Source organism: Phocoena sinus, chromosome 11, assembly GCF_008692025.1.
Source record: "Phocoena sinus isolate mPhoSin1 chromosome 11, mPhoSin1.pri, whole genome shotgun sequence".
In the NCBI taxonomy this organism is placed as follows: Eukaryota; Metazoa; Chordata; class Mammalia; order Artiodactyla; family Phocoenidae; genus Phocoena; species Phocoena sinus.
This window is the reverse complement of record NC_045773.1, coordinates 17,739,505-17,852,837: the sequence shown is the minus strand read 5'-3', so window position 1 is coordinate 17,852,837 and position 113,333 is coordinate 17,739,505. Positions and strand designations below refer to the sequence as shown.

General features: G+C 42.3%; 1 protein-coding gene across 1 annotated transcript; it reads left to right on the top strand.

Annotated features, from left to right (window-relative positions):
• Nucleotides 1-18,541: 18,541 nt before the first annotated feature.
• Nucleotides 18,542-103,188, top strand: GXYLT2 (glucoside xylosyltransferase 2). Its single transcript, XM_032650301.1, has 7 exons — nucleotides 18,542-18,956; nucleotides 39,541-39,733; nucleotides 47,263-47,394; nucleotides 81,013-81,264; nucleotides 82,510-82,633; nucleotides 92,681-92,853; nucleotides 98,388-103,188. Exons 1-7 carry the CDS (start codon nucleotides 18,682-18,684, stop codon nucleotides 98,568-98,570), a joined length of 1,332 nt encoding a protein of 443 aa, XP_032506192.1. The 5' UTR covers nucleotides 18,542-18,681; the 3' UTR covers nucleotides 98,571-103,188.
• The last annotated feature ends 10,145 nt before the right edge of the window (nucleotides 103,189-113,333 follow it).

Below are 113,333 nucleotides of genomic sequence, written 5' to 3'. Positions count from 1 at the left end.
TAGTGTTGTGGTCAGAAAAGATGCTTGATATGATTTCAGTATTCTTAAATTTACTGAGGCTTGATTTGTGACCCAATATGTGATCTCTCCTGGAGAATGTTCTGTGCTCACTTGAGAAGAAAGTGTAATCTGCTGTTTTTGGATGGAATGTCCTATAAATGTCAATTAAATCTATCTGGTCTATTGTGTCATTTAAAGCTTCTGTTTCCTTATTAATTTTCTGTCTGGATGATCTGTCCATTGGTGTAAGTGAGGTGTTAAAGTCCCCCACTATTACTGTGTTACTGTCAATTTCCTCTTTTATCGCTCTTAGCGGTTGCCTTATGTATTGAGGTGCTCCTATGTTGGGGGCATATATATTTATAATTGTTTTATCTTCTTCTTGGATTGATCCCTTGATCATTATGTAGTGTCCTTCCTTGTCTCTTGTAACTTTCTTTATTTTAAAGTCTATTTTATCTGATATGAGTATAGCTACTCCAGCTTTCTTTTGATTACCATTTGCATGGAATATCTTTTTTCATCCCCTCACTCTCAGTCTGTCACTAGGTCTGAAGTGGGTCTCTTGTAGACAGCATATATATGGGTCTTGTTTTTGTATCCATTCAGCAAGCCTGTGTCTTTTGGTTGGAGCATTTCATCCATTCACGTTTAAGGTAGTTATCGATATGTATGTTCCTATGACCATTTTCTTAATTGTTTTGGGTTTGTTTCTGTAGCTCCTTTTCTTCTCTTGTGTTTCCCACTTAGAGAAGGTCCTTTAGCAGTTGTTGTAGAGCTGGTTTGGTGGTGCTGAATTCTCTTAGCTTTTGCTTGTCTGTAAAGCTTTTGATTTCTCCATTGGATCTCAGTGAGATCCTTGCTGTGTAGAGTAATCTTGGTTGTAGGTTCTTCCCTTTCATCACTTTAAATATGTCATGCCACTCCCTTCTGGCTTGTAGAGTTTCTGCTGAGAAATCAGCTGTTAACTTTATGGGAGTTCCCTTGTATGTTATTTGTTGTTTTTCCCTTGCTGCTTTCAATAATTTTTCTTTGTCTTTAATTTTTGCCAAGTTGATTACTATGTGTCTCGGCATGTTTCTCCTTGGGTTTATCCTGTATGGGACTCTCTGAGCTTCCTGGACTTGGGTGGCTCTTTCCTTTCCCATGTTAGGGAAGTTTTCAACTATAATCTCTTCAAATATTTTCTCTGGTCCTCTCTCTCTCTTCTCCTTCTGGGACCCCTATAATGCAGATGTTGTTGAGTTTAATGTTGTTCCAGAGGTCTTAGGCTGTCTTCATTTCTTTTTATTCTTTTTTCTTTATTCTGTTCCGCAGCAGTGAATTCCACCATTCTGACTTCCAGGTCACTTATCCGTTCTTCTGCCTCAGTTATTCTGTTATTGATTCCTTCTAGTGTAGTTTTCATTTCAGTTATTGTATTGCTCATCTCTGTTTGTTTGTTCTTTAATTCTTCTAGGTCTTTGTTAAACAGTTCTTGCATCTTCTTGATCTTCGCCTCCATTCTTTTTCCAAGGTCCTGGATCATCTTCACTATCACTATTCTGCAGTCTTTTTCTGGCAGGTTGGCTGTCTCCACTTCACTTAGTTGTTTTTCTGGGGTTTTATCGTGTTCCTTCATCTGGTACATAGCCCTCTGCCTTTTCACCTTGTCTATCTTCTGTGAATGTGGCTTTTGTTCCACAGGCTGCAGGATTGTAGTTCTTTTTGCTTCTGCTGTCTGCCCTCTGGTGGATGAGGCTATCTAAGAGGCTTGATGGGAGGGACTGGTGGTGGGTAGAGCTGACTGTTGCTCTGGTGGGCCGAGCTCAGTAAAACTTTAATCCACTTGACTGTTGATGGGTAGGGCTGGGTTCCCTCCCTGTTGGTTGTTTGGCCTGAGGCAACCCAACACTGGTGCCTACCTGGGCTCTTTGGTGGGGCTAATGACAGACTCTGGGAGGGCTTACACCAAGGAGTACTTCCCAGAACTTCTGCTGCCGGTGTCCTTTTCCCCACGGTGAAACACAGCCACCCCCCGCCTCTGCAGGAGACCCTCCAACACTAGCAGGTAGGTCTGGTTCAGTCTCCCCTGGGGTCACTGCTCCTTCCCCTGGGTCCCGATTCGCACGCTACTTTGTGTGTGCCCTCCAGGAGTGGAGTCTCTGTTTCCCCCAGTCCTGTCAATCAATTCCCACTAGGCTTCAAAGTCTGATTCTCTAGGAATTCCTCCTCCTGTTGCTGGACCCTCAGGTTGGGAAGCCTGACGTAGGGCTCAGAACCTTCATTCCAGTGGGTGGACTTCTGTGATATAAGTGTTCGCCAGTCTGTGAGTCACCCACTCACCAGTTATGGGATTTGATTTTACTGTGATTGCACCCCTCCTACCATCTCATTGTGGCTTCTCCTTTGTCTTTGGATGTGGGGTGTCCTTTTTGCTGAGTTCCAGTGTCTTCCTGTTGATGATTGTCCAGCAGCTTGTGATTCTGGTGTTCTCACAAGAGGGAGCGAGAGCACGTCCTTCTACTCCGCCATCTTGTTTTGCTCCTCCTGTTATTATTTTAGAATACATCTTTTCAGACTCAGTCTATTCATAAAATTCATAAAATGTATCTTCTATTCATAAAAAGTACAGAACAATTTTAAACAAAAATGGTCTCATACTCTTGTTTTCACTTTTTCCACCTAACTTAGCATTATAATATTTCAATTTGACTACTTTTTTGTCAAGAATATTATAGCATAATTATACCCTTCTTATTTATCAATGTTAATATTAATTCTTAAGAAGTTAACAAGGTGATGATTCATTTTGAGAGAGGAAAAAAATGAAACCAGTAGTAAAATCATAAGCATAGATCACAAAACTAGAATAAAAATACAAAAGTTGGAATACAAACTAGATAACACATTTTGAAGTTTGAAAAACAATTATCCTTTTATATACAATGGGACTAGATATCCTAAGTTTTGCAATTCTGAGTTACAAACTGATTCTAAGAGGGCTTGGATGAATTCATAGATAACTTACAGATAAATACTGGATTGTAAAAGAGGATTAAGGGATGGTCCCAACAGGATACAGACCATGAATCTAACACTGATGATGTCTCCAAAGTTTTTTAAACCCCTTTATAAGCACAACTATTTTTGATCCTTGCACCAATCCGTCAGCCCATTCAAATTACAGTTGTTAAAAGAGCACAGTGTTGGCAATAATATAGCACAGTCATGGGTATTTCTGGTAGGATTTAGCCTGATTCCAATTGTATACATACAAGCTCAGTAAAGTTCTGAAGAAAATCTAAAACAGTTACAGCTGATCCCAGGGTATTTTTGTTTTGTTTTGTTTTGGACATTTTTGTGCAGTGTGTAGCTAAGGGCTTAGCAACATATATTTCAAGATGCTAGTCCCATCTCATTAGATGAAATGCAGATCACAGGGGAATGCTAACCAAACTGCATTTTGAACTTCCTTCATTGTTTTTTTTTTTTTTTGGCTGCCCTGTGCAGCGTTGTGGGATTTTTCTTCTCCCACCAGTGATCGAACCCGCACCATCTGAAGTGGGAGCCTGGAGTCCCAAGCACTGGACCTCCCGGGAAGTCCCATGAACTTCCTTCATTGTTTAATGTTGTATATCTAAAAGACATCTACAGAAGGTACCATTTTGATGCCCTGCCCAGATGTTCTTTATGGAACTGGGAAGCCCATCTGTCACTAGCTGCAAACATTGGGGATGACCTCTTCTCCAAAGACTTTCTCTAGTCCAGCGTTTCTCCACCTCAGGTATCTGGAGCCAGATAATTCTTTGCTGTGGGGGGCCCACCTGTGCATTGTGAAATGTTCAGCAGCATCCCTGGCCTCTTACTTCTCAATGCCAATAGCAGCTCTGCTATGGTGAGAACCACAAATACCTCCAGACTTTGCCAAACGTCTCTTAGGAGGCAAAATTGTCCACAATTGAGAATGACTGCCCTAGATTGATGGAAGGCTCCCGGAAGTAATTACCACCACAACCGTGAGGACTGGTACAGGGTACAGAAGACTGCCTTAAAGGGCAGATGAGTCCGGTGTGGCTTACGCTCCAGAGTTCCTTACAGGATCGGGCCAAGAGTAGATTTTCCCTGCCCGTATCTTTGCTCAGCACTTCCCCTTTCCCTGTCCTTCACTTCCTCCCTTACGGGTTTCCCCTGGGTAACACCCCACAATAAATCCCATGCATCCGAATCTTTGTCTCAGGTTCTGCTTCTAGGAAATAGGTTGAAGGTACCTGACCTATGTGCACATCTTGAGGAACACCTTAACATTCCTTACAGTCCCTCAAAACTACTAGAGAAAAGTATCTACAATATCTATGGAGAATACATGACACAAATTTTTATGTTACTTTTTTAAAAGCTCTTATAATCCTGTTATCCTCAGCATAACTAATCTTTTCCTTAATTCATAGTGAACATGATTTTAGTCCATCACGCACAAATGATTTCTACCCAGCTCTTTTGGCATCAAAGATTGTGGTGGGGCCTTCCCTGGTGGCGCAGTGGTTGAGAGTCCGCCTGCCAATGCAGGGGACACGGGTTTGTGCCCCGGTCTGGGAAGATCCCACATGCCGCAGAGCGCCTGGGCCCGTGAGCCATGGCTGCTGAGCCTGCACGTCTGGAGCCTGTGCTCCGCAACGGGAGAGGCCACAACAGTGAGAGGCTTGTGTACCGCAAAAAAAAAAAAAAAAAAAAAAAAAAAAAAAGATTGTGGTGGGATTGTAAATCGGTACAACCACCTTAAAAAGTTATTTGCCAGTATCTACTAAAGCTAAACGTATGTATGCCTTAGCATCCTACAATTCCTCTTTGTGATACATAACAGAAATGAGTGGTAATCGTCCAGTAAGAGACATGTACAGGAATGCTCATAGATGCATTATTCATAACAGCCCAAACTGGATACAATTCAAATGCCCATCAAGAGTAGAATAGACAAATTGTGGTATATTCACTCAATATTGCTAAACGGAAGTAAGAAAGAATGGACTAAAGCTATATACAACATGCATGAATCACATAGGCAAGTTAAGTCAAAAAGACCAGATCCAAAAGACAATGTGGTATATATACAATGGAATATGACTCAGCCATAAAAAAGAATGAAATAATGCCATTTGCAGCAACATGAATGGACCTAGAGATTATCATACTAAGTGAAGCAAGTCAGACAAAGACACATACAAGACATCACTTATACATGGAATGTAAAAAACTGATACAAATGAACTTATTGACAAAACAGAAATAGACTCATATAGAAAACAAACTTAGGGTTACCAAAGAGGAAAGTGGCGGGGGGGGGGGGATAAATTAGGAGTTTGGAATTAACAGATACACACTATTATGTATAAAATAGATAAAAAACAAAGACCTACTGTATAGCACAGGGAACTATATTCAGTATCTTGCAATAACCTATAATAGAAAAGAATCTGAAAAAAGCATATATATATAAATATATCTATATGTTCAAATATATGTATATATTTGAATCACTTTGCTATACACCTGAAACTAACACAACATTGTAAATCAACAATACTTCAATTTTTTTAAAATAGTGAAAAAAAATTTTAAATCCAAAAAACAGATACCCTCTGCCTTTCTAAGTAATAAAATAACTCAGATAAGAGAGTTATTAAAGAACGTTTATATGTCAGGAAAAAAAAGACCAGATTCAAAAGAGTTCATACTAGACGTTTCCATTTACACGAAGTTCAGAAACAGGCAAAACAATCTATGGTTGTAGATGTGAGAATAATGATTACTTTTGTGGGGACGGTTATTGACCGGGAGAGGGCATGAGGAAGCCTGCTGGGTGCGAAATATTTACTCTATATCTTGGTTTGGGTGGGAATTTTGTGGATGTATGCTATGTAAAATTCATAGAGCCACACACATATTTAAGGTTGGACACCTTACTGTATGTAATTCATCAAATATATAATAAAAGAAATTCTGTGAATGACTACAAAACAATAAGAAGAGCTGACTCACCCCTGGATGCTGGGAATATAGGCTGCTGATGGCTCACAGCCGTGTCCCTCACAGGGCATTGCCCTTGACTGCAGAAAACTGCCTTGTCCTAAGTTACCCACCTCCAAAAGGCTAATGCAGGATTCAAAGGTCTGGCTCACTGCCAGAGACGGGACAACTCTGAAAGCCATCCCGGCTCCAAAGCTCCCTGCAGGATTGGCAGAGGCCTTGGTTGCAATGGCACTGTGGGCCTCTGTCCAGTGTCACTTTCTCTTTACAGGTATATCTCCCAAGGCATCCCTCCTAAAACCACCTTCACTCAATGGTCCTCCTCAGAGTCTGTTTCCAGGAGCTCCAATCTAAGATGCCGTCTGTGCTACAGGTCTACTCTTCCAAATAGAGTGGAATGCCCACCTTGCTTTCAATATCGAAATTCCTAAAATTAACAGCCTACTTCTTGGTCTTTCTGCAGTGTCATTTCCTGGCATTTCTTCAGCAAGGGGTCTTGAAGCCATGATTTTGCCTATATTTAAAAAAAACTGTTGCCAGGACTCTCTTTCTTCCTGAATGCCTTTTGATTATTGCAGCCACGCAGAAGAAAACCAGTATTTTGGAGAAAATACTAAGCAAAACTATGAGCTCTAAGGAGGAGAAAAATAGGTCCCCCTGCAATTTGAAACAATTTCTGTTGGTTATGTGTATTGTAAACTCACTGTAAGTACTTCTCTGTAAAAGTGAAACAGCGTAACTGGATGATTTTACGTTATTTTCCCAGAAGAGTTCACATTAGTCACTTTTTTCCTAAATAAGAATAAATCCTTTCAACTAGAGGCCATAGTATTTGAAATGCAGGTAGTAATTATGTCATTGTCAATAGTACGTAATGAAGACCTAGCCTTGAATCCTCTCCCAGTCTTCTCCCTTGGCTTTGCTCCATTCTGCACTCTGGTTTTTGCATAGTTTCTAAGTGTTCATTCATCCCTCAATTTATTTACACTTCTTCTCCTACCTTGACATTTTCTTCATTTCAAATCAATATTTTTTCCTTATGGGTTTTGTTTATTTACACTTGTTTTTCTTGGTCATTTCAGCATTTAACAATCTTTTTATTATGATTTTTTAGGTCATAATTTGTAGCCAATTAGATGTCTTCTTTCTTTATATGAGACATGAAGAAATAAGAAAATATAAACTTACGTCTTCACGGCATCAGACGTCTCCAGCCAATGGGACAGAGCCTGCTGCCTTCATTATCATAGTTTATGGAATTTTTTTTCACCCTGGAAAAAAATACTTGGGTTCTTTCCTTTTCCTCTGGGCAATACTGCCCCCAAGTTATCATAAATTTATGGTATAAATTTAATCAACAATAATAGCTGGTATTTATTGGTCACTTATTACATAGGAGCCATTTTTCCAAGTGATTTGCAAACAATGTCATTATTTCAGCTCTAGGAGGAAATAGCCACTATATCACCAGCACCCTCATTTTATAGATGAGGAAACTTGGATTTAACAAGGTTGAATGACTGCCCAGGTCTCATGGCTTATAAGTAGCACAGCCAGGATTGGGACCCCTGAGCTTATCCCACCTCTAGTCCACCATCTATAAAACTCATGTTTCTGTTCTTTATGATCTGGGAAGAGGAGAGAGAGGAGATAATACAAGATGAAAGAAATCATCGCTAACTTCAAATAATTTAGACTTTAGCTATGAAAATAAAACACAGAAGGATTAGCAGTTGTGGTAGCCAATTTCCAAAACTGTGTCTTCCCACAATGAGCCACTCCTCCCGGTAATCATACCCTTGTGTGGTCCCTTTGCACAGTGAATCTGTGGAGCCAACAGAATGCAGCAGAGGTGACACTGCATGACTTCTGAGAGCCAGGTCATAAAAAAACCTTGCCACTTCCAATTACACTATTGAAATGCATGCTCTGAAGGAAGCCAGCCACAGTGCAAGAAATCCAGCTACTCCTGAGACCACCAGGCTGTGGGGAAGCCCAAACTGCCACGTGGAGAGGTTGTGTGGCCGGCCCTAGCTGCCTCCGCCATTCCAGCCCAGGCACCATTCCCAAGAGTGAAGAAGTCACCTTGGCCATTCAAGCCTCAGCAGATGTCACATGAAGAAGAACAGAGGAATCTCACTGTCAGCCAGAAACACAGCTTTAGGCTTATGGCTCCATCCCACCCACCTCTAGGATCTGAGCCACTCCAGCTGAGGCCCCAGTTACATCAGAAGAGAGACAAGCCATCCCCGCTGTGCTTGCCCTACTTTCTAACTCGCAAAATTGTCAGCCTAAGAAAATGATTGTTGTTTCACATTGGTAGGTCTGGGGAAGGTTTGCAATGCAGCAATGGATACATGGAATAGCAATGAAAGACAATACAGTGTAGAAATTCAGTCAGAGAGATTCAGAGATAGAGAAATGCATGGGGGTTGGAACAATTAGAAAACTCTCATTTCTGATAAGTGTGGGGCCAGAGCAAAGGCTCCCGGGAGAAAAATCACAGATAAATGGGGTGGAACCAGGTCACCTTATCTGATGTGGAGGATACAAAAACTGAAGCAACAAGCATTAGGATTGTAAAAGAGGTTGGGGCAAATTGGTGAGGGTGGTGAACGCCAAGGAAGGTAAGTCTGTAGCTGAACAGGACTATGAAAACCATCTAGGGCTTCCCTGGTGCTGCAGTGGTTGAGAGTCCGCCTGCTGATGCAGGGGACACGGGTTCGTGCCCCAGTCCGGGAAGATCCCACATGCCGCGGAGCGGCTGGGCCCGTGAGCGATGGCCGCTGAGCCTGCGCGTCCGGAGCCTGTGCTCCACAACGGGAGAGGCCACGACACTGAGAGGCCCGTGTACCGGAAAAAAAAAACAAAAAACAAAAAACCCATCTAGTACAATCCACTTTTTTTTTTAAGATAAAGAAATTGAAACTCAGAGAAATGAAGTGATTGCGGGAAGGTCACATAGCAAGTTGGTAGCAAAAGTTAATACTCAAGGCTAAGACTTAGTTTCTTTTCTCCAGGACCCCACAGTTGGCTTAGGAAATAGAATCATAATTCTGTGCCTAATCTAGATAAGCTTTCTCTCCTGGCATCAAAAAATGCCACAGTGGATTTCCATGATGGCGCAGTGGTTAAGAATCCACCTGCCAGTGCAGGGGATATGGGTTCGAGCCCTGGTCTGGGAAGATCCCACATGCCGCGGAGCAACTAAGCCCGTGTGCCACAACTACTGAAGCCCACGCGCCTAGAGCCCGTGCACCACAACAAAGAGTAGCCCCCGCTCACCGTGACTAGAGAAAGCCCGCACACAGCAACTAAGACCCAACGCAGACATACATACATAAATAAATAAATAAATAAAAACACCATGGTATATCCATCCTAAATATCTGGTAAATATCTGGACAGATCCTGTAGTGTTTAATGCCAGATTCTTTCCTTTGTAGTTGTAAAGTCTCTAATCATTCTTTCCTCATCCTCTCTTTCCATGTTAAAACCAAACCAAACCAAAACCTCTAAACCTTTTAGGCTCTGAATTTTCACCAAATTCTCCATTAAGTTTTTAAAAAAACTTTATTGAGGCATAAATTACATTTCATAAAATTCACTCTCTTTTAAGTGTACTGGTCAGCGATTTTTTTCTACTGAGCTGTGCAATCATCACCTTAATCTAGTTCCAGAATATTCCCATTCCCCCCCAACAAAATCTCTCTGCATTTACAATTAATCTTTCTTCCTGCCTTGAGTTGCAGGTCACAAATAACTTACATTTTTTCTCTATAGATTTGCCTTTCTGGACATTTCAGGTAAATTGGACCATACAATAAGTGGTCCTTTGTGCCTGGCTTCCTTCCTATAGCATAATGTTTTTGAGGTTCATCCACGCTGTAACATGAATCAGTAGTTAATTCCCTTTTGCTGCTGAATAGTATTCCAGTGTATGGATATGCCGTATTTGTTTATCCATTAACCCGTTAGTGGACATTTGGCTTCCTCCACTTTTTGGCTATCATGAATAAAGCTGCTTCCACTAATTTTTAAAAGTAGTAAGGATTGCTTAGTATAGAGAAGTGTCACAGAAGTTTTGGGAGTTTTGTGGAGATTGTTTATTTAACTTAAAAAATACAGAAAAACATAAAGAAGAATACAAATTAACCATTCAGAGACAACCAGACAATGTTCTACACTTTTTTGCTAAATATATAGACTTTTCTTATAATAAGACTAAACTGTACTTACTTTTTTGATAGCTTATTTTTTTTAAGATTTTTTTTTGATGTGGACCATTTTTAAAGTCTTTTATTGAATTTGTTACAACATTGCTTTATGTTTTGGTTTTTTGGTCTCAAGGCATGTGGGATCTTAGCTCCCCAACCAGGGATCGAACCTGCATTAGAAGGTGAAGTCCTAACCACTGGACAGCCAGGGAAGTCCCTTGATAGCTTATTTTTAACTTAACGTTGTCATGAATAACCTTTCTATGTGAATTACATTGTATTGGATTGAGGTACCACAATTTATCTGATCTCAATGATTAGGTAATACAGTTACATCCAATTTGCTGGCCGTTATAAACAACAATGACTTTGGCTATGCTCACTAAAGCTGTCTCCAAACTAAATTCATAAAACTATTTACTTCTGTGTTCTTTCAGCTCTTTTATGGTTTATTGTTTATATTCAACTTTTTATTTCTTCCTGATGGTATTTTGGCATTTGTTTACCCCAAAGTCATCCTTCCACACTGACTTAAAAAGCATTCTTTAATGCACAGCACAGATGGATATTGTCCAGAATCATTTCTTAGGTTTCTACTCTATTTCATCAAGTGACTTAAGTGCCAATAACATCCTGCTGTAATCAGAGCTGACCAGAGCATGATAATACATAGGCGCATTAGTCTTCCTTCAATGTTATCTGGTTTCTTTCTGTGCAGTTCCCCAACAAAAAATCCTCAGAAGTCTAATTTTAGCTAATATGTGTATCCTGGAAATTTAGATAAAATCCACACATTTTAATAGCAAAATTGTTTTCTGAGTTCACCAAGAGAACTCCTGGTTGAAGAGACCTTGGGGTTACTTATTTGGAATCCATATATTAATAGTCCCCTCTTGTCCCTCTTTGTCTGTCGTCTTCTACTCCCCCACACGACCACCACGTCCTATTCAGAAGGGAGTTCTGCACTCCTTCTCCTGTCCCTGTGATGAGATGGCCACAAACTGTGAGTCAGGTTGTTCTCAAAAGTAGATGGATCTTAAAACCCTAGTGTACCTACATAGCACCAATACAATCCGTGTTAGGTGTGAACTTTCAACTCAGGTACCAAAAAATGTAACTTTGATTTTTCCATATCTGAATTTAATTTCTCTCTCCAGCAGCAGTTTGCCTGTCAATTTATGGTAAACTCAGTCACTTCAGAGCTTTTCTTTAATCTCTCGGAGGTAAACTCAAGGGGTTAAGTTTTTCTCTTCCTCCCTAATTCACCCCAAGGTGTCATTTTATGTCTAGGAAGTTTTCCAAAAATCATGGAACTGAGTAGAGTGGGGTGGGTCTGAGAGGGCATCTGATGCTTGGAGTCATTTCTGTTACACAGACACGTGCAGGAATGTCCAGTCCTGTGTGATCCTCAGTCATGGTCGTCTCTCCATACTACCATCTACGGAGACATCCGAAGTCCTACGTCATAGCTGTACAGTCCGTTCCATTTTCTGCTGAGAAATCGCCTCGTCCGCGCAAGGACCTTTATTGTCCTCAAACCACAGGTAGAGTGGCTCCTGCTGGGCCCCATGTTTTATTGACACCCACTCTGGCCCTTGTCAGGCAGTGCCCATCCAGAGCCCTGGACCCTCCTCCTTCTAGAACACACTCTGGATAGCCAAGACTCTGTGATTCCTTATCTAAATGCTCCTGAGCCCATCTCCAGGGTTGGTGCAGGCCTCTTTCCTGAGTGGTCCTTCTGACGGCAAACTGCCCCTAGTGTACACGCCCTTGGACCTGAGCGTGGCCAAAGGGCAGCTGTTTGCAGGGGCGTGGACAAAGCTTAGACATATGGACAGGGGTGCCCACGCATGGGCCAGGGTGGAGGGAGGAGAGGGGGAGCTCAATGCTGGGGCTGAGTACTTGCTCTCTATCACCCCCAGGCATACATGTAGAAATCAAAAAGTTCCTCCTGGACTTCAAGGCTGTTATCAAAACATATTTGCCATGCAGGAGCATAGAACATATGTCATTTGACAGTGGTTAGTTTGACTTATAACTTGTAAATAGTTAAGCATATGGTAGGTGGGTCTCCATTTTTTTTAATTTTTATTTTATCTTGGAGTATAGTCAATTAACAATGTTGTGTTAGCTTCAGCTTCAGGTGTACAGCAAAGTGATTCAGTTATACATATGCATGTATCTATTCTTTTTCAAATTCTTTTCCCATTTAGGTTATTACAGAATATTGCCCAGAGTTCTCTGTGCTATAATGGTGGGTCTCCATTTTTACTCTTGCCCCAGACCCTGAGAATTCTAGGGATGAGGCTGATAAGGTGCTATCACTCAGCTGAGTGATGCTTTATATAGTCTGTGACTGTTATAGTCAGAGTGCCACTCTTTGGGGGACCCAGTTTATTCAGGTGTTCCCCCTCCAACCTCATACCTTGCTTGGTTGGGCTCTAGGTTTTATTTCCTGTCCAAAGAAAAATTTGACTACAGGGCTGAATAATCTCTCAGGTTTCTTACTTTCTTGTGGTTTCTTGGCCTCAGAGATTTTCCTCACTTTCCCACCCACTCAGTTATGCTTCTCAAAAGTCTATGCATCCTTGAAGGATACCAAATAAGACGTGAACCAACAAGGGATGCTAAATCACTCTCGATTGGAAAAGCAAGATTGTGTAGATGTTAATTCGTTGTAAGTTAATTTAAAAATCTGTCTTAGTGCCAATAAAGTTGTTTTTTTAATTTTAGAATGAGACAAACCAGTTCTGAGTTCATATGGAAAAACAAATAAAAATAGCCTGGGAAGCTCTAAAACAATAGGACTCATCCTGATTGATATATAAGCATGTTTTAATGCTAAGTACGTAAAATTGCACCTCACACGGGAGACAGACAAGCAGAATGGAATAGAAAACCCTGAAATACCTCAAGATACACCTAGGACTGCAGCACATGACCAAGGCGACATCTCAAATTGATGGGGGAAAGAGGGACTGTGCAGTATTGGTGTTGAGAAAACCATCTGAAAAAAAAAAAAGGTGGGGCCCGTACTCACCCAGGATGAATGCCAAGTTAATCAAAGATTTACATCTAAAAATGAAACTATATTTATTGATAAGGGTTCTTTATGCAGATTCTGGAGAATCCTACAAATCAATCAAATGCAACTCAACAGAAAAATGAGCAAAAGACTGGAGCAGATATTTCATAAAAGACATAAAATAAGAGTCTAATTGGCCAATACATACATGAAAAGATGCTTAACTTCATTAGTCCTCAGGGAAATACAAATTAAAACCACAATACCACTACACACCCACCAGAGCGGCTAAAATGAAACAAACAAACAAACAAAATGTTGGCAGAGATGTTTAGCAACCATGACTCTCATGCGTTACTGGTAGGTGGGTAAGTTGATAAAATCACGTGGGAAAACTGTTGGGTAGCCTCCACTAAAGGTAAGCTTATGCTTACTTTGTAGCACAGCAATTTCCGTCCTAGTATATATCCAACACACATGCATTATACTCACCGAAAGACAAATACAAAAATGTTCACAGTAGGTATCCAGTGGAAACATTTCCTTCCACCCCTGTCCTCCATCTGTTCTGGATTTCTTACTATGTAAGATGAATATATCAAGTCCTTGCTACTTAAAATGTTGGATCACCACTAGCAGCAGGAGCAATGGTTTTGTTTGTATTTTTTTTTTTCCGGTACGCGGGCCTCTCACTGCTGTGGCCTCTCCCGTTGCGGAGCACAGGCTCCGGACGCGCAGGCTCAGCGGCCACGGCTCACGGGCCCAGCCGCTCGGCGGTATATGGGATCCTCCTGGGCCGGGGCACGAACCCGTGTCCCCTGCATCGGCACGCGGACTCTCAACCACTGCGCCACCAGGGAAGCCCCAGGGAGCAATGTTTAACAGCTTATTAGAAATGCAGACTCTCAGGCCATGGCTCAGATACGCTACCTTGATATCTACATTTTAATGAGGCCTCCAGATCATTTGTCCACCCATTAAAATTGGAAAAGCCATAGATTAAGCCACAGTTAGTCAGATATTCTCTTCCATTGCTTCTAACTGATGCAGACATAACCCCAAACCTCCTGTCCTGCCCACTGAGGTATTTATTGGCTACCATCTTGTAGAGGTCATTTCACAGCCTTCTCTTTGCTCAAGCAACATATATACATTGTACTCTGGGGGGCATGGTTAACAACACGGACAGTAGAGTCAGAGTACTTGAGTGAAAAATCCCATACCTGCTTTTTTAAAAGAATAGATTTTTCTTTAAGAGCAATTTTTTAGGTTCACTGCAAAATTGAAGGGAAACTACAGAGAATTCCAATACACATACTGTCTCCTCTTATACACAGCCTCCTCCACCATCAACACCTCAGCACCAGAGGGGTACATTCGTTCAACTGAGGAATATGCATTGACACACCATTATCACCCAAAGTCCACATCCAACTGTGTGGATGCACTACAGTTTATTGATTCATCACCTGCTGAGGGACACCTTGGTTGCCTCCAAGTTTTCACAATTACTATTAAAGCTGCTATTACGAATTACTAATAACTAATTAGTAATAACCTGCACTGAAGTGCCGGCTATTGTATAGATACAAGTTTTCAGCTACTTTGAATAAATACCAAGGAGTGTGACTGCTGGTTGTACGGTTAAGGGTGTGTTTCATTGTGTAAGAAACCACCAAACTGTCTGTACCATTTTGCATTCCCACCAGCAATGCACGAGAATCCCTGTTGGTCCCCATCCTCGTCAGCATTTGGTGGTATCAGGGTACCAGATTTTGGCCATTCTGATAGGTGTGTAGTGGTATCTCACTGTTTGTTTTTTGTTTTATTTTATATTTATTTATTTATTTGGCTGTGCCAGGTCTTAGTTGTGCCACATGGGATCTTCCCTGCGGCCTGCAGGGAAGATCCCATGTGGCATGCAAGATCTTTTTTTCGTTGCAGCATGCAAACTCTTAGTTGTGGGATGTGGGATCTAGTACCCTGACCAGGGATCGAACCCGGGGCCCCTGCATTGGGAGCGCAGAGCGTTAGCCACTGGACCACCCTGGTGACAGAACGTGGCGCATCTTTTCATTCACTTACTGGCCATCTGCATATCACCTGTGGTGAAGCATCTATTAAGGTCTTTGGCCCATTTTTAAATCAGGTTGTTTGTTTTCTTATTGTTAAGTTTTAAGATTTCTTTGCATGTTTTGCATAACAGTCTTTTGTCAGATGTGTCTTTTGCAAATATTTTCTTCCAGTCTGTAGCTTGTCTTCTGAATCTCTTGACTTTTGTCTTTCACAGAACAGAAGTTTTAAATTATAATAAAATCCAGCTTATCAATCATTTCTTTCATGGATTGTGCCTTGGGTATTAGATCTAAAAATCTGTTACCATCCCTGAAGAGTTGTAAGCAAAGGAGAAATAGTTTATGTTTTTAAAAGATTATTCTGGTTTAAGGATTGGAAGAAGCCATGGGAAAAAGCAAGGAGATCAATTAGAAAGTTTCTAGGCCATAGAAGAGCCACTTCATATAATTCAGAGTCGTGGGGGATGGAGTGGGAATAACTTATGTGAAATACTATGGGAACAAGGCCATTAGGAATTGGGCAAGGTTTGATCTTGTCGAGCAAACACTATTGACAATTCAGGAGAGAAGTGGAGAGATGCCGATTATGTCTTGGAGGCGGAGTCGACAGAACTTGCTGACTCTTTGGGTATGGGCGGTGAGGGAAGCAGCCTTCTAAAACAGCTCCCAGTAATCCTGGTGTTCAGGCCCTTGTGTAATCCTCTCCACCTGAGTGCAGAAGGAATTTAATGCCTTGCTTCCAACCAGGAGAAGATGGCATAGCGATGGGATGTCACTTCCAAAAATAGATAATAAAAAACTGTTACCTCTGTCTTGATGGCATTCTCTCTCTGGCTTTTCTGATGTACTTATTCTGATAGAGAGAGCCACCTGGCAAGGTACTGAGGGCAGCCTCTGACCAAGAGCCAGCAAGGACCAGAAACCCTCAGTCCAATGAACTGAAACCCTTCCGACGACCATGTGAGTGAGCTTGGGAGCAGATCCTTCTCCAGTTGAGCTTTCAGATGAGACCACCACCCCCAGGCCAACACTTTGATTACAGCCTTTTGAGAGCCTGTGAAGCAGAGGACCCAGCCAAACCGTGCTGGATTCTTGACCCACAGAAAGCATGAGGTGGTATGTGTATTATGTTAAGCCACCACACTTGGGGTAGTTTGTTAGGCAACAACAGATAACTAATACAGGAGGTGAGAGGAAACAGAGAAACCAAGGATGGCTCCCACCTAGTTTCTGGCTTGAGCAACTGAGTATCTAGACAAGGGGAGAAACAGATTTCTGGGGTAGGGGAACAAATACACAAGCATTTGGTATATTCGACATCCAAGTGACAAATGGGATGAGTCATAGATTTGGTATCTGGAATCTTTGTTCCATGATGTTAGATATCAGAATGGTAACCCAAACATGAATTTGGACGCAGGGGAAGGAGATAAATCAGGCCTTTCCTTTGTTTCAGCAAGGTAAAAGAAAACAGAGTCCTCTGTTTGGTCAAACCTAGTTGTTCCAAGTTCTACTTTGGTGTCTGAGGCCAAAACCTTAGCTATTAGCCAAGTGTTACTTTGCCTTATTTTATTCTTATTGCATGTGTCTCCTTGAGGAAGAGAGGAAGTGGCAAGACAGAGTTTGGGAATTCTTGCTTCACTGGGCCACATACTAACATAATAGTGGCCATTTCTAAACTTGGAAGGCCTGAACACCAGGCTTTAGCCTATCGCAGTGTTTCTCCACAGTGCCCCCGTGTTGGCAGTTGGCCCAGGACAATTCTTTGTGCTGCTGGAGTGTCCTGAGCATTGTGGGAGGTCCAGTATGTGCCAGTAGAACTTGCCAGTTATTGTGACGACCCAAAACATCCTTCCCCCCATCCCAAGTGCATCCTAGCGGGACGATACCCAACCCTCAGTGGAAATCGATGGATTTTTTTGTGCTCATTCACCTGCAACATCTGCTGTGCACACCTTGAGCCTGCATCCTGCCATCTCTTAGGTGCCTACTTGGCCAGAGGTTCCAGGTGTTTAAATATTCTCATTCCTAGAACTTTAAATACAATGGGATCTCAAAGAATTAAAATGTAATGCTAATATGAGAACCATTCGGAATATAACTGAATTTTAGACGATTTATAAGGCAACATGGAATCTTGTAGAATCTCAGAGACGTTGTCAGAACTGCTGTTCCTTGTCACGTGGCCAAGCAGAAAAGAGAGTTAATAGAACGCTGGCTGTCAGTTCATGGTGAATAATAAGAGGAGGTGTCCTCATGCTTCACATTGATGGTCGGGGATGCCCTGGAAGAAGAGCTGGGAAACTCTGGAAACTTCATCTGGTCATTGCGGCTGTTAAAGTCTCAGAAACATTCATTTCTACACTGGCTTGTGAATATTACTCTATATCAAATCTATGTCAGAAAGAAAAAATGTGCTTTTATGTATATATGACAAGCTCTGTTTTATTGTACTAATTATCACAGAGTTTTATTGGGCACCAATTGTGAGCCAGGCACTGTGCGAGTTTCTTCGGATGCTTTGTCTAATGTAATGTCCACACAATGGCTCTGCGGACAGCAGCAATACAATCCCAGTTTGCATGTAAGGAAATTAAGGCTCAAGAAAGTGTGCCACGTGCTCATGATCACCTAGCCTAGATCATGAGCGGCAGAGTCAGATTTCAAACCCAGACTCTAGAATTCACTCTGTAACTTGTTTAGACAACGTGGATCTGGAATGGTTATCCTACAGGTACCCACCGAGTGCCAGGCCCTGCATTGGGAAAACAGGACAGAGACGTCCCTGCCTGATTGGATGTATGGGTAGGTGCACGAGTGCGTGGATAGATGGGTAAAAATAAATGATGGGGCAAATGCATGGAATAAGAGAGAATCCGATGAAGAGAAGATGGAATGGGAGAGTAAGTGAATGAGTGACGGAACTGAGGAAGTGAACGAGGGAATGGAACGGAATGGGAGACAACGAATGAATGAACGAATGAATGAATGAGTGGATGAATGAGGAGGTGAGAGGTTTTTAGGCTGCCCTACCTGAAGACGGAGCGCCTGGCGTCTGGCGGGTGGGCGGACGAACGGGCGGCTACTCCACACAGTACGGTAGGCGCGGGCTGCCCCTCCTCGGGCCGGCTCACGCCTCCCCCTCCTTCCCCTCCTTCCTCCTCCGTCGCGCGTCCGCTCGCCCGTCGGCCGCGCGGACCCCAGTCCCCGGCTGGCGGGCTGAGGAGGCGGCCGTGGCGCGCCGCTGCCCTCGCCCCGCCGCCGCTACCGCCGCCGCCGCCGCCGCCCGGCGCACCGCGATGCGCAGAGGGGCCGCGCCGCCCAGGGGCCGCCGCCGCCGCCGCCGCCGCGCCGCACCATGAAGCTCCGCAACAAGGCGGCGGCGCTGCTCCTGCTCGCGCTGGCCGCGCTCCTGCTCGCGGGGCTGTCCCTGCGCGCCCGCCGCGCCGCGCCCCCCGCGCCGCTCGCTCGCCCCGCGTCCGCCACGCCGCGCCGCCCCGCGCCGGCCCCCGTGCGCCTCCCGGGCCCGGGTGCCCTCCCGGGGGCGGTCCAGAGCGCTCGCCGGCGCCGGCCTCCGCGTCCGCGCCCCCGAGCCAGCCGTCGGGGCGCCGAGAGCCTGAAGAAGTTGGTGAGGTGAGTCGTGGCAGCCCCAGAATCCCATCCGCGGACCCGTGTCTCCCTCCTTCCACCCGTGTCCGGTCCATGGGAGGCTGTGGGCTGGAGGGACAAACTCCAAGTTCACCCACGGGCTGCCCACTTTTCTTTCTTTCCCCGCTAGAAATGAAAAACCGTCTTCGTGGAGTCCTGTTAACAGCGCAGTGCTGGTCATCACGTACCTTTTGAAAAGAGAAGTGTCAGGGAAAGTGGTCTGCATGGTACATTTTTAACTGTCAGGGCAAAGGCTTTTTTTTTTTTTTTTGCGTTCTTGCAAACATGCGCCCTTTGTCGAATTTCTCAATAGCCATCACGATTTAAGAATGCTTTATCTAACTCTCATGTTTCACTGGAGAATATCTACCAAAAACTTAGATCTGATTGAGTTGGAAAAGTTAGATGTTTACTAAGTACTGGCTGCCTCTCATTGAACCGCGAATCTCCCCCTGTGCTTAGAACAGAAGAGGCTCTCGACCAGAGTGTACTAAGAAGTGTTCTCCTTGGAAGCGTGGGGCTTTCCCTGTTCCTCCTTCTTTTTCAGACTCATGTGTGGTCAGAGCCCTGCAAGGAAAACATCTTAGCCTTCGACATTCTGTTTGATATCCTCTTTATCTGCACAGAGCTTAACCCGCCACAGCTTTTCATCTTTGGCCTTAGGTTTGCTGGAACACCCGCAGGTTAGGGATTTGCGTTCATTTCCTTTGTTGTGGAGAGCTTTTTAAAAATCCCCTTGTCTTGTAGCCCTCTGTTTCCTCTACCATTCGGAGACTGTTGATGTTTCTAACTGCCAGTTGCAACGTCCACATTTGCTGGGCTCCTTAATTACTTGAAACGAGTGGAAGACTTCTTTTTCACCGTAATGACTAAATTTGGTTTGGCGTTTTTACTGTAAGTGAGAGAAAAGTCAGGAAACCTAGTAAGTAGCTGTGTCAGCTTTTGTTTCTCTTCTGCCTGGTAAGAAATGTACAGATGGGTATGGACAAGTTTTAGGGGAAAAACCCCCAGTGATGTATAGAATTGCTTTTAAGTCTATTTAGAACCATTTACAATCTCTTATGAATGTATTCACTCTTTAAAATAAGGATATTTCTGTTAGGAAGTTAATAGGGTTTTCCCTCTTATGTACTGAGGTTTCTTGTAATGGATTCTATTACGGTTTAGCTACAAAGTTGCTGTGATTTGTAAGTTGATGGGACAAGTTGGAAGATAATTAGAATGGACACCATTTATCACAGCTAACTTTTTACAAGGCATAGTGTTAACCACAGTACATTAAAATAGTCATCATTAACACTTAGGTTACGTTCATTAACTACGCCATCTGCACCATAACCCTAGATAGTGGTTCTTTTGGAGTTCTCTTTGAACCAGCAGCACCAGAGTTACCTGGGGCTTTGTTGGAAATGCTGAGTCTCACCGCTCCCCTCCTCCACCCAGGCTCACGAAATCAAAAATCAAGAGGTTGAGTTCACTAGTGTGTGTTTTAACAAGCCCTCCTCTTGTTTCTGATGCACACCAAACTTTGAGAGACTGCTCTGTGAAGTAAGCACTAATATTATCTCCATTTTACAGATGAGGAAAATATTACACAAGGTTTAGCAATTTGTCCAAGGTTCCACGATGAGGATACAGATCCCAGCAGTCTTGGTACAGGTTGAGCCCTTTCGTACTAATGCAGGTGTCATACAGTAGGCTTGCCTGCATTCATAATTTTCCTGAAATTTTTCTGAAGAAACATCATAGATTTTTGGAACTGTCTTCATCCTTCAAGGTGTTGGGAACATTGGGGCAGCATTTTCTTGTCTCTGTCTGAGCAAATTGGCTCTGACTCGGAAGAGATCATGAACAGAATCCAAATGGTTGTTTTCGGGAAGGACTATTTCCATGAGCAACAGTGTCTCCTGAAGCCATTTTTCTTCTAAACGTATCTCTTAGATCATCATGGAAATCATGGGCAACACCATAAGAATAAAGAACAAAATTTTCAAACTCAGGAAAGAGGAAAAAACAAAAAAAAGCCACAGGAAGTCTCAGGCTCGAATGCATAAACATGAAAGTCTAGCGTCCTCTGGCGATGTTGACATTTTCAGGGACTTATTAACGTTTCTTTTGCTACCTGGACAGAAACAGCGACAGAGCACTGAGGGAGCAGGAGGAAAGATCTCTGCATGGACGCCTTTGTTGCTTTCCTAATCCTGCCTGGGTTAAATTTTTGTGGTTTAGGAGGAATTTCATTTTAGGGAGGGAAAAGAAAGCCTCATGTTTTCAGAAAATGAGCGCTTTAATCTCTTTACATGGCTAGAATCCAGAAGAGACGAAGGCTACGGTGATCTTGTATCTCGAGCCTGGGGAGTAGTCGGCAGCAAGCGTGGAGCTGGGTGGGACCCAGTCCACCACCTGCTGACCATCCTCAGTCCAGGCTGCACTGCTCCCCCCGGGGTCCTGGTGTAAGTGAAGTCCTGCCACGTCAGCACAGCAAGCATGGCACTCTCCTTCCACATCTTGTTTTCATTTCGGAGAAGTTTCCAGGGACTTGCCTAGTTAGCAGGCAGACCCTACAATTTTATAACTAGTCATTTGTATGCAGTCTGTAGTGTGGTGGGCTCTCCTTTCTATAAATATAAAGCCGGGAGGTAATGTCTGCGTTTTAGGTCAAGGGTGGGATCTGAAAACGTACACCACACTATAAGTAGCCGTTCCAGTGCACAAGAGAAATGAAATCTTCCTTCTATTTTGTTTTTTTTTTTGGTGATTTAGACCTGGCTGACTTCCAAAACAAATTTGAGACGTCTAACAGTAACAGAGACATATACAATAAGGCCATTGAAATACTTATGAAACATGAAAAGTCATAAAGAGGAGTGGGAAAGAAGTACTTTGTGACAAAAACTAAGGCCACTGTTTTTGTTTTGAATTACTAATTTTTCCAAATCTGAATTCTATTTATTTTTAATTTTTGCTGCGTTGGGTCTTCGTTGCTGCATGCGGGCTTTCTCTGCTTGCGGTGAGCAGGGGCTGCTCTTTGTTGAAGTGTGCGAGCTTCTCATTGCGGTGGCTTCTCTAGTTGCGGAGCACAGGGTCTAGGCGCGCGGGCTTCAGTAGTTGTGGCTCGCGGGCTCTAGAGCGCAGACTCAGTAGTTGTGGCGCACGGGCTTAGTTGCTCCGGGGCATGTGGGACCTTCCCGGCCCAGGACTCGAACCCATGTCCCCTGCATTGGCAGGCATATTCTTAACCACTGAGGCCACTGTTGTTATGAGGATTAAGTGTTCAATTTAGCTATAACGGGGCTTCCCTGGTGGTGCAGTGGTTAAGAATCCGCCTGCCAATGCAGGGGACATGGGTTCGAGCCCTGGGCCGGGAAGGTCCCACATGCCCCGGAGCAACTAAGCCTGTGCGCCACAACTACTGAGTCTGCGCTCTAGAGCCCGCGAGCCACAACTACTGAAGCCCGCGCGCCTAGAGCCTGTGCTCTGCAACAGGAGAAGCCACCACAATGAGAAGCCTGCGCCCCGCAACAAAGAGTCGCCCCCGCTCACTGCAACTAGAGAAAGCCCACGTGCAGCAGCGAAGACCCAATGCAGCCAAAAATTAAATAAATAAATAAATTTATTAGAAAAAGAAAAATTTAGCTCTAACCTTCCTGGCAGCCGTGTCAAAAAGGGAACCATGATGGGCTGCCTTATTTTCTTTGAATGATAAGGGGAAAAGTTTATCAAGAGGGATTATTTATTCTTCATGGAACTGAATTCTAAAATGAGAATTTTATATTAGTATAGACTTCGGATTTCAGAAGACTGTCTCTCCAGCTTGTTCTGAAAACTCCTCTTTGAGCCTACATACGGAAGAGGAAGTTCAATATAACTGCCCATCTGTGTGATAGGAAAAAGAATTTGGCATCTGGAGTCCAGAGGATTGGGTTCTAGTCCTGAGCCATTTCACCCTAATTTGCTTATCTATAAACATGTGGGTCGATCTACAAGTTTTCTAAGATCTCTTCCAGCTCTGACATTTGATGGTCCTGTGATGAGATCAACAAGTTCAGCTGCAAAATCCCATCAATGACTGTTGCTTAGCCCTTTGTGCCATCTCTTGCAAAATCACTGTTTCTCATTTACTGGCTGTAGCCTAGAGCTCCAAGTGATTAGTCAGCCTCAACCCCCTCCTGAACTTTATTCTTTGTCTGTGTGTTAGCCTGGCTATTGCTGTTTTCTCTTAAAATATGACTTCTAAGGGAGACTTAGGCTGCCTCTGTCATTTTATTCCACAGTCATTCAGCAAATGTTTATTGCACATGTATCCTGGGGCAGGTACTCAGTGTGCGATGGTGAATGGAGTTGCTTCCCTCCCAGAATTTGGGGGAGGGGGGAGGGGAGACAATACAGAAACACATTACACACTTGGCAGCCTCTGGAGCTGCCCCGAGAGGAAGCGTGCGTATTTGCTCATCAAGAGACAGCTCTTCCTGCAGTTCTCTTTGGTCTCTGAGATAAGTCTTCTTAGAGGGTTCAAGCCTGAATAAATGTCTCACTAAAGAGGGATGATGTTATACAGCAGAATGCCAAGTCTGTGGCCATCCTATAATTAGCTGGTCGCCCCAGAACACATTACAGATCCCTAGATCTTGGGGACCATCTATGATATTTTGTCACTGTGAGTCCTGATTCTTGTCCAATTCATTTTTGTTGATTGGTCCGTGAGACCCCTCTTTCACGCTCTCTGTGTATTCAGTTAATAAGCCCTCTTGGTTTTATCCCCAAATATAACCCCAATCCCACTATATCTACCACTTCCATGCTACCACTGAGCTAAACACCATAGTTTGACACATGGACTACAGTAGCTTCTCTCAGGCTTGGGGTTTCCACTCTAGCGCCCTCTACAGTCCATTTTCCATACAGCTGCTGGAATAATCTTAAATATGTAACTGGGTCACTTTGCTGGTTCCAGTGCCTAATTTCCCATCATACAGAGTAAAATTCTATTTCTTAGTGTGGCCTTTGAACCCTTGTTTGATTTCAGCCCATTTAGCTCTCTGATCTCATGTCCTGCCCTTCCCCACTTCACTCACTCTGCTTCAGCCACACTGGCCTTCAAATGCACTCATTCCTACCCCAGCACTGTTTACTTTTTCCTGTGGTGGAATGTTCTTTGCTCACATCCTTGTGTGGCTAGCTCCCTCATTTCTTTCAGCTCTGCTTTCAGATTCTGTCCTCAGCGGGATCTTCCCAGCTGCCCTAGAAAAAAGGACCCTGCCCATCATCTTCGGCCTCCTTACTCTTATTTCGTATTTTTTTAAAATAGCACTCATCATTGTATGAAAATCCTACTTTGTTTGCTCCTCCCCTCTTCATGCACACTTCATGTCTTATTAACCAATGTACCACTGGCACCTAGAACAGAGATGATTTCACAGTAGGTACTCAATAAATATTTGTCAAGTGAGCTAATGAATGAGTAAATGCAGCAACCCCCCCTTGTGCCAGCACTGTATTGATACTAAGACTTTACTTATATTATTAAGTTACATGTTACCTAATAATATTCAAAACAATCTTACACCCTTTAGGAAAATAGTAAGTATCTCTAATAGTAACATCCTTCTAAGAGAGGGAATGTTTTTCTTTTTAAGAGGTTTTATTTTTTACAACAAATTTGTGGAAAAATTGGGGAGTATGTAGTACAGAGAGTTACCATATAGCCTGTATCCAATTTCCTCTCTGATTAAAATCTTACACTGGTACATTTGTTATCATTTATCAAGTGATAGTGATACATTATTACTAATGTTTAATGTATTTAGATTTCCTTAGTTTTTACTTAGTGCTCTTTTTCTGTTCCAGGATTCTATCCATGACACCACAGTACATTTAGTTGTCATGTCTCTTTAAGCTCCCCTTGGCTGTGACAGTTTCTCAGACTTCCCTTTTTTTTTTTTTTTTGCGGTATGCGGGCCTCTCACTGTTATGGCCTCTCCCATTGCAGAGCACAGGCTCCGGACGCGCAGGCTCAGTGGCCATGGCTCACGGGCCCAGCCGCTCCGCGGCATGTGGGATCTTCCCGGACCGGGGCACGAACCCGTGTCCCCTGCATCGGCAGGCGGACTCTCCACCACTGCGCCACCAGGGAAGTCTTCCTTGTTTTTGATGACCTTGCGAGTTTTGGAGAGCACTGGTCAGATATAAGATACTCCGCTGTTGGAATGTGTCTGGTGTTTTACTCATGGTGATAACTGGGGTTATGGGTTATCTGGAGGAAGACCGTAGAGGTAAAGTGCCGTTTTCATCACGTCCTATCAAGTGCGTATACTACCGACATGATTTAACGTTGACCTTGGCCACTGGCTGAGCTAGTGTTTGTCAGCTTTCTCCACTCTCGACTTACTCTTTCCCCCCTCACTATACTCTACTCTTTAGAAGGAAGTCACTGTGCACAACTCCCACCTAAGGAGTGCGGAGTTGTGTTCCCCCGCCTTGAGGGCGGAGTATCTCTATATAAACGATATGGAATTCTTTTGTGCGGGAGATGTTGTGTTTGTTCTCCCCCCTGTGTTATTCAGTCATAAATCAGGATGGACTGGTAGATATTGATTTTGTGCTTTGAGTTACAGTCCAGTATGACTTTATTTTGTGGCTGAAATTGTTTCCGTCTGGTGATTAGTAGCTCTTTCACTTGGCTGCTCTGCTCCTCTGGTAGACCCCCATCACTGTGTTTCGGCTTTCTGTTTTCAGTTTTGCCTTTCTGAGCACTTTCTTACTCTCGGGCGCTACAAGATGCTCCAGGCTCATCTTGCTTCTCTGGATGAGGGAGTGTTTTTATTTCCTAGGAGCACCAGCGAAAGTTTTCTCCCATCTCATTGGCTTTGGTTGGTTTAAATGCCTACAGTGTGGATGAGGAAATGGGAAGGAGTGGAGGGGTGGAATGGGATTAGCTAATTGAAGTAAACCAGGCAAGGGCCACCCGCTGAGTTAGGGATGAAGCCAAGACCACCTAAACCACTGGGGTGAGGGTGATGTAATAGACTTGTCTTTGGCTCCTGACCTCCATTCTCCCACCCCACCCCCAATTTGACAGTGAACTGTACCTCCAGGCAATGGTCTAAGCCTGCTATGACAGTCCCATCCCTGTTGTAGTGTAAACTTTATATATCCAGGGCTAAGACATAATTTCATTTCTCTGGCAATAGTTACTGGTGTACAGGTGTTACATGACCCAAGCTGGCCCAGTCAGCTCCTGCGTAAGAAGGGAACGGGGGCTTCCCTGGTGGCGCAGTGGTTGAGAGTCCGCCTGCCGATGCAGGGGACACGGGTTCGTGCCCCGGTCCGGGAAGATCCCACGTGCCGCGGAGCGGCTGGGCCCGTGAGCCATGGCCGCTGAGCCTGCGCGTCCGGAGCCTGAGCTGCGCAACGGGAGAGGCCACAACAGTGAGAGGCCCGCGTACCACCAAAAAAAAAAAAAAAAAGGGAAGAGAATAAGAAGAGAAGGACTTATTTTACATTATTGGACAAAAGACTTTATCTTCTAGATATGAACAAGGAAATAAATAGTCCCAGTTGTCACCACGATCCTTAGAAAACCAGCTTTGGCTGAAGTCATCACTCTGGGCAGTAGAGTAGAGAAAGAAGGAGACTATGGGTCCCTGAGGATAGTACTGAGCCCTGGAATCCACAGATCCAGAGGCCTGCCCGATCTAGGTCCCTTCTCTTCCACGCTGGAGTTGAGGTTTCTGTTATTTGCATCCAGAATCCTCTTAACAGAACCAGATGGTTCTTTGAATCAAAACCTCAGTGCTGTTGATGGAGAGAGAGGGGAATGGCTGTAGGGGGCACACAGGAAATGAAGGTCCGTCACACCCTGGAGCGGCCATTCTGTGCACCTGACCTTGTCCCAGGTGGCAGGTGATTCCGGGATAGGTTCCTAAGCCAAATTAGAGCCTCTTTTTTAGGGATTTAAAAAATTGGGGTCAGAGACAGCATAAGGGAAAACTGTTTCTAGTGGCTGCAGCTGTGTCTCTGCCAGGTGGAGAAAGCTGGTCTGCATGGAGAGTTCATGGACCCAAGATGACCTGGAGGGCTGAGAAGCAACATCCAGCAACCGGGGTGGGGGTGGGTTCTGACGTTGTTCCCAAGGGCAGCTTCTGCCCTTTGCCACTGTCCCGTCCCTGTCCTAGCTTCTATGAATTGAGTTTCTGTCACTCACCACCATAATGTCCTGACTGATGTGGATATGTAGCACCTGTTTTTAGCACCTTTGGAAAATTCCGTAAATGGTGGCCATATTGACACATCTCCCTAGAAACTCCATAGGTGAGAGTCATTGGAAGAAAATTTGAGAACAGATTTGTTTCCTTTGGAAGTACTTCTCTTCATGTTATAATTTACTGTAAGAAAACAAGAGGTAAAGTTTTATGTTATATCTATCTTGCCACCATTTAAAATATTTAAAAAAAAAAAAAGAAAAGAAGAGGCTTCAGTTGAAGACAGAATTCATTGTATGTTCCCCTCCAGATCTTCCCCAGAGCTTGATTTATCTCATACGACGAAATTTCGAAAACTGCCCCCTGGAAAGAGGAGTTTCTTGACTTCATGCCTTTATTGGGAGTCCGTGATTTTTTTGGCAGCCAAGAGCGACTGTGGTGTGTTTGAGGGTGATGTTTGGATGCCCCTCCCCCCGACCTCTTTTAGCAACACAGAAGACTGTCATCTTCTGGTAAAAATTCATCATGGTACAATTTAGAGTCCAAGCTTTCCATAAATAGGAGGCAATAGAGAACACATAATCTGAAGCGTGATTTCCTTTTATACAAGAGGAAACTGAGGTCCAAAGAGCTAAAATTGTAATAATGCACATAAAACACCAAGCACAGGGCCAGCTCATGGCAATCACTCAGCAAGTGACGTGCTGCTCTGAGTACCGTTAGTGTCCATGGTTGCTTTATTATTTAGAAACTGAATCCTAACTAGATCCAGCTGACTGGCTGTGTGGCTTTGAATGAGTCAGTGCTCCTCAGCCAATCTAGGCTTTCTTCTAAGTTCAACGAGGAAATGAAACGATGTGAGTCAAAGGCTGGCACGGTACCTGCAACACGAGAAGGTCTCAGCAAATGTTAGCCAGAGCTAAGGATTTAGGCAGGCTTTTCCCTGGGTTGTGTCTTGAGAAAATGAAGACAGCTTCCACATATAACGAATGCTACCCTAACCCCAGTGTCCTGGTCCTTAGTGAAAGCTCCGGGAATAGATGGGACAGGACCCTTTTCACTGCCTCTGGTTGGGTTGGGCGATTGTTCTGGAGACTTTGAGACCTGGAAGTCAGGCTGTCTGTAGCTTTGATTTCCACTCAAGGGCAGAGAACTATTGTTTCCGAGCTCAGAAAAGCAGAGGGTAAGTGAAGAGTTTTCAGGAATTAGGAGGTGTCCTCAGGCACCAAAACGCAGAATTTTGTTCACAGACAGTGCTCTTCAGGGGCCTGTGTCTCTGCTTGGGCTTGAACCCTTGCTCTGCTTTTTCCTCATCCCAGTTTTGTGGGAATTAAAAGGAGCCGGGTTGTCTGACCACTGGTTCCAAAGTAACAAGCCTTAGTGTTCAAGTATCAAATTTCATCCCTCAGGAGGAATGGGTTAATGGATGTCGGTGTTAATGTCTGAGAACTTTTAAAAATGCACAAACACTTCAAACCTCGTTTGTAGTAATTTAGGGTATTGACACTTAAAATAAATTTTTTGCTGCTCTGCCTCGCCCATTTTGGGCATGGACATAAAATATTTGGAGAAAAATGAAGGCTTCTGATGCATCTAAGTTAATATTTAATAATAATGATGATAACAAGTAATATTTAATGCTGACTTAAAACATGTCAGGTACCGTATGAAGCACTTCACCACGTTATTTCGTTTAATCTTCGTAGCAATCTAAGGGGTGGGTACTATTACGGGATAGGTCAAATTCTTTTCCATTTGGAGTGATGGAATCCCAGCTCATCAGCTCATATCACTTAATCATAAAAGGGGATTTACTAGCTCATAAAACTGTGATGTGCAAAGGAGATAAAGCTTCAGTCATGGGTGTGTCCAGGATGTGTGACCATCTTGCCTCCATCTTTTAACTTTGCTTCCTTCTGTGTGGCCAGATTTTTCCATGTGATAGTTCCAACGGGTCTGGCTTAAGTCCTCCTCCTTTAGTAACCTTGAAGGGAAAGACTTCATCCAGCAAGAGTCCCAGGGCTGCCTCTAACCGCCCTGGCTTGGATCACATGCACACCAACCCCTGATGTCTGCATCTGGGGGAGGATGCTTCAGTGCGTCCAAACCCCATGAACTGAGAACAGTGGTTTCCCCCGAAGAAAACTGAGGTGCTCTTACCAGAAACACCTGGAAATGGACGCTAGTAAGAAACACCAAAACCAAAAGCAAAGAGCCACTAGAATCAACAAGCCCTTTTTTTTTTACAGATGGGGAAACTGAGGGTGAGAAGTAGTTAAAGTGTGTGCCCAAGATGGGACAGCCAAGTGGCAGACCTAGAATTTGAAGCCAGCTCTGTGTGCATCTAGATCCATATTGCTTACAACCATACTGTACTTGGGAACAGATCTTGAAATGTGAAGTATTTGATGGCTTTCCAGAATCCCTTTGAAGAAGATCCCTTTGATAAAATCTCTTTTCTTTTTTTAAATTTGAAAATTGTTCGTATTTGTAAGGGAAAAAAACAGATTATAAAAATTATCCCATTCTTTAAAAGTTTTTACATATTTATATACACACACCTACATATAGTGGTTATAACTCTGGAAGATGGTATACCAAAACGTTAACAGAGGTTATGAAGTTGGTTTGGTTACCCCTCGCCTGCCTTCGCTTGTCTGTATTTTACACTTTTTTCTGTGATAAGTATATGCATTACTTATATATTTATGAAACAATTTAAAGTATATTAATTATCATAAAAATTTTAAATCCCTATTGGCCTGAGGCATAAGAGTATGGAAATTAGCTGGGGAGACCACTTTTCCTTTGCTTAAATTGGTAAGTCCCGGGGCTTCCCTGGTGGCGCAGTGGTTGAGAGTCCGCCTGCCGATGCAGGGGATGCGGGTTCGTGCCCCGGTCCGGGAGGATCCCACATGCCGCGGAGCGGCTGGGCCCGTGAGCCATGGCCGCTGAACCTGCGCGTCCGGAGCCTGTGCTCCGGCAATGGGAGAGGCCGCAACAGTGAGAGGCCCGCGTACCGAAAAAAAAAAAAAATTGGTAAGTCCCTTATGCTCTTTTTCAGGAAATGAGATAGAGATGCCCATTCTCAGAATATGTAATCCTCATGCTTCTCCCTCGTATGTCACCAGACATTTATTTCAAACCAGCGCTGCTGGTTCATATTTTTTAAATCTCAATAACATCTTAATTTGAAAAGAAGAGGGAGATGGAGAAATAGAATCCCCTGTGTGTCAGGAACAATCACGGGGGGAAGAATGAAATGAGAATCAGTCCAGGCAGCCTCCTAGAGTTTTGGAAGGAGAAGAATTATAAACCCAGTTGTGCTCTTAGACCTCAGCTAAGAGCGAGAGGATGGATTATGGAGGTAGAGATGGTGCAGGTGTGCCGTGCGAGTCACACCTGGCGGGGCTGTGGGTGAGGACTGAAATCCAGTCCACCTTCGGATCATTGAGTCAGGAGCTCTGAGTAGAGATAAAGGCTTCATCTGCCTGGAGGGGCTCCTTTTCTGACTCGCTTGTGTGTGACCCCAAATACAGCGTCATAAATAAAAGCAGGGCTTCTTAAGTCCAGCTGCCTGAGTTTGAATCCTTGCTCTGCTACTTCCTAATCATAAAGCATGTATATGTGTACAATGATGGCTAAAAGCAGACACACACGCCTAGAGACGCACAAAGTCACCAGCTTTGGACATTGAACACCTACTGTGCGTTAGACCTAGACTTTGTTTAGGAACACAGCCATGTTTCAAATATCATGATCCAGACTAAATACAAACTATTAGTAATTGGATGCCCTTATCGAATGATTTTATCAAGCCTCCCCCTCATGGCAGATATTTTGGGCACTGTGTCAACACTGTTCATGTAATGCTGGGACTTCAGGCTTTTCTGTCTGTCTTGGAAGATTAAAGATAGTTGATTTAACTCCAAACCATGGGTCGTTAAAAGTGATTTAACCGTTAGCACAGTCCTGAGCGTCACGTCTGGGTTGCTAAGTGAAGGCTCTACTTACAGCTTCGGTGCGGAAATTTTTTGTCAAGGGTCTCGTGTGTTCCCAGACCTGTGGTTTGTGAGGAGCTTCACTAGTGCCTCTGGCTGCCAGCACTTAAGGCAGATATAACCACCCATCACCAGACACTCCTACTAGGGGCTGAATCAAGGTATTTCCACGTCTTCAACTGCCACTCTGACCCCATTTGCAAACTTCTACATTCAGATAGCCGTGGCTTCGTCTTGTAAGAGATTCCACTAGGGGAGAGGGGAGTGGCATTCTGCTATTCAAGTCTTCCCCTAGGGTGAGCATATTCAACCTCTTAAAATGTGTCTGCTTCCTTCCCCACCCTCATGTTTCTGTGTTTCCTTCCCTGTTAAAACTAGTCACCAAATGTTTCAGGCTGTGTTTGAAAGAACTGTGATTTTTTTTCCGTCCAGCTCACACGGCCGGCCCGTATCATAGCATCAGCTTTACCTGAGTTAATTTAGCCTGTCAGTTAAGGAGAAGCCCTGGAAACAGAGGTAGCAGCAGATGGCAGAAAAGAGGGTCTGAGTAGAAGCAATTACTCGCTTTAATAATTCAGTGTGTTTTGCAGTAATAGGCTCCAACGTAAATAGCAGACACACAAATGCCGTATTTCATTATTTATACACTCCAGAAATTGAAGTTTAATTAAGTCACACGCTTGAGACTTTTTAAGCAATTAAGGAGACGCTTGGTCTTGGGCAGCGCGGAGGTGGTGAGGCTGCTTCTGCTCTGAGCCTTCTGTGTTATGAGCATCATTGCTCATTGGATCACAGGGCCGGCTTAAGCCAGGACAATGGGGGCGGCGTTTTACAAGCCTCAGTTGTTCCCACGTCAGTATCATGATTCTTTTAACATGACTACACTACCATATGCTAACTTTAAAAGGAAAAAGTTTAAATCTATCCCTGTTATAAATGTGTGCCTTTATGTATTTAATAAACAGCTTTATTGCAATATAATTCAAATACCCTTAAAAGGTGTACACTGTGGAGGTTTTTAGTTTACTCACAGACTTGTGCAGCCATCCCTGCTATCCAATTTCAGAACAGTTTCATCACCCAAAAAAGAAACCCTATACCCATAAAAGCAGTCACTCCCCATTTGCCCCTTCTGTGAGTCTCTGGTAACCACTAACCTGCCTTATGTCTCTATGGATTTTTCTATCCTGGACTTTTCATACATATGGAGTCATAAAACATGCGGTCTTTTATATTTTCACGAGGTCCACAGTTCACGGTTTTAAAGGTTCATACATGTTGTCACATGCATCAGTACTTCATTCCTTTTTATTGCCAAATAATATTCCATTGTATGGACATACCACATTTTGTTTATCTATTCATCAGTTGATGGACATTGGGGTTGGAATTTTTGGCTCTTGTGAGTAATGCTCCTATGAACATTTATAAATGTACACGTTTTTGTGAGGACATATGCTTTCATTTCTCTTGGGTAGATACCGAGAAATAGGATTGCTGGGTCATATGGTAGTTCTATATTTAAAATTTTGAGGAACTGTAGAACTGCTTTCTGAAGTGGCTGCACCATTTTGCAATCCCACCAGCAATGTTTGAGGGTGCTAATTTCTCCACGTTCTGAGTATATTTGTTTTTAAAGGAAATTTTATAACACCACCATGAATTGTCAGCAAAAACATAAACAGAAGGTAATTGTCAAATCAAACACTAAGAAAACCAAACAATGTTGTTCATTTCTAACTTGATTCTCCTGCTGAAGGTTCTGTATCTAAAGTCTGCTGTCTTTTCAGTTGAAAGGGAGGATTAGGCAACATTAGAAAGGTGTTCAGGGGACTTCCCTGGTGGTCCAGTGGTTAAGACTCTCTGCTCCCAATGCAGGGGGCCTGGGTTTGATCCCTGGTTGGGGAATTAGATACCACATGAATGCTGCAACTAGGAAGTCTGCATGCTACAACTAAGAAGTCCACATGCCACAGCTAAGAGTCTGCACACCACAACTAAAGATCCCACGTGCTGCAACTAAGAGCCAGCACAGCCCAAGATAAATAAATATTAAAAAAGAGAAAAAGAAAGGTGTTCAAGACATATTAGCACCAACTGAGACTTTCTTATTGCCATTGTTGAAAAAGAACTGAAAATGGAATAACTTCTCACTATGAGACTCAGTGTTATTTGATGCAGTGTCTAAATGATAACTGCAACCTAAGCATCACCGCTTCAGAACACAAGGAATTTGGAGGCACTGATGCCATACGCAAGTGTGTTTCATCTTGTTTCAGCAGTCAGCTACACGGTTACCTCATACAAGGAGTTCAGAGGTGGCTGGGCTAATGTGTATTACATTTTTTTTGTTTTTGCTTCTTACGGTCTGGTGTTTTCCAAGAACTCTTGAGTAAATTCGAGAAACTGTCAAAATTACTACATTCTTGCTAGGATAATAGCTATTAACCCAGTAAATCCATTCCAGGGAATGTAGTGAAAGGAAATAATGCAAAGAAAGAAAGAAATCTATTGGCCCACCCATGCTTAGTGCAAGATTTTTTAATATATATAACTGAGAACAGTTGGAAACAACAACACAAAGGAAATGATGATAAGCCATATGGTGTTTTAGCTGGATGGAATAAAATGATGGTCATGAAGACTTAAAAAGTAATAAGAAAAATAAAAGAAGCAGATGAAAAAAGTAGGATATAAAATTGTATGTACAGCATTACTGCAGCTGTAAAAATATGTATTCAATGGAGTAAAGACCAGAATGTAACATGCAAAAAAACCCATTTTTTATGGGGCAAGAAGTTTTTTCATGTACCAACTTTACTATTTCAACACGTTTTACATTTTTTTAATTGAAAATGTGCATTGTTTTATTCCAGTCTTTTTTCTAAAGATATTTTTAATTTATTGATACACTGTCTTATATTGACTGTAAATAATATTGTGTACTTGCTATGAATTACAATGAAAGAATATATAATCACCAGCTGAGGTTCATTTTTGGAATGAAATAAACAAAGACCATGATGGAAAATAAAAGGGACGGTGCTCCTTCAGTGAGGTGTCAGGGGAGGCCATTCTACTGTCCAAAAGAGAAGGAGGCAGCTTTGCAAAGAGCTAGGGAAGAACATTCCAGGTGGAACAGTTTGTGTGAAGGTCCAGGATATGAGCCCAGCACTAGGTGCTTCAGGTAGTAAGAAGGAAAAGGTGCAGGGTGTTCAGCTCACAAAACTGAAGGATCGGGAACCATCTTCCAAAGAGCAGATGAAGCCCCGAAGAATATTGAGGAACGGGGGTGAGGAGAAACACCCGCAAGAAGCTCAACTCAGTGAATGAAGCGGAATAAACCGGCAGCTGAGAGACGACGGCAGCACGGAAGGTGGAATAGCTGCATCCACGGACTTCGCCATGGAGACATGGTCCGCGTCTGGGCGCGGCTGTGGGAAGCGAGGAGAAAACCAGCCCCGCCTCCTGCCCTGAGGCCCCTAGGACAGGGCAGGAAGAACAGCTGCCACTCCAGGGGTCTGCTGGGGAGGTGGCGTCCTCACAAGGCAGCATGTTTTCATTAAGGCAAGAGGTGAAGAGGAGACCGTGAGAAAAGGCAGAGGATAGAACGGGCGTTCCTGAGGGCTCGGGGAAGAGTTCGGCAGACAGAGGAGAGGTGAGAGGTCAGCTCAGATGATGAGCTCCTGGCTGGAGATGAACTGCACATGGTTGTAGTTCAAGTGTGCTCATGTGTAAACTCTGGGGCCTCACCCCAGACCCCCGGAATCAGAATCTCTGTGAGATGGGGTTTCAGTACCAACAAACACCTCCCGTGATGATGATATGCAGCCGGGTCGGGAATCCGCTGTGCGACGTGGTATCTGGTGTCTCCTCCGCCTATGAAACTGGTGGAGTCATGGAGATTTGATCAAGGTCCTAGCAGTGAGCTACAGAGAGGGAATGGATTCATGGACCATTTCAAGGATGACTCCTAGTGAGAATATGAGAGAGGCGGAGTGAGTCCAAGGTGATTGGAAACCTATTTTTAAGACCTACGTTAAGACACCTTTTTTTTTTTTTTTTTTTTGCGCTACGCGGGCCTCCCACTGTTGTGGCCTCTCCCGTTGCGGAGCACAGGCTCCGGACGCGCAGGCTCAGCAGCCATGGCTCACGGGACCAGCCGCTCCGCGGCATGTGGGATCTTCCCGGACCGGGGCACGAACCCGTGTCCCCTGCATCGGCAGGCGGCCTCTCATCCACTGCGCCACCAGGGAAGCCCTTAAGACACTTTTGATTGCTAAGTTGTAAGTTTGTTTCAAACTGACTTAAGTAGAGGAGAGTTTATTGGCTTGATCAATGAACTTCCAGGGTTAGGGTCAGTGCACCTGGATTCAGGCGCTCAAGTAATGCCACCCGAGATCTGACCCACCATCTTGTAGCTCTGCTTTCTAGTCTGCTGACTGCCTTCCAGGCTCTACCAGTGTGGTGACCAAGGTGCCTGCCATCAGCTCCAGCCTCAGCAACAGGTCTTTAAAAATCCTGGACAGCAAATGTCCACTCCAGTCTTCTTTAATAAAGTGTAAATAAGAACATAGTTAACCACCAGTCAGAGCAGGGGAAGTACAGTTCCCCATCTCCCATTTGCCACCAACACCTGGTGACTCAAGGGGTTAAGAAGTCCTAGGTTCACAGACTGGACTTCCCTTGATCCTTGCAGAGCCTTCAGGTGACATTTGAGAGGGGCTGAGTGTGCTGTTGGTAAGATCTCGTGAAAGGCACACCATTTCAGCACCCTTAAACTTGATTATTCCGTGTGACCACACAGCACAGACGCTTATTACCTGAAGCCTAGGATTTTTAATGTAACGTGAGAGGTAACACAGTAGGGGCAGCAAAGGTCTCGTTAAACCCCAGCCGCTGATACTTGAACTGCCACCAGGAGAGGCTTTTATTTGTCTTTTTTAGTACCTGTCACCAGACACCAAAAAAGATTGCAGGCCCCAGCCCCTGCTCTGTGTACCGTGCAGTCCCATATCACTGAAGCCTGCAAAGCAAAGAAGTGGCCTGCTGTGCTGCAGGGAGGTGCAAGCTTTTTTAATCAAAAAGAAAAACAAAGTATATGTCAAATAGTTCGGGCGTACGAATAAAACAGACAATTACATCATGAATTTCTGTGAACCCTGCACTCATCTTAAGAAGTAAAAACTTAAGTCCCTGCAAATAACCACTGCCTTGCCTTTGATGTCTCTCATCCTCATGCATGATGACTTTTGCTCCATATGTCTGTGAAGAGCACACAGTGCTGTTTTGCTGGTTTTCAAGCTTCATCCAAATGGTCTCACGCTATCACTATCCTGCTACAAATTGCTCTTTCTCCTCTTGATCCTTACGTTGACACGTGACCTTCTGAGTTGTTCATTTTCTCTGCTGTGTAGTATTCCACTTAAACTTGTCAAATAATTCATGATTCTCCTGTGCGTAGACACAAGAGTTTTTTCCAACTTTTCACTATTATACACAGGGCTGCTGTGAGCATTCTTGTGTGGGTCCTGTGCAGACGTGCAAGAGTTTCTTCAGGTCACATATGTAAGGGTAGAACCAGAAGAGTGAGGGCGTATATATATATATATATATATATATATATATATATATAATCTTCACTCCTGATAGATGTTGCCAAAAGGCTTTCCAAAGTGTCTGGGTCAACTTACACTGCCCCTAGCGACCTCTGAGCTGTCCCCCACCTCCATATCCACTCTGAGACGTGTATGGTCCAACTTTTATTTTTTTATGTTTTGCCAGTGTGAACATAACGTGGAATCTCTTTATTGTTTGAATTAGTATTTCCCTGATTACTGAGGTTAAAACTTTTAATTTATGTAAAAGCCCAAGGTGTAAAGCTAAACTAGGCTGAGTTGTTCTATTTGGGGGTGGGGTAATAGTTCGTATTTAAGATATCTAAGCTATTGCATTTATCGTTTTAGTACCTTTGGATACCTGTGTTTTTAAACATTGAACATAATTTTAAGCAAGTGAGTTTGCATTAAATCTCTTTTGTAGCATACTTTGGCTGGTATTTTGACTGTCTTTTTTGTTAATTGACTGTGATTTTAGCATTATCTGTGACGCATCCTTCCCATCCCTTTACGTAAATTGGTTGGGAGTTGGCTTTAATAGCAGGTATGAAAACCCATCCATGAAGCTGAGGGAGAGAAGACGTCTGAATCCTGAAGGCAAGGGTTCTTGAGTTCACCAGGCATCCTCCTGATTTAGTGTCTTTGCTCTGACTGTCCTCTCTGCCTGGAATCTTCCTCACCCAGAAAAGCACGTGACTCCCTCCTGCCTTCCCCACCGTCAGGCTGTCGTCGAATCTCACTTTCTCAGTGAGGACTCCCCTAACTTTGCACTGTATAATATATTCCAGCCCATCAGCCACTCCTGTATCCCTCCTGGCTCGGTTATCTATTTCCTCCTAGCACTTACCACTGGATAACTTTCTATATAAGTTACTTAGTTATTGTTTGCTTTGACCATTATCCTTCCTTTGTCTTTTTCCTACCACCTGTAGAATGTAACTTCTGCAAGGGCAGGCATCTTGGTCTGGTTTGTTCGCTACTATCTTCCTGGCACCTAGAACGGTGTCTGGCACGTAGCAGGCACTCATTATACCTTTGTGGACTAATAAATGGGCTGCAGTTAGCAAGGCAGAGAGAGCAGAGAAGAGCATTTCTGAGAGACAGTGTATGTGCCAAGGCCCGAAGGCAACCCAGCATGGTCCATGGTCTCATGACTAGGCGTGAGCTGGAGAGCTGCAATATAAGTGTGACCGTGATTTTGCATGGCTGCCCACGCAGGCGGAGGGTGCTAGAGGCAGTTACAAGAGATATAAGTAGGAGCCGCAGTCAGCAGTTTGGACTTGACCTTGAAGGCAGTCGGGAGCCTTACATGATTTTTATCAAGGGAGTAACACTATCCTATGTGCATTTTTAGAAGAACGTCACTCTGGCACCCACAAGAAGAAATCATAGGCTAGGGGTTAAGGATCAGACTGGAGACAGGTGGACCATCTAGGGGGCTGTCACAGCGATCAGGTGAGGGAAGTTGGTGATCTCATCAGGTAGCAGCAGGGGCATGGAGAGACGTGGACAATTTCAGGAGATATGTAGGACATCTCTACTTGTCTTTTCCTCCGATCCCCGAAATAACTAGAACCTCAGTGACTCCCTGAATCTGAGCTTAACTAAGCCAGCAGGCTGTGCTTCTATTCAGCGCACTCTTAAGTAATCAAACTGGAAAGCTATCAAAAGTCCTCCACCCACATCTTCAACTTTCCTCTTGGTGAAAGAAATCTGGAGCAAGGCTTCCTTTATTCGACCGAGCAGTGAATAATGGAGCAGCACGCTGATTGAACTCGAAGTTTTTGGAAGGAAGGTAGCATTCCACGTCCAAGTTCCCCTGGTCTCCAGATCTTTTGTGCAAGTAAATTAGTTTCATTTGTCTCAGGGCACCTTTTCCAGGCCAGCTTCTTCCAGCTTGCCTGCAAATGTTTCTCAGTGGTGTGTTTGAGGCTTGGCTGTGTCTCCTTGTCTGGAACAAATGTTTTATGACGAGGAAATAGCTGGATGATGATTCTGGACTTCTTGGACCCTATTCCCCTCTCAGCTGTTGACTGGATGTTTGATACCTTGGTAATTTTCAGCTTAACCTGCCCCCTCTCCCGTCCGCTTCTCGTTAATATGCATTTCACACTGGAAGCTGAATTTCATACCTACCAGCTCCGCAGTCTTGAGCGAGACAGTTAGGATTAGCACCTGTTTCTTTAAGACTCTCCCGAGATGGAATGGAGGCCCATGCGTTGTTTTCTTTGCTCACTTCCCGGGTGTGCATGATCTCCTATGGTCCGGTGGTCATGCATTCCACTGCGAGCTAAAACCATCCAGATCATGGGAGTATCACGTTGCTCGTTTCACATGGGAAAGCCACCGCCCACCTTCCTCTTGCTCAAGTTGCGTTCAAATCTAATTTCCATGGCCCATGTGAGTGGGAGCTCCACAGCCCTGTGTCAGCTGTCAGAGTTTAGCAATACCATTTCCAAACATGGGCCAGTAGGCAGCCAGCAGGCACTAGACAGCTCAATGCTGGCGGAAAAAGCCTCAGACACCTATAGCAGTCCAAACAGTGACTCATCCTGCTATTGCCAGGATAAATATGGGAATAAACGGTATTTTTCTCTAAGCAGGAAGAATTGTCAAAATGCTTATCATTTTATAAAATATGACAGCTTGTGCCTGTTCATGTTTTGAAACGTTCCAACCCTTCACTAGCTGTTTTTTTTTCTCTTTTATGAGTTTAATAACAGCTTTCACCTGTTTTTCTTCTTTCTAGGAGGCCTGGAGAACTCAGGAGTTTCCAAGCTGTACTGCCCCCCGAGCTCTGGATCCACCTGGCCGTGGTGGCCTGTGGCAATCGGCTGGAGGAGACGCTGGTCATGCTCAAATCGGCCGTGCTCTTCAGCCACAGGAAGATGCGATTTCACATCTTCACCGAAGAATCTCTGAAGTCCGAGTTTGACAAGCAGGTGAATGTACAGGAATTGTGGCACGCTGTTTACTGAGTGCAGACAGACTGCATTGCGGGAAAGGCATATCCTGTTTCCTAATTATTTTGCTGCATACTCAGCTGTGCGCCCATGAACCCTTGACTCTGAGCCTTACTGTTCTCATCTATAATATAGGGATAATTACACCCCCTGTAGAGAGACATGGTGAGGATTAAATGAGATGATGCACTTAAAGCACTTGACCCAGGGCGCCATCCCTCTTGGTGTTATTGACATTGTTCTTAGTGGGAGTCACGTAGCTAATTTTTATCTATGTATGTATGTTTTTTGAATGACCAATAATATATGCTCATCAAAATAAATTCCAACAGTATAGATGTTATAAATTAAAAAGGCAGAAGTCCTTGCTACGGTTCTTTCCCACACAAGAAACTGTCAGAGTCAACACTTGTGAGTGATTCTCCCATATTTTTTTTCATATGCAAGTGTGTGTGTGTTTACACATCTGTGTGATATTGTATGTTTGTGTGTATACACATATATTTGTATAAGTATAAACACACGTATAACACATGCATGTATTCTTTTATTATATATAATATACTTATTTATTATATTTATTTATCAAAACATATTTCTTTTACAAAATTCAAATCACTCTCTGTGTATTATTCTGGAACTTGCGTTTCCTCACTTAAAGCCATAGCATCAACATCGTTGCAGGTGAGGACTCATAGATTCTCACCTCATCCCTTTTTGCTGACGACACAATCTTTTATTATGTGGCTGGGTCATCACTGATTTGACTCTTCCTGTACTGAGGAATGAGTAACAGCTTCCTCCCAGTCCAGGAGAGCTTTGGAATTCCCTCTTCTCCCCGGGCTCGGTACGTGTGCGACTGTAGACTGAGCTTTCTTTTCCTCGAGAGGCTTCTCTTGCGGTGAGTTCTTGTGCGCTGGCAGAGAGAGAAGCGCTTTTGTTTTGTACCTACCGACTTGTGTCACCAGGCTGCATCCTGCCACTGGGGTAGCCATGCTGATGAGAAAGGCCAAAGCAGCCCGTTGGGCAGAGAAAGACTAATAACAGAAAGCTAGAAAACGTGTTATGTGTTCTCCAGAAAAAAAATCACGTCGACATCCTCAGCAAGAGAAGTCAGGGTAGAACAGTCTTGGGGCTTTGAAATTGATCGGAAAATGGCTTGAGGAAGGTCTGAGTCAGTGAAAGGGGCAAAGAAAAACATTGAAACACGTGTAGGTAGCTTCTCTGAAGCTGTGGTATAAGGGGAATTATAATTAATAACAATAATAGTAGTAATAATAATTTTAAAAATAAAATAGCCTTTATCAAGGCCTTATGACTTATGATTTACTCTTACTGAATCCTCACAAGAATCCTTTGAAGATGGTAATAACCATGTCCCTATTTTACTAGCTGAGATCATTGAGACTCAGAGAGTCTTAGTGAGTAGCTCATCAGGTGTCAGTTCAAGGTCACTGACTCAGACCTCCACGAACTTAACCACTATACCCTACTACCTCCCAAACTAGTAGATGGAAGTCTTGAATTCAGAATTTAGCTCCACTCTTGCTGTGTGATCTCGGGCAAGTCTTGTGGGCTTTTTGGACTTCGCTTTCCCCCTTTGTAGCTTGGGACCAGCAGAAGTGATACAAGAGGTGCTCCTCGGTAATCTTGATAGGCTAGCTCAGGCTGCAGTGACAGCTTCCAGAAAGCTCAGAGACTTTCCACATGCCTGCTGCGTGTCTCATGCAAGCACAGCAGGGTCCCTGTCCACACGGCCCCCTCAGCCTGGGACCACAGTTGACAGAGACGATTCATGCACGTAGCTGCACCTGCTGGAACATTTGGCCTCTGCAGTTCTTGAGATGCCACTAAAGGAAAGATTGGGACTATCGGATCCCCACTGTGCTTTTCACTCCCTCAACTTGGCAGTGACATTTCTGCTCCTATTTAACTGTCCAGAAGCAGTTGGTCACAAGGCCCACCCAACTCCAAGGGGGCTGAGAGGTATCCTACAGGAAGGAATGGAGGAAAAGTGGCTATGGGTCAACACTAGTCAGGTCATGTACAATATCCATTGGACAAGTATTTATTGAGTACCTACTGCATGCTAGAAGTTGGGGCATGAGGACAGAGCAGAACAGAATACAGGCTTAGACTTTAAAAAGACAAGAGAAGTCTTGTATATGTGTAACTATAGATGTGTAACAGATTGTGTTTTCCAAAGGGCCTCCTGTTATTCACACCTTTGTGTATTTCCCTCCTGCACTGTCCCAGGCCTGGCCTGTGTGACCAGTAGTATAGGGAAGAAGTGATGCTATGTCACTTTTGAGATTAGGTTTAATAAGGCACTGCACCTTCCATCTTGGTTGCACTCTTTCTCTCTTGGAGGTCAGCTTTTATGTCAGAGCAGCCCTTGCAGAGGCCCATGTGTTAAGGAATGAAGGCCTCTTGCCGACACTCGTGTGCTTGAGCTTGGAGACAGGACCTCTAGCCCCATCCAGCCTTCACATGACTCACCCTCACGAGAGGTCCTGAGCTGGAACAACCCAATTCACAGATCCCTGACCCTAAAAAATGATATAAGTTAATGAACGTTTGTGGTTTTAAGCTACTAGCTTTTGGGGTAATTTGTTATAAGGCAAGGGCTAATACAGATACGTCTACATACATAATACGTATGTGTATATAAAATAGAGTATGCCAAATGTCCTGAAGCTAGATCATTGAAAGCATACAGCTTGTGCCTGGCTCTGTCTAAGGATGCCTGGCCCTGGAACCTGGCCACCATGCAGTGAGGAAGTCCAAACTCGCCCACACGGAGAGGAGCTGAGGTCCCCAGTCGGTAATTGACCTCCACCACCGGACATGTGAGAACGAGCCTTCAGATGATTCAAGCCCCCAGCCTCCAAGCCTTCTAGCTGAGGCCCCAGACATTGTGGAGCGGACTCAAGCCGTCCCTTCTGTGCCTTGTCTGAGTTCCTGATCCTTGGATATCTGAGCATAATAAATGGTCATTTTATACTACAAAGTTTTGGGGTAATTTGTTATGAGCCGTAGTACCTGGGACATTATAAATTAGGAGCTAAAGTATGGGGAAATATTGCAGATACCTGTGAAGTTGAGCCACGTTTTACGTTGCCGTGCTGACTTTATCCCTCTGATGGCTTATTTCCTCAGTTCTTTGTTAGACCAGTGAAGCTCCATTGGCAAAGGAGATTATAATAGGGTGTTCACATCACGGCAGGGCATATGGAGTCACCCCTTTCTTTTCCATGCTGGGATCATGGTGCAAGTTTAGATGTTAAGTATTGGCTCTTCCGTAAGTCACAGAACTTTTCTCAGTCTCAATTTCTTCATCTGTATCAAGCAAAAATCTATAATAGACATACAAAAGGGACAGCCAATTCTTGCTCTTCTTATTGCTGAGTGTAATTGTGAGGCTGAATCAGATAACCTATTTATTCTCTCATTCCACAAAGATTCCTTGGAACATCTCCCTGGGTTGGGCACTGTGTTAGCCCTGAAGCTATAGATCAGCAGCAGTTGGTTTTTGCTCAGCCACATGAGATGCTGGTGTGGAGGCGCAGGTTATACCATCCTTCTGAAGGTTGTCAGTTTCAACACTGAGGCATTGTGGGAATATCCAGAGTGTCTTGGGATAACTTCCGGAGATGCTCAGGGCCACATACCTCAGGGTCAAAACAAAACAAAACAAAATGCTAATCGCCGTCATTATCCCTCTGGAAACGGCATTGTGGACGAGTTCTGTTATACTTAAGTAGAAATTTTTTTAAAGCTGCTTAAGTACACTGTCTGGTGGTATTTACTGTCTACGTTGTTGGTATTTAATATTTGAAAGTTTCATTTATTTTTGTCATCTCCCAGTATAAAAGCTGAAAATGCCAGTTGGTTGATTTCGTAGCTTCTCCAGAAGTTCAGGATCAAATATATGATTTAAGTTTGGTTAATTTGTGCTCCTGCCCTAGACTTAGAATCAGGAAATAGTGCGACACAGAAGCGGGGATGGCCACCAATCCGTTCTGGTGATAGGTGGGGCCCCATGGGGCATTGACATCATGTGTGTGTGTGTGTGTGTGTGTGTGTGTGTAGCTCTGACATAGGAAGAGGTGTCAACAGGAATTTCTAGTGGCTGGAGTCAGTATACTATTCAAATATAGACATAGGAACAAATATAAATGGACTGAATGAATATTCCACTTAAAAAACATGGATCGGCAAAGGTGGATAAGCCCTTCTAGAAGATAGGATGCTAAAGATCAAAGAGTCAAGGAAATCAGTAGACTATGGGACCTTCCCGTTCTCCTTCCAGGGATGATTTTGGGCTGTTGTGCAGTGGCTCAGTTATCCTGAGTATTTGTGCCCAGTGTCTGTTCTGATTGGTTGGTACTGTTGTACTGAATGTTCACGCCCAGTGTCAGTTCTGATGTGTTCGTGCACTTGTGTTGGGTATTTATGCCTGAAGATTTCTCTCCCAAATATCCATCTCAAAATTGCAAATTTAAAGTGTTCCCAATGGTGTGGTTTTTCAAAAAATTTTATGCAACTATATAAGCAATATATGTACACTGTAAAAAAAGAAGGTATATTAGTGGACAGAGAGTAAGAATGTAAACTATCAAAAAAAAGTTATAAAATCAGAAATGAAAAAAGTCAACCATCATATTAATGCCGAGGAGAACAATTTTTGTGTATTTATTTACATTTCTTGTCATATCAACATCAGAAATGGAATTATATTCTATATTTTCTATCACTGTTACTTATATTACTGAATTTCTTCTAAAATAGGGGTTGACCAACTTTTTCTGTGAAAGACCAGATAGTAACTATTTTAGGCTTTGCAGGCTGTCTGGTCTCACAGCTACTCACCTCTATTCCTTCTTATAAAAGCAGCCATAGATATACCTAAACAAATGGATATGGCTATGTTCCAACAAAACTTGTATTTATGGACAGTGAAATCCAAATTTCATGTGATTTTCACATGTCACAAAGTGTTATTCTTGTTTTTATTTTTATTTTTTTTGCGGTACGCGGGCCTCTCACTGTCGCGGCCTCTCCCCTTGCGGAGCACAGACTCCAGACACGCAGGCCCAGCGGCCATGGCTCACGGGCCCAGCCGCTCCGCGGCATGTGGGATCCTCCCGGACCGGGGCACGAACCCGTGTCCCCTGCATCGGCAGGCTGACTCTCATCCACTGCGCCACCAGGGAAGCCCTCTTGTTTCTATTTTTTTCAACTATTTAAAAATGTTTAACCCATTCTTGGCTTGTGTGCTATTTGTAGCAGGCTGGGTTTGGCTCTTCCACTACCATGTTTTGCTGACCTTTTTCTGCAACATTGTCACTAGTAGCTGCATAGTGTTCTGTTGTGTAAGCCTATCCCAGAGCTTATTTCACCAATTTCTTATTTACCTTGTTTCCTATTTTTCACTGTTACAAACAATGCTACAGTAAACAACCTTGTAATAAGTGTGTATGTACTTTTGGAATTTTTCCTTAGGATAAATTCTCAGAAGTGGAGTTACTGTGGCACTGGGAAGGCATTAACTAAAAAGAATTAAGAAGATACACAGGGCTTCCCTGGTGGTGCAGTGGTTGGGAGTCTGCCTGCCGATGCAGGGGACGCGGGTTCGTGCCCTGGTCCGGGAGGATCCCACATGCGGCTGGGCCCGTGAGCCATGGCCGCTAGCCTGTGTGTCCGGAGCCTGTGCTCCGCAATGGGAGGGGCCACAGCAGTGAGCGGCCCGTGTACCGCAAAAAAAAAAAAAAAAAAAAAGAAGATACACAGATACATATGCAAATAAGCATATGAAAGGATGCTTAAGATCACATGTCATTAAGGAATTGCAGATTAAAATGATGAGATACAGCTACATACCATTAGAATTGCTAAAATCCATAACACTGATAACACCAGATGCTGAAGCGGATATGGAACAACAGGAACTCTCACTCATTGCTGGTGGGAATGCAAAATGGTACAGCCACTTTGGAAGACGGTTTGGTAGTTTCTTAGAAAGTTAAATGTAGGCTGACCATACAATCTGGTAATCGCACCTCTTGGTATTTACCCAAATGAGTTGATAAATTGTCCACACAGAAACCTGCACATGAATGTTTAGAGCAGCTTTATTCATAGTCACCGCAAACTGGAAGCAACCGAGATGTCCTTCAATAGATAAATAGGCAAGCAAACTGTGATATGTTTATACAATGGAATATTGGTCAGTGATAAAAAAAATAAGCTATGAGGCTACAGAAAGACATGGAGGAACTTTAAATGCATATTGCCAAGGAGAAAAGCCAATCTGAAAAGACTGTATGCTGTGTGATTCCAACCATATCACATTCTGGAAAAGACAAAACTGAGAGACAGTAAAAAGATCAGTGGTTGCCAGTAGTTCAGAGATGAAAAGGAGGGAGGAGGGATGAATAGATGGAACAGAGGGGATTTTTAGGGCAGCGGAACTATGCTGTATGATACTATAATGGTAGACACAGAACATCATGCATTTGTCAAAACCCGTAAAATTACACGACACAAAGAATGAACCCTAATGTAAACTATGTATTGATATTGGTTCTTAACAATGTATTGATATTGGTTCATCGGTTGTAACAAACGTACCACATTAATGCAAGATGTCAATGATGGGGAAACTGGGGGGTGGGAGGGAAAGGAGAGAGGGTATATGGGAACTGTCTCTGTACTTCCTGCTCAATTCTGTAACCATAAAACTGCTCTGAAAAATAGAGTCTATAAATTAAAATAATTTTATTATAAAATTAATTTATGCAGACAAAGTATAATATACACTGTCCATAAAAGTCTTAAAGAACACAGCAATATAAACTTAGAAAACGAAACCACCGCCACCTCCTCCACAGGTACCCACGTTTAACTATTAGGCGCATATCTGTTCAGATTTTTCTCTACGTGTAAGTGTATGCATATATTTTTCCCTGTAAGATAGAACCATATTATACATTTCGTATTGTACTTTGCTTTTACTAAAACCTAACTATATATTGTAACCATTTTCTCATGACAGCACATATAGATCTACTTTAACTGTACATTAGTCCACCGCGTAGTTCCATCGTAATGCGTCTTCCCAATTCCTTACCGTTGAGCACTGAGTATTGAACAAGGTTTTTTTGCTTGTTTGTTTGTTTTTATTACAAACTATGTTTCGGTGAAAGTCCTTGTGCGTCTGTCTTGGGATTTGCTGTTACTAGTCTCTAAATCGCCATGCTGGAAGTTTGTTTAAATTTACCCTTGCAGTTTAGGTGCCAGTTTCCCATCATCCTTGCCAACTCTGGGTGTTATTTTTTTAAATCTTAGCAATGGTCTTTTTATTCAGTGAGCATAAATTGTGGTGATAAAATTAGACTTTCTTTGTATGCTACCTGAATAATTTCCACCTGGCCATGCAGAAGATTTAGGTGTTTTCCATATTTCTGGGATCTAATCACCCTCCCCTGACCTTCCATGTTTTTCAGCTACGACAGTGGCCAGACTCATATACAAAGAAGTTTGAGTACAGAATCTACCCCATCACATTTTCGGTTGGAAACCCTCAGGAATGGAAGAAATTATTCAAACCGTGTGCTGCCCAGAGACTCTTTCTTCCGGTAGGAACACCTGCTTTTAATAAGATGCTGCTTGGGAGAGAATTGCTCTTGGAAACATCATGGGATTAACTAGGGTGTGTTTAGAGACATTTTAATTACAGTGGAAAATATGTTCCTCTTGGTTTCTGTAGTTGATGCTCTGAGTCTTCAGGGTGTAGAGAGAGGGTCCCTGTGGTTGAGAAATTGTCTTTCCCAAAGATTGAGGGACTGAGAGCATCCCAAGCATGTCTTGGATTATGGGTCTTTGTGACTATGGATGCACCATTTACTAACTGTGTGGACCTCACTAAACCTCTTAACTTCTCTAAGCCTCGCTTTCCTCTATAAGCTTGGCACATAGTTGGTGCTCAGTAAATGTTATTTTAGATTATTATTATTTCTCTTATAATAATAACTATTTTTAGATGTAGCTATGCTAGGGGATAATTCAGAGAAGGTCCAGAGTTCTGGTTCACCTTTTCCATTTTGAATTTTCACATTGAATGTTTTTGTTTCCTCCTTTAAAATTCAAAATAGAAAAATCACCGAAGATATTCCAAAACTGAGAATATCACTGAACAAAGATGGCAGCTTTGAATTGTGAATTGCAACCTTGACATTTGTGAAGGTCATGCCTTCAGTAAACATTTATTGAGCGCCCATTAGGTGCGAAGCCCTGGCTTAGTGATGGCGATATGGTGGTGAGCAAGACAGTTGTGGTCTTTTATTTTTTTTATTGGAGTAGAGTTGATTTACAATGTTGTGTTACTTTCCACTGTACAGCAAAGTGAGTCAGTTATACATATACATATATCCACTTTTTTTTTAGTTTCTTTTCCCATATAGGTCATTATAGAATATTGAGTAGAGTTCCCTGTGCTACACAGTAGGTCCTTATTAGTTATCTATTGGTCTTGCCTCCTTGGAGTTTGAGTCTAGCAAGGCATTGAACAGGTAATTAGAAATGTGATCCATGCTGAGGTGGAGAACAGAGTCTCATGGCTGTATGTAACATGGGGTTCCACTCTGGTCTGGGGGATGTCTAGAAGGTTCTCTCGAGGAACGGCTTTTATGCTGAGACGTGAAAGAAGGAGTAGTAGGGGTCACTGAGAGACTAGGGCCTGGGGTGGGTAATGAGAGAAAAGAGTTCCAGGCAAGTGGAATAGTAGGTACAAAGGGGCCCTACTGCAAAAGTGGACAGGAACACGTTTGAGAAGATAGAAGGTCCAGTAACCAGAAAATAGAGCACGGTAGGATAGAAGAGGTCGGCAGGGGCTGGAGCTTGCAGGCTCTGTAAGCCATGTTGGAGTGTCTGGTCTTTGCGTTAAGGGCAGTGAGACGCCATTGAACAATTCTTAGCACGAAAGTGAGATGATCTGACTTGGGTAATACAGAGGACTCCCCGGTTCATTGCAGTGTGGACAGCAGAATTGCTGGGGTCAATTAATACTGACTTCGGCTATGGTGGTTGCCTTAGAGATGGATGCAGACCGTGCCTGAGAAATAGAATTACCAGTCCCCATGACCGGCTGGCTGTGGGAGTTGAAGGGGAGAGGAGGTAAGAAAGGTCTCACCCAGGTTTCTGACCTGAACAGCTCTGAAGGTTGATCTGTTTGAAATTGCCAGCATTCCGCTGTTTATGACCTTCAAAAGCAATTTCTTATAGTTCAGCCTACAAAATGGATGGCAGTGCTATTTAGAGACGGCAAGGGCTAAAGAAAGACCATTATTTGTAAGGCAGCAGATGAGTTTAATTTGGGTCATATTTTGATTTCGAGGTGCCTGGGAAACACCCACACAGGGAGGTCTTACCATCTGTTGGTCTGAAATCCCAAATAGCAAATGGCAGTTTTAGCATTTCCTGCGCAGAACCTGTGAAAAAAACAAGGCCTGGCTGTACTCTTGGTGCTGATTTGCTGCACAAGCCCACTCACTACTAAATGACTCATTTTTCACATGCCACGGCCTTTTATACAGGTTGTGAGGTGGGATTCATTGCATAAGAATGGGAGTAAGAAAAGACTTCCCCAAGTCAGAACCAACATCTCCGGACTGGTGAAATGAAAACTACTATTTGAGAAGACGAGAGAAGATCTCAGGCTTCTGCTTCTTATCTCTGTTTTAGGGGAAAAAATATTAGAAATCCCAAGTTATTTTTGGAAAATCGTCTCCCCAACCTATGCAAGAAAATAGTAGCAACCCAGGAGAACACATTTGAATCTTCCCTGACCTTGAATTGTGACTTTATTGCCACTAGTAAAAGAACAGACCCAGCACATAATGGTTTTCATTCATTCCCAGCTAAACAAGTCTATTCCATTTTGAATGACAAATGAGTGCTGGCATTCCTTATCTGCTTTTGATAATGGAAATTAGCCCTCCTTAAAAATAATAAAGACAGATTGCAGTTGACAGGACATTTACCTTCCCTGAGTTGTATATCATAACAGAAGATTATAAACATGGAGTTTCTGGACATCAGTGAGATATATTGATCCTCAGGGTAATTTGAAATAAAGTCTAGGTGATGTTTTCCTTGAAATTCGTCTCTGTAAAACCAGATCAGTGTGTTGCTGAGGCACTGCAGAGGAGATGGAGATTCTAAAATGCAGGGACTTCCCTGGGGGCACAGTGGTTAAGACTCCGTGCTCCCAACGCAGGGGGCCCAGATTTGATCCCTGGTCAGGGAACTAGATCCCACATGCATGCCGCAAATAAGAGTTCACATGCCACAACTAAGGAGTCCACGAGCTGCAACTAAGACCCGGTGCAACCAAATAAATAAAATAAAATAAAATGCAAACATTCTAGCCCTGGTCAGTCGGTTGACTGAGAATCACAGTCTTACCTCTTTTCTTTCTTTTTTAAAATTAAAAAATTTTTTTTATTTTTAATATTTATTTTTGTTTTTGGCTGCGTTGAGTCTTTGCTGCTGCGCTGGCTTTCTCTAGTTGCGGGGAGCAGGGTCTACTCTTCGTTGCGGTATGCAGGCTTCTCATTGTGGTGGCTTTTCTTGCTGCGGAGCAGGGGCTCTAGGTGCACGGGCTTCGGTAGTTGTGGCTCGCGGGCTTTAGAGCGCAGGCTCAGTAGTTGTGGCGCACCGGCTTAGTTGCTCCGCGGCATGTGGGATCTTCCCGGACTAGGGCTCGAACCCGCATCCCCTGCATCGGCAGGCGGATTCTTAACCACTGCAGCACCAGGGAAACCCTTACCTCTTTTCTGAGGGAGTGTCATCTACCACAAACCTGTAGAGGAACCCTTTCTCAGGTAAGATTTTACTAATCAGAGCATGTGTCTTTGCAACTCAAGACTGTTAGATTCTCAAGTACAATTAGTGGAATTCAGATCCCACCAATTCAAGATTTATGAAGTCCTAAATCAGTGGATGCTTACTTTTCTATTTCTGTGAATGGTGGATCTAAGGGCCATTATTAGTGCAAAGTAAACAGCAGATGACTTGATTAACCTCCCTAGACTGCATTCTGCTTTCAGGTAATTCAGAAGCTCAAAGTATTTAAAACAATATGCCAATCACAAATAAATCAAACCTGTCAATTAAAATTGACCTTGGAGGACTTTTCCCTTTTTCCTTAGTGAAGGCCAAAAGCCTTTATTCTATAAGAATAATTGAGTTTGTGAATTCACATCACCTTTTCCTCATTTAATAGGAATTGGTGAGACTGCATAATGGATCTCTAGATTTTGTTACACACTGTGCCTGTTTGATTATAAAGACCTGTCTTCTCAATAATGTGTTCCTCTGGAGATCCTAGAGATATTTAAAATATGACAAGAGATCACTGGATTGCAGAATCTACAGAGACTTTATTGGCAAGTGGTACCAAACATGGTAATATGAGGTAGGTTAAGGTACTTTCCAGTCATCCTCCAGAGAAAGACTTCTTTAACCAAGTTTTGTGAGTTCCAGGATTATAATAATGTCTGATGCCTTGCTCATAAAACTTGTCATAAGTATCCACATTCAAGGAAGGAGTTAGGGAAGAATATTATCAAGAGAGATTGGATAAAATTGCTCACAGTCTTGAACTATAAATACATCCTGAGAATTTCTAACTCTTATGGTTCCAACAAACTTGTCCCATGCTTTAATATGTCAAAGTAGTAGTATCCCAAATCAGCAAAAATCTTAATTACCTAGATTTTCTATATCACATCAAGGGCAACAACATAAGTCTTCCCTCTTTCTACTTCTAATTTGTTAAACAGGTCTTTATCTGGTTCAGATATTTGGAAAACTGTATGCTTACCAGAAATGTTCTAATAACTTTGCCATAGACCGATGGAAAAGAGAGGTTTACCTGACTTATTAGAACTTTTTATAATTAAGGTTAGGCTTCTGTATTATTATTAATATTATACCTCAGAATTAGCAATTAACATGGAGACTTCCTAGGAAACAACCCTTTGGGTGGCAACAAATATTGACAGGCGAATAGGAACGTATTAAAAATCCTTATTAAGAGGAACATCAGTTAGAATCATCATAAATGATGTCTATATATTTCTTCAAGCACTCAGAGGCCATAAATTATCAGGATGAGATTAACTACCTAAATATTACATGAAAATGACCCTAGATACTAATTTTGTTGAACAAGCTTTCCACAGTACGTATTGTTTACTCACACATTATTAAAACTTTGACATTCAGGGTATTAGTGACAACTCTTGGTTATATGTGAGAGGAACTCCATTGCAACTAGCTAAGCAAAGAAGGCAATTTATTCATTTATCTGACTGTGGAGTCCAGATCAGAGGGCTCATCTCAAGCACAGCTAGATCTCAAGGCTCCTATAATGTCACCAGGGCTGTGTCTGTCTCTCTCCCCATCCCTTGCAGGGCTAACTCTGTGAGAATGATGATTGCCTGAAGCAGCCTGAGAGACAAATTCTAAAGCTTAGCTACTGCAGCAGAAAAAGAGCCTGGCAGGGTGGTGACATCCGAAATGGTGGCATGAGAGCTCTGGAAACTGTTCCCCAGTGAAACAAGCATAACTGTGAACATTATTTTTAAAACAACTATCTAGAGTCTTTGGAAATTGTCCTAAGGACCTGAGCACGTTAAGAAACAGATTTCTTACTCAAGAAAATCTACTAAAACTTAATAAGGAAGAGCAAGAGTCTGTGACACTTGAATCATGAGCCACTTCCTTCCTCTCCCCTTCTAGCTCTGCGTGGTGGAAACCCAACTCTAGACAATTCAGTCAAGAACACAGGGATCCTCCCAGCTCCCAGTTGAGGGCTATGGTATTTCCTTGGGAGGGGCAGGTCATCAGCATTTCTCCTCTCTATCAGCTATGTCTTACAGAACTTAAATTTCAGGTAAGTATGTCCAAGGGTTCAGAGGCTCTGCTCATTAAGAGAAAGCTTCATGAGAGCAACAAGCTAAACGATAGGCTAGTTAACTTACAAGGGAGACCCAGGGAAAGAGACAAATAAAAAGTGCCCTCCTGGTGTCAGAACAAAGTTTAAATACCAACTTCAAAAACTATCCCTGCAAATGGGCCAGAATTTAATGGATCATACTGCAGGATCAACTTGTGCTCAGGCCGTTGTCAAAAACAGTAGAGCAGGACTTCCCTCCCTGGTGGCGCAGTGGTTGAGAGTCCGCCTGCCGATGCAGGGGACACGGGTTCGTGCCCCGGTCCGGGAAGATCCCACATGCCGCGGAGCGGCTGGGCCCGTGAGCCATGGCCGCTGAGCCTGCGTGTCCGGAGCCTGTGCTCTGCTACGGGAGAGGCCACAACAGTGAGAGGCCCGCGTACTGCAAAAAAAAAAAACCAAAACAAACAAACAAAAAAAACAGTAGAGCAATCAGCTGGCAGTCAGTGAAGGCTGATAGCTGGGTGTAATACCAGCAGAGATGCACAGCCTAAGAGGATGATTAGAAGAAGGGTCCATCAGAGAGAGCCCTGATAAAACCAGTGTCATCCTGGGTGACTGTGGGCATGCGCAAGGCTGCACCCCCTGAGGAACAACATCATAGGTTTCACACAGTGGATAAAGTGGACTTCACTGAAATAGCCCAGTCAAGATACTAGACAAACAAGCAAACAACATGAACAAGCCCTGTGTGTTGAGTTGGGGCGTGAGGTGGGCAGGGGATAGTTATCCAGAATTGCTAAAACATCCTAAAATGCATTATCATGCTAAAATATATTAACATGCTAAAAATATGCTCTAACTTTTTTTCAACAAAAAAACATGAGGCGGGCAAATAAACAGGAAAGTGTGATTCATTCACAGGGAAAAAGGCAGGCAGCAGAAGCTGCCTGGTGAGAGGACCCAGCTGTCAGATTTAGTAGGAAAAGACTTCAAAACAGCCATTGTAAATATATTCAGGCACCAAAAGGAACCTGTGCTTAAAGAAGTAAAGTAAGATGTGATGACAATGTTTCATAAAATTGAGACTATCAATAAAGAAATTTAAATTATTTTTTTTAAAAAAGAGCCACATGGAAGTTGTGGAGTTGAAAGGTGAAATAACTGAAGTGAAAAAAATCATTAGAGGGGTTCACTATTGATTTGAAGTTAAAGTAGAAAGACTCAGTAAACTTGAAGATAACCAATAAAGATTATACAATCTGAAGAACAGAGAAAAATAACAAATAAAATTGAACAGAGACTCAGAGATGTGAAACACCATCAGATCCATCAGGACATGTATGATGAGAGCACGACAAGGAGAGGAGAGAGAGAAAGGAATAGAGAAAAAAAATTTTTTTGAAGAAATAATGGTTGAAAACTTGCAAATTTGATGAAAAACAATCTACACATCAGAAATCAACTAAGTCCAAGTAAGATAAACTCAAAGAGATCCACGCACAGATAAATCATAGTAAAAGTCCTGAAAGGCAAAGACAAAATCTTATAAGCAGCAAGAGAAAAATAACTTGTCACGTGTAAGGGAACTCCAATGAGATTATTTGCTGACTTCTCATTAGAAACTGTGGATGCCATAAGGCTATGAGATAACATTATTTGAAGTGCCAAAAAGTAGGGGGAACTGTCAACCGAAAATCCTATATCCAGCAAAATAATTTTTTAAATGAAGGTGAAATAAAGTCGCTCCCAGATAAACAAAATCTGAGATAATTCATTTACAGCAGAACCACAAGAATAAAGGAAGTTCTTCAGGCTGAAAGCAAGTGACTCCAGGCAGTGATTCAAAACTCACAATAAAAAAAAAAAAAGGGCACCAATAAAGGCATTAATGCAAAAGACAATGTAAGTGAGTATTTTTTACCCTTTATTCTCTGGATTGATTTTAAAAACAATTGTATAAAACATTATGTATATAATAATCATGTGTTGAGCCTGTACCATAGAAATGTAATATAAATATAAATATATAAATATGAATATAAATAAATAAATATATATATATAATAGCACAAAGGAGGTTGGAATGGAGGAAAAATTGTATGGAATAAGAAAATGACACCAGATAGTAACTTGAATCCACAGGAACAAATGAAGAAAATTAAAAATGGCATATGAAAAAGTTAATATAACGAACTCCATAAATATATACTTGCTCTTCTTCCTCTCTCAGCTTCTTTAAACACATAAAATTGTAAGAAGTAGCAATTATACTGCTGGGTTTGTAACAGTATAGATGTAATATGTACAACAATGTCATAAAATGGAGAAGAGGGAATAGAATTATATATGACTAACATTTGTATATCTCACTGGAATGAAGTTAGTATAAATCTGAAGTGTATCCTGATAAGATATATATGTTAATCTCTAGGGCAACCGCCAAGGAAATATCTCAAAAAATATGGTGAAAAAATGTATTAAAATGCTATGTTAGAAAATACTCAGTGCAGAAGAAAGCAGTTAAAAGAAGACTGCAGGAATAAAAAAGACATGTGATATTGAAAACAAAAATTAAAATAGCAGACATAAGCTCAACTGTATCTATAATAACATTAAATAAGAATGGGTAAAATTCCAATCAAAAGAAAGAAATTGCCAGAGATAGATGATAAAGAATACAATCCAGCTGTGTGCTGTTTACAGGAGACATACCTTAGATTCAAAATACAAATAGGTTGGAAGCAAAAGGATGGAAAAAGATATGTCAATCAAACAGCAACCACAAGAAAGCTGTAGTGGCTATACTAGTATCAGATAAAATCAAATATAATATGCAACATTATTAGAGAAAAACAGAAACATTTTATAATGATGAATGTGTTAGTCCACAAAGAAAGTATAACAGTTGTAAACATTCATGCACCTAACAACAGAGCCCCCAAAGTACTTGAAGCAAAAGCTGACAGAATTAGAGGGAGAAATAGGTAATCCACCAGTAAGAGTAGGAGATTTCAGTGCCTCACGCTCAATAATGCATTAAGCAGTAGTCAGAACATCGACAAGGGAATAGAAGACTTGAACAACATTATAAACCAGCTGGATCAACAGACATCTGTAGAACAGTCCACCCAATACCAGCAGAACACACATCCATCTGAGTGCATATGGAGCATTCTCCAGGATAGACCATATGTTAGGCCATATAAAAGGCTCAGTAGACTTGCAGAAACTGACAAGCTAATCCTAAAATTTATATGGAAATTCAAGGATCTTTGAAGTCAATAAGCCTCTAGCGAAGTTATAAATAAAAGAAATGACACAAATTACTCATATCAGAAATGAAAAAGGGGCATTACTACAGATACTTTCTAATGGACATTAAAAGTACAATTTAAAAAATACTATGAACAACTCTTACGACCACAAATTTAATAACCTAAATGAAATGGACCAATTCCTTGAAAGACGCAATCTGTCAAAACTCACCCAAGAGGAAACAGATGTTCTTAATGGGCCTATATCTATTAAAGAAATTGAATCAATAATTAATAACCTTCCAAATAGAAAGCACCATGCCCAAATGGGTTTGCTGGTGAATTCTATTAAACATTTAAGAAAGATGTTATACCAGTTCATAGAAATAGAACCTTAAATAGATCAATGGAACAGGATAGAGAGTCCAGAAATAGACGCCCATAAATATAGTCAATTGATCTTTGACAAAGGCGCAAAGGCAATACAATGGAGCAAAGATAGTCTCTTCAACAAATGGTGCTGGAACAACTGGACGACCACATACAAAATAATGAATATAGACACACACCTTACACACTACAAAAATTAACTCAAAATGGATCATGTAAATGTAAAATGCAAAACTATAAAACTCTTACAAGATAGCATAGGAGAAAACCTAAATGACCTTGGGTATGGTGATGTCTTTTTGACAACAGTAAGGACACAATCCATGAAGGAAAAAATTGATAAACTAGACTTCATTATAATTCAAAACTTCTGCTCTGTGAAAGACAATATCAAGAGAATGAGAAGACAAGCTACAGACTGGGTCAAAATACTTGCAAAAGACACACCTGATAAAGGACTGTTACCTAAAGTACACAAAGAAGTCTTAAAACTCAACAACAAGAGTATAAATAACCTGATTTTAAAATGGGCGAAAGACCTTAACAGACGCCTCATCAAAGAAGATATACAGGTGGCAAATAAGTATATGAAAATGTGCTCCGCATCATATGTCATCAGAGAAATACAAAGTAAAACAACAGTGAGATACCACTGCATACTTATCAGAATGACCCAAATCTGGAATACTGACAACACCAAATGCTACCAAGGATGCGGACCAACAGGCATTGTCATACATTGCTGGTGGGAATGCAAAATGGTACAGCCTCTTTGGAAGACGGTGTGGCAGTTTCTAACAAAACTAAATCTATGCTTTACCATATGACCCAGCAGTAGTGCTCACTGGTATTTACCCAAAGGAGCTGAAAACTTACGTCTACCTGCACTTGGATCTTTATAGCAGCTTTATGTATAATTGTAAAAACTTGGAAGCAACCAAGATATCCCTCATGAGGTAAATGGATAAATAAACTGTGGTGCTTGCAGACAGTGGAATATTAGTCAGTGCTAAAATGAAATGAGCTAGCAAACCATAAAAAGTCACGGAGGAATCTTAAATGCATGTTACTAAGTGAAAGAAGCCAATTTGAAAAGGCCAAATACTATATGATTCCAACTACATGACATTGTGGAACAGGCAAACCTATGGAGACAGTAAAAAGTGTTTGCCTGGGGTTTGGAGAGGGGGAATGGATGAATATGCGGTGCTCAGAGGATTTTTAAGGCAGTGATAATATGCTGTATGATATTATAATGATGAATACATGTCATTATACATTTGTCCAAACCCATAGAATGTATAACACCAAGAGTGAACCCAAAGGTAAACTGTGGACTCTGGGTGATTATGATGAGTCCCTCTAGGTTCATCCCTAGTAACAAATATACCACTCTGGTGAGTGACATTGGTAATAGGGGAGCCTATGCTTGTGTGGAGGCAGGGCATGTATGGGAAATCTCTGTACCTTCCTCTCAATTTTGTTGTGAACCTAAAACTGCTAAATATATATATATATAAAGTTCTTTAAAAAAATTCAAGACACCCAAAATATCCAAAACAATCTTGAAAAAGAAGAACAAACTTGGAAGACTCTCACTTCCTGATTTCAAAATTGACAACAAAAGTACAGTAACTATGCCAGTGTAGTACTGGCATAAAGGTAGAGGTATAGATCAGTGGAAGAGATTTGAGAGTCCAGAAATAAACCCTCATATTCACAGTCCATTTACTTTAGACGAAGGTTCCCAGGCAATTCAGTTGGGGAAAGAGTAATCTTTTCAACAGATGGTGTTGGAAGAACTGGATATCCACATTCAAAAGAATGAAGTTATATTCTGTACCTTATATTATACGTAAAATTTAATTCAAATGGATCAAAGACCTAATATAAGAGCTGAAAATATAAAAGTCTTAGAAGAAAATATAGGAGTAAATCTTCAAGACCTTGGATTAGACAGTGGTTTCTTAGATGTGATACCAAAAGCACAAGCAACAAAAGAAAAACTAGATAACTTGGACTACATCAAAATTGAAAACTTTTGTGCTTCAGAGAGCACCATCAAAAAGCAAAAAGATATCTACAAAATAGGAGAAAATATTCACATATCATATATCTGATAAAGTACTTTTCTCTAGAATGTACAAAGAACTCTTACAACTCAGTAATCAAAGACAAATGACCCAACTAAAAATGGGCAAAGGATCTGAATAGACATGTCTCCAAAGGAGGTTCAAAAATGGGCAATACACATGTGAAAAGATGCTCAATATCATTAGTCATCAGGGAAATGCAATCAAAACCACATTGAGGGGCTTCCCTGGTGGCGCAGTGGTTGAGAGTCCGCCTGCCAATGCAGGGGACACGGGTTCAAGCCCTGGTCCGGGAAGACCCCACGTGCCGCGGAGCAACTAAGCCCGCGAGCCACAACTACTGAGCCTGCTGTCTAAAGCCCATGAGACAAAACTACTGAGCCCGCGTGCCACAACTATTGAAGCCCACACGCCTAGAACCCATGCTCCGCAACAAGAGAAGCCACCGCAGTGAGAAGCCCGCGCACCGCAACAAAGAGTAGCCCCGCTCACCGCAACTAGAGAAAACCCGTGCGCAGCAACGAAGACCCAACGCAGCCAAAAATAAATAAATAAATAAATAAATAAATAAATAAATTTTAAAAAATGCATTGAGATGCCACTTCACACTGCTAGGATGGCTTTAAACAAAAAGACATAGTAACAAGTGTTAGCAAGGATGTGGAAAAATTGGAACCCTCATGCACTACTCGTAGGAATGTAAAATGGTGTGGCTGCTTTGGAAAACAGTCTGCCACTTCCCCAAAAGATTAAACATAGAGTTACCATATGACCCAGCAAGTCTACTCCTAGATAATGGAGAGAAATGAAAACACATGTACACAAATATTCATAGCAACATGATTCATAACAGCCAAAAGATAAAAGATGAAAGCAACCCAAACATCCATCACCTGTTGACTGGATGAATAAACTGTAGTATATTCATACAATGGAGTAATATTTTGCTGTAAATAGGAATGAAGTACTGATACAAGCTACAACATTGGGTGTGCTTTGTAAACATTATGCAAAGTGAAAGGAGCCATTCAAAAAAGGACACATATTCTATGATCTTATTTATATGAAATCTCCTAAATAGGCAAATCTATTTATAGAGATAGAAAGTAGATTAACGATGGAGAAAAGACAGCCTCTTCAATAAGTGGTGCTGGGAAAACTGGACAGCTACATGTAAAAGAATGAAATTAGAACACTCCCTAATACCATACACAAAAATAAACTCAAAATGGATTAATGACCTCAATGTAAGGCCAGACACTATCAAACTCTTAGAGGAAAACATAGGCAGAACACTGTATGACATACATCACAGCAAGATCCTTTTTGACCTACCTCCTAGAGAAATGGAAATAAAAACAAAAATAAACAAATGGGACCTAATGAAATTTAAAAGCTTTTGCGCAGCAAAGGAAACCATAAACAAGATGAAAAGACAACCCTCAGAATGGGAGAAAATATTTGCAAACAAAGCACTGACAAAGGATTAATCTCCAAAATTTACAAGCAGCTCATGCAGCTCAGTATCAAAAAAAACAAACAACCCAATCCAAAAATGGGCAGAAGACCTAAATAGACATTTTTCCAAAGAAGATATACAGATAGCCAACAAACACATGAAAGGATGCTCAACATCACTAATCATTAGAGAAATGCAAATCAAAACTACAATGAGATATCATCTCACAGCAGTCAGAATGGCCATCATCAAAAAATCTAGAAACAATAAATGCTGGAGAGGGTGTGGAGAAAAGGGAACACTCTTGCACTTTTGGTGGGAATGTAAATTGATACAGCCACTATGGAGAACAGTATGGAGGGTCCTTAAAAAAACTAAGAATAGAACTACCATGTGACCCAGCAATCCCACTACTGGGCATATACCCTGACAAAACCATAATTCAAAAAGAGTCATGTACCAAAATGTTCACTGCAGCTCTATTTACAGTAGCCAGGACATGGAAGCAACCTAAGTGTCCATCGACAGACGAATGGATAAAGAAGATGTGGCACATATATACAATGGAATATTACTCAGCCATAAAAAGAAACGTTATTGAGTTATTTGTAGTGAGGTGGATGGACCTAGAGTCTGTCATACAGAGTGAAGTCAGTCAGAAAGAGAAAAACAAATACCGTATGCTAACACATATATATGGAATCTAAGAGAAAAAAAAGATCATGAAGAACCTAGGGGCAAGATGGGAATAAAGACACAGACCTACTAGAGAATGGACTTGAGGATATGGGGAGGGGGAAGGGTAAGCTGTGACAAAGAGAGAGAGTGGCGTGGACATATATACACTACCAAACGTAAAAGAGATAGCTAGTGGGAAGCAGCTGCATAGCACAGGGAGATCAGCTCTGTGCTTTGTGACCACCTAGAGGGGTGGGATAGGGAGGGTGGGAGGGAGGGAGACGCAAGAGGGAGGAGATATGGGGATATTCTGTCTACGTATAGCTGATTCACTTTGTTATAAAGCAGAAACTAACACGCTGTTGTAAAGCAGTTATACTCCAATAAAGATGTTTAAAAAAAGAAAAGAAAAAAAGAAAGTAAATTAGTACTTGCCTAGGGCTAATCAGGTTGGGGGAAATGGGGAGTGGCTGCTAGTGGGTACAGAATTTCTTTTTGAGGTGCTGAAGATGCTCTAAATTTAGATTCTGATGGTGGTTGCACAGCTCTGTGAATATACTAAAAACCACTGAATTGTTTACTAGGAATGGGTGAATTCTCTGATGTGTAAATTATGTTTCAATAAAGCTATTAAGAGAGGATAAAAGCATGGTCTCTAATAACTCTATCATAACAATCGTGGTGTATATTTTGACTGGCTCCTCATGGTTCATGTTCTTGTCCCTGAACAATTACTATGGCCAGGAAAATAGGATACTCTGATTAGCCCAACTTAAGTCACATCCTCTCCTTTGGACGACAGGGACCAATTGCATCGGAACCATATGGATTCAGTTTTTCCACAGGAGAGAGGGTAGATATAATGTTTATATATAGAGAGAGAGAGAGAAAGAGAGAGAAGTAACTTTTCTTTGCCTCAATTTACTTACCTGTAAAATGGGAATAAGAATTTTACTAACTCATAGTGTGGTGAACACTTAAATTAGTTAATAAATGTGACACCCTTAGGAATAACGCACAGTACATAATAAGTGTTATCTGTAATTCTTATTATGATTGCTGTTATTATGAGTACTGATAAGTAGCATGAAACTACTGAGATCATTAACTGTTTTCCCCAAAGGACCTTATCTTGCTTAACAGCAGCAGAAGTTTTTTCCGTCTAGTTGGCCAAGCCATAACCAGCACAGAACAAGTACAACATGCCCCAGCAGACGACGCTCCTATTTTGGTATCAGACACATCGTAGTCTTTTTGACCAACGTGATTACCATCTTAGTAATTCTGGAATTACCATGTTTGTTATGAAGCATAGTACAAGAATCGTGACTAATATTTGTTGATTACTTACTGTTACATAATTCTTTGATTGCAAGCAATTATAATTGACTTAGGCTGGGTTAATCAGAAGAGGACTTGATTGGAAGGGTGTTAGGGACTCTCAGAATGGAAAAGAAGTTTAGCACACTAGGCTTGTGTCTGATTAGAGACTGCAAGCAAAACATCTGATTTATATTCATTCTTTCCCCAAACTATACTAAAATGGATAATTAATTTTTTAAGTAGCATAAACCTTCTATTCTAGGATAAAAAGTACAAAAGAGGAGGCAATTAAAGCTTGAAGTAGATTTTACCACTAAGTTGGTGGTAACCAACTTAGTCTGCTTGAGACATCTGTATCATTAACCAGCAATGGAGAAAGCCCAGGAGCAAATGACTAACATGACACAATCCCAAAAGGCCAGTGAACTGGTGACATCAGCTGGAATTGGCAGTGAAAATATGCCTAAAATCAGTGGTTTCATTGCAAGATTCTTTGAGAAACACTTAGACCCCCAGATTGCCAATTTTATATCATGTAACTGGGATCCCGCCTCTCTCTTTCCCTGGGCAAAAGATTGGCAGTTCCGTTTCTAGAGAAGAGAAAATAGATTATTTCTGGACTATAGGAATCCAGGCACAGTGGTGGGCATCGTGTTGAAACATGAGGTTCAATCTAAAACTTAACTATGAATGCTGAGACCACAGACCTTTCCTCCCATATAGCTCTCAGAACCTTGCAAAGAAAATTATGTCTTCCAAACAGGGATTTGGAAGAAATATCTTTGGGGATTTAAGGACACTGACATCAGGAGTTTCCCCGTTAAGGTGGCCCAGCCAGAGCTTCCTACACTGAAGCATACAGCTGACAAGTTCCCTCCACATACTTCCAAACTCCTCTTAAATCTTAATGGAAATCCAGAAATCACTAGATATTTGGAGAAACCCTCTACTAGGAAAGACAGAGGTCAAGACACATAAAGAGAAAAACATCAATATAGAGAACATCATCTATGAAGGATGAATGAAACTTCTAAAAAAATTATCATCAGTATTCTCAGAGAAATAAAAGAAGGTATTACATGAAGAAGCATAGGATTCTATTTTAAAAATGAAACATTTAGGGACTTCCCTGGTGGCGCAGTGGTTAAGAATCCGCCTGCCAATGCAGGGGGCACGGGTTCGATCCCTGGTCCGGGAGGATCCCACATGCCGCGGAGCAGCTGAGCCCGTGTGCCACAACTGCTGAGCCTGTGCTCTAGAGCCCGCGAGCCACAAGTAGAGAAAGCCTGCACACAGCAACAAAGACCCAACACAGCCAAATATAAATAAAATAAATAAATTTATATATAAAAAAACATTTAGAGGATTTTAAAAACCTCATAAATTCAAACTGTGGTAGTAGAAATGAACAAATCAATAGAAGAATTGGGAGAAAAAGGTTTTTATTCAGAAAGTAGAATAAAAAAAACAATAAAAACCATTGATATGGAGGATAGCAATACAATGTTTAGAAAATTAGAGGATAGATCAAACATCTAAAGAACAGGAGCCCTGGAAAGAGAACATAGAACACAAAGGATAGGAAATCAACAGTGAAACTAATTCAAGAAAATTTCGGGATTTCCCTGGTGGTCCAGTGGGTAAGATGCCACGCTTCCGTGCAGGACACCCTAGTCAGGGAACTAGATCCTGCACGCATGCTACAACTAAGAAGCCTGCAGGCCGCAATGAAGATCCCGAGTACTGCAGCTAAATTCTCTTCCAGGGCAAGAAGTCAGTAGATGAGGCATATGTGACATAATGAGAAATATACATTTCGTCTCTGGTCCCGGTTCCTGGCAAAGAGTTCCTAAAACCCTTGTAATTTCTTGAATAATGGGTGTGATAGAGGCATCTTACATAGAGCTTCTTAGTCCCTTGGGATTTCCTGGTTAATAGGCATGTCTTTTTTTTCTAATGAGGTGACTCTTGGTGGGCTTCTGGATGGGGCCGGTCACTAGAAAGACCAAGCCATGATTGGAACTTTCAGCCCTACTCCCCATCCTCTAGGAGGGGAGAGGGAGATTGGAGATTGAGTTAATGATTGATCATGCCTATGTGATAAAGCCTCCATTAAAATCTGTAAACGATGAGGTCCAGAGAGATTTTGGATTGGTGAACGCATCCATGTGCTGGGAGGGTGGTGCAAACTTTATGGAGACAGAAGCTCCTGGGCTCAGGACCCTTCTGGACCTCACCCTACGTAGTCAGTGTCATAATTGAATTGTAGGACAGCCAGTTGGTGTCTGGAGTGTTGGCGAATTGGTTGGTGTGGGGGAAAGCCCCACACATTTGGTGCCAGAAGTTGTGAGTTCAGAGAATTGTTTTTCTTTTAGCATGTTATTTAGAGATGTGGAGGTACCTACCCAAAAAATCAGTTTTAAAGGATTGGAATTGGTTGGTTTTGGTGAGAGAGGGAAATGTGGTGGGAGTTGTTGAGGACATTTTTTATGTATTTGTTCATATGTCTATTTGTGTATCTACATTAAATTATTTACCAAGCCTTTGTTAACAGTTCGACCCTTGTGTTTTTCAAATACTAGAAAATTACTCACTGGTAACTCTTGAAATCAGTTTAGTGGCTAATGATCAGTTCTTTAAAAAATTAAATAACTAAAGTAGTATCAAATAAGGGATATGCGTTACTATAGTAAGGACAAATATATATTTGAAAATGTTTCTGTTTTATATATTTATGTGTGCACGTACTACTAGTATCATGATATAAATGCATGTCTTACTGTGGGGTGCAGTTGAAAACAGCATGAGAAATGAGGCTTTAAGACAGGTCTTCAGGACATACAACTGAAAGGAGCGATGTGAATGGTTGGTGGTCAATGACCAGGCAGTGACTGTCACACTAGTACATTCTGGGATCCTCAGGTTCATGATTTCATCAACTCTTCACTTTTTGAGGAATGTACTGATTGGTACCATTTTTTTCTAACAAGGAAACTGAAGTTGAGGGAAGTTAATCATTTTCCTGGAGCAAATCTTAGAGCCTGGATTGGAGCCCAAGTTTCTCCCATAGTATAGTCTTTCTGCCCTGCTTCTTGTAGTTTCTAAATGCCAGAATTTTCTCCTGTATTTGTAGAAAAGATTCCCCAAATTTTCCAAAATACCTCCTTTGGAAGATTCCCTGGAACCTTCCATCCTTATCTGTTAAATGGGTACAAAAATAGTACACATGTCTTTGTTCACACTCACTTGTTCAGTGAAGCTATTGTATTTAAAATTGCTCCCCTCCCTCACTTTATTTTTTCCTCTATGCTACTATCTTTAAAGTTAGAATACTACATACTTTACTTACTCGTTTTATTTTTGGGTTTCTCTCACTAGCATGTAAGCCCTATCATGGGAAAGGTCTTTGGTCTCCAACAAGTAGAGTAGTGCACTGCACATATTAGTGGAAGGCAATCAGTAAAACTACTGGGATGTTTGGATGAGAAGGAAGGAAGGGAAGGAAGGATGGAAGGGTGGGAAAGAGGGAGGGAGGATGGACATCGGATGCATGAATGAATGGACTTACAATAAGGGCTTTACCAAGTTCATCAAAGGGTCGTAGAGAGGATTTGAAGATTTAACACTTATAACTGGCTAGACTTGAACCCAGTATATAATCAGTACACGTTAGTTGGATTTGATTTCAAATACAAGGAAAATGAAAACATTTGTTGAAAACCAGTCCAATTCGAGGGAAGAGCTACAGTTCCTTGTGACCCAGTGATCCTGTTTCCAGCAACTCCCTAGCAGACAGCATATTCTCTGGGACGGCATCATGTGACTAAGAAACTGGTCTCTGCTTTAAATGACAGTTGCCAGGGCTAACAGGATGTCTGCAGCCTGCAGGAGGAGATAGTGTGTACTTGCTGGCCGGGATTGCAACACCTGATAAGAGGAGGAAGCAAGCCAAAGGGATGGAAGCAGATGGAAGATCTGAGAGAGCCATTATCTCAGAGCATGCCAGAGAAACCAGACACCTTCAGTAACGCAAGGCCTGTGGAAAACGTCCTGCGTGCAGTTATAACAGCTGACCCAACAGCTGAGATGATGAAATCAAAGACCAAACACAAGCTTGACGAGCCAGACTTTTAGGAGAAGCGTCCTGAACAAAGCCATCATTGATTTGCCCAACTCAGAGGCAATCTGAATCTTGTTTGCATGGAGATCAGAGATTAAACTGATCAGAAGAGTCTACTGCGTTGATGGGAACATGTGTGAATGTAGTAGCCAGGACGTGGGTACAATCTGCTCTTTGTTAAAACTTCACAAAAATGAGTATGTAAGTTATATGTCATTCCACAAGAGGGCACAATAGAGGCAAAAATTAAAATGGATGTAATTTTTCTCCTGGGCCACTGCATTTTAAGCTAGCCATTTAGTGACCCTGAAAAATCTCGAAACAGTTTAAGTGGTGCGTCACTATTTAATCAAGAGTGGATATTTATTTTTGTACAAGTTCCCAATGGAACAGGGAAGAAAACGCTATATGGGAATGATACATTTCAAGTGTTCATAATTCTCTCCCCTGCCTTAAACTATTTTCACGTTATAAAGGATGTTTGAGAATATGTAGAATCAAACAGAAAGTTCTTTGTTCTCTGCACATCCAAAACAAAAGGGAAATATCTCAAAAGAGAAAATTAGAAAGTATGTATAGAGTGAATCCATTGGTATTTTTAAAAATCCAAAAGTATGTGTTGGTGGAAACATAAATTGTTGCAGCCACTATGGAAAACAGTAGGGAGGTTCCTTAAAAACTAAAAATAGAGTTACCATATGATCCAGGAATCCCAGTCCTGGGCATATACTGGAGAAAAGTCTAATTCAAAAAGATACATGCACCCCAATGTTCATAGCAGCACTATTTGTAATAGCCAAGACGTGGAAGCAACCTCAGTGTCCATTGCCAGATGAATGGATAAAGAAACTGTGATACATATATACAATGGAGTATTACTCAGCCATAAAAAAGAATGAAATAATGCCATTTGCAGCAACATGGATAGACCTAGAGATTATCATACTAAATGAAGTAAGTCAGAGAAAGACAAATATATGATAGCACTTATATGTGGAATCTAAAAACTGATTCAGATGAACTTATTTACAAAACAGAGACAGACTCACAGACAGAAAACAAACTTATGGTTACCAAAGGAGAAAAGGGTGGGGAGGGATAAATTAGGAGTTTGGGATTAGCGGATACAAACTACTATATGTAAAACAGGTAAACAACAACATCCTACTATATATAGCACCGGAAACTATATTCAATATTTTGTAATAAACTATAGTGGAAAAGAATATGAAAAAGAATATATATATGTATATATTTGAATCACTGTGCTGTACACCAATAAAACACAACATTGTAAATCAACTGTACCTCAATTTAAAAATATCCAAAAGTATGTGCATTTGTGTGTGTGTATATATACACACAAACATTCATATACACACACATTCATTCAGTAATGAATGAATGTTTATTCAGCCCCAACTATGTGACTGGCGCTAGAAATATGACTGTGAACAAGTTATCCAAATTTCCTGCTTTATTGGAGCTTATATTCTAGTCAGGGAAGAATGACAAAAACAATTAAAGTTTATTTCAGGTAGTAATAAGAATAATGGGGAAAAATTAAAGTGTTTAAAGAGTGATGGGGAATGGGACTCTCTGAGGAGGTAACAGTTGAGTTGAGATCTGAACTCCTGGCCTTGCAAAGGTCACATATATAGATAAATGTGTAGAAACTGTCTGGGGTGATATTCACCGAACCGTTATGGTTAGTTAATGCAAAAAAGAGGAGAGAGGGTTGGAGGGGCATGGAGTGATGGTGTGGTGGGGATAGGCAGAAAAAGAAAAATTTGAATTTCTTATTCTGTCGATTGCTAACTTGTCCATACTTTTGTAACACACAAGCATGAGTTTGTATATTGTATAATTTAGACAATTTTTTAAATGGCAAACCAGTCAGAAAAAAAAAAAGCATCAAAGCTTTTTGTAATGTATAGAAACTTTTTGTTCACATTTGCAAATACATACAGGCATGCCAGAATTACAGAAGGTGCTGGCCTCTTTCTGGCCAGGTGTTCTGGTTCTGGGTATATTTACATTAATACAAACAGTAAATGTGGCAATGATAACAGAGAAAATGATGATGGTACTGATCTATTTACTTGTCTCCCTGCCGTCTGCGTCCCTTTCCTCCTGCATGCCACTCCTGGATTTTTGGTTTCTGAATGATATTCTCATGTGGATTCTCAGCCCAGAGCCTTCCCAGAGTCTCTGTAGGATCAAGTCGCACCCCCTCAGCCTGGTGTTCAGGGCCCTTTGCATTCTGACCGAGTGCACCTATTAACTTTTCAGCATTATTCCAAACCATGAATTCCCATTCCAGCCAGGCTGCTCTGCCATTGTCTTTCCGAAACGCTGTGTGTATTACCCCCTCCATACTGTTGCTTGGGGACCACGCCTCTCCACTCTTCCACCTCCAGCCTCACTTATTAAAATCACGCCCAGTGATTCAAAACTCAGCCCAATACCCTGATAATCTAAGCTCAAAATTTTCTGTTTCTTTAACAGATTATTTTTCAAAGGCACATACAGGCTCGTGAGATCAGGTATCAATGTGAATTCATGTTTTTTTTAATAGATAGATAGGTAGTTAACTAGATAGATAGAGATATGTATGTATACCTTGGGTAGTATACATACATGTACTTCCTAGAGATCCACTAAGAGAGGCTAGAAGCAGTGACACCCCAGTAGCAATGAGCACACCCTGCACCCAAATCTTGGTTTCTAAATTCTATCCTCCAATAAAAGGAACCAGGGCTCCTTGTAGAACTTGTTGATTCTAGAACAGAGGGCAGGGAAACTGCAAGACGAGCCTGGAGTGTCTTGTGGTGCTAGAAAGTAAGGATGTGGAAAAAAAGGAAGAGCGTGCACATTGAAAGCACACAAGAGCCAATCTGAAAGAGCTCCAAATGACCAAAGTTGAAACAGCTTGAGCAACAAAATAAATAATTATTTACTTAAGAATATATATCTGGGCTTCTCTGGTGGCGCAGTGCTTGAGAGTCCGCCTGCCGATGCAGGGGACACGGGTTCGTGCCCCGGTCCGGGAAGATCCCACATGCCTCAGAGTGGCTGGGCCCATGAGCCAAGATCCCACTCCGCAACGGGAGAGGCCACAACAGTGAGAGGCCCTCGTACCGCAAAAAAAAAAAAAATAATAATTTTCATAAGTCCATACTAATACAAATAAATAACTGAACAAATAACTGGATGGGGAGAAATGACAACTCTTTCTTACAGAAGAATTCAATTAATGTAGAAAGAAATGAGAGAAATAGAAAATCACCGTTAGAATACTAGAGTACTAATTACTGCAGGTAAGATCTGCCAGTGAATACTAAAATTAGGGGGTGTAAGTTTAACCAGAAACAGGATATTCTCATGGTTTCAAAGTGTCTCCTTTACGATATTTAGTAATTACCGAGGAGAAATAGTAAGTTTACTGTGAAGAATACTGATAGACAGAACCTTAGCCAGCCAAGGGATCAAGGCTCACGTCACCAGTAACATATTGATATATCAACATCATGTACACCCAGAGACGGGCACACACAGAGAAAGGACACTTCACCTCTGGAGTGTTTTTCCTGACAGTGCATACCCTCAGTCTAATCATGAGAAAACACCCAAATTGAGAGACTTTGTACAAAATAGCTGACCAGTATTCTTCAAAGCCGTCAAGCTCGTGAATAGACAAGGAAAGACTGAAGAACTGTCACAGACTGGAGAAGAGGAAGTACTCCTAACAGCTCAAGGCACTGTGAGATACCAGTTGGATTTTGGAACAGAAAGAAGACATTAGTGGAAAAACTGGTAAAATCAGAGTAATTCTGTGGTTAATAGAATTGTACCAAGGTTAATTTCTTAGTCTTAACAAATGTTGGGCGGTTATGTGAGATATTGACACAGGAGAAGCTCAGTGAAGAGTACATGGGAGCTCTCTGGAGTTTCTGCAACTCTTCCGTAAGTCTGAAACGATCTCAAAATAAAAAATTTAAAAAACACACGCATACATACATACAGGCACATTCTAGGGGTCCAGGTCAGACCTAATAATTCAGAATCTGGAGGCAAGGCCTAGGAATCTGCATTTCAACCCAGCTTCTTAAATGAATCTCATGTACGCTGAGGTTTAAGAACAATTGCTCTAGCACTGGTCACATCCATCATTCCCGTTGTGAACAAGCACAATTACTGCTTTGTGGTGGATGAAAAACAACATGGTAGAGCACAAGGAGTGTGAGCTTTGGTGTCAGAGAGCCCTGGTTTCATCCAGGTGTTGCCATTTACTAGTGCTAACCTTAGGTAAGTTATTTAAGCTCATCTATTAAATGAGAGTGATAATACCACTCTGGCAGGGTTGTTGAGGCGCTGGAAACAATGTGTTATGTATAGGAAATGGCTGGAATGATGTTTAGCACATAACACGTGCTAAAAACAACAGAGGGATTATTATTCCTTTATGTTTGTAAGTTACTTTGTTGACAAAACTATCTGCTGATTGAATATTTTCTATAGCTGTGTGACCTTGGGAAAGGAACTTAACCTCTCTCTGTCTCAGTTTCCTCATCTATAAAATGGGGGTCATAATAGTACTACCTCATTAGGTTGTCGTGAGGATGAAATGAGGATTAAATTACCATGGTTTTTGCGTCTTTCAGATTTCCACTCTGTTTACTAGAGGATCTCTTGAGAGGTTACCCAGCCATCTGTGGACATGTCTGTCATTACCTGACTTTCTCCCTTTCCTCAATAATTATTTTCTCTGTAATAGCTTCAAGATAGGTCCAGTGTGCGTTTTTTGAAAAGGAATGTGACATGATGGTAGAGGAAAAGGGAATTTATTTTGATCAATTTGCAAATATGTATTGAAACGTAGAATTTCCTTTTTGTTCTGATTTTGATTTGGAGACTTGGGAATTTTGGTCCCAGAGGAGAAAGTCCAAGAAGCTTGAGAAATTCTATCCCATTCAATTTATCTTTCTGTAGAATGAGAAGGGGCACGGGACCCCAAACATTTTCCCCGGAATCTACCCCCTTAGGGGAAAGTTCTCTGTTAGAGAGAGGAGGCAGGTGGCAGGGGACGTTGCCCAGACTCCTTCATTGGCAAAGGTGGGCTCTCGGTCAGCTTTGAAGGACATCTCACCTGGAGAGGTGTGTGCTCTAGGAACGAATTACTCTTCAAAACAGGAAAAGAAGAAAAAATAAAGGACAGGAACCTGATAGAATTGTGGAAATTAAAGATCATCTTAGAATAACTCCTAGAGGGCTTCCCTGGTGGCGCAGTGGTTGAGAGTCCGCCTGCCGATGCAGGGGATACGGGTTCGTGCCCCAGTCCGGGAAGATCCCACATGCCGCGGAGCGGCTGGGCCCGTGAGCCATGGCCGCTGAGCCTGCGCATCTGGAGTCTGTGCTCCGCAACGGGAGAGGCCACAACAGTGAGAGGCCCGCGTACCGCAAAAAAAAAAAAAAAAAAAAAAAAAAAAAGAATAACTCCTAGAATACATTTTGTTTAGGGAAATAAAAATTCACAAAGGTAGAAATAGGTGAGTAAACACCATTGAGTACATTGTTTAAAGCCAACTTTATTTGAATTGAAAAAATGTAAGAGTGGTATCTGTATTTCGTTATTTCCCATTTTTATTGTGGTAAGATATGCATAACATAAGATGTTTTAATTAATCATTTTTAAGTGTACAGGTCAGTGGCATTCAGTACATTGTTGGGCAAACCACTACCACCATCCATCTCCAGAGCTTCTTCATCTTCCCAGACTGAAACAGTGGCTGCATTTCTTGTGCCTTTCCATGGAGACCTTCGTTTCTTTAGTCATGATCTGACTTAGTGTATATGGAGACTGTGGCTTTCAGACTGTACAGATAAATTGTTGCTATTTTAGTTGTATTCAAGTCTCTATTTTTCATAAACGTAGGAGATGTTTCCCCTTGGTAAGAAAACAAACAAAAAAAGACGTGTTTCCTTTTTACTTCCTCTTGAAACTTGTCCTTTCCTCCTCTCCGTTTCCACTTCCTGCTTTAACCCTCTCTGAATATTATTTCCTTCTCCTAATTATCACTAACATCATTTAACAAAGATTCCCTCCTCTGGAATTCAGTCCTACTTGAATCTAAATGGCGTTTTTGTCTTTGCTTCTGTTCTGTCCTTTGCCTCCTGCAGCTCCCTTTCCATTCCTTTAGTTTTTAGGGTCTTTTAAAAATGCTATGAGGGGGCTTCCCTGGTGGCGCAGTGGTTGAGAGTCCGCCTGCCGATGCAGGGGATACCGGTTCGTGCCCCGGTCCGGGAGGATCCCGCATGCCACGGAGTGGCTGGGCCCGTGAACCATGGCCGCTGGGCCTGCGCGTCCGGAGCCTGTGCTCCGCAATGGGAGAGGCCACAACAGTGAGAGGCCCGCATACCGAAAAAAAAAAAAAATTGTAAAAAAAAAAAAAAAAAAAAATGCTATGAGGAACCTAAGTGTCCATCGACAGATGAATGGATAAAGAAGATGTGGCACATATATACAATGGAGTATTACTCAACCATAAAAAGAAACGAAATTCAGTTATTTGTAGTGAGGTGGGTGGACCTAGAGACTGTCATACAGACTGAAGTAAGTCAGAAAGAGAAAAGCAAATACCGTATGCTAACACATATATATGGAATCTAAGAAAGAAAGAAAAAAAAAAAGGTCATGAAGTACCTAGGAGTAAGATGGGAATAAAGACACAGACCTACTACAGCATGGACTTGAGGATACAGGGAGGGGGAAGGGTAAGCTGTGACAAAGTGAGAGAGTGGCATGGACATATATACACTACCAAACGTAAAATAGATAGCTAGTGGGAAGTAGCCGCATAGCACAGGGAGATCAGCTCGGTGGTTTGTGACCACCTAGAGGGGTGGGATGAGGCGCAAGAGGGAAGAGATATGGGAACATATGTATAACTGATTCACTTTGTTATAAAGCAGAAATTAACACACCACTGTAAAGCAATTATACTCCAATAAAGATGTTAAAAAAAAATGCTAGCGAGGTAAGGAAATGGGATGATATACATACGAAGTGACTTAGCTGTACCATCAACAGAGGCCTGAAGGGTGACGTACTGGACCACACCCGCAAAAGAATGATATTCGGCATTGGTAGGTGTTACGTTAGTTTTCTCTTCAGGAACTTAGGTCTTCTATTCTTCAACTATTCACAGACCTTCTTATTTCTCAGGACCTGTCCTTTCTTCTGCAATCAGCCTTGAAACATATTGAAAGTTACAATGTTTCTGAGACAGTTCAGCAGTTGAATTCCTTACTTTGTGTAAATATTTATTGGATGCCTAATATAGCTATTAGGCATTGCGTTAGGCACATAAACTTTTAGGAGTTAACTAGACCCAGAAGGTCCCTGTCTTCATGGAACTTCTATTGTAACTGGAGGAGGCAAGCAACAGACGAGAAAATAATTTAACAAAAGGCCACTGGTTGCGGACAGAGGTACGTAGAGTGGTGTGATGGGGAACCTGGAGGGAGAGAGGAAGGAGGCTCTTGGGTAAGCCTTTCTGAGGAGGTCACACCTGAGCTCAGATCTACAGCATGAGTTCGAGCCATTCGAGAATGGTAACTGGAAAGCTCTGCTTCACATCCGGGAAGCTGTTGGTAGCACTTCACTCACAGGCTGGGGAAGATGCTTATCCTAAATCACAGGAGCTCCCTAGAGCTTAATCTCAGACCCAAGGAAAGGGGGAGAAATGTGAAGTTACTGCTAATTGATTTAAATCAACAGATACAATTTGGGGACATCATTAATTTTCACCCTAATCACAGTTTTGATACTTTAGGCAATTATCTAAAAGGAGAACTCACAAACAATGAAACTGAATAAAGCATCAGGGCTGCACAAGTATTTCATAACTGATAGAGTTTTTCAGCAAATTTGAGTACAGTATCTTCTTTACCTTGGGTGCATTGAATTTCCAGAATGAAGTGAGAAGGAACATTCCAAAAGATGATTCCATTGTTAAATGAGATAGTTTCTACTTTATGTTTTCTTTCTGAAAGGGGGAAACTAACTGTGTTAGTTTCTATCTAAAGAAAGACTTAAGAGCATCTCCGACAGAGGAAACCCTGGCTGTAGGCAGGAAGAGAAGTAGGAGCTCATTAACTTCCTATTAAGTCCATTTTCCTCCTCAGACAGTAACTGAGCCATAATGAAAAGTTGTGCTAGGAGGTGAAAGATCACCACTGACAGGAACTCGGTCCCCTGTAGGGACAGAGTGTGTCCATCCTGCAGAGCCTTTTAGGGACCATGGTTCATGTGTAATGAAAGCACAGTGAAAAGTCTTGAAGGGGTTTAAAGATGAAAGTGGCATCCTAACAGCAGAGCTTCCAAATCTACAAAGCAAAACCATGCTTAGAGAAATAGACAAATCCACAATCAGAGTGAGAGACTTCAACACTCCTCTTTTTTTTTTGGGGGGGTTTTTTTGCGGTACACGGGCCTCTCCTTGTTGTGGCCTCTCCCGTTGCGGAGCACAGGCTCCGGACGCGCAGGCTCAGCGGCCATGGCTCACGGGCCCAGCCGCTCCGCGGCACGTGGGATCTTCCCGGACCAGGGCACGAACCCATGTCCCCTGCATCAGCAGGCAGACTCTCAACCACTGCGCCACCAGGGAAGCCCAACACTCCTCTTTTGATAATTGTCTGTTAGTGTGAAAATAAACGATGGCTCACAAATCGTATCTGTTTTTCGTTTGTTTGTTTGTTTTTGGCTGTGCCACATGGCTTGTGGGATCTCAGTTCCCCACCCAGGGATTGAACCCAGGCCATGGCAGTGAAAGCCCGGAATCCTAAACACTAGGCCACCAGGGAACTCTCCCAAATCATATCTGTTGATGTTAATGAATTTGCAGTGATTTCATATTTCTCCCCTCTTTCTTTGTGTCTGAAGATAAAACTCCATAGAGCTCCTGTGGTTATAATAAGCAAACAGAAAATCAGTTAGCACCTAGAAATCCTTGACAACACTATCAACCAACTGACCTAATTGGCAGCTACAGAATTTACAGAATGCTCCACCCAACAATTGCAGAATAATAAACATTCAGCATTCACCAAGATAGACCACATGTGGGCCATAAAACAAGTCTCAGTGAATTTGAGAGGATTGAAATCATGCAGTGTGCTTGCTCCCTGACTACAAGGAAATTAGATTAGAAATGAATAATAAAAAGATATCTGGAAAATCCCAAATATTTGGAAATTAAACAACCACCCTTGTAAATAACCCATGGGTCAAAGAAGAAATGACACTGGAGATTAAAAATCCCTCTGGCCGCTCTGTGAGGGATAGATTGAAGGGGAAATTGTGTACACAGGGAGGCCAGTGAATGGACCCTTCCAGAATTCTAGGGGAGCTGTAATGGTGCCTTGAACTCAGGGTAAGGCAGTGAAGAGGGAGAGAAGTGGGCAGATTCAGATGTATTTTGGAGGAAGAGCATATGGGACTTGCTGAGGATTGGATGTGGGCAATGGGGATAGGAGAGGAAACATCAGACCTCAAGGTTTCTGGTTCATGTCATTTCACATCTCCCCATGGCTCTTAGGATCACGTCCAAATTTGTCAGCATAGCTCCTGATCGGGCCCCTGCCCACTTGGACAGCCTAATCTCTCCCCACCCCTGGCTCCTGGCTCTCCCACTGTAAGCTCCAGCCCCACCAACCAATTTGCTATCCTCCCTGGTGTGTTGCTCCCTCCTGGTCTCTGGGCCTTTTCACATGCTGTTCTATTTATCTTCAGTACTGTTTTTTTTTGTTTTGTTTTGTTTTTGCGGTACGCGGGCCTCTCACTGCTGTGGCCCCTCCCGTTGCGGATCACAGGCTCCAGACGCGCAGGCTCCAGACGCGCAGGCTCAGCGGCCATGGCTCACGGGCCCAGCCGCTCCGCGGCATGTGGGATCCTCCCGGACCGGGGCACGAACCCACGTCCCCCGCATCGGCAGGCGGACTCTCAACCACTACGCCACCAAGGAAGCCCTATCTTCAGTACTCTTTGCCCTGCTCTTCACTTGCCTATCTCTCAGCTTAGTTGTCACTTCTGTCCTTTTTTTCACTCCAGAATGGTTTAGTAGCCCTGCCAAGTGCTTCTGTGCTACTCCTACCGTTAGCCACATCTTATTTTGCTTTGCCTCTTATCTGTCTCCCCCACTAAAGCTCTTTGAGAACAGAGCACGTGCCTCATTCTTTTACTACCACCACTACTGCAGCCAGTTACCGGGCTATGAATCAAGGAACTAGCCGTCCTGAGAGTGAGCCCATAAGAATGTCACATAGCATTTATTGAGTCCTTACTGTGTGTATGTCAGGGGCTTCACATGCATTATCTCTTTTAATCATCCCGGCAGCACTCTGAAGTGAGTGACCAATCCCATCTACAAGATGAGGAAACAGGGAGTTCCCTAGCGATCCAGTGGTTAAGACTCCGTGCTTCCACTGCAGGTGGCACGCGTTCGATCCCTGGTCGGGGAACTAAGATTCTGCATGCCGCACAGCCAAAAAAAAGATAAGGAAACTAAGGCTTAGAAGGCTTAAAGCAGCTTGCCCAAGACCACAGTTTGTAGTGGAAACAGAATCCAAACAAAAATGGTTAGATTTCAAACCCCGAACTTTCAACCACAAAGTTGTACTATCAAAGTCAGAACGAGGTTGCAGCAAAATGAACTTGAAGGAGAGCCAGTGGCCCCTGATAATCTTGTTGCCGGTGGCCAGAGGCAGCTGCCCAGGTTGGGGTGGTGAATGGAGCCAGAGCAGCACTGTATACAAATAGCTATTGTCTGTCCTCTATTTGCCCTTCTCTAAGAAAACAGAGGCCTCATTTCTACTGCTAATTTCCATAAGGGAATTAGAATGGCTAATTTTATATCCTTTCGGTAAATATTCCTCTGCCCATTATAAAGTGGCCACAGTGATCCTCTTCAAATTAATACCACCAATAATTGCTGCAGAATTAGCCTCCAGAGACGCAATGTTATAAGAAGAGTGGAGTTTTTCTCCTGGTCTTTTACTTCTTCAGATAAAGAGTAAAAAGCCCTGGTGCTCTTGTTTTCAGTCGAGGTAATATGTGGATTATGATATTAGAAATGTTCGAAAACTTCAACTTTTCTCAGCTTAACTTTGTTTATATAAAAGACACTTTGTGGTCGACACATGCTTTGAAGTGCTGTGAGCATTGATGTGCATGGTAACTAATTACACGTGAGTTTTAAAAGAAAAAACACGGAGACTTCTTATAGTAGCAACACCGCTATTTACTGAGTAATTACTACGTACCAGCCACTGTACCGAGTTCCCTGTGTGTGTTTCATTTCACTGGATGTTAGTGACAACCCAAAGACAGGGGACGTGGTGGAGGTCTTGCTTTCCACTTTTTATGCCTGGGGAACTGAGGAACTTGTCCAGAGTCACAGGGCACATGATGCCAGGATTTGAACTCAGGAATGCCAGACTCAGTATTCCTAAGGGCTCTCATCCATTCCGTCTCTGAGATGTACCATTAGGGCTACTTTTGTGTGTCAGTTTTGAAATATGATCTACCTACCACAAAGAGCCCACCAAAACACTTTATGCTTAGTTTACCACGCTCACACCTCTGTAAACACTACTGTGGTCAAGAACTAGAGAAACGACCATCACCCCAGAAATCCGCCATCAATGCATCCCTTCCTAGGACCACTACAATTTTCTTCATATTTCAGGAAGGGCAGATGCAGAGGAGGAGGGAGGGAATGAGGCTTTAGCATCTGCCAACTCCAGTACATATGTGCCAGGGCCAGGCACGTACTTCGGGAATGACACACATCAGGTGCAATCTCAGTTAAAGGCGATTCCATCATACCTGTTGCTCAGGTTAAAATCCATGGAGTTGCCCTTGACTTTTCTCTTAGTCTCACATTCCACATCCAATCTGTTGCGGAAATCCTGTTGGCTCCATTTCAAACTGTGTTATGGATTCAGCCACTTCTCACTCCCTGGGTTGTTACCACCTGAGCCAAGCTGCCATCGCATCTCACTTGAATTATTAAAATAGCATCCTAACTGGTCTCCCCGCTTCCCCTGTGTGCCCTAATTGTCTTTTCTCCATGTAGCACCCAAAGTGATCCTTAATCTAAGTCAGACCATGGCACTCCTCTGGTAAAAGCCCTTCAATGGCTTCCATCTCACTGATAGTGAAAGAACAAGTTCTTTCAAAGGCAAACAAAGCCCTAAGTGAAGTGACCGGCCCCCGCTCAGCCCCCGCTCTGCTCCATCCTCATCCCTGGCTCTTCGTTGCCCGCTGTGGTCCAGCCGCCCTGGCTCCCTGCTGTTCTAAGAGTGGTCCAGCCTCCGCTATTTGTACTTGCCCTCTTTCTTCTCAGTGAGTCCTTCCCAATGTCCCTAATTAAAATTGCAAGCCCCTTCCTACCTGGGACCCCCGCCCCTCTCCCTGCTTTATTTTTAACCAGCTTCTATACTGTATAATCAATATATTTATCTTGCTTATTATTTCACGATGGAATGCCTCCATCCTGAAGGGTTTTTTAGTTTTCCTTTTCCAAACCTTTTTTCAAGTCTTTTTGTTTTCTTTTTTGTTTTGATGAAAGATGGTAACACTTTTATTTTATTGAAGAAAGTGATGATAACTTTAACAATAGTATTGATTTAAGACTGAGAAAAAAATTAATCAAGTCAGTGAGCTTGAATTTAGGGACTAGATGTCTGCATAACCCTTAACTGATTAAAACATTAATATTAGTACAGTTTTATTTAGGCCTTATTAGATAATCAGCCATAAAGAGAAATCTGTTTTCTTTCATATGGGTTGAAATAGCTTTCTCGTCCTCTGATTCTCTAATTCTAAATTAGCTTTTTAGTGAAACACTGTGCGGTCTCTCATTTCCTTAAACACATTCTAGAAAGTGACTTTACCGTGTTGCTACTTTATTAGCTCCAAATCCAGCAATTGTTAGCATTATTTGACACATTAACTTGGACAGAACGCTTTTCTGTGCATTAGTTTTCCTTCCCAGTAAAATAGGATTAGCGGGATGTTGAGTTCTTTGGGTGGTCTTGAACATCAAAATTGTATTTACATGTGATAAGTAACTTGTATCATGATTGTATAATTTATTATTACTTTTGTAGAGAGTTTGCCCTTCTTCCACAGTACTCTGGAATTGTGATTTAAAAAAAAAAAAACAACTTAGCAGGCTAGTTTTTACCTGTCCATGGTTAAATAAGAAAAAATAAGTATAGTGTGGTAGATGTTTGTTTAAGTTTGTGTATTCATTTTAAAGAATTCATCCTAATTCTGGAATTAGGATCTTTAAACTGTTAAGGCGGATGTCTTCTTTTATGACATGGTAGATGATCATTATTTTTTCTATTTCATTTTATTGATTTGTAAATTCTATTCCTCTAGTAGATGAGGAAGGAAAGATAAATCCTGCAGTTAATCATGTAAGTTTTGAAATTATTCAAGACTGAAATCTCCATGATGCCTGTACCATACAGTGCCCATGTTCATCAGTTTCAAATATTAGGATCTCAATGGAGCGGTGTCTTAACTTGCCATAACAAAATACTGTAACTGGATGGCTTAAACCACAGAAATTTATTTTCTTATAGTTCTGGAGGCTAGAAGTCTGAGATTAGGGTGCTGACATGGTTGGGTTCTGGTGAGGACACTCTCCCTGGCATGCAGACTGCTGCCTTCTCACTATGTTCTAATGTGGCAGAGAGAGAGAGAGCGAAAGAGAGCAAGCTGTCTGGTGTCTCTTTTAATGAGGACATGAATCCCATCTTGAGGGTTCCACCGTCAGGACCTCACCTAACCCTAATTACTTCCCAAAGACCCCATCTCCAAATACCCTCACATTGGGGAGTTAGGGCTTCAACATATGCATTTTGTAAAGACACATTCAGTCCATAACAAGTGTTGTTGTAGTTTTAGGATGATGATCCTTCTTTGGTTAAGCTACCTCTAAATTGGGGAAACAATGGCAAAACAAGGCAAATAACTCTATTGCTAACTATGACTTTAAAGTCTCAAACCCCAGGGCAAAATTCTGGTAAACTAAGCATCTAGCAGAGCAAAACTTACTTACTTAAGGTGGCTGGCTTGAACATCTACAACAGAGGTTGACAAACCACAGCCTTTGAGTCAAGAATGGCTTTTATGTTTCAGATGGTTGAAAAAAATCAAAAGAAGAAGGCTTTGTGACATCTGAAGATTAAACAAAATTCCAATTTTATTGTCTCTAAATAGTTTTATTGGAACCACCCATGCTCATTTGTTTATATATTGTCCTTGGCTGCTTTTATGCTAACAGCAGTTAAGTAGCTACAACAGAGCCTAAAATATTTACTCTCTGGCCCTTTAGAAAAAAACGTTTGCCAGTCCTTGCAGACAAAGCTGGCCAATGACTTGTTTTGCCTATTTCCAAGTCTAAATCTTAGCTGAAAATACTATTTCAAAAAGATGCAGAGCCATATCCATCAACACTAAAAGAAATGGATCCAGAAACAGAGTATTTACTCTAAAGCTTGGCATGAGCTAATCTACGGATTGTCCACTTCAAGTAGTCTAATGCTAGCCCTAGCTTTTCCAAGAAAAAACTGAGAAAGACAGATGGCCTTATTGGAGGATGGAGGAGAAGAAATCCACAGTCATTTGCTAATGTTTTCATTCCTTGCGACGTTCAACCCTTACCATACGTAATCCAGGATCCTGGAATTGGACCAATCTGAATCAAGATGGATCTTCCTTTGAGTCTCTACCCTTTGACTGACCCTTATCCCTGAAGTCCAAGGAGAAGGGAGGAATGGAAGCTAAGAGTGGGACCCTTTCTAGCATTAACATTAATCAACAAAATCATTGGCAGTGTTGACTTATCAGGCCACTTCCTTTGTTTCTTGTTTTCTCCCTCCTCACCCAATACACACAAAGGTGATTTTAAAGGATGTGGACTCCCTTCTCTACGTGGACACTGATGTTCTCTTTCTGAGACCTGTTGATGACATCTGGAAGCTTCTGAGGCAATTTAATTCCACGCAGCTTGCGGCCATGGCCCCCGAGCATGAAATCCCCAAGATCGGCTGGTACAGCCGCTTTGCTCGGCACCCCTTCTATGGCTCTGCGGGAGTTAACTCAGGAGTCATGCTGATGAACTTAACTCGGATAAGAAGTGCCCAGTTCAAGGTAAGGAAGTATGTTATATTTCCTTGTTTAAACATCGGGGTTTTGTCTCCTCAACAGTGACGTTCCAGGAGTGTCAGTGTATTGATTTTGGAAGTAGCTGGCTTGCAGGTGAGAATGGAAGAAGCCAGGGAAGAGAAAAGTATTTGGAGAGTTATGGACTATTTGTTGGCTTAGGAAAATTCCAGGTGATTATGGAATTTAAACTGTTCAGCAGAGTTACTATTGGGGAATATTATGTTGCATTTCTGAATTCCATGTTTAAACACTCTGTGTATCCCAGGCTTCAAAAACCCTGGAAAACTTTTTGGAGTTACCCTAGGGATATATTTATGTAAATGTACAGAGATAAACGTACTAGGCTGTTCATGGCCTTGTCTTTTATCCTAGCATAAAACTGGTAGAACCTAAGTGAACATCAGTAGAGAGCAAGTCAAAAAAATTATCCTCCAATTAAAAAGAGTTAGATCAAATCTATAAGTGAGATAAGAGCTCTAAAAAATATTAAGTGAAAAAATTAAAATGCAACAGAGCATGATGCCATAGAGATGATCCCTTTTATGCCTTAGAAACTTCCAGAATATCTAAGAGACTGTTCATTAATTGTGGATACATCTAGGGAAAGTGGGAATGGGAATTGCAGGAGGCAGGAGGAAAAATACTTTTACTTTTTACATCTTTGTGTGCTGGTTGAATATTTATTCTGAATATGTTGCTTTTGTCTTAAAAGTAAATAATTAAAAAAAAATTTTTATTGGAGTGTAGCTGATTTACTATGTTGTGTTAGTTTCAGATGTACAGCAAAGTGAATCAGTTATACATATATGTATATCCACTCTTTTTCAGATTCTTTTCCCATATAGGCCATTACAGAATACTGAGTAGAGTTCCCTGTGGTCTGCAGTAGGTCTTTGTTGTTTATCTATCTTATATACACTAGTGTGTGTATGTTCATCCCAAGCTCCTGATTTATGCCTCCGCCACATGGGGCATGATTTTCTGAGCAGAAGCCATAGTCCAACTGCCAGTTTCTGGTCCATCTACCATCCATGTGTACACCTGTAATCACCAGCCCTAGTTCTGCTTTGTCCTATGCCTTGAGGCCAACAGGTCCCCTCCTCTGCTGATTTCATTTTCATTCTGGGTAGCGGGGCGGTGAAGGGGAGAACCCGTCCCTGTACATTGATTCTCAGCGGGTGAGATGTATTTGCCGTGCCTTAGCCACTCTGATGGTTTTCTCTTTTCCAGAACAGCATGATTCCAACAGGCTTGGCTTGGGAGGACATGCTATACCCTCTGTACCAGAAGTACAAGAATGCCATCACGTGGGGAGACCAGGACTTATTAAATATTATTTTTTATTTCAACCCAGGTAGGTTCTCTTTCAAGAACGCAGTTCTCGGAGGATTCCGCCCACCTCGCCCCACAGAGCACATTCCAGCCTGGGCTGCGTTGGCGAAGCCTGAATTGTGCCTGTGTCCCCTGCAAAGGGTGCCTTTTCATCGCCCACCCCACCCCCTCCCCGGGGTCTCACGCGGGCGGTCCTCGCGCTGCTGACACAAAAGGCCAAATGTTGAAACCCCCAACACTGGGCTCCGTTCTTCAAGAATATCTTTCAGGTTTTGCCACGCCATTCTTCCAAGAAGTACAGGCAAAATCAATGGGTGGCACAGAACTAAATGAAAACATTATAATCTAGGCACAAGGCCCGCCATAGCCTGAACAATTGCTAGATTGAAGGGAATTGATTCTTGGGATCCTTACAATAAAGTGACTTGTTCAGGGTTAAAAGGGTCTAGAAGAAGGACTTGGATTCCCACATCCCTCTTTCTTTTCACCTAGGGCTAAAGAAATTCCTCTTACATTGTTAAGTCAGTGTTTGGGTAGTTGGGGAAGGAAAGGAGATGTAAATTTCTGGTCTGTGTTTTTGTATGGACACCTAAAGCTAAAAATTTTCCTTCTTTTCTTTCATCTTTGCTACAACCTTATTTAATGGTATTAAAACCAAAAGCATGTTTTCTCTTTGAGAAAGATCTCTAGGGAAAAAAAGCGCTCTTCACCCCAACCTCCTCAGGCCTCTCCTGTGTCTTTAAAAATCCTGAACTAGAGACTCCTGTATATAAAGACTTCTGTGTATGTACCTTTTTTTTGTTTTTTAACAAAATTCTGAAATAAAACCTAATCTCACATGCCCTTGGATCAAAAAGTAGCAAATCCTGGAAAAGAAAGCAAGCAGATTGATATGGAAAGGGGTGCATTTCTGGCAAAGAGTCCCAATACTAATTCATTTGATGAAGGGGATGTGTTGGCTGTTCGTTTGTAGCATGTTTTAATCCATTTCACTTTGATAGCAACAGGGATCAACGGGGATTTGAAAGTCTGCCCCTCCTTTTTCTTCTAAAGCGGATTTCATCTTTTTTTCTAGGTGTAGTTATACTGAGTAGGACTCTTGGCTACAAATAAAAGGTCCCTGGAGCTAGTCTAAGCACAAAGGATACTTTTATTTTAATAAGCAAACTGGTGTCCTGTAGAAACCTAGGGCAGAAAGACCAGCAGGCTGGGCCCAGGACCTAAAGCAGGAGAGGGAAAAGGAAGAGGAACCCGGGTTGGACTTTCCTTCTCCTGGTGAGACTGTGTATTCCTCTCTTTGAAGGTTCTCATTCTGTGCTCAAAGCAAAGTACCAAGGTTTCATGCTCCACGTCCAGCCATATGGAAAGACTAACTTCATCCCAGTTCCAAATTCCTGGGGGAGAAATCACATGTTGGCAGTGTGGGTCCCCTAGGCCAGGAGCGTGGAGCTAAGGAATCATGGCTGACATTGATTATTTACTGAGTGTCAGGTGCTCTTCTGAGCATTTTCTTATTTAATCCTCACAACAACCCTGAGAATAGAATCCCCATAGTATAGACAAAGGTACCAAGGGAAAGAGAGTTAAATAATTTGTGGTATAGCTAATGAGTGCCAGAGCAGGGGCACAAACCCAGGCCACTCCAACTCTGGCTCCGTGTATTTGGGGGTGAGGGGAAGGTCCCAGAGGAGGGTGGATTCTAGAGAGCTGGGCAGGTTTCCCCAAATGCGTCTCTCTCTCCTGCATTATTTCTGCCCTTTAAATATTGTATTTTTTCCTCTGTGTTGTGTGGCTTAAACTCTCTTCCATGAGCCTATCTGTCCATATTCCCAAACTGAGGAATTCAAAACATTTGCATAGTTGCCTCCCCAGAAATCCTCTTAGCCTGTTGCAGATTATTTGAGGACGTGATCAGTGAGTAAACAACACTCAAAGACGGGTCACAAGCAGCTCTGCCATTAGATGCGAGCCCCTTGTCTTTAATCAGGGCTGAAAACCAGCTGAGTTTAATGGCGTCCCACTGCCCGTCTCAGGTCCACTGAGTACAAGGATATTATAAAATAACTAGGAAGTTGTTCTGAATCTTGGGTCTGAGCAGTAGCTAGTAAATAACGGAGCTTCCTAACTTTAGATCAGTGAGTATTAGGGAATTCCTGGATTGTTCTTTGTATGGTCTGCCTTTGATCTTGCATCCTTTATCCAGGTACTTATCAAACATGGGCTCTTTGACCTGAAATCCAGTGATATCCATCACATTGAAAGGTTTTTCTTTGTTTATATTCATTGGGAGCATCTTCTATAAACCAGAACTAACTATATTTGAAAAAAAAAAAAAGTGTGTCACCTTTATCCCTGGAAAGGAGAGAGAGAAAATTGGCCATGAGATAAACATACTTACTTACTGTTATGATTCTTTGGGTTGCCATTGGCGAAGCAATACACACAAAACCCAAGCCCGTATCTAGAATGTTTTTATCATTATAGCCTCTCGTAGCCAATCCCATCGCTTTTAAAATGTGTTTAAAAGCCATTAGCTTAAAAATGTTTTAAAACTCATGCTATAATTAGATAGTAAATGCCTGTGGGTGTGTAATTGCTGTGCTGGGTACTAGACTGACTCACAAGAAGACAGCTGAAGCCCATGGGGGACATGCAGGTAGCTCATCCCACAGGACATTTCCTGGCAGGTGAGCCAAGGCAGCTTCTTCCAGGGGTGAAAGACTGAACTCACATATTTACAGGTGAATTTGAGTCAAGAGCAGACTTCTGTAGAAAGGGTAGATTTGACAAGGGCTAAAAGAGAAGCCTATGTAGAAAGATATGCTTGGATTCATGCGCTTAGGTTGCAGGGAATACTACTTAACTCGGACCAGCTAAGTAAAGGTCCAGGTGCCAGTCCCATGAACACGTGGGTCAGATCATGCCAGGCCTCATGAGAACCATCTCTGGGTGGCTGCTCAGGATCAAAGCTCATTTCTTCATCCCTCAGAGTCCTCACGGTGTATGTTGTGTTGCTTCTCTTCATGCCCATCTGATTCCATTCCATCTGTCCAGCAATAATGTCTGCTTGTACATGGCCCAACCCCAAGTCAGCACAACCTTACAAGCCCATGCCAGCGACGATGGGTTGTCTAGGTTTCTTAATTCGGATTCTTGAAGGTAAGAGAGAGAGGGGGATGGGGGGTTGGCCTGTCCCAGCCTATGAACTGATTCCCAGCCCAGCTATGAACCGGTTCTCTTTCGATGGGGAGACCACCCTTGATCCGGTCATCAGGGGCCAGGAGAGCAAGATCACATGGCATTTTCCTCTCTCAAACATGAACACCAAGGTCTGTCCCTTCTTTCAGAGCAATTTCTAGAAAAGTGGGGGTGGCCAGGGGAAGAAATGAAACCAGCCAAGTATAGATGACAAGGCAGGGCATCCAGCCAGATGAGAAGCGCTAGGGCTCTGTCCACAAAGAGAGAGAAGAGCTGAAACGCGCATGGAATGTACATAGACCGTCCGTGAGTTGAATGTGATACTAGGGAGTCGGGAGGGTTTGCTGGGGCCACAGAGAGCAGGACACACAGTCACATGGAACAGGCCTCTTCAGAGGCCCTGTCAGGCCTTGCTCTCATCCTGCCTGGGTGTGCAACCACACTATATACTCACCTCACCAAAAGCTTCCAGCAGCTGATAGTAGTGGATGTGTTTTGGGGTGGACAGGCCCAATTATTTGGTTTTAGGACTGTCCTGGAAAACTGGAAACAGATCATTGTTTTGGGAGTCTGAGAAGTTCATGAGCTCTGACACGAAGCTCAAGAATGAAGATCGTAGGGTCCTTGTGAGAAGGGGTTACGTCTACTTTGTCTTCATTGAGTGATTCCAGTGGGAGGGTTAGTGCCTTAACTGGAATTGATCTTCAGAGGTGTTGGCTGGTTGGAGGAATGGGATTAAGAGACTGGAATGGAAGAAGGAAGGAAATGGAAGAGAAAGAGCACAGCCAGGAAAGTGAGAGAAAGGGATGTTGGGGAGAGAAAGGAGAGGGAGAAAGCAGAGAAAGGGGGAAGATACAGACGTTAGAGGAACGTATACGCTTTGATTCTCCCATTCATTCAGTGGATATCTTTTGAGCACCTACCTACTAGGTGCCAGCCACAGGGCTAGGCAGAGGGGATATGGCGGCATGCAGAGGAGACAGAGTCTCTACTTTTACAAAACCTACCTTGTTTCGGGAGAGGTCAGCTTCCAAAGAGTAACAATGAGTCATTCCAAATCACAAATTGTGATCAGTGCTATGAAGGAAACAAATGAGAGGTTGAGAGAGCCACTGTCAAGGCTGGGGAGAGAGGGTTCCATCTTTAAATTGTGTGATCAGAGACATCTTCTTGGAGGAATGAATTGCCCTTTTCTGGAACAAGGTACATTCTGGAAGAAGGAAGAAGAGGAGGCTGGGAAAGCTCAGTTGCAGAATGAGACATTAAAAAACAAAGCAGAACAAACAAAACGCTATGAGTCGTGCAAACAGCCTCCGTTCTGTTGATATAGTGTAGTAAGTAAGTAGCAAGCCTATTCCACCAGGAAGTTAAAACGATCAGACATAAACTATTCCATAATCTTAGAGACCCCAAGAGTAGGAAATGATCAGAAATGTAAGGAGCAATCAATTCACACAGTACTTTGCAAGTAGTTAGGAGGCTCTGGAGATAAACATAGACTCCGGAAAAGGATTGCTAAGGGATTTCAGACTCATAAATAATCAACTAATGCGCTGCTTTATCTACATAAAATGGAGAGGAAAAATAGCAAAGACCCAGGGTTTGAACAGAGATTGGCTTGAAAAAAATTTTTTTAATAAATTGCAGTGTTTTGAGGCTTTGGAATTTAAAAACCGTTCACTGTATTATTTCCTCAGCAGCAGAAAAAAATAACCTGCACATTTCACCATGCTGTCATTTTTAAACATTAGATTTTGACAGCCATGGTAATCTTGCTTAAACTAGATTCGTTTCGGTATAGTTATTCATCGTGTGCCAAATAACCATCATTAATCCACGCTACGTGTTCATCAGCTGCTCTACAGAGGTTTTCCATCTTCAGCCCAGCCCAGGGTGCTGGTGTAGCCCCTCTCCTCCTCCTTGCCCCCATGGAGAAGGAGATTTCGCAATGTAACCCACGCCAAATGTATCTGTGAATGAAAAGGCACATCTGTTACTTTTACCTATGCACTCTTTTTTTTTCAATTGGAGTATAATTGCTTTACAATGTCATGTTAGTTTCTGCTGTACAGTGAAGTGAATCAGCTATATGTATACAGACATCCCCCAGCCTTGGGCCTCCCTCCCCGGCCCATCCCACCCATCTAGGTCATTACAGAGCACGGAGCTGAGCTCCCTGTGCTATACAGCAAGTTCCCACTAGCTATCTGTTTTACACATGGTAGTGTATTTATGTCTAACTTTATCTCCCACTTCATCCCACCCTAACCCTTCTCCTCTGTGTCTGCATGCCCGTTGTCTACGTCTGCAGCTCTATTCCTGCCCTGCAAATAGGTTCATCTAAATGTCCACCTGTGCACTCTTGATTGCCCTTTCTTTTAGTAACAGCACGCAGTTCTCTCAGGGGAATTACTCTTCCCCCGTTGCATGCAGTCTTAGAGCTCTGCCCGCCCCTGACTCGCACTTAACTAGTCACACCATCTCCTGGGAACCTGAGTCTGGGAATCCAAGAGCAGAAAGTAGGCAAGGCTGGTCCATCCTGGCAGCAATGCCGAGAAGCTGACATTAATTAGTCCCCACACCCAGATCCCAGGAGCCACCCCACTTCCTGCCCCAATTCAGCTTTCCCTCTGATTTTTTGAGCTACCTCCTCTCTTTCCAAAGGAAAAAAAATATTTTTTGCCTCACATGCTAGAATCAAAGTTGATTACTTGCAACCTAATAAAGATTTATATATCTTGAATATTTTAGGGCAAAGCAGTCTATTTATATAACAACTTTCCTACCATTATCTTACCTCTTTGAAGAAATCGAGTTTGCCCCCCCGCCAAAAAAGTTAAATGCTTTATCTTTTCTAAAACACACTCTGATTTCCAAACTCTTCGCCATGATCAGGCCATTTTCTCCTCCTCAAGTGCTCTTCCAGGATTCTATTTCTAACTGTCAGAATCCTGTCCTTACTATATAAGTCTAAGTTTAAGTCAAGCTTTACCAAAATGCCTTCCTTTTATTAACTCTGATAAAAAATGTTCATTTCTGTACTATCTCCCTTAGAAGAGTATAAATTCCCGAAGGGCAGGGGCAGTGCCTTATCACCCAGTGACACCAATGCCTTGCATTGTGGTGGACAAATACTTGTTTCAGTTCTATTCTCACGGTATTTCACGTTTCTTCCTCTGGAAAATTTTGAAGGGAAGGTAAACACGTGAATTGAATTCTGTCTGGGACCGAATTTCACATGTGATATTCAGTAGCTGTGGTTCCTAGCTGATCTTCGGGAAATCTACAAACCCCTAAATTTGTAAGCAGATATTCTTCATATATTTTTCCAAAGACAGAGTCTAAAGCTTTCATTAGATTCTCAGAGAGATCTGTGACTCATAAAAGGTTAAGAAAGTCTGGCCGCCTGCATGTCTAGAGGCAATTGCTGTAAAACATTTACCACCAATGTGCTATGTGTCTAGAAGGATGCCAGGCTCATTCCATTTAAGTTACCTTGTTTTATCCTTCTAGTAGCCTAATGCAATAGTTCTTGTTATGGCAATAGCAATGATAATAGTAATGATCACAGCTTACATTTACGGGGTGTACCTTCTGTGTGCAGTGAGCACTGTTCCAAGTACTTCTAGATATGAACTCATTTAATACTTCCCCAAATCCTACAAGTGATATTTACAATTCTTCCCCTTTTACAGATAATGAAACTGAGGCCCAGAAAAATCATGTAATTTGCTTGAGTTCATGCAACTAATGGCAGAGTTTTGTACTGAAACCCAACAGCTTGACTCTAAAGCTTGCTTCTTAGCCACTCTGCTGTTAGGTCACAGCTAACACATGGTAGAGCTGGGATTCAAATCTGCATCATTTAACTTCTCTTCAGTGCTTCTAAACTGAGGCCAAGGGTTTCAGCAACTCACCCAAGTTTTTAGAACTAGGAGGTGGTAGAAGCCAACTTTGAAGCTACCTGTCTTATTACAAAGCCTTTTGGAAGAATTTCAGTAAAGTAGGTGTTAACTCTTCACTAAATGTTTGACAGAATTCGCCTATGAAGCCATCTGGTCCTGGACTTTTGTTTGTTGGAAGATTTTTTAATCACAGTTTCAATTTCAGTACTTGTGATTGGTCTGTTCATAGTTTCTGTTTCTTCCTGGTTCAGTCTTGGAAGAATTTGTCCTTTCTAAGAATTTGTCCATTTCTTCCAGGTTATCCATTAACTGGCATGTAGTTGCTTGCAGTAGTCTCTTATGATCCTTTGTATTTCTGTGGTGTCCATTGTACCTTCTTTTTCATTTCTAATTTTATTGATTTGAGTCCTCTCCCTTTTTTTCTTGATGAGTCTGGCTCAGGGTTTATCGATTTTGTTTATTTTCTCAAAGAACCAGCTTTTAGTTTCAGTGATCTTTGCTCTTGTTTTCTTCACCTCTATTTCATTTATTTCTGCTCTGATCTTTATGACTTCTTGCCTTCTACTACCTTTGGGTTTTGTTTGTTCTTCTTCCTCTAGTTCCTTTAGGTGTAAGGTTAGGTCGTTTATTTGAGATTTTTCTTGTTTCTTGAGGTAAAATTGTATTGCTATAAACTTCCCTCTTAGAACTGCTTTTGCTGCATCCCATAGGTTTTGGATTGTCATATTTTCGTTGTTATTTGTTTGTAGGTATTTTTTGATTTCCTATTTGATTTCTTCAGTGATCCATCAGTTATTTAGTAACATATTGTTTAGACTCTATGTCTTTGTGTTTTGCCTTTGAGTGATGCCCTCATTGGGCTCGGTCCTCTAAGGAGGCTGCAAAGAGAGGACAAGTTTTCTTTTTGGAGTAGAGTCCTTAAACTACTTAGGAAGAGGCAAAAAACCTTCATCACCAATCTTAAACTCCATGAAGGCAGGACCTGTACACATAGCAGGCATTTGATAAATATTTGTTCATTCCATCAATCCGTGCGTTTACAAAAACAGAGGTAGTGTCTAGGGCAATTCATTCAGGAGAGAATACTGGCAGGTGCTTAAGCAGGGACTGCAAATCCAAATGGCTGGGCAGGTATCAGAAAGGAGTGAAGTGACTCATTGGGTTAAAATAAAGGCAGCTATTGGGCTGGGGTCAGGCCACAGTTCAGAAGCACAAAAGCATGTTTAGATATTTTCACTCCCACTATCCTCACATCCACCCTCTTCACGGAAGTGCAGAAAAGTCACACAACTAACAGAGGAGTTGGGATTCAGACCTTGATAGTATAACTTCACGACGAGCACCGCTCTCTCCCAGCTGTGGATTATGTATGCACAAGCGTGGAGGTGAATGCAGGTGAGGGAAGCATCCTGGTGGAATGGAGTTCTCCCAAGAAAAGGAAAATCTCATAGTGTGTTGTGAACAATTAGGAATTAGAGGGTGCTTGGATGTCACGGCAGTCTGTGAGTTTTATGTTTTGCTTTGTTTTGTGGCTGCGCCATGCGGCTTGCGGGATCTTAGTTCCACGACCAGGGATTGAACCTGCACCCTCGGCAGTGAAAGCTCCAAGTCCTAACCCCTGGACTGCCGGGGAATTCCCCAGTGGCATGTGATTTCTGAGTGGTAGAAATATTACACACCGTCTGCCAGAGGGGATGTGCGATGATGTCTTCATTCTTGGCTTTCCATCTCGAAGTTTTCTGTAAATAACCTCTAAGCAGGGGTGGAAGGGCATGACATCAACCCAACCAACAAGCACGTGTTTACGATGCTCTTCTGACACTGGTAATTGATTTGCTCTAAGCCTTCTGTGCTGTCACACGGGGCCTTTCTCATGGTCAGTGGCACACGTTTGCAGAGAACTTTGATCCATCCTCCTCTAGCCCCGGCCCTTAAAGGCACCAGGAAGGAGGAGCCAGGAAGCTCAGGGGTTATGAGCTTATTGCTGATTTTATAATCCCTCATCACCAAGAGGAAATTTACTGAGTCCATCAGCATTAGAGCAGAGATTCTCGACCTTGGCACTACTACAGTGGTGGGGCTTGCTGTTCACTGAGGATATTTACAGAATCCCTGGCCTCTACCCACTAGATGCCAGTAGCAGCCTCGTCATGTATGACGAACAATGTCTCCCTCCAAACACTGCCAGGTGGTCCCGGGAGACTGCAGGGTGGCGTCACCCCTGGCTGAGAACCACCGACACTGGCTTAGAGATGCAAACACGCCCAAGGACACGTGTGCACATGCTCACCTACAGTGTATATAGTCGCCTTGACAGGGGGACTTCTTTTCGTGTTGCTTTTTGTTGTTGTTTTCCTATTGTAGTATTTTGTTTGTTGTTTTTTTCCTTCACTTTGTTTCTCTTGGTTGGTTGCTTTTTAATCTGAAGAAGAACCTTTGCTTCAATCTTGACTCTAATTTTTCAAGTTGGTCCGTTTCACAAAACCTTTTCGAAGAGTTGATTGTAACCGCTAATGCTATGGACCACCGCCGTGTGCTTGTCAGGCTGCTGTGCGTTTTACATGAGCTTTTTAAAAATTGAATCATCAAGATAACAGGGCAATCCTGTTACATCCATCTTGCGGAGGTGGAAATTGAAACACAGGCCGGTTAAGTCACTGGACCCAGGTTGCACTGATTTTGAGTGACAGAGTTGGGATTCTGATCCAGGCTGTCTGCTGCCCTCATTTGCCTTCTTGTCTAAGATGCTATATTGCCCTCCTCTTTGGGGTGAAACCTCCAACATCACTAATGTGTGCTCCTTCAGTTCCTGATCTCAGAATATCGACAAACGTGGTAAAATCTGAGCTACGAGTCACAATCACAGTCACGCGCTTTGAAATCCTGTGTGGTGTGCAGTTTATGGAAACGTTGGTTTCGTCGCTGACACTGATGTTACACACATATCTTTCTCTTGTCACCACCAGAGTGTCTGTACGTGTTCCCCTGCCAGTGGAACTACCGTCCTGATCACTGCATGTACGGAAGCAATTGCAGAGCGGCCGAGCGGGAAGGCGTGTCTGTCCTGCATGGGAACCGAGGCGTCTACCACGATGAGAAGCAGCCAACTTTCAAAGCGCTCTATGAAGCAATCCGAGACGTAAGTGTGTTCTCACCCCCCATTCAGCAGACATGTACTTATCAGCATGAAGCAGTGCAGGTGCTGTGGTCACCCGTCCCTTTGAAGGCCAAATAATTCCCAGAAGCATTGAGTTCTACCTCTTTTCCCCAACCTCACTCACGCTATGTCACTCCATCCACTTGCCACCTGGTACTATACTTTGTCCACTCTTGACTTAATATTTCCAAGAAAGTCACTCATTTCTTTTTCTCTGAAATAAATTCGCTGAAGGAGGAAGTGTCCTACCAAACAGAGAAACCCTTGGTAACTGACTAGACTGCTGAACTGAATGAATAAGCATTTTCAGAACTCTAATGGAAAACTCATGAATTCATAAAAGTGCTAACAAAAGATCAAGACGAAAACAAAAATTAATTACATGGGACTGAGTGAACTGATGAAGCTGATTATAATTTTTGTGACTTTCTGTTTGAATTTAAAAAAAAATCCCCCCCCCAAAAGAAGAGAACAGTAAGCAAAAAAAGAAAGAGAAACTCTGTGCTATTTGCCATAATAAAGGGTCAGAGGTTAGGATATAGGTAATACAATAAAAATAAAATATTATTCAGCTCAAGCTAAGTGTGTTGCCTGGTTGCCAGCTCCACCCTATTGAACAAGCAGGTGTCGAGGTGGTCATTTAGGACAGCGGTCCCCAACCTTTTTGGCACCAGGGACGCATTACAAGGAAGACGATTTTTCCACGGATTGGGTGGGAGGGTGGGAGGGCGTGGGGGATGGTTCAGGCGGTAATGCCAGCGACGGGGAGCGGCACACGAAGCTTCGCTTGCTTGCCCGCCGCTCACCTCCTGCTGTGCAGCCTGGCTCCTAACAGGCCACGGACCGGTACCAGTCCAAGGACCAGGAGTTGGGGACTCCTGAGTTAGGACCAGGAGCCAAACCAAAGTGACAATCAAGTCTTTATTTATGGACTGCCACAGTGCAAGCAAGAGGCAAGAAGAGGCACCAGCTCTCGGTGGTCCATTTTTATACACCAAAGGATGCTGGCTGAGGGTCAAGTGGCTGCAGCACGGAGGCAGGAATATCTCCTGAATAAAAGGCTTTTGCATCTTTACGGACGCATGAATCTTGGGGAAGAGGAGAGGGAAGGAAGAGGGGAGGAGGAGAAAGGTACCCCCCCCCACCTCCCAAAGGAGGCCCCCACATGGAGGTGCTTGGGGCAGGGATGCAGACGTGCATATAAGCCAAGGTGGCTTATACACACAAAGAAAACTGCAGCTCGCTGCCATGCACCAAGTCTGGGAGGGCAGCTTTCCCCCGAGACATGCCAGACAGCCTTGTAATTGCCTCTGGCTGAGTGTGAAGATCACACCAACTATTCTGGCCTGGAGCTGAGGCCCCCTCTTACTCCCTTAAAGGGGTTGATTTTAGCAGGAGCAGTTAAAGACCTATGTGAACTATCTTCTTGCAGTAACTGGGAAGGTCGAAAGGACCTCGCTTTGCGGTTCACCACCTAATATCACGTCAAGTACTGCCTGCTGGTACCTGCATCCCTCACTTTGCGGAACACTGCTTTCCACATTGCCTTTCACCTTGAAGTTGGTGGGGCAGAACCAGCAACAGCTACTTTCAGAGATTTCCCTTTTGAAACTTTCATTCCAAAACCTAGAGTGTAGGGGTCGGCCAACTTGGGCCAAATATTGGGCCAAATCTGGCCCATTTTTGTAAGACATATGGGGTAAGAATGGTTTCTTAAATAGTTGGGAAAAAAATGAACAGAAGAATATTTCGTAACACAGGAAAGTTTTATGAAATTCAGATTTCTCTGTTCATATAGTCTTATCAGGACACAGCAACAACTGTTCATGTTATGTCTTGTCTGTGGCCACCGATATGCTACAAAGGCAAAGATGAGTAGCTGTGACAGACTGTACGGCCCACAGAGTCTGAAATATTTATTATCTAGCCCTTTACAGAAAAAATTTGCCAACCCCTGACAGAAGGCATGTAGATTTTATTAGAGGGTTTTTTCCTTGGGGATCTGGGAACCCTCATGATTCATGAAAAGGATTTGGCAGGAGTGAGGTGAGGGTGAATCCTGCAACATAGTAATGCATTTTTGCACATATGAAAGTATGCATTTTGCTAAGGAGAATCCCAGAGAATTCCAATTCTGGAATCCCCAGAATTGTCTTCTGTGGAGGGAAAGAATTTCACGTGCCAATAAACTAACACCTCTTTCTTCTCCTGGGATTCCTGCTGTTGTTTCTCAAAAGCCAGGTGATTTAATTACACAGAAAATTTGTTCTGTACTTAGTGATATCACATTTAGATATTCAAACACTGACTCCAGGTGCAAATCCATTCAGGAGTACAAATGGAAGGTAAATAAGAATGCAGCAGACGTGGACATCAGAGCCATGCCCCAGGTTGTTCTGTACTCTGTCAGCCCTGGCCTGGGATTGAGCAACTATGGTTCTAGAATTACAATCGGTCTTGTTTGTTTTCTGGGTGGATCAGAAAGAGGGCCAAATAACTGTTTCATAAATGATTCTGCATAATACACTCACTGATTTTCCTCAGTTGGGACTAAAAAGACAATTTTTGTTCATGCATTTCAATCAGGACGATCACTAACCCCATCCTGAAATTCAAGTAAATATAAGACAGGCTTCATCATAAAAGACCTATTTCTCCACTTGCCACTGTGCACCCCAGTGCAGTGGAGTCAGGGCTTGGCTTTGGGCATCGACAGACCTGGGTTCAGGTCCCAATTTTGCCCCTTTCTGGTGATTAGTCATTAACTCTGTGCTCTTGACTTACTGAGCCTCAGTTTCCTCATCTGTGAAATGGGGATAATAATATTATCTACTTCATAAAACGTGTTGTGAGAATTCAACAAAATGATTGTTTTTACACTTTTAGTACAGCACCCGACATAGAGTTGTTCTCAATAATTAGAAGTTTCACACTCTTTTCTTTTCTTATCTTGTCCACATTTTCTCACTTGTTCTCTCTCTTCCCCTCTATAAATATTTTTCCTCTCTCTCTCTTTTGCTGTATGTCTCTTTCTTCCTTCATCTCTCTCTGAAAATATTCCTCCTGTCCCTCCCTCTTCTTCTCTTCCCTCCCCTTCTCTCTCTCTCTCTCTCCCTCTCACACACACACACAAACACACATACTCACATACCCTAACTCTGTGTGTATGTTTGTGTGAAGGGTAAGTGTGATCTCCCCCTATCGTGACCCAAGGAAAATTATATATGAGGCAGACGTTCTGCCAGTAATTCTTTCAACAATCATCTCTGAAGAGCCTATTTTATGCAGGAACAATTCTAGGTTCTGGGAACTCAGAAGTCAACAAGACTGACAAAGCCCGCTCCTCATGAAACGTGTATTTTGGGTGAGGAAGCCAGACAGTACTCACATAAACGAAGAAATCAATAAAACTCTTATCAGATAGTGGAAGGTTAAAGCAGGGTGCTGGGTATCCAGGATGGGCAGCCAGGATGGAGAGGAAGGTTCACGAGCTCGGGTCCTCAGGGAGGCTTCTGCCAGCCTGAGCCTTGATCCCTGGGACAATCTGGGGAGAGATCCTGCCAAGTAGAAGAAATAACCTGGGAAAAGTCCCTGAGTCAGGAGTAAGTTTGTGTGCCCACCGACAGGGAAGAGGCCACAGTAACCAGAATGAACAGAAAAGGGAAGCGAGGAGGAGATGAGCAGGGAGAGTTCCGGGTCACATTGAACCTTTGGGGACAGGAGAGGGGTGGGAATCTTACTCTAATTGCAGCGGGAAGCCCCTGCAGGAAAACGACGTGCTCTGATTTATGCTTTAAAAATATCTCCGTGGTAACTTGGGGCAGGGGGTGCAAGAGTGAAAACAAAAAGGCTATCTATGAGACTTACTGCAGCCTTCCAGGTGAGAGATGGGGCTGGCATGCACTTGGGTGGTGTCGGGAAGATGAGAGGCCGGACTCGGGATGTGCTGTAGAGGTAGAGTTTACGGTACTTGCTGTTGCACCAGGTGAAGGATGTGGGGGAAAGAGAGGAATCAAGCAGGCCTCCACGGTTTTGACCTATTCTGTTCCTGTCACTGGGGATACAGTGATGAAAAGGAGTTTATCAATGCTCTAAATTGTGCTGTGAAAGAAAAAGTGTTCCAATCATGGTCTCGGACAGAACCCTTTTTTGCATTACAAAATGTGTAATCTCCTTCTGGGAAGAAATTCACATTTCTGATAAACATGCTTAAGCAATATTTCTGATGAACTTTAAGGGATTAAGACTTGTTCTAGGAAACTAGACACCCACCCACTCTGCTGTCAGGCAATAGTGTCTGACTTTTCATCATTCTTACTTCCCTTTTGCTTTTTTCTCTAGTCTTTTTGTTTAGAATGTCCTTGCCAACAGTGGATCTTTGACTTGACCTACTAGAGGCCTTTTCCCTTTCGACAAGACTGTAATAAAACTCTGACTCTTGTTCATAATTAGGTGGTCTGAAAGATTTATTTTGGGAAATACAGACACATTCCATAGGAAAAGAAGATAATTTCTTTTTAAAGTCCAATATTAACTGGGAAAAAACCGACAACCAATATTTGGTACCTGAATTACTAAAGTAAAGTCCACTGATGATACATTTCACTAGTAGTTGTTAAACTCTGAACTTTATGAGATTACCATAGTTCCTTCGTTAAGATTGCTACAAAGGCAAGATATATGAACAATTCAGTGTTGGTTTTTTTTTTTTCTTTTTTTGCGGTACGCGGCCCTCTCACCGCTGTGGCCTCTCCCGTTGCGGAGCACAGGCTCCGGACGCGCAGGCTCAGCGGCCATGGCTCACGGTCCCAGCCGCTCCGCGGCACGTGGGATCTTCCCGGACCGGGGCACGGACCCGCGTCCCCTGCGTCGGCAGGCCGACTCTCAACCACTGCACCACCAGGGAAGCCCCAATTCAGTGTTTTATTGTAGTAGATTTCAAGTATCTACCTGAGTCTTTTTAAAAAATTGTATTGAAGTATAGTTGATTTACAATGTTGTGTTAATTTCTTCTGTACACCAAAGTAACTCAGTTATACATATATGTATTCTTTTTCATATTCTTTTCCATTATGGGGTTTGTCACAGGATATTGAACATAGTTTCCCGCGCTACACAGTAGGACCTTGTTGTTTATACTTGAGTCTTGCTTCTGCTCAGCAAGAGCGTGCTATAGAATATCCTGTCCTGGGAAATATACTTCACTCAGATTTTAAGAGCTTTTAAAGCCCAGATAAATCATCTTTTTTTTTTTTTTTTTTTTTTTTTTTTAAAGAGGTAAAGAAACAGGCCCTAAACGGGTAAGTGATTGCCTGGGGTTGCACAGGACTGAATCAGGATTTGAACCTCGGTCCTCGGAGGTCCCTTCCTCTGTATCTAAAAACGTACCAAGCTGTGCCTGCATGTTTATAGTAATTCCCTGTGTCATTTCTCAGTAAGTTATTTGCGTTTTTAAATGGCATTTCAGTAACTAAAATACACTTTTCTTTTTTTTTTATTTTTAACTCATCTTTCAGTTTCCCTTTCAAGACAATCTCTTTCAATCCATGTATTACCCTCTTCAGCTGAAGTTTTTGGAGACTGTGCACACTTTATGTGGACGAATCCCACAAGTTTTTCTGAAGCAAATTGAGAAAACCATGAAAAGGGCTTATGAGAAACATGTCATCATCCATGTTGGCCCGAACCAGAGGCGCTGAGTATTTCCTATTGTCGCAAGTCGATTAGGCATCTCATGAACGAGGAAATACTCATCTGCAAGCTGCCTGGATCTCTTTTATGTGAATATTTCATGGTGCTCTATGACAACTAAGTTTAAAAAGACTTGTTAAATGTTGCTAAATCAGTTGCCCCTAAATGGAAATATGCTTTAATTTTTTTCTAAAGTGCTATTTATCTCTCTGTTTTTTTTTAAAAAATGATATTTTTGCTCACTTAACATTGTTGAAGTAGGTTGAGCTAGCTGTGAAAAGGAACTCTTGTGAGCCTTCTGATTCCCAAGTGTCTGAGGCCATGTCAGTGGCACCTGATGTGCCACATTTTATCCACTTCTCTTGAGACTCTCTCTATGCAGTGGGTTCACCCCACCCCTTGTCATAAAAGTAATACATGCTTGTTGTAAAACAAATTTTTAAAACTTATAGAGAATATATAGGTCATTGGACCAAAATCAAGATGAGATTAGCCATAATCCTATTAACCAGGGAAAATGATTTTTAGTGTAGTCCCTTCTAGCCTTTTTTTCCCTACTTTTATATTTACTTGAGGTTGTCTTTTCCATCGTATAAACATGTATCTAAAACAGGTAGTCTAAGTGAAAGTGGGACCCTATGCTGAGGTTTTTACGTAGGAGGCTAAAAATTTAGACAAAAGGATGATGCCTGCAACCCTTTATTTAAAACATGTCTGGGACAGAGATCAGGGTTAGGAGACCGACCACCTGAGATGAGATTAAGGGAGCACAAGCCCTGCTCACACCCTAATCTTGTCAGAGGTCCCACCTCACCATTGTTATAAAACCCCTCATCAAATCCTCTGGGGTGGGGACACATAGTTTTTCAAGGCAGGAGTCTGCTGTATCCCCCTTTGCCTGGCAAAGCAATAAAGCTATCCTTTTCTACTTCAGAAAAATACATCGGGGAGAAGCATTCGGATTTTAGCTAATTGGGCAGTGATAAAGGATGAAGCATATCTGGGGCTGTTTTTTAAGAAAAACTGTTCAGACTTTTCCAAATCGTAAGACATGTCTATGCAGCCACAGCTTCTGAAAGGAAATTCAGTAATTGTGTTAAACCTAAGCGGTCTATTTAGCAGAGATGTGATTTTGTGCTGACCCAGAGACAAAAGCATTTTATCTCTTACTTTAGTAGGTGTGGCCTTCTCTCTTTAAACTCTTGGGCAATAGGTGGAAATTAAAGGCCGACTTGGGATGTAATGTGTACAAATAAACTGTTCAGTGGATTCCACTGGCCAGAAAATTCATCTTCCCACCAGCCTTAGAAAGGTCTCTCAAATTTGTTTTTTCTTCTCTAGGGTATTCTGGCTGTTAGCCAAGGTGTGTCTTATCACCTAGCTACAGTAGAGGAAGTTCGGTATTCTTTCCCCAAAGGAATCAAAGTTAATCCCTAGTTGCTCCTGTAGCTGCTATTAGCGTAAGGGCATTTTGCATAATGCTTTATTTATCTCAAAAAACGTGTGCATAAATGATCTCCTTGATGTTTGCAACAACTTAGTGAACTTAGTAGGGGCCTGTATCATCTCCACTGGGCAAATAAGGAAATTGTAATACAAAGAAACAAATATATTCCATATAATTACTGTTCTGTAAGACACACAGATGTGTATAAGATACATCCCGTTTCACAGAGAAATTTTTGAAAACAAAAATATTAAATATTTTTCATCATATATAGACAGTGATCTGAAAGTATAAAATGAAAATTTTTGTTTTGGTAATGCAAATATGGTATCCGATATATTGGAATCCAGTAGGATATCATAGGTTCTATAACAGCAGAAAAGGTCTTACCCTGAAAAAAATATATGCAAGTCTCAGCACTACCGAGGAATATATAGGTATCAGTCGATATTAGTATGCAGCACCATTATGGTAGTAACAAATTTAAATCTAAAATGGTTGAGTAATAACCCATACTTTCCTTTTGATAAGTTGGGTGACCTGTGGTTTGTTATTTTTGTTAAGGGAAATTACCATTATGATGTGAAACTCTTATCTTTGCTGTTGTATTTTATGTTTCCTCATTTTACCACTGAAGGTGACATCATTCATTATTTGATTTCTAAAGCACGTGGGGGGAGTTTCGGGATTGTGTTTTGGACGGGGAAGATGCATTCTGTATCCCACAAATAGGATTTTGGTGAAAGAGCCAGGATGTGGAGATGATTCCCTGACTTCCATTCCAGTTTTCTTTCTACTTGTTCAGCACAGTCAGCGAACCCCACAGATGTCACTCAGATTTGCTGGTGGCTCACAGACCTAAAGAAGTTCCTTTCCTCCTTTGGCAAGTCCCACAAAAAATCTGCAGATAAAGACATGGCATACAGCAATTCCTTTTCTTTTATGAGAGTCAGGTTTACCCACAACTCTCAATTGTGGGTTCCAGTCTGAAGATGCACAATAGGATTTCAGGCAAAGGTCAGTGATAGAACTCTAGAACATTCTAGAATGATGCATTATGAGACTGTGAAGCCTTAGAGTTTGGTGTGGTTTTCTGCCTGGGAATTCCTTTGCTGTATCCTGAAATGTTAGGTGAGTTCGCTGGAGAATTTAGAAAAACTCTGATCTTCTAATCCCCGTGCCAAAAAGTGCTAATTATTTCTTATAGTTAGGATGTTGCCATGAGGCAGTATTTTCTCTGCCTGTGATAATTTCCAGAAAACTATGACATTAGCGCCTTTGAAGTATGATAACCACAATTTTCATTAAGTGGACTCCTGAAACATGCAGTCTGTGGTCTGAAGTTTGCCAAAGGTTACATTGCCCCCTATGGCACATCGAATCTGTGGGACGACCATGAGACGGGGTCTCTTCTGTCCTCCTATCTTCTCCTGTCCTCTCCTTGTTTCCTTTAAAATTCTGTTTAAGGTATGACTACAGAGTTCCACTGGAGAATGAAAGAACACTTTCTAATAGCAAAGTGTAGGTTTTTTTTTTTTTTTTTTCGGTACGCAGGCCTCTCACTGTTGTGGCCTCTCCCATTGCGGAGCACAGGCTCCGGAAGCGCAGGCTCAGCGGCCATGGCTCACGGGCCCAGCCACTCCGCGGCATGTGGGATCTTCCCGGACCGGGGCACGAACCCGTGTCCCCTGCATCGGCAGGCGGACTCCCAACCACTGCGCCACCAGGGAAGCCCAAAGTATAGTATTTTTGTGTGCATGGATATTAGAACTTTCAATAGCAGGGTCACTAGAAATGCTGACCATATTTTTCTTGCTGAGTTTTTCTTTTCCCAATATAAATCTCTGAAATTGTGACTTACATCAGAAATTCCAGTATTTGAAAAATTAACTGGCTAGAAAATCTAAGTTTTCTTTCAACTTCCAGGACAATTTAGCATTTAGGATATATTGCTCCAAGCTTAACTATTTATTTGAAACGTCTTTTCCATATTCACTGTTTCCACTGCAAATTGTTGTGACTTTTACTGAATTTATTATTGAAATGGATATTTATACAGACTTATAGGAGTTTGTGAGTATTTATTTCATTGCAGTTATGGTGTTTATAAAACAAGCAAACTGTACAAAACCTTACTCACAATCACAAAATAGTGATCCAATAATGGAATAATCACTCCAACCCACCCTGAAGATGTCGCAACATACGTACAGATTTAGGGTTATGTATAAGTATTGCCTGATACTTATACAAAAAAGATAAATCGCATGTATTGGATAAACCAAAATGAATATGATTTCATGACTGAATTCAGAAATATGTTGAATGCCATGAGAGTACAAATCATTATATCCTCATTTATTAGTATGGTAAGCGAGCTTTTTTATGTCTTTCTGTTTCTCTCCTACTTTTTCATCTTCCTCTTCTTCATTTTTTCCTTTCCCTTCCTGTCTTTGATGTTAGCTTCCCAGTGGTACCAAGATGCTTGGCATTAATGGCAGAGCCAGAGCACTTGGGGATTCCTGTGCAGGCAGAACTAACTTCTAATCCTAAAATCAGATCTTTATGATGAGAATTTTCCAAAAATTAAAAAGAAAATGTACACAATACGTACAGACACATACACACACACACACACACACACACACACCCTCGAATGTTTTTTTAAAGAAAGACCCAGCATCTGTTGTGCTCTGTGAATTGAAGAATCATAGATGGTGACATCTTAGGTGATATCCTTTCACAATTGCCATGCTGGCATTTAAAAAGCTGATGAGATTTCTCTGGCAAACAGAGAAATTTTCACAGGTCAGAACTGGAACTATTCTCTTGTGTCTTCAAGATAAAGCACTTTGTTTGTATCACCATATGCATGAACATATAAGAATCAGGTGCAATGTCTGCTTCAGCAGTTTTCCATGTTTGTGTTGCCACTGAAAAGTGCACCAATTGTTTATAGCTCCCAAGGAGAACCTGAATGCATTTTTTATGTTGGAAAACTTATTTTTTAGTGATTTTTCTTTGGGACGAAATGAGCATATGAAAGAACACTCCAAAGAAAAGGAATTATTACAGCAAATTAAAAGGAACATAAGTATTATGATTTAATTACTATCTTGTCTTTATAAATGCCATCTCCTGTTTTACTTTTTTTTTAATTAAAAGCTCTTTAAAAAGTCTTGTCTTTTGGTGTTATTTTGGAAGTGTGTTACTTTTCTTTTGGAAGATTTCAAGTTTAAGATTTTATAATATGAGATAGTAATATTTAAGTCCTTCCAGCTATTAAAGAGATATTTGGTTTAGCAAGTAGTTTAGCCTGTTTTTAAAAAAATCATTAAAAATCTTCTTTGTTTATAAAATACCACACTATAAATTATGTTATTTGGTTGTAAAGGTGTCTGGTGGTTGAGATACAGTGAAGAAAATTTGGAAAATGTGAAATCAGTTCTTGCGTTCTTATATTTTATTTAGCAAAATTGAACCTGACTTGTTAGCTACTAACATAATCAAAAATAACATACCAAGGGTTTTGAGTCTACATAAAGGTTTTTTCCCCCCAATACCTAGACTCTTAAAAGTCAGCACAAGGTATTCTGTTCATCTACTGAGTTTCCTCCTCATATTTTAAAACTTTTTAAAATGCTAAGGTACTTGGATATGGTTTTCTGGAATAACTGGGAACCCACATCAAATTATTTTGTGAGATATGAGTCAGGTACTATATTTAGACAACATTAACTTTAAATCCTAACTTTAAATCCTTTAAATCCACCATTTTCTGCCTACATGTGACCTAGGCAACTGTTTTGACCATCTTTGTGCTTCAGACTTCCCACTTACTAGAACAGGACAAGGATTCCTCATAGATTGTTGTGAGGAATAAACACAAAAACATGAAATTCCAAGATTCTAAAAATTCCTTGTTTGTGGCCCCCTTACCTCCAGTAAATAAATGGCTGGTGGATTTCTTAAAGAGTATCATATTGAAAAATTGGCATTTTTATTTATTAGTCTGCCATGGGGTCAGATGTTTACTTACCAGAGGGTCCACATGCTGAAGTTCTGCCTTCCTTGTCTTTTTAGAGGAACATAGGTGGAAAAGTTTGAAAATCTCAGGCTTCAGTAGTTTTACGATTCCCAAAGCTATCCTGTTTCTGTTTGGTTCCTATCACACCCTTTAGCTCTTCATAGCTTATAAGTAGCCCTCCTGTCCTTGATCATGACCTCATAATGTTCCCCCTTCTTCTCCTCCTTTGTGGTTCCCTAAGTCAGTCAGTGTCACCAGTCCACCCCCTGCCTTATCCTAGAAACCTGCTCATTACTTGTTTCACCCTGTCACATTTCACATCACCCTCATCACTAAATCATCACATCCCCATTGACGCACCCCACTCCTGATACCGATTTCTGTACATCTCTTCAAATTGCAAGTGACAGCACAAACAACTCAAACTAGTACCAAAAAAAAAAAAAAAAAGTGTATTGCTTCTACCTCCAGAATATTCACTGAGTCAGTCAGAAATTCCTCTATTTTCACTGTTGTCTCTCCACTCAAACCATCACCCCCTGGATTCCTCTCCTCTCTGACCTGGATTGTTGTTCTAATGCCTTTCTTATTTCTCTGCATTCAGTCTGGTCCCCTCCAAACCCTAACCCATCCCCACCCTGTGTAAAGCTCCTCAGTGTTTCCCCTTTGCTCCTAGAATAGCGTCCAAATTTCTCAGGAAGTCCCCGCGTATCTACCTCCTACCCATCTCCCTGGCTTCATTTGAGTTCTTCTTCCTCACTCCGCTAATGTTCACTTATGCTAGCTTGTTTTTCTATTCCTTTAGGAAGCCGAGCTCTTTCCCATCAGGGGCTTTGCACATGCTTGGAATCAGTTACCCTAGAAATTCACCTGGCAAATTCTACTATCCTTCAGGTATCGATTTAAATATCCTTTCCTTGTGGAAGGCTCCTTGGATCCCCTACATAAAGGCAGTTCTGCCTCTTATATTCCCTCATATAATCCTGGACTTTTTCTTTGCGGTATGTATTATCACAGCAACAATACTTATTTGCGTGAAACTCTGAGTTAATTGACTGCCTTTCCCACTAGATACAAAGTTCTTTGAGGGTACAGTCCTTGTTGTTCTTTTCCCCTGCTCACTCGATGGCTAATACATTTCTGGTGCTCCAAAAGTATTTACTGCAAAGAGGTAAAGTGGTTCTGCTGCACCATGAACTGGGACCAGTTCCTGTCAGTGAAGCTTCGTAACACGCCATACTTACTTTGCGTGTTGTTTCCAAAACCTATTTCTCCTACACATGTTCAGGGTGCTGGGTTATGATAACCCATTCTCTAAAGTATCATTAGCTAAAAGTATATTGATTTATTTAATTTCTTGGAGATTTATTTACTTGCCCATAAAATGACTTGGTTGGGTCAGACGGTGCTGAAGTTCCTTTCTACCTGAATGCTCTGTGTTCACGTAATCTCTCTCTTATGTCTCTGTTGTGGACATTTGTGGGATTTTGGCTGCCTGGAAACAACCCCACGCCTGGTGCCAATTTCTGTATTAGTTAAAATTTTTTTAAATTGCAAGTGACAGCAAATACACCTCAAATTGATAGAGAGGGAGAGAGGGAGAGAGAATGTATTGGCTCATGTAAGTGAAAAATTCAGAAATAGCTCTGGATTCAGAGGCTTAATTGATGTCAAGGGAAATGTGTTACTCTAACAATGCTTTTTTTCATTAATATTTTACTGAAAACCACACATCCTTCTAGGATTCCAGCCATAAAATTTTCTATTGAAATGAATCATTCCATCTTTGGAAAAATACATTGTCTCTGAGTGCAGCCAAAAAATGGCATCGTCACCTTGGGTCAAAACATCAAGGGGACTTTTCTGATGGTCCAGTGGGTAAGACTCCAGTCCCAGTGCAGAGCCCCAGGTTATACACCTGGTCGGGGAACTAAATCCCGCATGCGTGCTTCAACTAAGAGTTTGCATGTTGCAGCTAAGAAGTCTGCATGTCACCCGCGTGCCACATCTAAAAAGATCCCGCATGCTGCAACGAAGATCTTGAGTGCTGCAACTAAGACCCGGTGCAGCCAAAATAAATACATAAATAAATATTTTTAAAAATCAAGTTTAAAACTTGATGGCTATTTATCGTGGTTCCCCTGATATTCTGCTGTTCTTTGCATGTGCATGGTGATTTAGGAGAAAGTCAGCATAAAATTAAGAGGTTGTGTTCAGTTGAGATGAAATTTAGATAAAGTCAAGAACTAATTAGGGAAATAGTTGGTGTATTACATGTTGAAATGTAAGCTTCTTAAGGTTGCTGTCTATTTAAATACCACAGTACGTGGCGTGTAATGGATGACCAGCACAGCATGCCCTGCCTTATTTCCTTAACACGCATTATTTCCATGCATGCCAGCTTAGAATCTCATTTCCAGCCCCTGTGACTCTCTGCCTGAAGACTCTCCTTTTCCACTGCAGCCTGCTCTACTTGCCTATGGGCAGGCTGGAAGTGTTGGGAAATTAACACATCTGGAAGTAGCTCTCAACCATTGACTGGCGGGAATTGGTGGATAAATACCCCAGCTCCTTCGCCTCTCAACTCTTAGCTGTCTGTTCTGGAGTTCCATCCCAGAATTCTACACTGGGAGCAAGCTCAGACTGCCTGCACTAGTAACTTCCTTGATAATACATTCTTTACTGGCTTCCTTCTCTTCTCTGTCTCACTTCCCCACTCTTCTACCAGCCTTTCCTTGGATTTGGGCCCCACTGTACTGAAATCTGTGTTTCATCATCTGCAACTGATACTTATTTTATATGAGTAAAGTCATTGAATTTCAATACTTATGATCTTATTTTACTTATTATGAGAATTATTCTTCTTCCTTGTCCTCCTCCCTCTCCCCCAGCTTAGATCCCCAAATGCTTTGAATTCTATTATCCATTCTTTTCCTTTTTAAGCTGTGCATTTTAAATGCATCGTATTTTAGACTAGGATTTTTGTTTTGTTTTTGCATTTATGCCTTGTGTTTAGCTAGTCATTAATATTTTTGTACAACTTTGTTAGGGTATAATTGAAATGCAATAAACTACTTATATTTAAAAGGTACAACTTGATTGATTGTAACTTATGTATGCTCCCTTGAAGCCATCTTCACAATCAAGATAACAAATAGTTCCATCACCCCTAATAGTCTTTTCATACCCCTTTCAATCCATCCGTTCCTCCACGCCTGTTCCCAGCTAACTGTTGATCTAATTCTTGTTACTATACATGAGTTTGCATGTTCTAGGATTTTACATAAAAGGAATCATACATCATGTACTCTTTTTGCTTGGCTTTTTTCACTCAACATCATTGAGATTCATCCATATCATTGCATGTATCCATAGTTCATTCCTCTTTATTTCATCCTCCTATTGATGGATTTGCTTGTCTCCAGTTTTTGGCTATTACAAGTAAAGCTGTTATGGACATTCTTGAACATGTCTTTCGATATATTTTTCCATTTCTGTTGGGTAAAATATAGGATTGAAATGTCTGAGCTCTATGGTAAATGTATGTTTAACTTTTCAAGAAACTGCTAAACTGTTTTCCAAGTTAGTTGTACCACTTACATTTTCACTAGCTGTTCCTGTTTCTCCACGTGCTTGCCAAGATTATGTGGACAATCTTTTTAATTTTCACCAGTCTAGTGAGTATGAAATGGTATCTCATTGTGGTTTTAAGTTTCATTTTCCTAGTGACTAATGATGTTTAGCATCCTTTCATGTGTTTATTTGACATTCATATGTTTTCACTGGTAAAAAGTCTGTTCAAACCTTTTGTCCATTTTACATTTTTATTATTTATTTATTTACGTATGGCTGCGTTGGGTCTTTGTTGCTGTGCGTGGGCTTTCTCCAGTTGCCTTGAGCAGGGGCTACTCTCTGTTGCGGTGCGCTGGCTTCTCATTGCAGTGGCTTCTCTTGTTGTGGAGCACGGGCTCTAGGCATGTGGCCTTCAGTAGTTGTGGCACACGGGCTTAGTTGCTCTGTGGCATGTGGGATCTTCCCGGACCAAGGATCGAACCCGTGTCCCCTGCATTGGCAGGCAGATTCCTAACCACTGAGCCAGGGAAGCCCCCAAAGCTGTGTGTTTCATACCACAATCAATTTAAAAAGTTACAGCCAGCTTAAAAAAAAAATAGAATAGCAGCATGCATGTTAAGGTAAGTATTATTTTATAAAATCGTATGTTAATTTTATGTAATATATCAGTATATGTTTATTGGGTTGCAATATAAAATGAATTTTTTCTACTGGTTTTGGTCAAAAAAGTTTTCATGCTCCTATGTTAGAGATATATACAAAGTGTCAGGCAATCCAATGAAAGGAGCAACAAATGTCTAGCAGAGAGATGGGGAACACTCAACACAGAAGGGATAACATTTGGGCAGGGTCTAAAGGGAATGCTTGGGGGAGGGGCATTACAAGGAGAAGGAACAGCATGTGCAAAGGCCAGCAAGTGCACAGTCATGACAAGTTCTAGCAATGATGAGAACTTTTCTGTGCCAAGAGCAAAGAATGCTAGGGGTTGGCCTAGTGCAGAGAGTGGGTGGACCAAGATGAGGCCAGAGAGTCTGGGAGATATTAGGAAGAACACTTATGGAATACTAGCAAGATTAGCTTCAGTCCCTGGGCCTGTGTTTCTCAAAGTGTGGTCCCAGGGATCACCTTTATTAGAATCACCCTGGACCGTGGTTCTTAAAACATGGTCCCTGGACCAGTAGCATCAATATTACTTGGGAACTTGTTAGAAATGAAGACTCTCAGGAGGGCTTCCTTGGTGCGCAGTGGTTAAGAATTCACCTGCCAATGCAGGGGACATGGGTTTGATCTCTGGTCCAGGAAGAGCCCACGTGCCATGGTGCAACGAAGCCCACGTGCCACAACTACTGAGCCTGCACTCTAGGGCCCACATGCTGCAACTACTGAGCCCACATGCTGCAACTACTGAAGCCTGCGTGCCTAGAGCCCATGCTCTGCAACAAGAGAAGCCACCGCAACGAGAAGCCCGCACACCGCAATGAAGAGTAGCCCGCGCTGGCCGCAGCTAGAGAAAGCCCACACGCAGCACCAAAGACCCAACGCAGACAAAAATAAAAATTAAACAGGGCTTCCCTGGTGGTGCAGTGGTTGAGAATCTGCCTGCCAGTGCAGGGGACACGGGTTCGAGCCCTGGTCTGAGAAGATCCCACATGCCGCGGAGCAACTGGGCCCGTGAGCCACAACTACTGAGCCTGCGCGTCTGGAGCCTGTGGTCCGCAATGGGAGAGGCCCGTGCACCACGATGAAGAGTGGCCCCTGCTTGCCGCAACTAGAGAGAGCCCTCGCACAGAAACGAAGACCCCACACAGCCAAAAATAAATAAATAAATTTATATAAAAACAAAATTAAACAAACGAAGAAGAGTCAAAGATTCTGGGGCTCCACCCTAGGCCTACTGAATCAGAAACTTTAGAAGTGGGGCCCAGTAATCTGTGTATTCATAAGCCCTCCAGGTAGTTTTGATGCAGACTGATTTGAGAACCACTGACCTGGGAGTTTGATGAAATGGGTATTTCTGGCACCTACCTCCAGCCTACTAAGTCAGGATCTCTGGGGTAAGGGCCTAGAATACCCATTTTTATCAAGCTCCCCAAGTAATGCTAACTCACTCCAAACCATGAGAATGACAGTCTAGGTGGTGTGTCATCAGTAATAGATTTTAGGATGCTAGAGGAAATGACAGGAACTGGAAATCCCTGAAAGAAGAGAAGGCACTGGGCGCTCCTAGAAAGGAACACGAGACAAGAAACTATGGTGATTTTGACAAACACACATTGGAGCATGCCATTTCCTTGCTTAAAACATCCTACTTTTTATCACCCTAATGATGAGAACCAGTCTCGTTAACATGGCTTAGAAGGAATCACAGTTTCTAGCTTCTGGCTTCCTTATCCTTGCTCTGCTCTCCCTCACCCACCATCCTCCAACCCTCCTCCAGTTTCCCTCAACACATCTTTCCCCCTGCTGTCTGAAAGCCTCTGCATCTTTAATTTCCTCAGCTCTTTCCCAACATGGCTCATTTTCAAGTCTCAACCCAAACATCACCTTTTCAGAGAGATCTCCCCTGACCACCCCACCCGAAGCGGCTTCCGCCACATGGCTTTCATACCATATTATCCTGTATATTTCCTTTTTTTTTTTTTTTTGCGGTACGTGGGCCTCTCCGTGTTGCAGCCTCTCCCGTTGCGGAGCACAGGCTCCAGACGCGCAGGCTCAGCGGCCATGGCTCACGGGCCCGGCCGCTCCGCGGCACACGGGATCCTCCCGGACCGGGGCACGAACCCGCGTCCCCCGCATCGGCAGGCGGACTCCCAACCACTGTGCCACCAGGGAAGCCCTATTTCCTTCTTAGAACTTACTACAATCTATAAGTCCTGGGCCTTTACTTAGTTGTCTACTTCCTTTACGTTTCTCTGTCCCACTAGACTGTAAGATCCTGGAGACTGTGCCTTACTCACCACAGACTCCACAGACCAGTGTCTGGCATAAAATACACTCAGAATTTCCTGGACTCAGCTTTATGTTCTATGTCTGCGACTTTGCTGATCGAGGCTGACTCCTTCCCCGCTTTCCTACTCCACACTTCTGGGTGGTGACACTAACAAAATCTACATAATTAGGCCATTGCAGAAGTGACATAGCTTGTGACTACCCAGAAGATAGATCCCATCAATGTGATTTGAGGTTGTCTGGAAAGTCTTTAGGGACTGATTTGGAATAAAAGATGAAATTACACTCTTGGCAGAAAAAAAAAAAAAAAGGAAAAAATATTCCAACTAACAGATACATCTTGGAAACAAAAAACAACACAGAGGTATTCTTTTTTGTACTCATCAGATTGACAAAAATTACTGAGTCCACAAGTGGGTGTACAGTGACATACTTTCGGAAGGTGACAGCTCTGTTTGAGAAAGTCCATAGGCACTGCTGATTAAAAACGTGCCTCTCCAACAATTAGTGTCCTGGAGAAATGGTCATGAGGAGGCTTGCAGTAGCACAGGTAATAATAACAGCATAAAAATGCAATAAAAGATTTGCCAAGTCCTGTGCTTCCCTGGTGGTGCAGTGGTGAAGAATCCGCCTGCCAACGCGGGGGACACAGGTTCGAGCCCTGGTCCGGGAAGATCCCACCTGCCGCGGAGCAACTAAGCTCGTGTGCCACAACTACAGAGGCTGCGCTCTAGAGCCTGCAAGCCACAACTACTGAGCCTGCGTGCCACAACTACTGAAGCCCGCGTGCCTAGAGCCCATGCTCTGCAACAAGAGAAGCTACCGCCAAGAGAAGCCCGTGCACCACAACGAAGAGTAGCCCCCGCTCGCTGCAACTAGAGAAAAACCGGCGCGCAGCAATGAAGACCCAATGCAGTCAGAAAAAAAAAAAAAAATTTGCCAAGTCTTACCCCAGGATCTCTTTTAATCCTCAGTCTTTTATGAGGTGAATACTGTCTATTTTATAAAGGAGGACACTGAGATTTGAATTATACAAGGCTTGGTTTTTAATAGAGAAAAACTGGAGTAGCTGTATGTGTGATTCATAGACGACTGGTTGAATAACAATACTCCATCTATACTTCAAAGTACTACACAAAATAAGATTTTAATTAGTATATCTAAAATAAAACAGAAAGATCCCAAGACATATTGTTAAGTAAAAAACCAAAACTGAAACTACAGAAGAATACGTTACCTTTTGAGAGAAATTTAAGCCAAGAAGAACTACTTCAATAAGTGTTTATGCACCAAATATTTATTTATTATTATTATTACGTTTTTTTGCGGTGTGCGGGCCTCTCACTGTTGTGGCCTCTCCCGTTGTGGAGCACAGGCTCCGGACGCGCAGGCTCAGCAGCCATGGCCCACAGGCCCAGCCGCTCCGCGGCATGTGCGATCTTCCCAGACCAGGGCATGAACCCATGTCCCCTGCATCGGCAGGCGGACTCTCAACAACTGTGCCACCAGGGAAGCTCTGCACCAAATATTTATTGAGCCCCTGTGGTGTTACAGACACTGCACAAAGCTTCAAGACACTTGGGACAAACCAGGGAACAAAAGAGTTTTCTGTCCTCAGGGTGTTTTTATGTTCTAGTGATGCAGAGACATGCAATAAACAAAATTTTAAAAGGAAATTACATAATATGAGATGAGAAGGGCTAGGAGCAAAAGAAATAGAGCGGGGGCTGGGGAGAGAGGAGCTGGTTGAAGGGTGCAGGGGAAGATGGAGGGTGCCATGGCACTTAGTGTGGCCTGAGTAGGCCTCCGTTGAGAAGGTGGTACTCAAGGGGATGAGAGAGTCACGTGGATATCCCAGGGAAGAGGGATCCAGGCAGAAGGAAGAGCTAGGGCACCATCCTAAGTGGGGAGTGTACTCGCAGGTTAAAAGTACATCATGGAGGTCACAGAGGCCCGAGTGCTTGAAGAAGGGCTGGGGGCAGGGGACGAGGTTGGGGGAGGGAGGGGCAGACTGTGCATAGAGGCCCCAGGGCAAGGACTGTGGCTTTTACTCTGAGTGGAATGAGGGGATTGGCACAGGATCGGATCCTCTTATTAAAAACCCTGGCTGCTGTGTTGAAAATAAATTGTAGGAAGGCGAGGACAGAAGGCAGGAGAACATTTGGAGGCTGTTGTAATACTACAGGTGAGACACGTAAACACCTAAGGAACATCTGGAAAGATTTACCACAAACTCATAAAGCTCCATCTAGCTGTGGTGGGTATTGGGTGAGGGAGAGCATCTTAAGGGATGTTTGCTTGCCCTGTAGTCTTTGAATCGCTTTATAAAACATTCTTTATCAGTTATTTGAAAAGTTTAAAATTACTATTATTATCATTATAAATACTAATAATATTTACCCTTCCTTCTGGAATAATTCAGTCTCAAACCAGTTAAGTGTGGCCAAGAAAAGTAGGAATTTGCAAGGGGGTGGGGGAAAGTAGCCTGGTGCAGGGTATCAGAGCCCAAGACAGGTGAGAAAGGCCACTGTTAGAGGGACTGGTGATAGGTCGCTTGCATGACAGGGAGATTGACAGAATAAAAGAATGTATTGAGGAGAATGGCAACACACACAAGGTTCAATGTTGGAGAGTTATGTATACGGAAAGGGAGAAAACTAGAATGAATCCTCCTGTGTTGGATTGGAATTGGAAGCTGAGAACTCATAGTTTTCACTATCTATCTGTGTATAGATAGATAGACAGATCGATAGATAGATAGATGGATATAGCTAG

What these genes read in the sequence shown, in the direction of transcription:
- GXYLT2 (XM_032650301.1), top strand. Translation starts at nt 18,682, where the DNA reads ATGAAGCTCCGCAACAAGGCGGCGGCGCTGCTCCTGCTCGCGCTGGCC. An exon ending in TAAGAAGTGCCCAGTTCAAG is followed by an intron (nt 81,265 to 82,509) that starts GTAAGGAAGTAT and finishes TCTCTTTTCCAG; the next exon opens with AACAGCATGATTCCAACAGG. An exon ending in TATTTTTTATTTCAACCCAG is followed by an intron (nt 82,634 to 92,680) that starts GTAGGTTCTCTT and finishes TGTCACCACCAG; the next exon opens with AGTGTCTGTACGTGTTCCCC.